General features: G+C 44.9%; 3 protein-coding genes and 2 pseudogenes across 7 annotated transcripts; 4 read left to right on the top strand and 1 right to left on the bottom strand.

The window, feature by feature from the left end:
- Positions 1-20,937: 20,937 nt before the first annotated feature.
- Positions 20,938-23,241, top strand: LOC310795871 (hepatocyte growth factor-regulated tyrosine kinase substrate pseudogene; annotated as a pseudogene). Its single transcript has one exon. The product of its transcript is annotated as a hepatocyte growth factor-regulated tyrosine kinase substrate pseudogene (transcript).
- A 3,200-nt stretch (positions 23,242-26,441) lies between these two features.
- On the top strand, positions 26,442-28,115 carry LOC310796155 (CCR4-NOT transcription complex subunit 6 pseudogene; annotated as a pseudogene). The gene has a single exon. The product of its transcript is annotated as a CCR4-NOT transcription complex subunit 6 pseudogene (transcript).
- Positions 28,116-32,376: 4,261 nt separating this feature from the next.
- golga4 (golgin A4) lies at positions 32,377-61,730 on the top strand. 3 transcript variants are annotated; one of them, XM_083658411.1, is made up of 24 exons: positions 32,377-32,540; positions 34,720-34,797; positions 39,539-39,613; positions 39,760-40,086; positions 40,283-40,330; positions 40,496-40,552; positions 41,310-41,408; positions 42,183-42,330; positions 43,692-43,882; positions 45,337-45,420; positions 45,800-45,947; positions 46,040-46,200; positions 46,748-46,846; positions 46,974-47,129; positions 47,323-51,107; positions 51,761-51,882; positions 52,432-52,562; positions 54,530-54,619; positions 55,899-55,919; positions 56,217-56,285; positions 56,675-56,750; positions 58,505-58,602; positions 59,418-59,504; positions 61,329-61,730. In XM_083658411.1, exons 1-24 carry the CDS (start codon positions 32,463-32,465, stop codon positions 61,341-61,343), a joined length of 6,243 nt encoding a protein of 2,080 aa, XP_083514537.1. In that variant the 5' UTR covers positions 32,377-32,462; the 3' UTR covers positions 61,344-61,730. The 3 variants fall into 3 exon arrangements, with proteins under 3 accessions (XP_083514537.1, XP_083514536.1, XP_083514535.1); XM_083658410.1 differs by having other exon boundaries at positions 46,040-46,218; positions 46,751-46,846; XM_083658409.1 differs by having other exon boundaries at positions 46,040-46,218.
- A 1,473-nt stretch (positions 61,731-63,203) lies between these two features.
- On the top strand, positions 63,204-134,863 carry itga9 (integrin, alpha 9; the record flags this gene model as incomplete). The annotated part of the gene is made up of 28 exons (XM_083657974.1): positions 63,204-63,391; positions 63,872-63,999; positions 66,077-66,183; positions 70,583-70,706; positions 73,797-73,864; positions 78,772-78,901; positions 78,992-79,077; positions 79,179-79,241; positions 80,784-80,921; positions 81,416-81,521; positions 84,847-84,941; positions 86,790-86,880; positions 87,678-87,723; positions 87,854-88,008; positions 90,486-90,646; positions 114,942-115,094; positions 116,540-116,616; positions 118,090-118,237; positions 122,906-122,992; positions 123,276-123,355; positions 124,979-125,062; positions 125,583-125,691; positions 126,175-126,282; positions 128,113-128,238; positions 128,361-128,480; positions 128,593-128,688; positions 132,640-132,759; positions 134,658-134,863. 28 exons carry the CDS (start codon positions 63,204-63,206, stop codon positions 134,766-134,768), a joined length of 3,105 nt encoding a protein of 1,034 aa, XP_083514100.1. The 3' UTR covers positions 134,769-134,863.
- Positions 101,352-109,920, bottom strand: LOC310796054 (ankyrin repeat and LEM domain-containing protein 2-like; the record flags this gene model as incomplete). Its single annotated transcript, XM_083658209.1, is given in 5 exon segments — positions 101,352-101,388; positions 101,390-101,437; positions 101,439-101,771; positions 101,773-103,247; positions 109,822-109,920. Coding segments are annotated over 5 exon segments (1,992 nt in total).
- Positions 134,864-144,179: the final 9,316 nt, after the last annotated feature.

Genomic DNA, 144,179 nt, shown 5'->3' with positions numbered 1-144,179 from the left:
AATGAAACACTTCAGGTTATTGAAGTTCATGTGTCCTATGGGTATTTATACAGTGTACATAGTAGTCTATCGAAGGATGCCAATTCATTACTGACTGGTTAACTGATGGTTTCTGTTCATACATATACAATTAACTTGCATTTATCCATTCTAATGGAGTTGGATCATTTTCATGTAGCTGAATTGTTCCAACGCTCCTTGTCTGAAAAATCACTGATGCTCATCATGTCTGATTAAGAAAGCTAAGGTAATGATAGAAAATGAAGGATAGTGAGTGTATATTCATGGAATATGGCTTTAGACTGAGCATTTGGTGGAGATTTAAACTGGGATCGTGTGAGTGATGGAGGTTCAATGGCTTTTGAATTACACATCACAGCGGTGTGTGTGCAACAACCTTGGTGGAGTTGAAGAAGCAGAGAAATTATACATAGGATTTGAAAACTCAATAGCACCACCAGCATTTTGTGTTTAGCCCTTGATGGGTCATTTTTTGCTCAATTTTATCTGTCTGGACAGACAGCCTCATTTGCAAAGCTTCAGTCACTAAATTCATGTTATTATGGAATAATATGCCATAATAAATGACATTGTTAAATACAGTGCACTGCAGAGAGGACAACATACATTCAAACCTCTCTCTCTCTCCCTCTGTCTCTCTCTGATATCTCTCTCTCAGACATTGCCATCCATGTACAGAATCTGCTGAGTGCACTTAAGAGCCCACTATCAGTGAATGCCTCCTCCTCAGTTCCCCCGGCAGCGGCTGAATTAATATGTGACTGAACCCTTGTGCGTCTATCTTATTTCAATAAGGCTCAGTGGCAGAAGAGAGTGGGGAGGGACTGCGAAATCATCGAGCGGATAGCTGTGAGGAGGCAAATTGGCGCGCGGCCTAGTCGTTTGCGTATGGAGCTTAATTGGTCTCCATTTTCCTGCTATGAGGAAGTGAAAGTGGGGGAGAAAAAAACTCATTCAATATTTTTTTAATGTTGGGCTAAACTTGAAAGAACAACAAAGATGGAACCGTATATGTTTATCTGCTCATGCTATACAGTGAGAGGGGGTGAGGAAGGAGAGGACGCACGACAGGAAGGGAGGCTGCGGCGTGACTTCCTGTTGTCTTCCTCCACAGCAGTAACACTTCTCCGGGATGCGCTCACTGACTCTGTGTGAGAGTGTTGGGAGACTGATATCCCCATTATGCTGAGAGGAGGCCAGTATAGCTTGCATACTAACAGCACCGCGACGGCTGGGGAGGGAGACACTCGGGGAGGAATGGCAAGATAAGCAGGGAAGGCAATGGTGGCTCAGGCTATCGAAGGGATTAAGGGAAATAAGAATGAGACAGTTGTGTCATAAAAAGTCTCTGTTTTCCCGTCGGCTTTATTGCATTTGTGCTATCCCCCAATGAGCCTGTAAACACATTTGTTTCATTTGAGGTAATGAAAGGAGATATCAGACAGGTGTTGATAGAGCGTCCCGAGACATACAAATTCCCTGGGCTCAGTCAGTTTGGAAAAACTGTCGAATCATTCTTTCTCAAACCAAAAGCCAGAATACATCAGTGAGCTGTGCCGCACTTCCTACTTCATATACTTCAAAATCAAAGTTCCATGTTTAGGGGAGCTCAGTGTTTGAGATAAGGTGCTTCTAGGAACGATCTTGGATTTCCAGTGGTCGCTGTTAACACCTTATTTTCAGCCCAGTCTCACAGAAAAGTGTGAAATAGTAACGTTGGTCCCCAGCGAAAAACGTTACAGTTGAACAATAACGGCTCTAAAATTGTATGGTAACACGTTTTATTTATTTATTTTATTTTATTGGGTGGGGGGGGGGGTTAGGTTAGGGTTGAAAATAAATAATTATGGTTATGGAGGTGGGAGACGGGTGGGATCTCAGAGACCCCCCGCCCCTTCCCCGTCCCTCTCCCACCCCCCACGCCTAACCCTAAGCCCTTACCCTAACCCTAAACTTAACCTCTCCCACCCCCCACGCTTAAACCTAACCTCTCCCACCCCTCTAAAAACTCCCACCTCTCTCAAAACTACCATTGCAACAACAACAAAAACATTACCATTGAATAATTTTAGAGCAGTTATTGTTCAACATAAGGTTTTTCGCTGCAGACCTACGTTACTGTTTCACAGTTTTCTGTGAGACTGTGTTGGTTATTTTATGCATGCTTCTGTATCAGCCGAATACCACTCAGTTAACCTGCATCTCCTGTCTTTTTTTGCAACATCCTGACACATGACCTTTCAAATTTATGCAAAATGCTGGGGTGGCTTCCAAATTCGAACGAAAAGCTGTCTCTGCAACTGATAATTGCCTAAAGATAAAATAGAGGTGAGATGACAGAAATATGCAAATGTGAAAAGTATGTGTTTTTAAGCGGCACATAGACAACTCCCCACTTTGGCAGTTAACGAGTGGTAGCAGGAGATAATTGAACTTCTGAAAGTTTGAAGGGCCTCATTACGCAGGAATCAAGTAACGCGATGTCAGTGAAAACTGTGAACTCTTGACTTCAAATTTGGTCTTCTTAGCGGCTGGCAGGAGGTGACATTTATGGGAGTCTTTTCCCATAATATTGTAATCTTATCGCAGGCAGCAGTTTGGCTGGAGCAAAGATGTAACTTTTTATATGCGAGATGGATTTGACTGCCTGCCCACTTTATTTCACGGCTCAAACAACCACACTCTTGTGAAATGTCTGTCATTCAGATGGGCTGTGTTGAGAGGATTCCATGCGGCCGGAATATAAATAGTTTATGATGAGGAGTGTTGTAGTCTGGTGTGGGCTCTCTGCTGCGGTCAGGGCACTGCACTAAAATACACACCAAAATGAATAAAAAATGCAGTGTTAAACATTGTGTTGTGAAACTCGACACCATGGTATCTACTGTTGTACGGCTACTACACCATTGCATCAGCTGTATTTGGATGTCCTGCTTTTAACATTTCAGTAGTTGCCTGAAGCCATACGTTGTTTTGGAAAGATAAACAATGAATATCATGGAGTGGAAAGGCTTGAATGATCCATGTTCCTCAAACGCAGTTGACTGCATGAATTCTGCTAAAAGCCTGTTGTTGTAGGTATTACAGTATGAGGCCATTTACACCTGCCGTTAACATGCGTTTTCTGCCATCACATTGCAATCTGATGGCAGAAATGGGTGTCCTCTCAATCCGCATAAAGTTGCTGTATCCAGATTGAGAGGACATTTACACTTGTGTTCAATGTGTACACAATGAGGTAATTTACACCTGGCATTAACATGCATTTTCTGTGACCAGATTGCAATCAGATTGTGCTTGACCACTTGAAAGTACAGGTGTACAATACAATACAAGACACATTGAAGACGGATTGCAATCTGATCGGCCAAACCAGGTCAGGGATGCATTGGGTACACATTGAACACAAGTGTAATGCAATGTGTCCTCTCAATCTGGATACAGCAACTGTGTGGATTGAGAGGACACCCATTTTGGGTGATCAAATTGCCATCACATTGCAATCTGATCACCCAAAACGCATGTTAACGCCAGGTGTAAATGAAATCAGGCTAATGTGGTCAAGCACAATCTGATTGCAATCTGATGGCAGAACATGCATGTTAATGCTAGGTGTAAATGGCCTCAATGCATGCATCCCTGACCACCTCCGGAGGTGGTTTGGCCGATCAGATTGCAATCCGTCTTCAATGTGTCTTGGGGGCGTTTTACACCTGTACTTTCAAGTGGTCAAGCACAATCTGATTGCGATCTGATGACAGAAAACACATGTTAATGCCAGGTGTAAATGGCCTCACCCAGTCTGCGTCCTTTTCCACAACGCAGCTCATGTTTACTCATTGACGAGTGACGGCAAATCTAGTCTCATTGAATTAAAACAGCTCCCATATATACCGCTGTGTAAGGTTTCATAAAGCAGTCTTAATTACCGGTAGATGCTTTATATCACCCACACACCATATGCACAAAAAAGTCCTATGTGGGCGGAGGTTTGGTTGTGTTGAATTCAAGGACACTCTGGTTCATTGCTTATGCATATGGTGTGCTTTGCACTGTTCTGACAGCAAAGTACTGTATGTGGTCAGGCATTTAAAAACGAATTGCACATTACAATAGGGAATAGTATCAGCAGTGAGACTGTATTATTATTCCAAGTGATGTTTTCCGCTGAAAAGAAATATGCACCCATTAAAAGAGTCCCTGTTGTGTTTTATTTGTTGCATTCATTTTGTTTGTTTGCTATTGTACCTATCACGCTGTGTAACACCGAGGTAAGGAACAATTGTCACACACACACAAAAACTTGACTTTCTGATAAAGCCTCTTTCATCCTCCTGGAGGAGACTGATAGAAACATCTCAGGGGGGTTCTTCTGAAAGGCTTTGATAGCCACTTTGCTGTGTTAACTCAAGCAAATCCTCTGGGGGCTACAAACAGATTTGTCTTCCCTACGGAGCAATAACTCCTCCCTAAACCAATAAGCCTGGACTACGCGGCACATTGTGTCATATTTTGTGAGCGAGAATTTCTTATATCTAACCAACAAATACATATAATCATTATATTCAGTTCTGATATCATCTAGCCTGCCCTGCCCAGGCCCATATATATATCGCAGTTGTCAGCACTCTTCATAATGAAGGATTCATCGGGGCTGGTTACCACCAGGCTAGATATCATCAGCATGATGGTGTGTATATCTCAGCCAGATGTGCACTTCAGATGAAGGGATGCTGAATACAAATATAAAATCTTGCTCACATGGGCAAGGGATGAATTACTGATATGCGGCAGTTTGTTCCTATTCGTCTACAATTTAATTCAACCAACCTTCTGACCAATCACTGAGCACCCTGCACATATACACTCACTAAGCACTTTATTAGGAACACAGTGTTCCTGAGAATAAAGTGCTCAGTGATAACACTGGGTAGCTATCAGCTAAGTGAGAGCCGCCTCCAGGTTGGACGTTTATGCATTCTGAGAGCATGAGCTTCTTGCTCCGTCGTAAAGAGGTTATCTGAGTTACTGTCGTCTTTCTGTCAGCAGAACTGTCGCTCTCTGGATGTTTTTGTTTTTGCACACCACCCTGTGTAAACTCAGAGACTGCTGTGTGCGACAATCCCAGGAGATCAGCATCAGCAGTTTCAGAAAAAAAAAGTCAAACCAGCCCACTCTGCCACCAACAGCCATGCCAAATTCACTCAGATCACATTGTTCCCCCTATTCTGAAGCTGCTGATCTGGATCTACATGACTATGCATTGCACTGCTGTCACATAATTCACTAACTGCATAATTTCATGAGTAAGTATGTATGTGTGTATATATATATATATATATATATATATATATATATATATATATATATATATATATATATATATATATATATATATACACACACATAATGTATGTATGTATGTATGTATGTATATATGTAGCCTACTGTATGTATATACGTATATATATATATATATATATATATATATACATACAGTACATATATACTGTACATACATACATACATACATTATGTGTGTGTATATATATATATATATATATATATATATATATATATATATATATATATATATATATATATATATATATATATATATATATATATATATATATATATACATACAGTACATATATACATACATACATACATACATACATACATACATAAATTATGTGTGTTTATGTCCGGGTGGAAACATTAGGCTTACAAATGCTGTAGAGTTAGTAGGCTTAGTGCCAGAGAAATGTCTGTCATAAATCTGGAGAAATAACGGAGAATTTATTGTGACCCTGGGAGAAAACCGGGAGAGTCTAAGGGAGTCTCCCGGGAAAGGGGGGGGAGGGGGGGGAGGGTTGACAAGTATACAGGTGTTCGTAATAAAGTGCTTGGTAAGTGTATTCTGTTGTGTTGCAATTGGACAAATACAGGCTGTTGCTTTGCATGCAAGGCCTAGGTTGTGAGCAGCACCTGTTGTGAGATCTCAAGAGAATTGAGAAATGGAAGCTAATAGCATGTTCAGGCCTGATGGATGAGGGTAAAGACGTGTAGAGACCTCGGTGCCACCCCGAAGCCTCCTGTGTGACAGCTTTTATTTGAACACTTAATCAATTGGCAAAATCCAATTTGGATTGGTTAAGTAGAGGGAAAGGATGAATAACAGCAAGCAGTCCTTAATCACTCATTATCTCTCTATTGGACCTTTCGCTATTAGCCTCCTACATCAGGGTGGTACCTCATCGTCCCCAAGATCCCATCCCAAAAGCCCTGGGCATCCATTCAAAGACGACACATTGCCTATCGGGAGGGTTCAAACAGAATGTGGTGATTAGCCAACAAAATACTATCTCAATAGTTGTGCTTGCCGCAGTGTTGCTGCAGAGAGAGAGAAAACAACAGAATACTTCTTCACCCCACTAAACAGAACATATATACAGTATATACAGTCACTTTTACACTCTGTGCTTCTCTCCTCATCTTAGCGCACTGTACAGTCACATTCTCCTGCAGTGGCAGAGATGAATTGATAGGGGAAATGAGGGGAGACAAGTGGCCACCTCTCCAAAACTTATTTCCATTTTTCCTGCAAGATCAGCAACAATATGATTCATTGCCACTGTCTTTCTCTCACAGACTATTGCCCTTATATGCTTGTCAGTTTTTGTTCCGAGCATGGCCAGAGAAATGTATTTATGTTGTGTAAGGGGCATTTCTAAGGAGTGACCAGGGGTGGCACCGGCGGCTACTAAATTTTGGCGAGGGAAAACCTTTCTACATGCTTCCTAAATGAATGCCGCACTCGCACTTGTTTACATGTGTGTGAATGTGTTTGTTTACATGTGTTTGTTTACATGTGTGTGTGTGTGTGTGTGTGTGTTTGTTTACATGTGTGTGTGTGTGTGTGTGTGTGTGTGTGTGTGTGTGTGTGTGTGTGTGTGCGTGTAGTATTGCATGCCAGCATTTCTTGTGGGGAACTGGAGATTGATCCAGCTTGCCAAGTGAGGGCAGCAGGTGTTCCGGGCACACAAAGCATGGCAGCAGCGGCCCTTTTACCCTGCAGGTCTCCAATATGGAGATGCAGCGAGGCAGAAGTTACTGAGAGGCTGCATCTCTGCTTGACGCCTCGAGGAGATGCAGGCTACTTACTGTGTGTGCGTACAGGCCAGGGTGCATCTGAAGCCATTTTTCATTATTCCTGAAGATTTGTTTCCAGTTTGCCTTGTGTCGTAACGTAATTAAGAGTTGATTAGCTTTAAGAAAATTAACGAGCGCGGTGGCAACTGTGCCTGACAATTTGATGCTAATTAGGGCAGCCTAGAACTTCAAATGTAATGTTATTTCCTGGTTGCTCATGTTTCTTTAATGGACTTTCTGGCCCACAGCAACATCGATACCCCCCCCCCCCCACACACACACACACACACAAGGGTTAAAAACATGTGGTAAAATGTGAGTTGAGATCTATAATATTGCATTACTGTAAAGACCGATTTATTCATTCATTATTCATTTATTTGTTATCCATTATGAGTATGGGTTCTTATGGTCCTTATGGAGAACATGACCCCCTATTGGAGAGCAGCAGCAGCACAACTCAGCCAATCAGCGCCCCCCCCCCACCCTGCCCCGCCCCCCCCCCATGTTGTACATTAGGAGAAGCTCCCGTCTCGGCAAGCGGCAGCCATGGCAAAGACAACCTGTCAGTCCTGCGGAGACATGAGTAGACTGCGAGACTAACAAGCTGCGAGAGACTGCGGAAGAAACTAATGGGAAAGACCTAGGAGGAGAGAGAGCTATTAATAGGGAGCAGAGCAGACATGGTGCTGTTAGGGGGGTGCAGTGGGAGACGGAGACAGGTGAGACAGAAGGTGAGATTAGGTGTGAAGGGGCAACGCGGGGAACAGGTGACATGAATATGAGATAGGAGTTGAGTCGGCGCGGGTCAGCGCTGGCAGAGAATGTTCAAACAGAGAGGGATCGCGACCACAGCAGTGAATCATTTGACACGTTCGAAGGAAGTACACTTCACCTTTGCATTCTCATATGTAAACATCATTATCACTGTGACAGTACAGTGTGTTAGGAAACAATGTAGCTATGGAGTCATTATCACTGTGACAGTACAGTGTGTTAGGAAACAATGTAGCTATGGAGTCATTATCACTGTGACAGTACAGTGTGTTAGGAAACAATGTAGCTATGGAGTGCTGCCTGTAACATTTATTGATTTGTTGCCCTTTTCTGTTAGTGATTTATGTGCGTCTTTGATTTATGTGTGAAATTTAGTGGTAAGAAAAATCACACCCAGGTTATGAAGTAAGCAGTGCAGCTTTCCTACAGTAGATGTCATCTGTTGAGGCTAAGCGAGGAGACAGATTTTATTTCAGGTCTGCCGTGTGTGTGTGTGTGTGTGTGTGTGTGTGTGTGTGTGTGTGTGTGTGTGTGTGTGTGTGTGTGTGTGTGTGTGTGTGGGGGTGTGTGTGTATGCGCACGTGCGCGTATGCGTTTCATCCTACAGTCTGCAGTGATTCCCAACCAGGGGTGCGTGTATACCCCTAGGGGTACTTGAGCAGCTTGCAGGGGGTACTTGGAAAGATTGGCGATTACAATTCATTTACAATATGATTTAAAAAAATCCAGGTTATTTCATAAGCCCATTGCTAAAATGGTACATGCATGCAACTAGTTCCCCTCAGCTGGTGTCAACTGTTACACTATACTGATAAATGGCTCAAATGTACTAAATGTCCAGTTGCTCTGCAAGTCTGGATTCAGGTTTAGGGGAGCCCGGTGACCAAAAGAAAAAAGAGGCCAAGCCCCCCAAACACTGGCAGTTCAGTGAAGAATATAATATTGTGCATGGATTTACTTATACGTCTGCACATTAAACTAAGTTATAGAACAAGTTTAGGAGAATAATCAACACATGCACGAGTGAGGTGGTACTATTGGCATGGCAAAACACCTCAAGGGGTACATAAGACTAAAAAGGTTGGGGACCACTGGTTTCACTGGCTTTGAGCCGGCACGCTCTAGCCTAGAGCGGAGGGGGAGGGGCCTAGGCTGCATCTCGTGTGCACCTCTCAGCTCAAATGGACAGACGGACGGACGGACGGACGGACGGACGGACGGACGGACGGACAAATGTCACTTTAAATTAAAAGTGGTTGCCTGCTAAAAACGACAGAAATCAATTCTAATTGCAGAAAAACATAAATTCGCCCAGGCAGGCATGAAGTACAAAATGTACGAAAATGGTTGTAAAGACAAGACATAAATTGGCCGTTTCCCAATAAAACCGTGTGGTCTTACCATTTTCAGCGTGGCTTTACAGTAAACAAAACGATGGTGCAAGAGACGGGAGACAAATGAAGAGAATAAATCAGACTGAAATAAACAACGTGCGGTCTCAAGAGGAACAAGCCAGACTCTCAACGCAGCAGCATCCATCCTGCCAGCCATGACTCATAACTCTGACCCTGTGGAAAGTGTAACTGTAGAGCAGCAGACAATGTCAAGAGGAGATCAACACAGGATTTGATGCAGACAGAGTGACTAAACTACAACATGCGGTGACAAAATGCATTAACTGGGACATGGAACTGCATTAAGTTGGTGTCCTTTGCATGTCCTTTGTCCAGGATATGTCTGCGCATAATAGGGGAGAGAGACATAGAGATAGAGAGGGAGGGAGGGAGAGAGAGAGAGAGAGAGATGTTTGTATGGATGTCCTGCACTATTTAATTCTGTTGTATCAATAATTAAATTTAGGGACCACATAGAGCTCAACAGTCACATGACCGTTCCCTGACATCTCCTGGTCCCGGAAGAGAATTCCCCATTGATTTTCTCCATAGACATTTCGAACAATCCTTATATAACAAGGTTTAAGCCTGGTAGGTACCAAGCCAACCAGCAGCATACTGTATCGTGAGTGACCATAAATCATTTCACTTGGAGCAAAAGAAAAAAAAGATTAGGTCGAAAACCCAATCTTTTCCCTTCGTCCGCCTTCCTGGCCCTTCGTCGCTGAGCTGGAGTCATTGGACCTTTCGTGTTCTGGTTCTGCACTACATTGTCCTGAAGGTGAACGTGAAGTCCCTAGACTGAGGGTCCCTTGTGATGAAGGCGTAGGTTGGGTGCCAGGTAAACCCTCAGTCTGAGGAGTCCCACCCTTCAGAGAATGACCGTGGTGGGCAATGTCTGGTGGCTCAGGAGTGGGAGGGTTGGTTTGAAAATCGAACTCAACTACTATGACTTGATGTCACAATGTCTATGACCACATCAGTGGGTGTGACATCATCAGTCAGTGTCGGTATGGCATCCACCACTGATGATGGTGACAGGCCCGATGTCACGTTTGTGACACAAAACATGACGTAAATCGTGAGTGACTAACAGACAGACACCGCCCGCCTAGGCAGTTTTATTATAAGGATAAGGAACAAGCAGCCTACATACATACAGTAGTGCAAAGGGACAGACTAAAAGACAGACTAATGATGAGCAGCAGAGCATATGACTCACTTCATACTGTATTCATCATTCAATATTCATGAGCTGTTTGAGCAGTGCAGCACCTGGAGGGAAGGCTGGCGAGTAACCAGTGCATGAGAATGGTGTACAAGAAGGAAATGATAATCGATATGCAATAAATTGTGACGGGGAGTCAAGTTCAAGTTTCAAGTTAAGAATTCTTGATCATGAGCCTCACACATCATTCAGGCAAAAAACACATGAGAGACAGGAGGGTAAAAAACACATGAGAGACAGGAGGGTAAAAAACACATGAGAGACAGGAGGGTAAAAAACACATGAGAGACAGGAGGGTAAAAAAACACATGAGAGACAGGAGGGTAAAAAACACATGAGAGACAGGAGGGTAAAAAACACATGAGAGACAGGAGGGTAAAAAACACATGAGAGACAGGAGGGTAAAAAAACACATGAGAGACAGGAGGGTAAAAAAACACATGAGAGACAGGAGGGTAAAAAACACATGAGAGACAGGAGGGTAAAAAACACATGAGAGACAGGAGGGTAAAAAAACACATGAGAGACAGGAGGGTAAAAAACACATGAGAGACAGGAGGGTAAAAAACACATGAGAGACAGGAGGGTAAAAAACACATGAGAGACAGGAGGGTAAAAAAACACATGAGAGACAGGAGGGTAAAAAAACACATGAGAGACAGGAGGGTAAAAAACACATGAGAGACAGGAGGGTAAAAAACACATGAGAGACAGGAGGGTAAAAAAACACATGAGAGACAGGAGGGTAAAAAACACATGAGAGACAGGAGGGTAAAAAACACATGAGAGACAGGAGGGTAAAAAACACATGAGAGACAGGAGGGTAAAAAAACACATGAGAGACAGGAGGGTAAAAAACACATGAGAGACAGGAGGGTAAAAAACACATGAGAGACAGGAGGGTAAAAAAACACATGAGAGACAGGAGGGTAAAAAACACATGAGAGACAGGAGGGTAAAAAACACATGAGAGACAGGAGGGTAAAAAACAACATGGACACAAATAAGAAGCATGATGGGGAAAAACGTGCAGTAAACGGACAAAGAGAGTCTGGTGTAATAAACAGCATGGTCACAATTAATAGCAGTTGTCTCTTGTTTTTTTTTGTTTTTTTTACTAGGGTTTGCAGGGCTGGTTCAGTTGGTGTCAGCTTACTGTCAGGTGTTCTTAGTCTTAACAGACCCACTGTGTCCCTGAGGTGAAGCCTTCGTACAGTAACACACTGCTTCTCGGGTGGCAGAGTCAGTGGCTCTTTTCATTGCATACTTCCATGGTTATAGCAGATGGTTAATAGGGCTACAGCGATTACATTTTCATCATAACAGTGTGCTCAGAGAGGGTGTCATCATCAAAATAGGCTGTGCCACCTACATCAAGCCCCTATCGCCCCGGGGTGATCAACAAGCACATCCATTCAAATTCTCCCGGAAAAAACAGGGAACCCAATTGAAGTTACTTGAGCGAGCGTGCAGAAAAGAGATAGTCCAACCAAATAAAGTGGAATTGGAATGAGTGTTTACCAGTGGGCAAGCCCCACCACTGATGATGCGGAAGTGAATTGAAAAGCTGTAGTTCCTCGAATGGCCACTAGGCTTCGGGGGCAGTAGGCAAGGTAGGTTAGGGGCAAAACACGGTTTTGGTCTACATAGCTAATTTCACCTTTTTATAACAACTTTTTTTATATAACTCTCCCGTTTGGAGTAAAATAGATGATAGAAAAGGGGGTGATTGACAGATCGCCTGTCCAGTGATCGCGCAGCTTGCCGATCACGGACCAATAGCAGGCAGAGCTGCGGCTCTGGGAAACTCCCATCTCACGTCAAGTGCGGAAGGACTCATCCCATTCCCTCCCACTCTGCTGACGAAAAATCAAGATCTCCGCCAGGGAGATTAAATTTAATGGGATAGCTACGTCCATATTATTTATGTCTATGGTGTTTACATGACAAAATTGGATGTGTGTTAAGTCCTGTGACTGGGTGGGCCCAAGCCCACCTAGGCCCACCCAGACTGCCACGTGTATGGTGTCATGGTCTAGAACACGGCCTCTGGAACTAAATGCACCTTGACTCTGGATAGACTCTTCTGACTCGTCCTCCACTTTCTCAACCTGCATTCTGTCTCAATAGACCACACATGGGCAAAATACGGCCCGCGATGGAATTGCAAAAAAAAAAAAAAAAAAAAAATTACACACACAGTGCACCTGAACGCAACATGCAAGATACCCGCTGAATAAGTGTCCAAATGTGCATGTCATATTCTGGCCAATACTCCACTTCTGTTATAGCATTTCACTCCGGAATATGGAATCTTTCAATAATCTTTATGACTAAAAGGCTACATTGAAGTAGTAATTTAAATAACTCAAATAACTCATTGGTTTTGGATTTATTTAGCTTCAAGACTGCATTTTTGTTCGTGTGACCCTCAACACAGGCTTTGATCATTCCGGGACACTTACTGATACTTATGCTTAAATTAACCCACTCCTATTCTGATTTATTTCAAGAAAAACATTTCAGCTAGTGGAAATTCTAATTGGCTGGTCACTTTAAAATCTAGCAGCCATATTGGCAGGTGGTCAAAAAAGTTAATGTCAAGCCCTGAGAGCAGGTGGTGACATAGGAGTGAGAAAAGGATCAAATATTGGTGGTTAAGACTGAATAATGACATCACAACTGTTAATTTAAAATGAGTTATTCCCCTAAACCTGGCTTCAAATGCACCAAATTGTTCGCGCTGGCGCCGTTCGGCCCTCAGCAAAACCTGGTAGCGAGGACATTTTTTGTGGCCCTCTCTATCATCAAAGTTACCCATCCATGGGTTACGGCATGACAATATTTGTTCGGCCCCCGGCAACAATCTGGGTTTCTCATGTGGCCCCCCATGAAAAATAGTTGCCCACCCGTGCAATAGACCCTTCTCATGGGGGCTAGTGTTTTCCTTGCACCTGTGTTTATTCTGCCTTTTCGACACAAAATGGCCCCCGTGAAAAGGGTCTGTCTATACAGAAGGAACACAAGGGGGAATGGACTCCCCTCTCTCTTAGTCATCATGAATCACTGAACTGTGTACAAATAAAAATGGATTCCTATGGGCTGTGCAACCTTTCATACTCTCTCCTGCCAGATGAAAGTTATTAAGTCAAGACTGAATCAATTTCTTTCCATCGAATGAACAAAAAGGTAGAGTCACCTCCCTCGGGCTGATTATACTGGACTTGTCTCAGCATGACGTTGGATGAGTCTCAGAAGTGAAGAGCGCAGACTGGAGAGGACTGCAGCCCGGCATCATGACAGGATCCTGGCCACCACAACTGATGTGTAATATATTAGATCTGACACGCTACCAACATTTCCCATCTCCAGAGCGGTACAACTGCCAATGTTATTCTAGCATCCTAAAGGAAACAGTTCACGCAGAAATCGAGCATAACGTTAGTTCAGACAGGCCACGACGTCAAGCTCAGCCCACAAAACCAAGCCCACGTCAGCTGTTGGCTCAGCTGATTTCCTTCTATGCATTCAATATATCAGAACGGCAACACGGCCCCGCCCCCTTTCCTAGGGAAACCACAACACACTCGCCGTTAACTTCAATGTCAAATAGCAGTACAAACAACATCGAAAGAAACAACCAGAATTAATTTAGTTTATTACAACTCGGCCGGCCATAGAATGCGCAAAGATACATCGAAAATATTAATTTGATCCATGATCGTGTCACGTGACTCATGTCACTCATGTTAGCCTACAACTATATATATATATATATATATATATATATATATATATATATATATATATATATATATATATATATATATATATATATATATATATATATATATACCTGATGTGAAACAATAAACCCTGAACAGTTAGCCTACAAGCAGTGCTGCATTGCAGTTGTATCCAGGGAGGGCCTTGATGAGTTGATGACCTCGGTACAGCAGCTATGCTTCTTCATGCTGGCTGAATCCAGGTCCCTGAAGGTGCCCAACATGTATCATGTCAGCTTGGCTTCTCCCAAGGAGCCACTCCCAGTCCATCCAGCGCAAAGAAGCCAACCAAGAGCAGGCCTGTGATTGCACCCTGAGGGGGACAGTGTGCATTCAGGCATCTAGTCAAGATCGCTTGTTCCGAGTCCGGGCGGCTGAGCCCGATCGATCGTATCAATTTCATGATAAATCCTCAGCTGTTGTTGAGCTGAGGGAGAAGGCCGCTAACACACTGGCAACACAATCGGGTACTGAACGCTGCAGAGGCTTCAGGGCATCATAGGCACGCACAAGATGAAGGCAGTCAAAACCACCACCGAAGATGCAGAGAGGGCGAGTAAAGATGGGTGTGGGAGCAATTGGACTGGACTACGTGTGTGCTACTGTGAAATAAGACCGATCAACTGATCGCAAGGTGAACTGATATTGAAAGAACACCCAGATTATGTCCCTAATGATACTGTATGTCCATGTGTACCAAATTATGCGTCTATAAAACTTCAGAGAGCACATCAGAGAAAATCAAACATTAATTTTAATTTATATTCAGTTTCCTTTCTAAGATGAGATGAGATGAGATTGCACTATTGATCCCCTGGGGAAATCCAGGTGCCACAATAGCAGTTGGTGGAACAATGCCAAGGAAGTCAAGTGTACAAGCTAAGGTAATAAAAAACAAGTAATAAAAGAATATGCGAAAGGTACTTCCTATAATCCTATAATGAAATTGCCTAGGTGGGCAGGCGGGCGGTGTCTGTCTGTTAGTCATGATTTTGGTCACGATTTTGGTCATGTTTTGAGTCGCGATTTTGGTCACGTTTATGACATCATTAGTGTCTGTGACAATCACTGATGTCACGATTTTGGTCACGTTCATGACATCAGTGTCTGTGACATCACTGTGAGGCCATTTACACCTGGCGTTAACATGCGTTTTCTGCCATCAGATTGCAATCAGATTGTATTTTATCACTTCAGCCTGATTCCATTTACACCTGGCGTTAACATGCGTTTTCTGCAATCTGATTGCAATCTGATTGCAGAAATGGGTGCCCTCTCAATCCGCATAAAGTTGCTGTATCCAGATTGAGAGGACACATTGCATTTACACTTGTGTTCAATGTGTACACAATGCATCCCTGACCACCTCCGGAGGTGGTTTGGCCGATCAGATTGTAATCCTTCTTCAATGCGTTTTGGGGGTGTTTACACCTGGCATTTTCAAGTGATAAAACACAATCTGATTGCAATCTGATCACAGAAAACGCATGTTAACGCCAGGTGTAAATGGCCTCTCTGTGTGCTGTCATCATGAGTCAGAGGATACAAAGCAAGTTAACTTTTTAAGAGATGTAGGATTTTCCTTTACTTAACACTCGCCAATATCCACACTATTCATAGTATTGCAGTTTCAACTGTGCAGGATCATATTTAGATCCATTGTCCCACAGCCATGAAATTGTATTAAACTGTGTTTGCCATAAGCTTGTTTAGGATTTTCTTCAAATTACCAAGCTAAGCTCTGGTTTACCAGCAGCTCGAAAATAAAACCGCTGTAGCAAACATGAGACAGTGACTCCTGTCCTGGCCCATCCTCTCTCTCCAGGGTGAGGCAAACTGCCGCAGGGTAAAGCGGAGCTCCATCACTCTGCTGCTAACCACCCATCGCTCACATCCACCCCCGTTTCCAGGCACCCATCACAGGCAAAAAGGCCCGCTGAGTCGTGAGCATTAGACCCTGAATGGTGAAAAAATGCAAATCAGAGTCTTTATTCCACTTCTTATTTAGCCTTGAAAGACCTGGGAATTTCCATATACAGCAAATGGGCTTCAGGGCCCAAAGTGACACCTTGATCTTTTGCCGCCACACAGAAAAGTCTGACCCAGAAATGTATTTTAGGATATTTGCACATTTTGCACAGTTTCCAGTGGAAGGGAAATGATATTCACGCCCACTTGTGTCATCTTTCTTCCATCAAGATCTCTACTATCTCTGGAAGTTTTCATCCCATTGCTCGAGGACAATATCATTCAGAGATGGAGAAGTTGATTTTCAATCCACTAAAGGATTGCGTGGCAAATAAGACAAAAATAAACTGATTCACAAAGCACTCGCAAAGGGTGAAACGCACCACTAAACTTCACAAATAGTCTCGTGCTCCTGTGCTATTTGCATGTGAGGTAATATGCATACATTTGGTGCGAAATTGTCCCTTCCCCATATGCAAATGAACCTCATTGCAAAGACTTGTCCAATTCACAAGATCGCACTAATTGCCACACACAGTTACAGTGACATTATTCGTGTCGTAGTAGTAGGCTAGTAGAGTAGGCTAGTACCGCATGCTTGCAAATTTACTTCTATCAAGCACAAATCAACTGTATGGGAATCGAAATGGCAACTAAAAGTTGTTTCATAACACAAACACTACATAAAGTGAAACATTTGTGGAAAAAGTAACCGCTTACTTCACCGTGTGTGTCTCTTTGTGCGCCGCCATGTTGATTGTGACGTCAGAGCGTTTATCTCGGCAAACTCGGGCTTGGTGGATCTTGCTCGAGTTTCCGACTCGGAAATTCCGACCCTTAGGTGTGGTATAATGAGCATATATCTCGCACGGCCTATCGTGATCTATTGCTTAAATATATCATGCTAATGAGCTAGGAGATAAAAAATGATCCAACCAGGGTTTTAAGGATGGGCTCCAGGATCAAATACAGCACCATGCTAGCATCCTGTCTGTTAGCTGAAAGGACGAGCTACTGCACCAACAGAAGTCGCCTGTAGTTCCTGTCACGGTACAAAACGGCCTGCGCCCTGCCCCCTCAATCAACACAAACAGCACCACACTGTTAAAACAGCTACTAATTGAGCGTGCGTGATGTGTGGGAGTGTAAAGGCATAGATTACCACACAGTCAATTTGGCCATTTCTGGGAGGCTGGCCAAAGCTATCGCAGCAGCCTGTGGTGAAGAGACATTTGATAGACTTGATTTTGGGGAGGTGCAGAATTAAGAGCAAACTAATTATGCTTTAGTGAGGAAAAATAGTTTCCCTTAACATCTGGGTACCATACCAGCATTCTTCCTACTAGCAAATCCTATCCTATCCTTATTAGGATAGGATCCTTATCCGGGTATGTTTTCAGGCCCGTTTTTGCCTCCGCCAAGGAGGGTATGTTTTCGGTCCCGTTTGGCCGTCTGTTTGTTAGCAGGATTATTGGGCCCATTTTCATGAAACTTCTTGGTGTGTACTAGCATGGGCCAAGGAAGAACCCATTACATTTTGGCTCTTGAAGATGTCATGGGGGGCACTACCAGTGAGTTAGGGAGGAGAAGGGTGAGGTAAAGAGAGTAGAGGGACAGAATGTAAGGAAACAGTGGATGGATAAATCCAGAAGGAGGCGGTAATGCAACATAAAGGATGCCAACTGCCATAAAACACCGCAGAAGAAGTAGTTTTGGAAATATCGCCGCACATATTGGTTCGCTTACATATTTGCATATTATAAGACTGCTGTTACTGGCCTTGGTGGAGGCCTGCAAGTGCCATTCTAGTTGTAATCCTGTAAAACATGTTAGGGGGATACGATAAAAGTATCCCCGCAAAATTATAAGTTTGTGTAGGAATCTTACATGCATAACCTAATGATACCATAAGAGCTCGAGAAAGAAATCAGTAATGGTGCGGACATCATCAGCCTATCAGTGTCTGTCATAAATCAATCACTGATGACATCACAATTGCTTAAGTGACATCACTGATGACATACTATATGACATCACTGATGATGTCACAATGTCTATGACATCACTGATAATGTCACAATGCCTATGACATCATCAGTGGGACATCATCAGTCACCACTGGCCACCACTCGATGATTGTGGGACATGACATCATCAGTCACATCACTCAATGATTGTGGGGCATGACATCATCAGTGGGTATGACATCATCATTTGGGATGTTTGTATCCTCAGTTGATGGATTGGGTTTGTTCACTGACATCATCAGAATGGTGAAACCACTTCTATAACTGACTGTTGCATGTCCGTCGGTCCGTCCTTTCACTCGATGATTGTGGGGCACAACATCACCAGTTGGTATGACATCATCAGTCAGGGTCATTTGCATGCTCAGTTGATGGATTGTGTTTGTTTACTAATATGACATCATCAGAAGGGTGAAGCCGCTTCTATAACTGACTGTGTCTTCTTCTTCTTCTGTCGTGTTTTATAGGAGTTGGTCTCCTTTATATTGCATTCCCGCCTCCTTCTGGATTTATCCATCCACTGTCCCCCTCCCCCCTGCCCTACCGTCCTTCTTTCCACTTGATGATTGTGGGGCATGACATCATCAGTGGGTATGACATCAGTCGAGGGCGTTGATGGATCACATGACATCATGAACATTTGTTACCATCAGTAACCACTTACTCTAGGTCCGTTTTCTTCTGGGGTGAAGAGTCGTGCTTTTGATGAGATTACGCCATCGGTCCCTGTCAGTGACCACTGGCCACCTTATAGAAGTGGCTTCTACAGGTGGCAAACATTCCATGCCATAACGGACATTCCGTACCATAACAGACGGAAGGACACACAAAGTCAACAAGTTCACTAAACTCACTACTGGGTGCCACAGACACTTTATAAGCCCATTCAGTGGGGATATTTATACATTAGGGATTTTCTATGAATGTTTATCATGCTATCATAGGACGGCCCATGGCAGAGCCTCGCCCACTGAAGAAGAGAGTAGTGCATTGAAACATGATGCACATATGAAACATGGAAGGCTTGTTAGTTTTGCTTTGAACTATACAGCAAAATGACACTAAACAGTAGCCACACTGTCCTCTTCTGTTCAAGAAATGTTATTGTACTATATGCATGTGCAGTCACTTGATAGCAGGCTGTTGAAAATATCTGCTGTATGTACATGTTTCCAAATCAATTAGAGAGGCAAACCCAACGGTTCAGATATATTTAGAAACAGGAGAGATCGCATAACATTTCACTCTGACCAAAACGTAAAAGAATTTGCGGATTTAAAGAAAATATTTTTTCGATGTAGATTTTTTAAGTTTTGGTCTGAGTGAAATGTTCTAGGGTCTCTCGCGATTCTAAATATAGCTGAACCGTTTGGGTTGACGATGTAAAACTTATTTATACGCATTTTACGAAATGTCTATGGGAAAATAAATGGCAGATGAAAATCTCTGGTACAGTGCTGAAGCAGGAAGTAGGCGGTCACTTTGCCTCTCTATTTGTCATATCTTTTAATAGATGTCTGATTAGTGGTGTGTGTCCAAAATTGTGGAAGGATGGTAAGATTATTCCACTCCCTAAAGATACAAAATCAACTTTCTGCCGTCCCAACAGTAGGCCTACTATCAGCATTCTGCCAGTGCTTAGCAGATTATTGAAAAAGATTATGTTTGAGCAAATACAAGTTTATTTTTCTGAAAATGATTTAACAACTACAGTATGTACCAACATTAATAAGGCCGGTCACTCCACCTGCACTGCAATGACACAAATGTCAGATTGCTGGTTTACATCGATTGACAACTCAATGCTTGTGAGTTCAGTATTGCTTGACTTCATTGTGGCTTTTGATGTGATCGATCATGACATTTTAATTTCCAAACTTATTAGTTATGGTTTTAAACCCTATTCGGTGGTTCAGGAGCTATCTGTCCTGTAGGTCACAGAGAGTATATTTTAATGGTGATTTAGGGATGGGCGATAATTCAATATTATCGTTTATCGTCTTTCAGTTGAGTGATGATATGAAGATATTTTAATATCGTGACACACATTTCTGCTGTCTAAATGGATGACAAGCAAAATCCTATAATAAAATTGCCTAGGCGGGTGCTGTCAGTCACGATTTACGTCGTTTTGTGTCACGAACTTGAAATCGGGGCTGTCATCGCCGAGTGGTGGCCAGTGGTGACTGATGATGTCATACCGACACTGATGGATGATGTCATACCCACTAATGATGTCATAAACATTGTGACATCATCATCAGTGATGTCATAGAAGACATCACTGATGTCACTCAGTGATGTCACTCGACAATTGTGATGTAATCAGTGATGTCACTTCTTATTTGGTGTTTTATGGCAGTTGGCATCCTTTATGTTGCATTACCGCCTCCTTCCATCCACTGTTTCCCTATATTCTGTCCCTCCAAGTCCAACTCCCTCCAGTTTCTCAGTGATGTCACTCGAGCAATGACTGTTGACAATCATGTCAAAAGTGACATCATCATTGATGTCATAAATCACAGGCTTGGTTGGCCAAATAACACGCCATGTCAAAACACCAGTGGGACACTTTGAATCTAATTATGGGTAAACGTGGAGGTACATTTGTTAAGCTTCTAGATAAAGCAACCAGTCAGCTGCTGCTGGAAACAGACTGGGAAACCATCCTGGAGATCTGTGATCTCATTCGACAAGGAGACACGCAAGTTAAATATGCAATCGGTGCTATTATGAGGAAGTTGAATGACAAAAACCCACATGTGGTCCTTTATGCGCTGGAGGTGTTGGAGTCAGTAGTGAAGAACTGTGGCCAGACAGTCCATGATGAGGTGGCCAGTAAACAAACCATGGACGAACTGATGGATCTACTTGTGAAGCAGACAGAACCAAATGTCAGAAATAAGATCTTGTCCCTGATCCAAGCCTGGGCCCACGCCTTCCGCAAGGAGCCCAAATCCAAAGTGGTCCAAGACACTTATGAGATCATGAAACGCCTGAATCATGATGCGTTTGCAGAGTTTAAGGAGTGCGATGCGATGTTTGAGGCTGAGAGAGCTCTAGAATGGGTCGATGCTAAGAAGTGCCACCGGTGCCGAGATCCATTTGGTGTTCGGAAAAGAAAGCACCATTGCCGAAACTGTGGCCAGATTTTCTGTGACGACTGCTCGTCTAAGTCCTCCAACATCCTGAAGTATGGCATTGAGAATGCACGCGTCTGCGAGCCCTGCTTTGAACGCCTAAACAACCAGCCCTCACTCTCTCCCCGATTTTGGAAAGCAGAAGGGAAAGCCCTGACCGAAGAATGCCCTGCCAAGCTTTCTCCAGAGTACCTGACCAGCCTGTCCCAGCAGTCTCAGATCCCCCTAAAAAGAGATGAGGAGCTGCTACAGCTGGCCATTGCCCTGTCCCAAAGCGAGGCTGAGGAGAAGGACAGGATGAGGCATAAGAACTCATACTCTGTGTATCCCAAAGCTGAGCCAACCCCAGTGACTTCCTCAGCACCACCAGTGAACTCTTCTGCTCCATCAGCTGAAGATGTGGACCCAGAGCTGGCCCGTTACCTGAACAGAACATACTGGGAGAAGAAACATCAAGAGGCTTGCAAGAGTCCCACCCCTTCTGCCCCTGCACCTGTGCCATTGGATGAGCCCCTGCCGCCTATAAGTCAGCCAGTGGAAACTGTTGTCCCTGTCCAACCAGTCAACATAGATGAGCAGCAGTACCAGAACGGGGAGTCAGAGGAGAACCACGAGCAGTTCCTGAAGGCTCTGCGGAACGATGTCACTACTTTCCTCAACCGCATGAAGAGCAACCACATCCGTGGACGCAGCATCACCAATGACAGTGCCGTGCTCTCCCTCTTCCAGTCCATCAACAACATGCATCCACAGCTGCTGGAGATCCTCAACCAGCTGGATGAGAAGAGATTGTACTATGAGGGGCTGCAGGATAAGCTGGTTCAGGTGCGCGATGCACGGGCGGCCCTCGACGCCCTTCGGGATGAGCACAGAGAGAGTCTGTGCCATGCAGCAGTAGAAGCTGAGAGACAGAGGCAGATGCAGCTGGCACAAAAGTTGGAGAGCATGAAGCAGAAGAAACAGGAGTACCTGGAGATGCAAAGACAGCTGTCCGTTCAGCGCCTCCAGGAGCAGGAGAAGGAGAGGCAGATGCGCCTGGAACAGCAGAAACACACAATCCAGATGAGAGCCCAAATGCCTTATTTCCCTATGTCCTATGCCCAGATGCAGTCCTCCTTGCCTACCAATGTACCAGGAGGGATGGTCTACCAGCCTGGTGCTCCAACCACCTGCCAAGGCACCTTCAGCCCTGCTGGCTCTGTGGAGGACTCGGCTATGCACAACATCTATATGAACACGCCGGGGCAGACTGCACCTGGGCAGTACCAGGCTATGCCTGCCACAGAGCCCAATATGGTAAATGCATATATGTACCATGGTGCAGGCACCGATGGGCAGCCTCCCCATCCTGACCAGGGCCCTCCCACCACTAGTCCATCCTACTTCAACTACCAGCCCACACACACACAGGACTACAAGAACGTGATCTCCCAGGCCCCCCAGAGTATGCCCCCCATGTTCCAGGGGGCCCCATACGTGATCTCCCAGGCCCCCCAGAGTATACCCCCCATGTTCCAGGGGGCCCCCACCAATGCTATGGGCTACATGAGCTACCAGCCATACTGCATGCAGAACATGATGTCAGCATTGCCAGGACAGGACCCCAATATGCCCCCTCAACAGCCAAGGCAGCAGCCCATGTACCAGCAGATGGCTCCCCCTGGTGGCCCGCAGCAGCAGGCTCAGCAGCAGCCCCCACAGGCCGTCCCGGCCTGTGCAGAGGCACAGCTCATCTCCTTCGACTGAATGCTCACACGCTGCAGGGTTTAACACACTACACTCTCCCTGTCTCCTCTGAACGCTCACACGCAGGTTTTAACCAGTGGGCAACCCCACCCCCTTTAACCCTGATGACGCGGAAGTCTTTGTTTAAGCTATACTTCCTCGAATCGCCACTTGAGAGGCAGGACTCAGAAGTCCTGTCGTTCCTGTTAAAATGCCCCACTTTGTAACAGTAATTAAACATCTTTATAGCCTGGACCGAAACATGGTTTTGGTCTATATAGCTAATTTCACCTTTTCATAACAACTATGGGGGGGTCATATTTTTTATAACTCGCCCGTTTGGAGTAAAATAGATGATAGAAAAGGGGGTGATTGACAGATCGCCTGTCCAGTGATCACGCAGCTTGCCGATCACGGACCAATACTAGCAGGCGGAGCTGCGGCTCTGGGAAACTCCCATCTCACGTGAGGTGCGGAGGACCCAACCCATTCCCTTCCACTCTCTTCCACTGCTGACGAAAAATCAAGATGGTGACGGCCAACGTTTGAACTCCGCCAGGGAGAATACATTTAATAGCATAGATACGTCCATATTATTTATGTCTATGGTTTTAACATGCTACACTCCCTGTCTCCTCTGTACGCTCACACGATGCAGGTTTTAACACTACACTCTACCTGTCTCTGAACGCTCACATGCTGCAGGTTTTAACACTACACTACCTGTCTCCTCTCTGCAGGGGTCTCTCCCCCTCTCTCCGTCCCTGGACTCGAGGATCCCCTCTGTAAACACACGCTGTTAGAATGCTGTTCATGGACTACAGCTCAGTCTCCAACCCCATAGTGGCCCTCGAGGCTGGTCAGTAAGTTAGGGATCTATGTCTGAACACAGCACTGTGTGACTGGATCCTGGACTTCCTGACGCACCGCCAACAGGTGATCAGAGTGGATGACTGCACCTCCTCCCCACTGACCAATCAGCATAGGAGCGCCGCAGGGCTGCGTCTCCAGCCCCTTTCGGTACGAGCTCTACACCCACGACTGCGTGCCGACGCAGGCTTCCAACATGGCAGTCGTGGGGCTGATCTCCAACGCCAATGAGATGGCCTACAGCAGGGGTCACTAATAGGCGGACCGCGGTCTGAATCCGGACCGAGACGCCGTCCTATGTGGACCCAGACCTATAAGCTGTTATTATATTGAGATTTTTCTTCAATGTTGCAGTGTTTTGTATTTTTAAATGGCGCAGCTTTTCTGGCTATTCTAGCATTTACGGTACTGGTCCCACGTGACGCTACTCGGCCAATGAAATTTTCTATCTACACGGCTCTGATTCCAGCCATTCCAAAATTCCAGTGCGGGTCCGCTCTGCTTGTCACAGCTGGTGTCAGTGAGAAGCGATACACACACACGGGGGAGAAAAAAACCGAGACACATAGGTGAGAAGTATGGCGTCAGCGTGCTCTAAAAAGAGAAAAGTGGACACAGAGAACAGAGTTTTTAATGAAGATTGGACAGATTTGTACATGTTTATCCTGTCTGTCTGATCTGCTGCGAGACCGTTGCACTTATTAAAAGCGGCACTGTGAAACGCCACTATCAAACGAAGCACTGTGAATCATTTGAGAAAACATATCCGCTCCATCCGTGTGTGTGTCTGTGTCTGTGTGTGTGTGTGTCTGTCTGTCTGTCTGTCTCTGTGGCTGTGTCTGTGGCTGGCTGGTCTCCCTCCCTCCCAGTACAACTACTGTCCCCAGGCTGCAAAAGTATGACTTCTTAGTCAGCTAGTCATTTACTCTCAGAACAGAAGAGGAGTAAGCTGTTCAATTGTTCAAATATTTTGAGATAAGACTGCAAAAACCAGAAAAAGGGAAACTCAAGCTGCTACTTTCATTTCATTTTTCTTAAGCACTTTATTTTAAGATGCAAATTTTCAAAAGCTTTCTGCTATGTGTTTTTTTTAATGTAGCCCTTATTTTACTTGAAAATAAGAATTATTTAGCCTATTATTTGAGTATTTTAAAATCCCTACAGTTAAACGTGAAAACTGAAAATAAACATTGTTGAAATTAATTAGTTGCTGACTACACATTGATACAACTATTAGGCTACTTTATGACACTGAATAATAACGCAGTTAGACATGATGTTGCGGACCTTTGCTTGAGGAGATTTTCTCGAACTGGACCTCTCTGAATTCTAATTGAATACCCCTGGCCTACAGGAAAGAGGTGGATGCCCTAGTGTAGTGGTTCCAGGACAACCACCTCTCCCTGAAAGTCTAAGAACAAGGTGGTCAATGCAGAATTACAGAAAGGGGCGGGGACAGGGGGGCACGCACACTATTGCTCTTGGTGTGGTTTTGATCTTATGTTTCATATCGTGTTGCTTTTGCTCATATTCAAGTCCTGCGGAGCCACCTGGCCTACGAGTGTACACGTGCAACTGGAGTGACAATAAACATCTTGAATCTTGCAAGTATCGTGACACTACTGATCATGTCATCGATCCAATCTTCAGTGACATCATCAGTGATGTTTTAGGTGTCACATTTTAATAACTGATGTAGCAATGTATGCATTTGCATTATGTGACATTATGTGTCATCAGTGATTTATGACATCACCAATGTTGTCACAATGGCTCTGTGCATAAGTGATTTGTGACAGACATTGATTATTGTCATGGAGTAGACATTGTGACATCATCATCAGTGATGCTCCATTGACATTGATTTTGCGGACCAACATTTTTGTGGACCCACCAACCAACCAACCAACCAACAGAGTGACTTAAAGAGCTGCTGACCGTGCTGGCCGCAGCTAAAAAGAAAAAGACGATCTAGCTAACCCCCTGTCTCACAATCGTCGAGTCGGCCAGCGGTGACTGATGATGTCATAACCACTCACTCACTCAGAAAAAAATCCAAATGGAAAGTTCTGCTCCGAGTTGTCTTGAATGCAGTATAATGATATCATAGGCATTGTGACATCATCAGTGATGTCACATAAAGCACTGATGATGTGACTGATGATGTGACATCATCAGTGATGTCATAAAGCACCAATGAGCTAATGAGGTCATAAGCATTGTGATGACATCACTGATGACATCACAATTGCTTGAAGGACATCACTGTTATAACATCAGGCAAAGTACATTAAAGTGGCAGTGGAAACTGGTGAAGTAGCTAGAAAAATAGGAAGGAAAAATATATAGGAATGTCCAAGGAAAGATATGACCCACCGGACCCTAGGCGGATGTACACAATTATGTCGAGCGAGGAGGCAGCAAACGGCAAGAAGTCATACTGGGCTGAGCTGCAGATCAGCGGTGGAGTAAGGAGTCTCAGCACAGCCCTGTGGTTTCTCACCCACCTCACTGCCCTGCACCTCGGTGACAACTCACTGTCACACATCCCACCAGACATTGCCAAACTACACAACCTGGTGTACCTGGATCTCTCATCCAATAAGATCAGGAGGCTGCCGGCAGAGCTCGGCGACATGGCGTCTCTCAGGGAACTGCTTTTGAATAACAACCAGTTGCAGGTCCTGCCGTTTGAATTGGGCAAACTGGTTCAGTTACAAACACTGGGATTGACAGGAAACCCACTTGCGCAAGAAATTATGAGCCTCTACCAGGAAGCGGATGGCACGCGGCGACTGCTCAACTACCTGTTAGACAATCTGGCGGAAGCTGTCAAGCGCATACCCACAGAGCAGCCCCCGGCCCGCTCCTGGATCTCTGTCCAGGAACCAGACCGAGCACGGCCCTCTGCGTTATTCTCCGTGATGTGCTACAATGTGCTGTGTGCCAAGTATGCCACACGACAACTATACTGCCCCTCATGGGCTCTAAACTGGGACTACAGGAAGAAATCCATCATACAGGAGATCTTGGGCTGCAATGCAGACGTCATCAGCTTGCAGGAAGTTGAGACGGAGCAGTACTACAACTTCTTCCTGCCCGAGCTGAAGGAGCAGTGTTACGAGGGATTCTTCAGTCCAAAGTCGCGGGCTAGGACGATGTCCGAGTCTGACCGCAAACATGTGGATGGATGTGCAATTTTCTACAAGACTGAGAAGTTCAGTGTGGTGCAGAAGCACACGGTGGAGTTCAACCAGCTGGCCATCGCCAACTCCGAGGGCTCAGAGGCTATGCTGAACAGGGTGATGACCAAGGACAACATCGGGGTGGCCGTGCTGCTCGAGGTGCGCAAGGAGATGATGGAGCTCTCCTCGGGCAAGTCACTTCATGGTATGGAGAAGCAGCTGCTACTCATGGCCAATGCCCACATGCACTGGGACCCAGAGTACTCTGACGTCAAGCTCGTCCAGACCATGATGTTCCTGTCGGAGGTGAAGAACATTGTGGACAAGGCCACCCATACCCTCAAGCTGTCCTCTGTCTCTGGTGAGACCAATGCCATTCCCCTGGTGCTGTGCGCTGACCTCAACTCCTTGCCCGACTCTGGTGTGGTGGAGTACCTGAGTACGGGCGGAGTGGACTGCACTCACAAGGACTTCAAGGAGCTGCATTACAGCGACAGCCTGAACAATTTCAACTGCAACGGCAAGAACAGCACGTCCAATGGCAGGATCAGCCATGGCTTCCAGCTGAAGAGCGCCTACGAGAATGGCTTGATGCCTTACACCAACTACACGTCTGACTTTAAGGGTGTCATCGACTACATTTTTTACTCTAAGCCTCACCTGAACGTGTTGGGTATCCTGGGCCCTCTGGACCACCACTGGCTCCTAGAGAACAATGTCAGCGGCTGCCCGCACCCACACATCCCCTCTGACCACTTCTCGCTTTTCGCCCAGTTGGAGTTGCTTTTGCCCAACCTACACCCCCCCAACCCCGCGCTCCACCTGCTTGTGCCTGCCTAGTGAGCCCCTCGCCCTCCCAGGGGAAGCTACCAACAAAGCCTCTCCCTCCCCCCCCCCCCCCCGCACTGGAGGAGGAAGACAAAAACACAACCTGTAAAACAACCGTACAGTGATGTCTGGCTGACAGGGATTTTGTATGTTATAAATATTGTATATTTTCTTCTGTTTCTTCTTCTGTGGTGCTGTGAAGCCTTTCGTGCAGTCACGAAAGTCTCCTGTGCTGCTACAGTTTAGTCTCCACCTCTGACTCCGGCCATGGTGCAATAGCAGCCAAACCCACAGATACCTCGAGAACCAGACGTCTGAGAACTAGCTACATTCATACATTCACATGAGAATGAGCTACGTATTCACCTGACTTCACATGGGCTGTATGTAGTGTTAGTTTGCAGGGGATTGATGTATGCGAGAATGAAAAAACTTCAGGTGGCAAACAACGATGCATTCCGTATATTGCTCAAACTCCCCAGGTGGAATAGCGCAAGTGAAATGTTTGTGTCTAGCCTAGGAATGTACCCACTTTTTATGCTGTTCTGAGAAATTTTATGTTTAAATTTATGGGCAGACTGACAGTGTCTAGCAATCAGATTACAATGGCTCTTGTTGACATAACTAAGAGTGATACAAGGTACAGTATACATCATGCTTCTGGAAACACTGGCGCCAAAGTTTGCATATCTTTTAGTTTATATTTCTTAATCCTTTTTACGCTTCTAAATGTTTCCTGTATTGTTTACTGTACTGTATGTCTCTATGGACCCAATTGTGTCTGAAATAAAAGTTGATTGAGTGATTGATTGAGTGATTGATTGATGTGAGAAACAGAACAGCTACCATCCTATTTGCAGACTGTTTACCCCCAGCTTGTAGTTAGACCAGTCATACTTTTGAGCTCATATGGCCCATGTACCACCTTTTGACTAAGGAAGGGGCAAGGGATGTAGGCTCATGGGCGATGGGGGGCATTTATATATATATATATATTGTAGCGTTCCAGGTAATCCAGGTATTACCTGTAATGTGATGTGCAATAGGAGTGTCTAGATTGTAGCTAGGAACTAATGTGTGTGGGTGTGTTCCTAGGGGAAAGGGGGTATATATGACCAGCGGCCGCAGGCCGGATGTCAGTCAAGCTATGGAGTGAGCGAGACCGGTTGTTGTGTGTAGAGCTAGCTGTGTGAAGCTAGCTGCTAGGAGCTAAAGAAGCCTGTGAATAAAGAACCTGTACCAACTACAACTCTCCGTTCCTTGGCGTATCACCGATACGTTACATTGGTGCAGAAGTGAAGCGGTAACGCCTGATTTCGGTCGAGAGGGGAGAGAGTGAGGAGGAACGGCGGAGGAAAAGTTGGAGATCAAAGGCTCGAGCGACTAGCGGTAGCAAGCTAGCTGTGTGAGCTAGCTGCTACGAGCGCCACGTGTGATGGTGCGCTTAGAAGAATGCCTGTCGGCGAACGGGAGAAAAGAAGAGCTGACGATGGGGATCAGCTCGGTGCTGGCGGGCATGGAAGCCCGCTTGATGCAGGAGATCAGACGGCTGTTGGAGGCGACACCAGCCTGGGCAGAGGGGCTTATGGAGCTGCTACGAGAGGTCGCGCAGCACGGAGAGAAGCGGACGGAGGAGCCGCAAAGACTGTGTTGGAGCTGTGGAGAACCGGGCCACGTGGCGAGGTGGTGCCGAGGCGGCCCCGGGAGACGGACCGGGTATGCGGAGCAAAGGTACTGGGGACAGCAGGGAGCCTGCTGGGCATGCGGCGCGATCGGACATTTAGCCAGAGAGTGTCAAGAAGCTGTCGGGGACTGGAAGACAGCGGGAGAGGAGAGACGGGCAGGCGGCGGACAGGTGAGGCTTTGTTGGACTTGCCAGTCGCCTGAACATTTAGCTAGAGACTGCACTAAGAGTGTGAACGCTGGAAGAGACACACAGCCGGGGGAGCAGCCGGAGCAACAGGCAGAGGAGCAGCGGAGTAGCGGAGCAGTGGAGCAGCCTGAGCAACAAGCGGCGGAGCAGCGGAGCAGTACAGAGCCGATTGTTCTGGGCAGGAGAGTGACTGTTGAGCCGGCCCAGGCTAGCTGCTCTGCATACCAGCCGGTAGAGGGGGACATCATCATCAGCGACGAGACCATCAGGAGAGCGGGGATCGTTTTGAACAGCCAGAGGGAAGTGAGCGACATCATCTGCAGAGCTGTTACAGTCGGGGGAGCGGCACTCGTGTCCCCGGGGGAGCGAGAGGGGTCAACGCTGGAGGAGCCGGCCCAACCAAGCCGCTACACAGCCCCGACGGCTGCACTGCAGAAAGCCGAGGTGGAGATCGACGCCGATGGTGTTCGCCCTGCTGTCCTCAACACGCCGCACCCTGGGGGAGCGGGACGGGAGGACAAGCGAGTGCAAGAGGTGGAGCCGACAGACGAGGACAGGCACATCACGCATGTCACCGGGGGTGAGTGGAGACGCAGACAGATGGAGGATGCGGATATCGGTCCGGTGTATGCGTGGGTGGCGGCCGGACGCCGGCCCCTTGTGGAGGAGATTCACATGTTTTCCGGTGCCATGAAAGGACTGTGGAACATGTTTACCGACCTGCGTCTGGATGTAGATGGGGTTTTGGAGAGAAAGGGGCATGGGAAAGGCGGGACCCAGTGGGTTGTGCCTGGTTGCCTGCGAGAAGCGTTACTGAAGATGATGCACGAGGGCCCATGCGGTGATCGTGGGCCCGAAGAGACACTCAGCCTCCTCCGTGGACATTTCTACTGGGGCAAGCAAAAGGAGGACGTGCGGAGATACTGCAGTGCGTGTGAGGACTGTAGAGCACAGAAAAGGGACCGAAAAGAGTCACCTTGCGAAGGACTAACCCCACTGGGGGTGGAGAAAGACTAGTGTGCTTCAGGTGGGACAGAAGCTGTAAAAGGGGGGATGGAAATAGTGGTTGAAGTGAAGTGGGATAATGTGAGTAAGAAAAAAGGTTTAAATGAAGGTAATGGAAAAAGAATGATGTAAATGTTGGGGTTATTGTCAAACCGAAATGATATGTGGGTTGAATTTAAATGAATGGGGAAAGAGGGAAGAAATGATGTCAATGTGATGGGTTTGAGTTAAATTGAAAATGAGTGTAAAGGAAAGAGGGAAAACGTAAATGGGTTATTGAGTTGAATGTAAATGTGTGTAAAAAAAGAAAAGGGCTATTGGAATGGGAAAAGAGGAAGGAATGAAAAGAAATGCAAATGGTGGTGGTGGAATGAAAAAAAAGTAGTGAAATAATAAGAGACAAATTGGGGGAATACAAAATGTTGTGGGGTGGTGTGTTTTGGTACAGGGGGGATATGTGTGGGTTGTGGGTGTCGACGTGGGCGTCGACTAATGTTGGGTGAGGAGTATGTAGCGTTCCAGGTAATCCAGGTATTACCTGTAATGTGATGTGCAATAGGAGTGTCTAGATTGTAGCTAGGAACTAATGTGTGTGGGTGTGTTCCTAGGGGAAAGGGGGTATATATGACCAGCGGCCGCAGGCCGGATGTCAGTCAAGCTATGGAGTGAGCGAGACCGGTTGTTGTGTGTAGAGCTAGCTGTGTGAAGCTAGCTGCTAGGAGCTAAAGAAGCCTGTGAATAAAGAACCTGTACCAACTACAACTCTCCGTTCCTTGGCGTATCACCGATACGTTACAATATATATATATATATATATATATATATATATATATATATTCAAACTATATTCAAACTACTTCCTACATGGTGCTAGTCTATCAAAGTATCTTAGCTGTCATTGATTGTGTTGCATAGTGGTTTTCTGTACTGTTGACAAATTGTGATATTGTAAGTCGCTTTGGACAAAAGCGTCTGCTAAATGACGTAATGTAAATGTAATGTAATATATATATATTATATATATTATACATATACACACACACACACACACACACACACACACACACACACACACACACACACACACACACACACTACTACCATGTACAATGAATGTGCTTTGGCGATACTGTAATTAACTATGGTCATGTCTTTGAATTGAATATATATGAGTTTTCTTTTTAACTTTTAATTCATATGCCCCCCCCCCTTCCCCGTAAGTGTCCTGGTTAGATAATCCGGCACCCTACCTGTACAGGATCTAATACAGGATAGGCATGGTTGTTCAGTTGGCCCTTTAACTCTGACGTTACAGTTTTTCCTCCACGTTGGCCGCACAGGCGCAGTGATCCCAGTCACCTGCTGGAAATTAGAGGCGAAGGAGGAAGTCTGGCTGGATGCCTGGATAACATAAAACAAGACACATTCCGCCGTGTAGTTGTTATCTACTAGTTAGTTAATAGCTACGTTGGCGTGAAAACATGTTTAAAAAACTTAAGCAAAAGATAAACGAGGAGCAGTTACCACAGAGGAATGCGCAGTCACCACAACAGGCCCAGGTTGGTTGTTGTGCTGTTGGAAGCTAACAGCTAACATCTGTTTAGACTGGCTCTAGTGCTAGCCAAGGAAGGTATCGTTGTAAACAAGTCATTCATTCTTCACTGTTGAGAACTGAAGTAACGCTACAACTTGACATGACTTGGCAAGCTCGTAACGTTAACTTGGTGAACTAATCTAACTAGCAACAAGCTAACTTAGCTAGCTAACTATCAGGCTAGCTGTCATCAGCTTTAAGATGCGTTGAGGACACTGGGGTCTCGGCCTCCAAGTTGTAAAAATGCCACAACAGGACGAACAGCCAACCGGGACCTCCTAACGTTAGTGCAGTCGACAACTGGAAATACCGCAATCGTCATGTAACGTTGGCTAAACATGTGTGATTTATGTTGCATTATTATAGGTGGGCTATATTATAATCCGATGTCAGCTGGTAGCTTGACGATGCTAGTAGACCCGGTTGCGCTGAAGGCTCTTGCCGTCAGATGTTTGTTCATGGTGTGTCGGTGTCCGTCGCTTTTTACATGGATTACGTGGAAAAATAGATGCGATTTATTATTTATTTATTAACATTAAAATATATATTTCAAGTAATTACATTAGCACATTGCTAAAATGGTACGTGCAAATATAGTTACCCCCTGGCAGATGTCAACTCTGTAGTGGTCCCTGGAGAAGTGGTTCTACTCTTAATTTATGCCCCCCCCCCCCCCCACATAGTATTGATTGATTGGTTGATTAATTTATATTTGAGTTGACACTGTCTTATCACAAAACCTGCCTGTCCAGCTGAAAAGGTCAAAGAAGAAGACTGATAAATAGTGGCATTGACAAGAATGGTGTAGTAGACAGCCTTTCAGATCTAGGCTACATGATACATTATAGTGTTGTATTAACCTCGCTGGCGTCACCAGGCTCTTCCCGAGGAGAGTTCGTTTTCGTTCCCCCATAGAAATGCAGCAGTATGCAGCCTAACCTTGCCAGTCGCTAGGAGTTAGAGAAAAAATAAGAAGCATGGCCATACCAAACAAAATGTTCAAAGAAGTACTTGAAGAAACTGGCTGGATCCATAACATTACAGTACAGCACTTTGGTTCCTACGTTCCGGCCATAGCCGGAAGTCACGGAGCGAGGTTTTACCATCCAGACTAGTGTTGTAAAGGCCCTTTTCACAGCAATCTTGTTGAATCAACAATTATCTCAACACTGTTATGGTGGTAAAGCAGGTGTAACCAATAACATTAACGAGGGCCCTGGCACTGGAACACCTAAATGGAATGGAGCCACCATTAATGGTATTTGTTACATCTGCTTTACTTTCTGCTTTACCGCCTCAAAACGGTTGCTGTGAGATGGGTCTATTAAAAATTATTTTAGGCTACTAAGAGATTAAAAAACCTGAAAGCACTTTATAATTAGAACTTTGTGTGAATGAATGAATGAAAACTTTATTGCCCCTCAGGGAATTTGCTCTGCACAGAGAGAGCCCAAAAACATGAACATGACAGACAGGCAGGCAGGCACACACACATATAATACAAAACATGAGCATAATATACATGCATCATAAAAAAGCATCACACTTCATGACCAATCAAAAAGCACTAGGTGCATGATCAATAAGGGCTAAAAGATCAAACCAAAAAAAAAGAAAGAAATTAAGACTTGTTAAGCAGCTGAATGCTGCGTGGAACGAAGGACGTAATACCTCGTTTCGTTCTCATCTTAGGCATACAATACCTTCGCCCTGAAGGTAAGAGTGCATACTCAGACCATAGAGGGTGCTGTGAATCAGCTAGAATCTTTTGTGCCAATTTCCTGGTGTACTGGTCTGACATGTTGGTAATATTGCACATTGATACCCCGGTTATCTTACCTCCCAATTTGGCAACCCTGTGTACATGTTTAAGTGTTCATGTGTTATTATGGTTGTGTGTTATTTGTGGAGGGAGGGTGGTAAGGAAAGGGCAGGAGGCAGATGATCATGTTTGGATACAGGTTTATTATAATCTCTGGCTGCTATGTATGTTTTGTTTTTAAGGCGGTATATAATCTCAGGCTGCTAGGTGTGTTTTGTTTTTAAGGCGGTATATAATCTCAGGCTGCTAGGTGTGTTTTGTTTTTAAGGCGGGATACAGGTTTATTATAATCTCTGGCTGCTATGTATGTTTTCTTTTGAAGGCGGGGTCTGGAGACAGGCGCGGCAGCCACACCCCAACCTTTCCCCAAGATGGCTCGCCCTCTCCGAGTGACCGAGAGGTAAGCATGGCATGAGCCTATGATAGAGGTGTCATTAATATGCTTGTGCTTATAGTGCGGGCTGCCTGCAGGAGTGGAGCACTCTCTCTCCCCACCCTACTTTATAATCGTCATCTTCAGTTATTATCAAATACACCTCAGTCATATGGGCAAGTTCACAAAATCTGTCGTGCACTTTATTACTCTTAGGATCCTCTTAATAAAGCGTTTTTGATCACTCCCTCTTTGACTGCGCGCTGTGCTAGCAAGTAACAGTTAAATCGATGACAAGTCCATGTGGGGTCTTACGTTTCCGAAGAGGGCAGGCTGTGATGACCTGTTGAATGCCAATGCCCATTCTCAATCCTAAATGTAAACTGTTTAAAGAGTCTTATCCCTCTGCCCCCCATTCTGATTACACTTGGATTGCGTAATGATAATAGAAGCGGATTATTCACATTGACAGTCATTGTAGATGTTGCATTACTTATCTATCAGTGTTTTGCTTTAAGACAACACATGGGAATCACCACGGGGCTCCCTTAATCGATTTATCAGAATCACATTGTGACAATGTTTTTGCAATATTCTGAGTATTGTGATTAGATACTGGGATGTATTGTGATTTATCACCTTTTTCCTTCAGTTGATTCAGTTGTTGCGGCCTTTTGTTAAAAACTTTGCACTATAAATGAAAGGTCAACACCTGGCGTCACAATATCACAATGAGATATTCCAACAGCCTGCAGCTGTTTAGAGCAGAAGTTGAATGATCTTCGTCCATTATTATGCTAAAACAGCACCAACAAAACCACATTCTCCACCCTAGGCAAAAGCAGTGAGAAGGCCATTTTGTTTGTGGAGAACAGGCCATATTTCAGCATGCAAATTAATTATTGATCAGATGTATCCTCCTTTCAGAGTTTTCTCCTCTAATGAGTTGGTGCAGTTCAGTTCCCCCTCCCAGCCATCTCTGTTCATTGGTTAGTACATGCCATTTTTAGTGTTGCTTAGATATGGGTGTTGTAGGGTCTTTGCTGTTTGATCTTTAGATCAAAAATGGGCCTGGCGTATTCATCATAATTCATTCATGAAGAACCTGCTCCATTTTGACACGGCAGACTGTGAGGCCCAACTGGAATAGTGGAAGTGTAGCAGGCTACCTTTTTGGTCAGGTTTCAATAGTCTTCGTTCTCTCGTGTCCTTTGGGAAGCAGAGGCTCTCTCATAGCTTGGGCCCATGTGCCTTCAACTTCGAAGCTTTCTCATCATCACCACACCGCACCTTTGATTTTTCTCTCAGTCTTTAACCCTTTGACATCACTGAGAGTTTGGTCATTTTCGAGAATACAAGACTACAGAAACAAATGTTTTGTTAAGTTCTATGACTTGAGACTACCTCCAGAGATGTCAAATGGTTATTCATAACATTGATGTTGATTGGGTGTTTCACTTTTACCCCCCTTTCTCCTTTTTCTTCCTCTTTCATGTACCCTCTCTGACTCTCTCTCTCCCGCTCTTTCTCTCCCTCAGTCTCTCTCTCTCTCTCTCTCTCTGACTGACTCTCTCCATCCATCTCAGTCTCTCTGGCCAGTCTGTCTAGAGAAGAGTCTGGATAGTCTGGCAAGACGGTTCCCCCTCAACGCAATTTCACACTCATGGTGTTGTTTTCTCATTGCTTTCTGTCTCCCTCTCCTCTCCACCCTGCCTGTCGTCCCCGTCACTGCACTGACGGGGGTCAGATGCTGGCCGGGATGATAGCCGAGCCCGCTTTTCTCTCTGAGTATACTATCTTTGCTCTGGACCATTCAAAACGACCCCAAACGGCCCAGGTAGCCAGTGTGGTGAGTGTGTCCTCACTCCATGCCTCCTCCCTCTCCTCTGCCTCCTCCTGCCCTGTTCCTTCCTCGCATCTCAGTACCTTTTTGGGGGGACTACAGTAGGTAGAGGATTGTGACCCAAAAGCAGGGACAGCTTGTTCCCTGCTCTCTTTTGTCTCTTCCCCGTTCCCTTTGGACGTAGTAACCAGAAGGCATCTCACGTCTAGGCTAACCTTGCATCTAATGGGAGTGATGGTTTAGATATTGTGGGATAGAAGCTTGTACGTGCTTTCTGCTGGTTTATTACCCTTCAGTTATTCTAATCTGTCAGAGAACTGAATGTCACCCCCCTTGTCTTTAGGTATCCTTTAGCTTTTAGCTGCTTGCCTTTTAGACCCTCAACCTCCTCTCTATTATTATGTTGAGTTGTTGACTGATGGCCGCCTTTTCCCCCACATGTCTGTTTATTTGGAGAGTAGAAGTTTTCATTGTATAGCCGCGGGCTCTTTACGCCGTGGAAATGGTCAATTTCTTCTAACTCTAACTTTTCCAAGTAAACAAACAGACCGGAGCACCTTGGTATGTGCCCTTGTGGAGTGCATACCATAGAGCAGAATGGGTGTTGTTCATGATGTGTGAGGCAGAAAGCAGGCTGGAGGATGATAATGAACAATGCATTGGGAACACTTGAAAATCTGTCATTTGGTACGACCCATTTTCAATATAACGTCGTTAAAATAAATTATTGCATAATAATAGTTGCAAACAAGAAAGAAATTGAACATGGTCTTTTTTGGACAGAAATGACATTTGGAAAATCAGTATTCCATTCATTATTGTATGCAAATTTTATATAAATGTATGCATCTGCTTTGATAACATGATTTATTTTACTATTTGACATAAGATGTAATAGAATAAAGACTTGCATTCTTTCGGTGTTTAATTTAAAATCGTATTTTGGTCACTCGGTAACAGTTGCTTCTGAAGAGAATATGGGTGCTTCTTCACCATGAAAATCTAATTTAAAATGCTGAATTTGGTTGTTTACTCTCGCCCTCTATATTTAGCGCTGGTACAGTTTAAAATGTTATGCTGATACTGATTTAATATATCAGCCAAAGGAGTTGAAGTAGATCAGACATATTTGTAGGTAAGATAAATATGAATAATTCTCACTTGTTCTGCCTAAGGCTAGTGGCCACAGTGAATAATGTCATTGATGTTTACTAGCTCCAATAAGGACATACTGGTAATGTGGGCAAATTAATGGTATGTCTTTCTGGACTCTGGTGTCACTATTATTATCTGTGAGGATTCATGTTCTCTGTTGCCTCTTAACTTCTGATTGCATTTAAAAGGCAACAAAAGGCTTTCCAAATTAGCCTCAATTTAAGACTTTCTTCTGTTGAAGTCTCCAGATTATAACCATCAGTGTCACTGTCAGTCAATTATCGCATGATATCTGGAGCATGTATAGCATACAACGAGTGTCATTGTCATGACTTTTAATTAGCTGCACACTTCTAAAATTAGACACCGAATCTTCATGATTTCTCATCTACATCTTTACAAATCATCACCATATTTTAGAAAGGCCGAAGCCTTTCTCCAAGTGTCTTTGTCCTCAGTATGAGAAATGTCAGTCATGTCATACATTTTCAGACACAAGAGACACTTGTAAACTGTTTGTCTGTGAATTGATGTGTCAACCACAAGTGTACTATGGCACAATAAAAGCATTTTGCCATTTAATCTTGGATGGGCAAATTTGCTGTGTAATTGATCTGGTTTGCATTTTGCGGTGTAGCCTCTGTACTTTTATTCCCCAAGTCTTCTGTGAACGGTCAGGGGGAAAAAGTGGAACGTTTTACACTGGCCAAGTCAGTCTCCAGACTTAAACCCTATTGAGCAGCATGCATTTCACCTGCTAAAGAGGAGACTGAAGGGAGAAACCCCCCCGAAACAAACAACAACTGAAAGAAGCTGCGGTGGAAGCCTGGAAAAGCATCACAAAAGAAGAAGCCAAAGGTTTGGTGATGTCAATGGGTCGCAGGCTTGATGCAGTTATTGCAAGCAAAGGATTTGCAGCTAAATATGAAGTATTATTCACTTTAATCTATTTTAGGTCTATCTGTTCCTATAATTTTGCTCACCTAAAAATTGCGTGTTCCTTTACAAAAGCTGCTATCTTCTAAGTTGTTTATGTCAAACCCAAATGTTTTCAGTGTACAGCAAAAATAAAGGAATTGGCCTAGCTGTTCCAATAGTTTAGAGGGGACTCTATATAGCAGATAGCATACATATAGCCATACATTATGACCAAAGTATCGAGATAAGAGCCATTCTTAAACTATACATGTACTGAGACTGATCCTGGAATTGACCCAGGAGTGACTCTAAAATCTTGATTGTTTTGTAGAACATCCCAGAGGATGAGGAAGGAGTAGCTCTTGGAGCTGCTGGACAAGGGAGGAGAAAATCTGCTTACTCTGACCCCGCTTCTTCTAACAAGCCGACTAAAACCAACCAAGCTGCTTCATGTTCACACACTCCTGTTTGGACTCTGTGCTCTTGTACTACAGCCGCATACAGCACCACCAACTAAAACCTCTTTTCAATTCTAAACACTGGCTCCTCTAATTGAGTTTGACGGTTTGTTTGTTCTGACCTCGTTGGCTGTTCGGTAGAGTATCATTTTAACCCCTTTTCGTTTTAACGCGCAGTAGAGATGCCTTCGTTTTGTGTATTTTTAACCCCTCTGTTTTTTCCAAGTTGCATGAGGGTACCCGTTGCCCCTGCATTGCTCCCAGCAATACTAATATTGCTTCGTCCAGAGTAATCAGGGAGTGTGGCACGCTGGGTGTGGATGACTAAAGGGGCCCAGGACAAGGCCCAGGCACACTCCTCTTTACTCACTTATATACTATTATTTCTCTGCAGAGTGCCTCTAAAGGAGGCGGAGCTACAAGGTCTCCCAGAGGCAGCTTTAATGGAGATGGCAGCTCTTCTCCTCGGGTAAGTGTAGTGCATCACGCAGTCTCCCAATCTCCTCCGTGAACTTCAAGTTCATGCTCTCAAAATGCTTTTTGTGGTTAATGTAGCGTCGTCGTCATCTCTCATAATGTAATTTTCTCCTCGAATGAATGACATTTGCAAAACAGCGAGAGGAGCCCCAGTCGTTTGCCCAGAAACTGCAGCTGAGGGTTCCCTCGGTGGAGTCTCTAATTCGTGGCGGGGCCAGTCGGGCGGAAACTCTCTTCCGCTCGCCCTCGAAAGAGAGCCTGGTGCGCAGCCCGTCGCGCGACTCCCTGACCGCCGTGGGCGAGAGTGAGTCGGGGGCGGTGCCGACCTACGACCCCCCTTCAGACATCGAGAGCGAGGCCGAGGACTCGCCGGGGAACACAGAGTCTCTGTCCAAAGATCAGCTGTTGCATCGCCTGCACAGGGTGGAGAGGAGCCTGGGAAACTACAGAGGGAAATACTCTGAGGTGAGACTCCACCATGACACTCCTCCCCCCCCAGGAGTAAGAGGTGGCATTTGTAAACTTGTTCAGCGTCATGATAATAATATCATGAGAGAAATATGATGTCCTCTCTCTCTGTCTGTCTCTTTCTCACTGATTCTCTCTAAACATCAGTATACTCACCATTTTTTATTCTTCTTCTTATTTCTCTTTCATGCAGCTGGTTACTGCATACCGAACGGTACAACGAGATAAAGACAAAACCCAGGTAAGCTGCAGTGTCAGCTAATACTCTGTGTTTTGTGATGTTGATAGTTCACACTCGGGTTGTTCTTTACCCAGGAGCTTTCTCATCCTTTTCAGCTTTCATTTTCAGAAGTACCTCCTGTCATAAACTGATCAGGTGTATGTTGCTTCTGTCTTCCCCCCCCAGGTCATCCTTAGTCAGAGTCAAGATAAAGCTCTCCGCAGGATAGGGGAGCTGAGAGAGGTATACTATGTCTGTGGCCAGAGTGTGTGTGACCCTTGTTGTCTCCCGAAGTCGATATCTCTACATTGTGTATCTCTTTCATTTGGGCTATCAGAAGAGAGACAGGTGTAAACGCAAGTGCCAGTAATCACAGAGGACTTTGCACTCCTGAACTTTTCTTTTAAGATTTCATCACATCCCAGGTAGCACCGACATAATAAAGCAAATTGAAGAAAGGAGAATCTGGAGCAGCTCGGACTATTAAGTACCTTTTTATTTAGGTGCAAAAGTTACAGACAATGTTTCAACGCCAAGTGGGTCTTCATCAGGTCAGATTCTTCTTTCTTCAATGATGCTGCGTCCCTCCTCTGTGATGCACCGGACCTGCCTTTACAGCTGAAGCGCGGCGGGACTCTTTCTCTACATAATGTATAAAGCAAAATCTTCCTCTAAAAACATTGTTTTCATTATAGCTTCTGATTTAGATTATTGTCTTACAAAAGAATAAAACTGTTGGGGGCTCCGTTTCAAGGTTTTATTGCACCAACTCTAGTGTCAGAGTGCCTAGACTCGAGACTAGTCGGTGCAATAAAACCTTGAAACGGAGCCCTGCAGTGTGCGAGCAGTTTTATTCTTGCGCCTGCCGCTTTTTGGTTTGGATGTGTGTTCACTCTTGCTTTTTACTAGTCTTTGTGTGTCAGTCTTTGAACTGCGAATTCCCTGAAAGAAAATCGAAATAGTTTAATGCATGAACTTTAACTTATTTGGCGATCTGTAGGAGCTGCAGATGGACCAGCAGGCCAAGAAACACCTACAGGACGAGTTTGATGCCACCCTGGAGGAGAAAGACCAGATGATCACCGTCCTCCAGACCCAGGTGCGTGCGTGGGAGTGTGGATAATGTGTGTTGGAGACATCGGGGTCAAAGCCACACACACACACACACACACACACACACACACACACACACACACACACACAGACACAAATGACTAACTCATCTGCTTGAGCATGGCAGTAACAGTGCCAGGGTTTTTAACCCCACTCAGAGCAATTTAGAGAGAGAGTGGCGTCAGCCGAGGACCAAAATGCGTGACTCATTAGCCAATGAACAGCCAGGAAGGGGTCACGCGCTACTTTTGAATGCTAAAATAAAGCTGATGATGTACAATTTGATTCTAACAAAAAAAAACTTTCAAAGTACAACACAAACTGTCCATTTTGCTGCAACTTGACAGTGCTGCTTAATCCAGAACCTTACTTCCTGGAACTCTTGAGAGTAAAAAAACTGGTCCATTGGAGTGAATGGAGATGTCGCGACTCTTCTATATACACGGCTCTGACCCCACTGATGCCACCCATGCTAAACATTTTACTTACTTAAAATAACACATCTTGGGTCTTGCATACAAAGACTTGTGTGTATAACAGCAACGACGACAACGTCTACTTATTGAAGAACACCTATTGCAACTGAGCTGCAAAGCGGTATGGTGCAGTATGAATAAAACATGAACAATCAATAAAGAAGAGAAGTTATAAGGCGATGCACAGGCCAATGCATAAATAATGTGCCAAAACAAACATCATTGATCCCAGAACTGTTGAGGCTTCTTCTTTACTAGCTGTGGTTTTGGCTGCTTCCTATCAGGTCGCTCTGTTGAAGAAGCGATGCAAGTCTGGTGGTGCCCTGCCCCCTGAGGGTGAGGTTCCCCAATCTGAAGATGCGGTGGACTCTGCCTCTGCCCCTCAGAGCCCTTCCAAGGAGCCAGGAGGACCAGAGCTTGGAATCACCCAGGGTAAAGCATGCATATTTATTATATAAGCATATGTAATAATTTAGTTATATATCTCTCTGTGAAGTCCAAATGACAACTTGAAGGCTCTTGGGTATTATATGAGATTCTTCTATTGAGTTACTATTCAGCATCTATCTAGTTCAGCCATTCCCAATCTTAAGAATTCCGCCGCACCCTTTGAAATCTGAAAATGTTCCGGGGGGGCCACCCAACCCTTTAATCACAACTCTCATCAACACACTAAGACTAAGATGAAGTATTTCTCTATATTTTGTATTTCATAAACAGAACATGTGAAGATGGGCATATGGCACTGCAGTGCAAATTAATAATCCATCCACATACCCCAAAAATTGCCAACATTTTCTACACCCATAAGTAGGCCTATTTGTGTGCATAAGGGCTGTGCACATTGGACCTGTGTATTTGGGAAGCCAGCGCATTTCTGCAATTCATTCTCTATGGTAAGGAGACGCTAGGAGGGCTCCTCTTTCAAGGACCGCACCTGGTGTTTAAGCGCTCTTGGCGGCTAGTGTTTTTTGGCGGAGCGCTCTGGACGTCTCAAGCTGAAAAATGTTGAACATTTGGCTGCTCGTCAATGTCACTCCTCCTACCTCGTCTCCTCGCAGGGGGATCTTCAAAACTCCGCTGCTGCCAGAATTGCCAATAATCTGGTTTTCATGTTTACAGTGCGAACAATCGACAACAACAAACAAAACTAGCTAGCTGGCTTCCGTATGTGTGATCGTTGCATCCTGAACTGTACTGCGTGCGACGGCAGGGGAAAACAAAACCAAACACACACAAAACGCTCTGTGCGCTGTTTGGTGCGCATTGGAAGCGCTCTCGACATGATTTCCAAAGCGTTGGAATGTGAAAACTACAGGTCTATTGTGCACAGCTGCTAACACAGATGAGATATTTATTGAGAGAAACTGTGATGAGCAACAGAAGAAGAAAAGATCGATCCACAAGCTATTAATGCTATATATACTGTAAATGTCTCAGTGGACATACATTTGGCATTACTGTTCAAATGAAGAATAACATGTAATTGTTTTATTGTTATTGTTATTGTTATATTGGTTCTGATTACTTTTTAATTGAAAATATTTAATCCTAAATGTTTCATGCTCATTTCAAACGTAGAAATAAAAAAACGTGTCATTTGTAATTTTACTAAATTGAAAATTAAAACTTGTTTAAATGTAAATGCATACCTGCTGAGGCTGTGAAAAATGCTACCTTATGCATCTCGCGGGCCCACCTGCAGTAACCTTGACGGCCCACACTTTGGGAATCACTGAATTCTAGTTGTTCTGTAGTCATTTTGTAACTGTTGCACTTTGCCTTCTGAGCAGAAGAGGGCAACAGTGATCCAGCCAAAGTGACGGAGGCACTGCAGAAGAGAGTGAAGAGGCAGGAAAACCTGCTGCAGAAGTGCAAAGACATGCTGCGTACACACAAGGAGCGCAGCGCCCAGCTGGGCAGCGAGAACGAAACCCTGCACGAACAGCTGCAGGAGAGACTGCAGGAGCTGGAGAAGATGAAGGTAGCTAGTCTGTTTATCAGTGACTAGAGGCTACTGACTCTGCTGGCCTTGTTCATACTGTGTTCATAATGTTTATTCCATAATATGGAAATCATGAAGGCATTTTTTTCTACCAAACTATCCTCTCAGTTGCTATATCATATACCCTTATACCCATTCCTACATTGCCCATAAGATATTTAAAAAAAACCGTTATCCAGATATTTCAAAGGAATTCTCTGGCTTCAGCCAGTTACTAGAAATTGATGTAGCGGTGAACTATAATTATGAAGAGGTTTGATGAAAGTGGGGCTGGCCTGATATGCTGCAAATCACTAAACAGTGTGTTTAGGCTAATGAATGTTCTGCTGTAAATCATCTTCCAGGGCCTTCATGGTCCACTGATAATGTATCTCCATTATCTGAGCGACACAGTGGAATGCTGTGGCTCTCATAGAGTCCTAACCTCCAAATGCTCTGGCTCGGCTCCGGGAGCAGGGTTCATGTTGTGTCAGCTTGACATAAGCATAATTTTATTTTTTTTAATATATTTCAAAACATTTTGCTTTAGTGGTGTCATGGTAGGTTAGTTTAGCGTGTTAGTTTAGTTTGTTTGGTCAAAAGACGACGTGACAGTTTGTCTGCGTCCGTAATGTTTGATTGGCATACTTGTGTGTGTTGGTATATTTCTGTGTATTGAGTCTGCATACTGTTTGGGAATAGGGCTTTTCCTGTGTCAGGAAGAGCAGAGGTTAACGGCCGCTTCGCCCTCCTAAGCAGCATGTCGGCATCCTGGAGCTGCTGGGCTGCGCTCTGCTCTGCTCTGCTCTGCTCATCCCCTGCCTCAGACAAACACCCAGTAAAACAAGACAGCTGTCTGCAGCTCCAGTCCTTCACCTCGGGGCTTTTAGACTTCATCATGTATGCCGGAACCATACTCATAATAGCATCAATGTTAGATCAGTGCTATAGATTTGTCTTCTTGGATATTGATAGGAACATTATAGGTGATAACAAATTATTTTCTAAATCTTTGAACATGATACTGTCAGTGCGGTGTAGATTAGTGGGTTTGGAGTTGACACTCAACCTCCATAGCAGCACACATCAAACAACCCAGCGTTTCCTCTTTAGTAACCACCAGTTAAACAGCAGTGGCACAGAGACATCGCTACTACAGGCCACTGCTGCTAACCTGGGCTATAATTTGGGTCTGCATTTTGGTTTAGCTGGGCTTTGGGTAGACGCTCTGCTTGCCTGGCTTGTGGGCGAGGCCTCCTGGGTGGTGTAGCAAGCATCTCTCATATTGAAATTGTTTAACTGGCTGTTAAAGTATACAGTATAGTCCACTAAAGACAACCGTTGGAAAATGCATAACAGGTTGTGTTAGTTGGATGAACATGCAGTATATATGCCTCATGACATTTTAGAATGGCCTAATGGTAATTCTTTTAAACGTTTTGGTGTGTTCATAGGAGTTACACACGACGGAAAAGACAAAGTTGATCACTCAGCTGCGCGATGCCAAGAACCTCATTGAACAGCTGGAGCAGGACAAGGTCAGTGAGGAGTTTTTTTTTTTAGGCTTTGGTCACATCTTGACTGAATGTCCTGCAGAACCTCTTGTATATGAACTACAGGCATGTTTTGACTTTGCCACTGAGTAAAGAGGTCAGAAACCTCGCAGTCCCAGGTTGTTGCTCTTAAACTTTGACCTCGGCTCTGCAGGATACATGGCAGCTCATAAGATCTCTTTGAGGAATGCTGGGAGCTGGAGCAATGTCCAAAACAATTACAGACCTAGAGCTTGATTCAGAGTGGGAGATACAGAGACGGTGCTGCTTGTCAAATCAAATTCAGTTTGAGTGTATACATTTGTATTTACACAGCCCCTGCAGCTAAAGGCTTCTTTTTCTGCTATGGGCTGTTGGCTTTTAGGGTATGGTCATTGCCGAGACAAAGCGTCAGATGCACGAAACTCTGGAGATGAAAGAGGAGGAGGTTGCTCAGCTACGCTCCAGGCTTCAGCTGGCTACTGCCCAGAGAGAAAAGATACAGGAGCAGAAAGAAAAGTCTGAGAAATCAGGTGAGAGAAATACACACACCTCTTCTCCGAATGTGCAGAGTAAACGTTTTCATAGATTTCTTGACGGTGCGTGTTGTGTTTTTCCTTCATAGCATTTGAAGAACTCGAGCGGGCCTTGGGGGTAGCCCAGAGGGCAGAGGAGGCCCGGAAGCAGCTGCAGGTTCAGCTGGAGGAGCAGGTGAACGAGGTGGAACGGGCTAATGACGAAGAGAGGAAGGGTTTGCAGCAGGAGCTCACCCGAGTCAAACAGGAGGTGGTTACCATCATGAAGGTCAGGAACTGACCGAAAACTCCCTCTCCTCTCCATTTATTTCCCTTTCAAACAGGACGTTTGTTCCATCGCTGTTTTTCTCCTCGCCCCATGAAGCTGTTTGCTTCTGCTTCTTTAATAACATCCGGAGGTGTAAACACATTTTAGCCTCGGTCCAGAGATCCTTTCCTCTCCAGCTGAAGTTACAATCATGATTACTTGTTTCTTCATTATTACACAGGTCTTATGAACAGGTTTTGACATCCGGATTTTGACTTGAAATGTGTGTACCGTTATTGTATACCGATGAATATCCCTCATTTGCTGCTAATCATTTCTGTTACTTCATAGTCCCACTCTATGAATTGTCTTAATAATATATACATTTTCACCCCCAGTGAGAAATAATTATGACTAATAAACAGTAACAATAAAAGTTGCCAGTTGAAACTATTCCAACACTGGCCATGGTGAGCCAAGCAATGCAAATATTGTTCATGCATTTTAATTATTGTAATTATTTTAATGTACTTTACCGATTTTATTATAGAAGTCATCTGAGGAAACTGTGGCCAATATGGAAAGACTCCACAATGAAGCACTGGCCGCTAAAGAAGAGGAACTAACTGCAAAAATCAACCAGGCTGTGGTGAGTGCTGATGATTTTTGTTAATTTAATTTGACCACATAATCACAAAATTGATGAATTACTCCCCCCCCCCCCCTCCCCTCCAATTTTAATTGACAAGCTGCTGTTTGTTTGTATTGCTTATTAGGAGCAATGCAAAGAGCAGTTTGCCCAAACAGCCAAGGATCGAGAACAACAATCTGCTCTGGCCCTGGAGGATGTAGAATTACAGAAGACCGCTCTGAGGGCAGAATCTGATAATAAGGTTCAAGATATACAACTAGAGCTGGAAGCTACGAGAACCGTAAGTTTTATCACCATCACGCAGATTTTGTGAGATTTATTTACATGGATAAGATGAACCTCTTGAGAAAAGTTGTTATTATGTACAGTACAGTTTGTTTTTGTTGTCTCAGTCGTGTATGAAAGGAATAACTAGTGACTATAGTATAATATAATATAGTATAGTGTAATAACCTAAGCAATTCTGATTGCAGAGAATACTAGAGCTGGAGAGCTTTCTGGAAAAGAGCTCCCAAGACGGCTCAATTCTGTCTCATGAGTTCTCCAGTCAGTTGGAGGAACTGAAGGCGAACCACAAAGAGCAAACATCTGCATTCGAGGAGAAGCACCAAGAACAGCTGCAAAAGCACAAGGACACCCTCACCCAGCAGCATAACATTGCTCTTGTAGAGATCAAGGAAAAACATAGAGTGCAAGTGGAGACCATCCTGAAAAATAAAGAGCAGCACTTGCAATCACACGTTGTAGACATGAACCAGAAGATGTTGGATAAATTGTCTGCAAAGCAGTCGGAGCTTGAGGCACTTTCCTCTGAGCTCTCTGAGGCATTGAAGAGTAAACAGCTTCTGGAGGAGAAGTTGAAGGCAGCCGAAGATGCTTATAGTGTCGCTCAGCAGACACTCGAGCAGAGGCTGCAAGATCAGGTGGCAAAGCACAACGCAGAGACTGAAAGTGTTATTCAGGAGCATGAACAGGCACTTGGAGTTATGGAGAAAACTCTAAAGCAGGAACTTAATGCAGTGAAGATTGTGTTGCAAGAGAAAGAAAAGGAGCGCTTGATTAGGGAAAAAACAGTGAAAGTTGAAAGAGATAAAGTTATGGATGCCATAAATATCAAGGCTACAGAATTGGAGGCGCTGAGCGAGAGTATATCGCAAGTCCAGTCTGAAAACGAGAGCCTGAAACAGGCGAATGCAGAGTTGAGTAAGATCACAGTGGATCTTGTTCAGTGTAAGAGTGATTTGAAAGACTTGAAGGATCAGTTGGAGGTAGCAACGGCTGATTGCAAACACAAAGAGGAGGCACTTCACCAAAGGATAAAGGAGCTTCAAGAACTCGAGCAGCAACTACAACAAACCAAGAAGGAACACGCTGAGCAGGTTGAATCGTATGGCAAAGAACTGAATGCTAAGCAGGAAGAAGTGAAATGCCTGAAGAAACAGCTGGAAGATGAGACAGCTGCACATGAGAAGAAGATTGAAAAGACTACAAAGGAGATGGAAGGGAAGCTGAAGGCACAGGAAGCAAAGATGGACAAGTTTAAACAGAAAGCCAAAGAAATGCAGGATAAATTCAAGAAAAAGGTTCAGGAGAATGAAGAAAATGCCAAGAAAGAACTTGCAAAGAAGGAGACAGAGCTCCAGCAAAAGGAGAAACAAGTTCAAGAGAAAATTCTAGAGATGGCCCAAAAAAGTTCACAGGGCCTCAGCAGTGCAATGTCAGAATTGCTGGCCAACCATAAGGATGAACTGGAGAAACTACATGTTACCCGTAAGCATGAGGTTGAGCAGCTGGAGCATCGTTGGCAAGAGAAGTTAGGACAACAGGAAGAAGATATAATGGAGAAACACTCACACATACTACAGGAGAAGGCACAGGAAGTGGAGGAGATTTCTCTGCAGCTCAGTAACAGCAGAGAGGAGAAGCAGCAAGTATCCCATGAGATAAAAGATTTGAAAGAAGACTTGGCAATTCGAGAGACCACTGTACAGAAACTGCAAGCAGAGCTTAGAGAAGCTGCAGTTAAGCTTGAAAGTTTATCTCAGGGTGAGGTATTGTTCAAAGAGCAAATGGAGTCAGTGGAGAGGAACCTTAACCAGGCTCTGAATGAGAGAAACTCACTCCAAGATCAGCTGAGCAAAACCAAGGAAGAGAACAGAGAGAAGTTAAAGGCTTTGTCAGATAAGTTTGAGGGAGCAGAGAAACACCTTAAAGCACTGGAAGCTTCCAGATGTAAGGAAGGTGAGAACCTGCAGAAGAAACTTGAGGAAAGTGCCATTCAGCTGCAAGACAAGGAAGCAGAGTTCCAGAAGCATTTAGTTACCCTCAGCAACCAAATGGAGCAGGTTCACGCTAAGGTGGAGTGTGGTACTAATGAACTCTGTGAAAGAGTTGAGTGTAGGATGAGAGAGCTCAAAGACAGAGTATTGTGTAATCAGAAAAAGGTAGGATATCTTAAAAACGTTATCCTTACTAAAGTAGACAGAATTTGCACTTTAGAGGAGAGTCTCCGGCAGCAGACAGAGGAGAATAAGAATCTATGCAGCTCACTAGAGCAGATGAATGCTCATACAGAGCATATCAAAGCCTTAACGAATGAGAGGGAGAGTCTACAAAGGGATGTTGACAATCACTCTCAGGCTATCTCTGACAAAGTTCTTGTAATCGAGGAGCTCGGTGAAAGAAACGAAACACTATCAGAAAGTGTGAAAACAAACGAGTTGCATATCAATAGCTTGGAGAGCATCATCAATGACTTGAAAACTCAGTTAGCAAGTAGCAAAATGGAGAAGGAGGAAGCCATAACGCTGTTGAACCAGCAGTATGAGGAGGAGAGGCAACAGGTTGTTGCTCAAATGGAGGAGACTGTTGAGAGATTGGAGCAGGAGAGAAAGTCTGCAATGGAGCAGGCCGACGCACTCAGGAACAGCCTCTCTGAGTTTGAAAATAAGGCAGAGTCTAAGTTCACTCAGAACCACAATACGGTCATGTCTCTGCAGACCAGGCTCGAAGACATGGAACGAGAAATCTCTGAAAAGAATGAAGCTTTGCAGAGGCTGACGGCCAGTATTGACAATCAGTCCATCAGCAAGTCTGAGATGGACCAGGCGTTGAGTGAGAAAGAGCAGAGGGTCAGTGCACTTACCTTGGAGCTTGAGAGCTGCAACTCTAGACTTGGTGAGCTTCAGGAGCAGTTGGCCTTAAAGACAAAGGAGTGTGAACAACTCATTGCTGACCTCAATCAGCAACACGGTATCAGGGAGGACGAAAGGAGAGAGTTCGCCGAACAGCTGCAGCAAAACCAGGCACAGTCCGCTCAGAACGGTAAAATGGACTGGGAGACAGTGGAAAAACTACACTCCCTGGAGAAAGAAAACCAAACGTTTAAACTAGAGCTTGAGAGTCAAACGGAAGCATTTGAAAAGATGAAAATTGAGGTTCTCAAGAGCAAGGAGGAGAGTCTGAAGGAAACGGAGGAGAGGTTATCTACAGAGAGTGCTAAGAAAGTATCAGAACTCAAGAGGAAAGCTGAGCAGAAAATTGGTCAGATTAAAAAACAACTAACCTCACAGCTTGAGGAAAGAGATCAGGCCATCAAGACTCTTGAGAACAGCTTGGAGGAACTCAAGAGGAATGAAGCATCCAGCAAAGTGCATATCGAAACCTTAGAAGAGAAAGGAAAGACACTCGAGGAAGCTATGGTCACGCTTAAAGAACAGCAGGAGAGGCAACTCGAACAGATTCAGAGCGATGAGAAAGAAAAGTCTTCAGAGGAACTGAAAAACATGTATGAAGAGAAGCTATCCACACCTCAAAGAGATACAGGACACCAGGAGGAGTCAAAAGCAGTCGAAACCGAATCACTCCTACAGGAAGTTAAGGCCATGCTTAAAGAAGCAGAAGAGCAGAATGGAAACCTCCTTGCTGAGATTAGTCATCTGAAAGAAGAGCTACTTAAAAAGGACGCACAGCTTGATCAACATCAGGCAACCATTTCTTGCCTAGACAAGCAGGGCCAGAATCCATTAGAACCAAAGGCCGGGGTCAAGATGGAGCGTAGCATTCTGACGCAAGAAGACGACGGTGATTCTCTGGAGTCCCTGAAGAGCAAATTGTCCGAGGTGAAGAATGAGAAGCAGAGGATCCAGAAAGACTTCACCAGGTTGCAGAAAGACATCCGATCATTGAGGAAGGAGCATGAGCAGGACCTAGACTATATGAAGAAAGAGTTGGCAGAGGAGAATGAGAAAAGGCTAAAGTAAGTTTAAGATTTTGATTAAATAAATGTAATTAAGCATTAAAAAATACTAGGCATGGGCACGGTGGCACAGTGGTAAGCGCTGTCGCCTCACAGCTAGAAGGTCCTGGGTTCGATTCCCTCCTGGGACGCTGTGAGCGCTGAAGGAGTGCATGCCCATCCGCATGTCCTCGAGTGCCCACCGCCCGTGTGGGGTCGTCAAAAGGGCCTTTCTGTGTGGAGTTTGCATGTTCTGCCCATGCCCCCTGGGGGTTTGCGTCATATAGGAACCCCACACCAAAACATGCAATATCCTGGTTGCTGATGGGGTGCCTCCTGTTCGGAGGGGAACTCGTTGGAATAGCGTGATCCTCCCACGTGCTATGTCCTACCGGTGAAGCTTCCCCTGTCAGGTGAAAAGAAGCGGCTGGCTACTGCCCATGTCTCGGAGGAAGCATGGAGCCAGTTTCGGCTCTCCCCAGATCGGCAGAGGGTGGAGCAGCAACCATGATAAATAAATTAAAATTAGCACTAATGGGGGATAAAAATGGGATAAAAAAAATCGGGGAGGGGGGGAATAAAAATAAATAAAAATAAACTAGGCATAAACATTTAAATGTGTGTTTGGGATAACCATGCTATCTTTATATCCCCTGTACCATCTATCCCCATAGGCTTGAGTTGGAAGATATGGAAATGAAGCACAATTCCGGACTGAAGCAGCTAATGAGGGAGTTCAACACACAAATGGCTTTGAAAGAGAGGGAGCTTGAAACAGCAGTGAAGGAGACTATTGGTGAGCTGGAACAAAATAATAAAATAGTGTTCACGGAATGAAACTGAGTAGATTCACGATTATGTTGTCTGTAGTCTCGCTGGCCAGCTCCCCCTCCCTTCCTCTCACGGAAGTGAGGGGAGGCTGGCAAGCGAGACTATGTTGTCTGTGAAGCGTGGAAAATGAGTCTGAAATATTTCCCTTCTGTGACAGTATGCTAAAACATCTTCTCACACAGTATTGAGGATCTTATGTGCGTTTTAGCCACACTGCCTTAAAAATGGAATATCACAGTAAATATGGTTGACTTCAATGTGCAGCAGCAGCAGGATGGAACAAATGGATGGACATTTATTGAAAAGAAATATGAAGGACTTTTTAATCTTCGACAATGGGTGGAACAGAATTAAGGGATCGTTGAATTTGGGAAAGTGTGTGTCTGAATTGCCATATGTTTTCTCAGTGGTTAAACCGTAATGCCTTCCAAATGGGATGTGAGTGAGTGGTTTGGAATATGGCTTTGGAGCTTTTATGTGATAACTCTGGCTCCTTTCCCTTTCCTCGGCACAGGCAAGGCCCAGAGCGTTGAAGCAGAGCTGATCAGTAGCCATCGTGAAGAAGCCAGTGATCTTCAGAGGGTGATTGCCCAGAAGGAGGACGACTTGCACAGAACGGTTCAGAAATATGAACAGGTTTTGCAGGTACTCTATAAAGATAAAGACGCTGCAGAAATGACAAAATGAGTTTCTCTTTCGTCTTTCTTAAAATATTAAATTAACTATGCCTTGGGCTATTTAACTGTTCCTTTATAACGTGTTAGTCGTTAATTGTATCAAATTACCAGCGGCACAAGATCTAGTTACTTGTAGCACTTCCTCAGATTCACCCCACTCCTCACAGTACCAAGTGAAGTCACAGTACCAGCTGGTAACCACCTTCCCGTAGTCTGCGGAGAACTTTACCGAAACATATACTGTATACATTAGTGTTGGGGGTAACTCATTACAAAAGTAACACATTACATGTAATATATTACTTTTAGCAGTAACTCAGTAATATAACTTATTACTTATAGGATTTCAGTAATATTATACCAGTTACTTTGTCAAGTAACTCAAGTTACAAATTGAGTTACATTTTATTAAATCAAAGCACATATTTAAAAAAGATACAATGATTTCCTAATCAAACTTTGTTTTTATGCAAATAACCACTATAGATGACAATAACAAAGGAAAAGAAGAACATTTAGAATTTTGGATTGTTTACACTGACTTCAAGGCGGTTGACATTATTTCTCGGGATGGTTCCGGGGCGGCAATGTCATTCTGCTGCTGCTGTTGTTTTGGTAAAAGTAATGCAAAAGTAGTGTAATAAGTAACGAGTCACTCTACACATACAGTAATATTGTAAAGTAACTTATTACTTTCAAATGAAAGTAACTAGTAATATGTAGTATATTACATGTTGAAAGTAACTTGCCCAACACTGCTTATGAATGAAACATACTGTATACCTTATGAATGCCTGCTGAATGATAGACATTTGGAACCTGGGCACAGCTTTTTTTAAAGTAAAGCTGTGTCGCTCTCCTCACTGACTCCCAACATCATTAACTCATTGAATGCCATGGACGTCCTTCGACGTCCAATTAAATAGTGACGTAGAATGCCACGGACGTCCTTCGACGTCCAATGCGTTTTTTGACGGTGGGACGTCGATCAAAGCCTTCCGCAGCTCCTGTACAACTATAGTAGCTATTGGAGGTGTATAACCTATTTTACGGACTCATTAGGTGGCGACAGTGCTTGCTCGGTGCAGTCCAGATTAGAGACAGGTCCGAGAAACAGCCTAAAAGCCGTGGATCAAAGACAACCCGATGCATGCTCCCAGAGCCATTTGCTCTGTCGCGGGAGCTGACATTGGCTCCGAACAGGAGTCAATCCGCGCTCACAACTGAGCCCCTCTGTCCCTGTCTGTCTGTCTGTCTGTCTGTATAGTTTCTCCACCCGATTAGCAGACAGGAAAGCAGCCCCTGACGCCAAACCATTCAGCAATCCGGGTTGGCTCTTCCCTGCTGTGGCGCTGAGAGCCGACAGCAGCACACAAACGCAGCACTCCGAAAATATAATGGTTGCGTGAGGCTGTGTGCAGTGTGGGGAGGAGTTTACGGGGGGAGGGGGGGAGGGGGGTGGTGCACGCAGGGCATCACACAACAACTACGTCACTACATCAGAAAATATTATCTTCAGACTCAGTGAATGTGCTTGAAATGCTGCATTTCACAAAAGGCGGATTATCTCAGCTAATAATTTGAAAAGCCTGAAAACGCTGAAAACAACCTATCTTCTCCGGCTCATAACTAAAGAACGGAAAATGGTATCAATAAACTTTTTTTTGCTGATGATACAATAGAGCCAGCTCGTTCTTGTGCGTGTTCGGTGTTTACATAGTAATATCACACAATATTCTGTGGGCCTCGAGAAATCACTGAAAACGCTCTGAAAACTCTGGCACTGGGAGCATCCGTTCTCCAAAAGTGGCTGGCACTGAATGAGTTAAAGTTGGGAGGTCTGAAATACGGCCGCCGGCAATTTGACCGGCATACTTGAGCTGTGATGCTGAGATGAAGCATCGGAAGTGACTCAGCCATTGTTCTCTTCTTCAGAGTCGAGAGGAGGAGATGGGAGACCGAGTGTGGCAAGTTCAGAAGGAGCTGGAAGACTTGCAAGCAAGGAGCAATTCTGGCGATCTCGAGGTGTGGTATTTCCGACGTACTTGTGTTCACTGGGTCATCAATGGCACAAGCAATTGCCATATCAGAGTAATGTTCTATTGACTCAAAGCAGATATTAGAAATATATATAGCTATTACAGTGGTAAAGGTTATATACAGCCCCAGAGGTTTATATTGCGATTCTGTTGAAGTCATAAGCCTTAACAATGGCCACCCGAAGATGAAATATTAGTTCTGTCAAATCTCCTCTGGGAAAGGCAGATTTTGACTCATGGAAGTCTGATGGAAGCATTACTGGTTCGGTAAGACATTCTTTTCCAGAAGCATTTTTTTCCCTCCATACCCCTAGGACCTTTAAGATACCTCATTATTGGAAGTTATAAAGACGTTTCTTTTAACAGACTTGACAGTTGTCAGTTATCTTCTCCTTTGTCCCGCTTCGTAATTGAAGGATCCTTTCTAAAAAAGCTCAGGCACAGTTAGCTTACATACTTTGCTCTGATCTTCAATGGTGTGGCTGCTCTCCAAAGCACGCCGGATGCTGTGAAGCTCATTTGAATCAGTCTGGAATGTTCTTCCTGGAAAACTCCGATTTGGGAGGCAGCAGTCCGCCTCAATCCCTGTTCCTAATTATCATTGTAAGAGGTGATCCTGGTGCCGTGGATTTATACTGTAGGAATTCTCTCAGGCAAACACTGACTGCATGCTGGAAAGGAGCCATACAGTGGAAAACTACTCGGGGGAGAAGTTTTACCCAGGTGTTGGGAGCGCCATGACACCCCCCGCATAGACTCTTCTATACCTTCACACAAGTCCAGATACACACAAACGCACAGAAACACACTGCTCCCCTCTGCGTCTCTTTGCTGCGTGTTTGCCTGGTGAGGTCATAACTTTATGGGGGGATTGTATTGGTTTATGCTCAGGAAGGCCTTTCCTCGCTCAGGGCCTCACAAACCATTCTTCATGTAGACAGTGGGTCACTGTGTCTCTGTTCAATATCCTCTGAGAGAGAGAGAGAGGGACCACAGGCCAATGCTCTCGACACAAGCTAGAGTCCACTTTAGTCTGCCTACACAACACATGGCAAATATTTGCTGTTCTGCCATTTACCAACTATAGTATTAGACTCTGTTTATTTACCCATTTAAAATTGGCGTATACTTGCATGTTATTGTGCTTTAAATACTGTATATATTATATAGTATGATATATTACCAATCCAATAAAACTTTACATAAATAATGCCAACAGCAGATTTAAAATATCTATTTTTTCCTTTTCTTTTTTCTTTTATTAGATGACCGCAGAAGAACTACAGGTAAGATTGTCGGTTCTGATCTCATAGTTTTCACTGTTGTGTCTATATTATCCAAAGATTTTTTTTTTTCTTCTAAAGAACCATGTAGCATTAATAGGCTTACTGTTTGTGTATAAATAAACTATTTGTTTGCAACGTACCTGCCTCAAATTGCCCCCTCGAGGGACTAATAAAAGTATTTTGAATTGAATTTACTTTTGCCTCCTACACAACAAATTTCAAGCCATTTTCCCCCCACCAAACTTTCCGATTCTCACGGTCTTTTATGTTCTGTCCTGCTCGTCCTCTCGACCGCAGGCTCAGCTCGCTGAGAAGACCACTTTGCTGAGCGAGGCACGGCTGAAGGAGCAGGGGTTTGTTGACCGAGTAAGTGTCGGGCCCTCCGCGTCCTCTGCTCGGGGACGAGGGGACACACACAGCACGTCCAGCAGATCCCCGTCCACTGTATTCCCAGGGTTCTGTTGCCCTCCAGCAACAAGAGCTACTGCTTTCCTGCTGCATCGAGTTAATTACACAGCACATCTGTTTACATTTGGCTTAACCTTATAAACAATTAGAGTACCCCCTCCCACTGGTTTTCTCACACACATCGTCATTCTCACAAATATCCCCCATAGATTAGCATTAAAAAAAATGCACTGCTCATAATCCCACGGAACAATTAGTATGGCTAATTCATAGAATAAAACCACTAGAGTGTAATAGTGTTTCTTTTTTTTTATTATCCTGTGAATTAATGTGTGTCTCCATGGTAGATCCATTCGCTCGAGGACAAGATTAGATGTTTCCACAAAAACTCTGTTGTAACTCACCTTGGGAGCACATTCAAAGGTAATGTAAAAAACCCCACAAATGACTCAGTCCTGCATTTTCGGGCAATTTAATTTCCGGTTTGTGTGCAACGAAGATGCTGTATGTAACGCATGATGAGCCTTTACCGCATGATGAGTGAATGGAACATGCACTCCTCATTCTCATCACAGGGAAGAAAAAGTACACTGACGCCATTGATTTCATAGACGATTAGATTCCGTGTTGTGATGTGACGTCTGGGAAGTGTAGTTTAACATGCACGTCCCTAAAGCCCAGCTGCTCTGCAGGTTCTGGGAGAGCGGTGTTTTAGCACACCGCCATCAATCAGCCTAGCTACACACATCCGTAAGACGGGACGGGAGAACTGTGCCGTGTGTGTTTATGTGTGTGGACGTGTGTGTGTGTTTATGTGTGTGGACGACGTGCGTGTGTGCTTTGGGGGCTTGACTGAATTCTACCCTCGTCTTAGACCTTCCCTGCTGGTGTAATAAAGAGAATCTCCTGTCAGAAGGGGTGGCTGTAAAAAAGTCATCCTCGGATTTAATGGGTTTTGCAGATTGCGGTCTTAACGTTTCCCACACAAAACCACGCGGCACACAGATTTTCCCCCTCTGCACCCGATCGTCCCCGTTCTATTCCAAACGCACAGATCTCAGAGCGAATACAAGCCTATAAAGTGTGCTGCTCTCATCACCAGTGTGTTTAGCCTCTTTAATCCTCCTCCAGCCTGCTTGGATTCTCTACCCACTTGCAGTCATTGTGGTTCCAGGTTAGAAGGGCCGATGGCAAAGCTGTTGATAACTGGTTTGGGGTCTGTTGGCTCCCTCCTGGGCGGCGTGGTGGGCTCAGCTGGGGCGACATGGGGGTCAACAGGACAAAGGCTAGGGGATTTATTGGCGGGCCATTTCTTCACGCCTGGTGATCAAAGCGATGTTTGCGTTCCCCTATCACCTCGACCTATCCGCTCATCTCGCTGTCTCTGTTGGCACACCCAGGGACATTTGCTGTCATCTCTAAATGGCTATTCCAGAGAGGCAGAGGGCAAGCGGGTGTTCAGTAGTCTGTGCTGGCTCTTCCACTGCAAGGGCCGGATGATTAGGGGAATCCGTAGTCTGAGTGTTATAACACGTTATAACATAGTTTCCCATTCATACTTGTTCCGTTTGTTTTTGAGTGGGCGGATAATGGTATAATATAGCTGTGTATTAAAATGTTGTTTCTTAGCCTCTTGCAATATCAGAGTGCTCATGCTGAGCCTAGCCATTCTTTCCTGAGATTGTAGCGGGCGCTTAATTTGAACCCACGCCTGTGCTTGGAAGTGTGTGTTTCGGTGTTTGGTTGCCAATACAAAGATGATGCTATTTAACAAAACAAGTCCCAGAATTCAGCTGGAATGTGAGAGCTTGATGATGATGATGATGATGATGATGTTTTAAATCTGGACAAATAAATGAAACAATTTACAGTTACAAAGCAAATTCTTATTTATTTATTTATTTATTTATCCATTTTTATAAGGACCTGCGTGCTGATTTAAATAATCCCTTTTTTATTTTGCCAAGGGAGTGGTTTAACAAGGCATTTTGTACGCACATTAGTGTGTGTAAAAATGGATATATATACGACATGCTGCAACAAATGATTGCATCATGCAGTAAATCATATGAAATGCCAATGGTTGTTTACAGTATTGACCAAGTGTGCATTAGATTATAGTGTGACCGACTGGTGCTCAAATTGTTGAAGCTTGACTTGTGGTTGTTTTTCCCCAGACCCTGGATTCAACAGCGCAGATGCTCTGTCAGAACCCACTGAGTTTGAGTACCTGAGGAAGGTGTTGTTTGAGTACATGATGGGGCACGAAACAAAGGTAAGGCTTCTTTCTTGCATTATTATACCCATTCAAAACACCATTGATCTGATCATATTTAAGTGATTTACCTCCCACCAGCCCTCAAACTAAGTTAATTTATGTTTTGTTTGTTTTTTAGCTTAGAGGCCATTGAACTGCATCTCCGCCCCGTACAAAAGTCATATTGTGTCCAGTTTAGTGGCGTCCAATTAACAGCGCTGTCCCTATTAAGAGTGCTGTTGACATGGTCCTAAAGTCAGCGGGGTTTTCCCCAGCCCCCTCAGTAAACAGTTAGGCTTTATGGCAACACGGCAGGCCCTCCCTGTGTGAGAGGATGTCCCCCAGGCTGCCTGCTAGCCCATACAGCTCGCATGACGCAGACTTTGCCATTTTAAGACTTACTGGCCTTGTTTAGTGTTAGTCGAGCGGTTAGGTTCCCTAAACAGCAGCCCTGTTTCTGATTAGGCCTGTCTTTATGGGGAAATGCATGCGCCCTGGCAGATGGGTCTGGAATTGATTATGCAGATAATAGGGTTTTTTGTCTCGTTGGGCTTTAATTGTCTCAGAACGAGCTTGATTTGATTGGGTGCTGGTGTCAGGGGTAGGTGCCGGGTGCATCTGGTGTTCATGTGAGCGGAGTATTGGACATCTGTAGTACAACAAGCAGCACTTGTGTAACGGGAATGAACAAAATAACACGGACCACATAGACCACAGTGATGAAACCCCACCTTTTTAAGATGGAAGTTCAAGGCCGTTTTTGACGCAATCCTTATTTTCCGTAATAGCAGCTCATCTCTTTTATTTGTCTTTGTTTCGCTCTTCGCCCACAGACGATGGCCAAAGTCATAACCTCCATGCTCAAGTTCCCTCCAGACCAAGCGCAGAAGGTTCTTGACAAAGAGGACTCAAAGGCAATTGTAAGCATCTGTTTCTTTCATGAGATGATTCAGCACCAACTCACCTCAGTTCTCCAACTACTTTTACTCTTACAGTACATTTATTATATGAGAACAAGTCTTCCATTGATCCATTGATATCTGAGTAGATAAAGCCAAGTAGAGGAAACTCCCAACTGTTCGTATATTAGCTCTATTGTGTGAACATTACCCATATCGACAAAACACTGGCAAAGAAAAGGTATGCCTTTATATTGTAGGTAACATGGAAAAATGACATTTGAATGCTTCAGGTATGTGAAAGAATATGAAACTCATGTACAGTGTCAGGCAGCCACTCCCAGCCGGGTCCCAGCTGGCTGCCAGCCGGCTGCCATAATGAAGAACTGAACTTTGTTACACCATAAGGGACACTTGTTAGAGGAACTAAGGACATTTATATGATTTATTAAGAGGTTGAATCGGTTTAACTTATGTTAAGTTTAAGTCTTTAAGTTAAAGGAGAACTTCACTGAAAAACAATGCAGATTTATTTTGCACATGAGCTCAACACACATCAGGGTGGGGAATTTCGTTGTTTTAGGGGCAAGGCCATTTGGCCTTTCGGCGTCGCATATTTGTTTTAGGGCACAAGGCCACATGCCAGGGCACAAAGGCCGTTGCTCTATTGACATCATGAAGAGCGATTCCTCTGAAATGTGTGTTAAAATGAGCCGATTACACATCCTTTGCATAGGGCAGGTTACATTAAACTGAGACCACTGATGCTTTTAAAACAACTGACAGTAGCAGGCTGGTAGCAGGGCACTGCCAAGGTGGTCTTAGGGATCTCAGGACATCACGGCCAGAGGGAGGGGCAACGGAGGCCATGGCCTCCATGTAATTCCCACCCTGTCCGACATTAAGTTAATTAAGTTATTAATTAAGTAATTAAGTTTGACAGTTATTGAGAATTGATTTGAGTTAACTTGTGGACCAGTGATGTAATTTGCACATGAATGATGATATCACTCGTCCAGAACTTAAAGGAACAGCTCACCCTAAAATCCAAAATGCATAATTCCTTCTCACCTGTAGTGCTATTTATCCATCTATATCGTTTTGTGTTAGTTACCTGAGTTTTGGAGATATCGGCTGCAGAGTTTCTGCCTTCTCTCCAATACAATGGAACTGGATGGCACTCGGCTTGTGGTGCTCAAAGTGCCAAAGAAATACATTTGAAAAACTCAACAGCAATGTCTCTTTCCAGAAATCATGACCCGGTTACTCAAGATAATCCACAGACCTTGTTATGAGCAGTTTCATATAGGAACTATTTTCTTTTGACCAAACTACAGCCGCTAGCTGCTAGCTAGTTCATACATGAGACTGTGAAAGAAAATAGTTCCTACATGAAACTGCTCACAACAAAGTCTGTGCATTATTTTGAGTAACCGGGTCATGATTTCTGGAAAGAGACAATGCTGTTGAGTTTTTCAAATGGATTTTTTGGTGCTTCGAGCACTACAAGACGAGTGCATCCAGTTCCATTGTATTCAAGAGAAGGCAGACATCTCTGCGGCCGATATCTCCAAAACTCAGGCAACTATCCCAAAACGATATAGATGGATAAATAGCACTACAAGTGAGAGGAAAAATATGTATTTTGGATTTTAGGGTGAGCTGTTCCTTTAAGTTCTGGAGGAGCGATATCATCATTCATGTGCAAATGACAACACTGGTCCACAAGTGAACTCAAATCTAGGTGGCTGCAGTCTGTAGCTTACCTGCAACTTAAAACATTGTTACATAGTAACAAGTGTTACTGTGTCAATCTGAATGAATTTCATGTGTGTCCTTCCACAGCCTTGGTTACGATGAGTGTTTGAATGCTGCTTTGGTGTGGAAATACGCTGCTGCTGAAGGGCAAGACTGCCATGGATTTGACCAGGCCCTTCTTCCTGTCTGCATTTCTTGTCATTTGTGTGAGTCAGTGTGCGTGCGTGTGTGTGTGTGTGTGTGTGTGTGTGTGGGGGCCCACAGTGGGGGGCATGAGTGTGTGTACGCTACAGTTTGTATGAGTATATCTTAAGGTATGAGGGAATTAGATAATTATGCCAGAAAAACCACAAATCGAGTTTTACTTTGAAATTATGGCTGTTAATTTATACATTATGTTTTAGATAAGGATAAATGGTTTTCCTTTTATTTAGGATGTGTTTATAAAGATTGGCTTGTGCAATAAATGATATCATGTGTTGATGGTCAGTTGATTTGTAGGTTTGTGTGTTGTGCTGTCTGCATCACTTCCTCTGTAAAACTGTAAACGACCCTTTAAACTGTGCACTCGCACCACATTAAGAAGCCTCTAGGAAATTGTTTGTTTACCACAGCTTTTCTATAGTTTATATTGTGTGGACACTGACAAATAAAACACTATGTAAATTGTACTATGATAATTAAAACTGTACAATAGGGCACAATAGGGCGCATGACTGTTGCTATACATTTTCAAACTAATTAAATCTTATTTACTGTATACTTGTCCCTCTCTTATCCTTGATTATTGTTTTGTGCTCTGAATCTAATAATCTCGTTATTTGGTTTTAAATTGTTTAGCCTGCTCAACAAAGGGTAAATATGATGACATTTTGAAATAGACACATGGAATACAGGCATCTCATAAAATCTCAGGATGTTGAAGATGCTGTTTAGTAGAAGCACATTTTCACATAGCTGATCAGGGGTGGCCTTGTCTTGCCACCGCAGGAGTCTAATCTGGAACAGGCTCTCGGCTCCACAGACGCATATTAGATCACAGACACCTTATTTGACGAGTTTTACCTCCAAGGAACCCTAAACTCTGAGAAGCTTTTTGTAGTTCTTATGCTTGAGTAAAGATTTGCATCTAATTTGTGTGGTGTGGTGGAAGGGGAGGGGGCAGTTAAACCTGTTATGATGAACAAAACACTCATACTCGTGAAATTACACTACTCCATTTTGCTGGGGATACCATCCATGAATTGTGGTGGCCTGGTTTCCACTTATAACCACCGAGTTGGAATAAAGGAAAACGAATCTGTCTAAATGGAGACAAATGTTTTTTTCTTTTTTGTTATTATTGTTGTGTAAATGAAGCTGTAACATTGCTGGTCGTCTGTGAGAAACGGAAGGTGGCAGCAGTGCGCCCTCAAATCTCAGTTTGGTGGGTTGAGCCTACGGTTGAGCCCCAAAAGCCCACGGGTGAAATGTGATGCTTGCGCCTCAAAACCATTCGCGTCTCACCATGACCGCATTACCAGTATCAATTAACCACAATAACAATTTCTATTCCGGTTACAACTTTCACAGTAAAATCATTTTCGCATAGATGCGTTTCAACTGCCTTTTTGACGCACACGATCGCTTTTATTTTGAAAAAACAACCTTCCTTCATCCGGCTTTATTGTCGCTACCTGTGGCTGGCTTGACGCATGATCTGACCGCATTTATCTCCTGCACAGGGGAGCCTGCGAGCAACAACTTTAGATTGACAGAGAATGGAGAGAAGCTGACGCACCGTTATTTACTGGACCGTTAAGTTTTATCCTCAAGCCTTTACCCATGTCATCACCGCCTACATGGTGTGTTAGTGCTTGACTTTAAAAAACTAGTTGGACCGCAGTTTTGGTAACTTTGCCCACTGACGCACTGACAAATCCTCCTTTCTTTTTTGGACACTTTCGCGGCGTTTTACGCGTGATGCGCAAAGGGATGGCTCCTCTTCTGAGACGAAAAACGGGAGTACAGAAAGTTTTTTACGTGTATCTTTCTATTTCAATGGCTTATTCTTACAACATTGACTTAGAACATCCTTTAGTGTTCCGTGGACCAGATTCTAGTTTCTTTGGCTATTCCGTGCTGGAGCATTATCATGACAATACACGCTGGTGAGTCCCATACTGTAATGATACTTTTATTCACTTGCATGCTGCTATGAAACTGTACTTTTAAGTGACTACTGTGCTTTTAAGTGACTGCCACTTTGCAAATGTTTCTGAAGTGTTGTGAACCTTGTTTGTGAGCACAGGCTACAGTATGCTATGCATGCATATGGCTATAGTATTCTGCAAGTCGTGCAAGAAAAGAATGCTTGCAAAAAAGCACTTAATTTCCATCTGTATTAAATTAAAGTAATGCTTTGTTCACTTTGCTGGGTGCATTTTTTACTGGTAAGCTATTTATTCCCACATGCTGTCACATAGGCCTACTTAAACCTTTATCACTGAATTGTGTTGTTATTTTGACCATTATAGTATAGTGTCAAATAACTTTTTTCATTTGACAGGCTGTGATACAAAAATCAGAGGTGCCTGGCAAGTGACAGTCATATGTGTGTCCTATTGTCTCCTTTCTCCTAATGTCTTCAGGGTGTTAGTAGGAGCTCCGAAGGCAAACTCTACCTACAGTAGCTCTGTGCGCAGTCCTGGAGCTGTGTACAAGTGTCGGGTTCACAGCAACCCAGAGCGCCGCTGCACAGAGATGGACCTGGGTCGAGGTCAGTCAGTCACCACAACAACCTGTTATAGCCTCAGTGCCAAGTGACGGTACAATGCACTCGCACACAAGACACACCTTCCAGAAATGAACTCATCTCACATGGGAGTTCATTCACTGGCTTATTAGTTCATTCTCTGGACCCTGGAAGAGTGTGCCTGGTAGTCTCTCCACTCATATAACAGCCAGAGTCATTCACTGCACACAGTGCTGCAGTCTCACTGACATGACATGTACTAGAAGAAAGAAGAAAAAAAACGTGCCATGAGTGTTCCTTCCGCCAGGCTTTTCTTGTACAGTCTCTGCACAACTCTCCAAGCATCTGTTTTGTTTTATCAGAATAATACAGCCTTATACTAGCCTTAACAGTGTGACAGTTGTTCTTTCGTTATTGGGCCATACGGCAGACATGTAAAACAGAAGAACATTCTCAAAAGTCCAGATATATTTTGATAAATATGATTAATGCTTCTGATAATATTTTCCAAGCGCTTGAGCCAAAAAAAGTGGGGTTGAGTTGTAGAGTTTCCGCCCCCCAGCTCAGTTCTTGTGGTCGAGAAAGCCGGGGTGTATATATGTAAACCCCCCCCCCCCCCCCCCCCCCCGCTGCTCAGTCAATGTGTCACCAGGAAAACATACATTATCAGAAGTGACGTGCAGACCCTCTGTCTAGGCTGCTGCCCTCGCTGGGCCCAGCAGAACCTATAGAACCCATGGTCATAGGACTAACAGCACCTCCAACCCATACCAGTATACTGAATCAATTGTCTTGAGGGAGAAAAGGAATCAAATGTTGATGTGCACAGCTTATTGAAGCCAAGTGCTTTTAATTTGATATCCGGTCTCTTCTAGAAGGGCCACAGTGCTAATCCCTGCTCATTCTCTTATGCCAACAGATCTTTGTCTGTTTTAATTCCATTCTTCTCCCAATTATGCACATTTCTATTCATTTACTTACTCACTCAGAAGGTTTTAAAAGGACTTTAATACAAGTAGGGCTAGGCGATATGGACAAACTCAAATATCAGAATATTTTTTACTAAATACCTCGATGTCGATATTGCGACAATATTGTAGGGATGACTATTGGTGCTTTCACAGAATATTTACACAATGAGATTTTTGATAAATAACCATCAGTAATATGGATATGACTTAAAGGCAAATAATACCAAAGAACAGTCTGCTAAGTTCAGAAAATTACATCACTTTATTCACCTTATGTAGCCCCGCCCACTTGACCCAGTTGTGTTATGACTTCCTGTACAAAACACCATCTGTTTTACCTGCTCACTAGTACTGTACTGTCACAGGAAGTGTAAACACAATAGGAAGTAACTGGCTGACCCCTGTGTTGGAACATAAGGTGAATTATAATGCAGCCTTTAAAACTAGGAAAGGTGGAAAAAATGGTGAACATATGATTGCCGATATATCGTGCATCCCTAAAATGTATGTCTTACGATATCCAAAATCGAAGACGATATCTAGTCTCATATCACAATATCGATATAATATCGTTATATTGCCCAGCCCTACTTACAAGGCAATATGAGATACACACCTATAAATGAGCAACAATTACTTGCAAACACTAAATTTTTAGTAAAAAGTCTCCCACTTTATATTAGTCTTTCTTTCCCAAGCCGTGCCTTTCCCTCATAGTTTGAATGCCATGAGATACAGACTATTTCTGATAGTCAACCGCTTTGTGAACAGCAGAGATATAAACATGCTTGCATGATTGAAATGACAGTAATTCAGGTTAGATACCTTATCTGAGAAAAGGTGGTTTACAGTATTGAACATAATTGAGCTGTATGGTTAACCAACACAAATCACACGCTTGTTGTGAAATGCAGCAGATGAGTCAAAACATTTGGGCAGACGTGCTATTTCATAGATTTGCCTGTGTCAAACCATCAATTGTGTCAACATCACTTGTCCATTCAGCGAAGACAAAGAATACAACCTAAAGACCCAAACGCTGAGAATCGCTGAAGTTATCTGCCAAGATATCCAACACATCCTCTGACCTGATGACTCAGTGTCTGACCGCTGCTCTCATTGTCTTTCAGGAAACAAGCCCAGAGAGTCTTGTGGGAAGACGTGCCAGGGAGACAGGGACGACGAGTGGATGGGGGTCAGTCTGGCCCGCCAGGACAAAGCCAACGGCAAAATATTGGTGAGTTCAGGGACAGAACGCTCTCCTCACTTAAAATCCATCAGCAAATTGTCTAATGCGAACCATGAACACCCGTAAAAACAGACTCGCTTATACCACCATCATTGTTACAAATGTCTTACCATGAACCGCATTGTAAAACCACAGCTGGTCCCCGACATCCAAAACTCCTCCCCTCGCAAAGCCTTCTCCCTCCGATCCTCCGTCTTCAAGGAGCTGGCCAATGTTACATGCGTAAGCTCTAGTCAATCTTGAATGTTTTGAATTACCCAGGCTAACGAGGCAGAGTTCAAAATGAGAATATGAATGCTTTTCTTGCATACACAGTCAGAGATGCAGTAACGACAGAAGTACGAAAGACTTGGAAATGGTTGTGCAGTTACATAATGTTGTGAAACATGTACCTAGTTTTTTGGTGCTGGAATAGCCAGTGGAAATTAAAGGGGGGTTTGTCAAAAGTCGATCTTTGTTTATAAAAAAAAATAGATAGATTTGGAGAAGTCAGCTAGACTGCCTGGTGGTGCTAATCTCAGAGGTTCTTGGCTGGGCTGTTTGCACAGAGATCACAGGGCAGCTGAGTTTGTTTAGGCATCAGCCCCTCTGCGGTGGTCCAGTCCAAGGGCGGCCTTTTCATTAAACGTTAACCCCCGTCCCGTCCCCCTGCGGCTGGGGTAGTGGAGGACTTCTCTCCTCTCTGGCTCCCAGAGGGAGACCCTGCGGCCTCACACACGACACCACAGTCTGGAGGCGACTGGTGGGCTGGGGCGACTCTTGAAGTCCTTCTCGGGCCACGCGGGTGTACTGTAAACACTCCCGCAGGTGCGAATGGGCTGTTGCTAATTGACTTGCTCCTTGGGGAGTTATGAAAAATGACAAGAATCCCTGTGTCTGAAGAGGTCCAGATCAGTGTACGGGCCAATCAAAGCTGTTTTATCTTCAATACGTTTCTCTTTTGGTTTTTCTTTTTTTTTATCTTTGTGGAATTTATTGGCGCGCTTTCCAAACTATTACTCTTTTGGCTTGATTCGTCAGTCAAAATTTGAAGACTTCTTGGAGGAGCTGTCGGTTTTGGATGATCCTTGAGTGTCGAGTTGTATAACAACAAGCATTGGGGGTTGCAGACATTTGGGCTGTGTGAGAAGGCAAAGGTATAGTGACTGTCTTTCTGCAGCCACGTGTCTGTATAAGCCTCTCCGGGGAGTGCGGATGCTTGTTTTATCTCATCTGAATCCACTCACGTTTCTGCTGCGAGAGGAGGGGAAGCGGCTGCTTGGCAGATGTGCAGCCGCGGTGATTTCATCTGCGCTCTCTCGCTGAAGGCCTCGTTTCGCGCGGAATCGGCTCTCTCTTGCCCAACAGGAACACGATAACAGCGCAGCTCCATACATGGTCTGCTTCTGTCAGAGAAACAAACCCAGAGCCGCCTCCACCACAGAACTTGTCTGCTTGTCTGAGAGTTGCATGCAAGCCTCAGAGGTTTCCTTGCTATTCGTGCCAGCTGTTTTATTTTTTTATTTTTCAAGGGGGAACTGCTTATTATCATAATTGATGCGAGTGAGAGTAATATATACTCAAAGCAGGGGGACTTTTTGCTAGTATTGCTGCTGGTGGTGCTGTCGGGCCAAGTTGTCCTTTGAAACACGAGTATTTCTCAACACAGCATCTTGCTCGCAGACATCGACACCCTGTGTGTGCCCACAATCTGCAGAGCTCTTTCTATTCATTTAGATTGGCTGCGCCTGTGAGCCGGGTGGGGACCGGGGAGTTTGGTGTGTGAGGGGAAATGAGCTGAACTTTGCCTGTAGAAAAGCGTCCAGAGCTGTCCCCAGAGCCAGGGGAGCCTGACCGCCCTCCCCGGGCTACTGACCGCCCTCCCCGGGCTACCAAATTATTACCACATTTACACATTTATGTGGCGCGATTTGTGTGCAAAGTCTGAAATCTGCTCGGTGTTTTCCCGTTCGCTCACCGATCTGTGGAATGTTTTGTTTTGGAAAAACACGGTGGCAAAATATTGTTTTGAACCTTACGCAACGGGTTTTCGAGCGTCCACGCAACAGATTTTTTCGACAAAGAAATGTGCTCCCTGTTTTCAGCGGCAACATAATAAAGTAGGAGTTTGTTTGTTCTCTGTCTTTTCATCCACTCACTTTATTTTACTATAGCCCCTAATGCCTCCCAAATGGCTGTTAAACCTTGTGTGCACTTTGCCTGTAAAGCCGAGGAGCCGGTTTGAAATGAGAACTGTTAGGACCCCGAAACGTTCATGTGAGGATGGATGCTATGAGGCCTCTCTTCTCACTGCATAGAAACTGCGAGTTTGGGAGACACAGCTGAGAGATATTCACACACCACAGACCATGGCTGTTATGGTCAGATCTGGATGGGCTTAATTCCCCCTCTCATTGATGCTCATTTGACAGCCACAGCAGCGACACAGTGACTCCAGCTCCCATGTCTGCTCCACTGCATGTGTGAGGTTAAACAGTCTGTCTGCTCCGCTGCATGTGTGAGGTTAAACAGTCTGTCTGCTCCGCTGCATGTGTGAGGTTAAACAGTCTGTCTGCTCCACTGCATGTGTGAGGTTAAACAGTCTGTCTGCTCCGCTGCATGTGTGAGGTTAAACAGTCTGTCTGCTCCGCTGCATGTGTGAGGTTAAACAGTCTGTCTGCTCCGCTGCATGTGTGAGGTTAAACAGTCTGTCTGCTCCACTGCATGTGTGAGGTTAAACAGTCTGTCTGCTCCACTGCATGTGTGAGGTTAAACAGTCTGTCTGCTCCTCTGCATGTGTGAGGTTAAACAGTCTGTCTGCTCCTCTGCATGTGTGAGGTTAAACAGTCTGTCTGCTCCGCTGCATGTGTGAGGTTAAACAGTCTGTCTGCTCCGCTGCATGTGTGAGGTTAAACAGTCTGTCTGCTCCACTGCATGTGTGAGGTTAAACAGTCTGTCTGCTCCACTGCATGTGTGAGGTTAAACAGTATATCTGCTCCACTGCATGTGTGAGGTTGAACAGTCTGTCTGCTCCACTGCATGTGTGAGGTTAAACAGTATATCTGCTCCACTGCATGTGTGAGGTTGAACAGTCTGTCTGCTCCGCTGCATGTGTGAGGTTAAACAGTCTGTCTGCTCCACTGCATGTGTGAGGTTAAACAGTCTGTCTGCTCTGCTGCATGTGTGAGGTTAAACAGTCTGTCTGCTCCGCTGCATGTGTGAGGTTAAACAGTCTGTCTGCTCCACTGCATGTATGAGGTTAAACAGTCTGTCTGCTCCTCTGCATGTGTGAGGTTAAACAGTCTGTCTGCTCCTCTGCATGTGTGAGGTTAAACAGTCTGTCTGCTCCACTGCATGTGTGAGGTTAAACAGTCTGTCTGCTCCTCTGCATGTGTGAGGTTAAACAGTCTGTCTGCTCCACTGCATGTGTGAAGTTAAACAGTCTGTCTGCTCCGCTGCATGTGAGGTTAAACAGTCTGTCTGCTCCACTGCATGTGTGAGGTTAAACAGTCTGTCTGCTCCACTGCATGTGTGAGGTTAAACAGTCTGTCTGCTCCGCTGCATGTGTGAGGTTAAACAGTCTGTCTGCTCCGCTGCATGTGTGATGTTAAACAGTCTGTCTGCTCCTCTGCATGTGTGAGGTTAAACATTCTGTCTGCTCCACTGCATGTGTGAGGTTAAACAGTCTGTCTGCTCCGCTGCATGTGTGAGGTTAAACAGTCTGTCTGCTCCACTGCATGTGTGAGGTTAAACAGCCTGTCTGCTCCGCTGCATGTGTGAGGTTAAACAGTCTGTCTGCTCCTCTGCATGTGTGAGGTTAAACAGTCTGCCTGCTCCGCTGCATGTGTGAGGTTAAACAGTCTGTCTGCTCCGCTGCATGTGTGAGGTTAAACAGCCTGTCTGCTCCACTGCATGTGTGAGGTTAAACAGTCTGTCTGCTCCGCTGCATGTGTGAGGTTAAACAGTCTGTCTGCTCCGCTGCATGTGTGAGGTTAAACAGCCTGTCTGCTCCGCTGCATGTGTGAGGTTAAACAGTCTGTCTGCTCCACTGCATGTGTGAGGTTAAACAGTCTGTCTGCTCCACTGCATGTGTGAGGTTAAACATTCTGTCTGCTCCGCTGCATGTGTGAGGTTAAACAGCCTGTCTGCTCCGCTGCATGTGTGAGGTTAAACAGTCTGTCTGCTCCGCTGCATGTGTGAGGTTAAACAGTCTGTCTGCTCCACTGCATGTGTGAGGTTAAACATTCTGTCTGCTCCGCTGCATGTGTGATGTTAAACAGCCTGTCTGCTCCTCTGCATGTGTGAGGTTAAACAGTCAGCATGTTCGAGGGTAGACTGCAGCGTGTTTGTGTACAGATACAGAGTGAGCATCTGTCTGATTGTAGTTCTTCTCATGCTTCTGCTGCAGGCCTGCGCTCACCGTTGGAAAAACATCTACTACAATTCCCAGCACATCCTCCCACATGGCTACTGCTCCATCATTCCTCCCACGCTGCAGGGGAGGACACAGCCACTCATCCCGTGTTATGAAGGTACAGTATGGACACCATGGTTCTTCAAGCATGCCTCAAAATCAAGCCTGAGACTGTCTTTAGTGGTGGGGGGGGGAAACCAGCAGCACCCCAGAGGAGACCCACGCCAACACGGGGGGGAGAACGTGCAAAACTCCACACAGAAAGGACCCCGGGACGAATCGGGGGGGGGGGGGTTCGAACCCGGGACCTTATTGCTGTGAGGCGCAACAGTGCTAACCACTGAGCCCACCGTGCCCGTCGAAATTTCGGGGGGAGAGGGGCTTGTACGCTCGTCTGTGGATGGGGAGCGGTTAGACTCTGTCATGGCACATGATCTCCACAGCCGTCACCATGAGTTATGGAGGCCTTCCCCTGCCTCTGGCCTCTGGCTGGTGCTTTGGCACTCAGGCCTCGGAGCAGGAGAGGCTTGAAGTGAGCTCGCTCTTCTTCCCAGGCCAACACAAGCACTTTGGACCAGGCACCAGCACCTGGGAGTTTTGAAGGCCACACAGTTGGTTAGGCTGAGGATTAAATAACCGACACATTTGAGCATTCAGCCAATGGAGACGTCGGATTTGTATTCCCTCTGCACCTCTTTGCGAAGGAAAACATTTACATGAAGCCAGGTGTAATTTTGATGCAGGCTTTTGTTAAAAAACAGACACTGGCAGGTTTAGCAAAACATTGCCGGTGGTGTTAAAGGGCCAGCTTACCCTAAAATCCAAAATACACGTTTTTCCTCTCACCTGTAATGCTATTTATCTACTGAGATCATTTTGTGTTAGTTGCCTGAGTTTTGGAGATATCAGCCCTAGAGTTTTCTGCCTACTCTCAAATACAATGGAACTGGATGGCACTCGGCTTGTGGTGATCGAAGTGACAAAAACATACATTTGAAAAACTCAACAGCATTGTCTCTTTCCAGAAATCATGACCCGGTTATTCAAGATAATCCACAAACCTTGTTGTGTACAGTTTCATGTAGGAACTACTTTCTTTAGACCGAACTACACCCACTATAGCTACTAGTTAGTTCCTACACGAAACTGCTCACAACTAGGTCTGTGTTATCTTGGGTAACCAGGTCATTATTTCTGGAAAGAGACATTGCTGTTGACATTGCTGTTTTTCAAAAGCATGTTTTTGCCGTTTTGAGCATCACAAGCCGAGTGCCATCCAGTTCCATTGTATTGGAGAAAAGGCAGAAATCTCTACGCCTGATATCTCCAAAACTCAGGCAACTAACACCAAAACGATGTACATGGATAAATAGCACTACATGTAAGAGGAAAAACATGGCATTTTGGATTTTAGGGTGAGCTGTCCCTTTAAAGACTGATTTTCATGAAATGCCTTCCCGCTGTACAATTTGGTCATTTATGATTATAGTAAATCAAGTCCATTTTTATGGCAGTTTTGTTTTGGTTCGTGCACAGGTTCCCTCTACCCTCGGTGGCCTGATTGGGGACCTTTGCACCCCTAAAAAAAAATCAAATTTCACTCAAAAAATAATATACTGTGTCAAATATTTCGTTGACTCCTGCGAGTATGTCCTTTAACTCATTGAGTGCCAGCCACTTTTGGAGAACGGACGCTCCCAGTGCCAGAGTTTCAGAGCTTTTTTCAGTGATTTCTCGAGGCCCACAGAATATTGTGTGATATTACTATGTAAACAATGAACACGCAAAAAGAACGATGAGACTCTTTTCTATCATCAGCAAAAACAGGTTTATTGATATCATTTTCCGTTCTTTAGTTATCAGCCGGAGAAGATAGCTTGATTTAACAAAAAAGAGCAGTTTTTTTCTAGAAGCTGAGATAATGGCCCTTTTGTGAAATTAAACATTTCAAACACATCACTGACTCTGAAGCTAATTTTCTGATGTAGTCACACCTCAAAAATAATTTCCTTCAATAAAACAGTGAAGGCCAGGGAATTTTGTTTGGCAGAATAATATTTTTAGCTGCAACCAGCAGCGCTGGCCCCTGCGTGCGCTGCTGGTTGCAGCTTCTTGCTGATCTTGATTTGCTGCTGGTGGGCATCGGATATTCTGGCTTGCGTTTGCCAACCCTGTCCTGCTGCCTGGGTCTGTCTGGGTCAGTGTTGTGTGCTGCTCTGCGTGCCCCCCCCGCCCCGCCTCGCCTCGCCTCAACTGCACACTCCTCCTGTATGGGAGGTGGCTCTCTGCTGAGTTTGCTCTGCACTGTGAAGGGTGCGCGACATCCAGCTTTTTCCGCGTGTGTTTGTCACCGGCTACTACTGTATGCTTCCAGTTGAGAATAATAACGGCTGATCATGCGAATGGGCTGTCGCAGCGGACATGGAGGAGCTCAATTGTGGGAGCAGATTGGCTGCTGCCTGCTGCAGGCACATCTAACGTTAAAACGCTTCATGCATATCGATGCATACGGATGCGATGCGATTTCCGTTTCCCCAACGACTTATTCTCTGTTTTTCTCTGCCTTTCTGTTAACCTGGAGAGCACTGTCGCCACCTAAGGGTTCTGTAAAATAGGTTATAGACCTCCAATAGCTACAATAGTTGTACAGGAGCTGCGGAAGGCTTTGATCGACGTCCCACCGTCAAAAAACGCATTGGACGTCGAAAGACGTCCGTGGCACTCTACGTCACTATTTAATTGGACGTCGAAAGACGTCCATGGCACTCAATGAGTTAATATGTTTGGATTTGCGAGTTAGAGCTGTTTATCAAAGGCCATTTTATACCTCATCATCGTGCTCTCAGGTCAGGATTTCACTTCCTTCCTGTTCCTCTTGTTGCCGATGGTGATTTCTGGAGAGGCCAGGCTCTTTGCATGGGGCCGTGTGTACAGTGCATTCTGACCCCATCCAAGCTCAATATTGTCGGTAACATGAGAGCATTGTCCCCCCCCTGTCCCCCCCCCCCCCACCCCACCCCCATAGTGAGAGTTCTCGTCGAATGCGGTGTTGCACCCCCTTTTTTCTCTCAGTCTGCTCTCTGCCCCCAGATTCCTCTTGGATGGGGACCGCTACTTTGACTAGCTCCATATGGAATGCAGGAAGACGTCCAGTAAATGCTGGCTCAGGCACACAGCAAAATAATTTGTGGTTTGTTTTTTCTTGCAGACTATAAGCAGAAGTATGGGGAAGAGCACGGCTCGTGCCAAGCAGGGATAGCGGGTGTTTTTACGGAGGTCAGTAACAGTGCACGTTCATCTTCTTAATCCATGTGATACCCTGTTTCTGTTAGTGTAGTCCTACTGTTAGTTGCTCTGCTCTTTGTCCACTCCACACTCTGTTTTGTTGTCTGGCAGCAAGCTCTCGCACAGCTCCTCAACATCAGCTTCCACAGAGATCAGTCAGTCTGCCGTTTGTGCTAGAAACAATATTTTCATCTGTATTTTTTTGTTATTAATTTGCTCAGTCTAAAGTATGATTACAATGAACACTCCCAGCAGCCCACTAAACCTTCCTGAGTCCCAAAAGTACCGGGAATAGTTTCCTTACTTTTCATTAACTCTGAATCTCCGGGGGGATCCTGAAGATAGTTACCTCTGAACTGAAGATCCAAGAATTGATCTTGGATTTAACGTAATCAATTGAACTTATAGGGGAAAATGGCATTTTCCCTCTTATTTGTAAGATTCACCAAGCCTCTTTAAGATGTCTACAGTTCTGTAAAGTCAAAATATATAAAAATATATATTTGTACCAACGCCGCAAACACTTCCAACTGCTAAGCCCTTGTTTCCATCGGCGGATAGGAAAGTGTTCAGTGGCCTCACTTGACCTCTGGTCTCTTTTCCACTAGATACTGTGTTTAAGGAAATCAAAGTTTCCTTCCCTCTGCAGCATAGATACGTCAGGCAGACCAGCTTTTCTTGCAAACACCTTTTTTTATATCAAGAATAGTGGCTAGAATAGTGAGCGGAGATGCTGAGAGGAAGGTCAAATATATTTAACATTTCATATACATGATAGGGGAAAAGAATTACATACGGGAAAACTTTGAATTGGAAGAATGTGTATTTGAGCAGACATTTTGTTTTTCTATACATCAGTAATATGATATTTTCCTTAGGGCCAACATGTTCAATAAGGGCCTTCTTATGTCTCAAATGACCGTTCTGCTCATTTAAAGACATACAGTGCAGTACAGTTTAGTGCACAGTAACTTAATGTGAAGTGTGCCCTCGGGGCACATGAGTGCTCTTAAGGTGGAAGGAGTCTGACTCGGCGAGGACCCTAGCCTTTAATAATAAAGAGTTGAAAAATGTGGAAAAGACTCGTTATCCACGCATTTCCTTTTTCTTTTCCTTCTGTTAAACATCGTTTTCAAACTTCCATGCAGGACTTTTTCAAAGATAAGAACTTTCAGTTTATCTTATCTCTGACATCCCTTAGAAGTTGGAGTACACACACACACTAGGGCATTCACAGACTAGTCGACTAGTCGACTAGTCGACTAGTAAAACCACTAGTCGACACTGTGCTTAGTAGTCGACTAGTCGTTTTAGCAAAAAAAAAAAAAAATTTTTTTTTTTTTTTTTTTTTTTTTTTTTTTTTTATCTTTAAGAAAGAACATACATGGACTATCATATCCCATATCCCCCACAAAGAACATCAAAACACAACAAAACAAAACAAGAAAACTGCATAAGATACACAATAATCCAAGAACAAACAAGACTATTGGACAAACAACCAAACAAAAACAATGCATTCAAAGTAAATACATAGATCTTGCCCTGTTGGCAGCTAGGAAATGCATAGCTTTAAATTGGAAACCATCCAATCCCCCAGCTGTAGTTCACTGGTGGAATGAACTCTCAAGCTACCATACGTTGGATAACATTTACTACAAGAGCAAAGGCAGATTCTTAGACATCCCCAAAATATGGCAACCACATACAGAGTTTGACTTTAAGAACTTTTTACCCCAGTGTCATTAGGCTTATCAGGATAGGAGCTGAATGCATTGTTTTTGTTTGTTTTGATGTTCTTTGTGGGGGATATGGGATATGATAGTCCATGTATTGTATGTCGTGTAAATACCTCATGTTCTTTCTTAAAGATTTAAAAAAAAAAAAAAAAAAAAAAAAAAAAATTTTTTTGTTTTTATTAAAAAAAAATTAAAAACGATTAGTCGACTAGTCGACTACCTTTAGGGACGACTAGTCGACTAGTAAAATTCACTAGTCGTGAATGCCCTAACACACACATGCACACACACACACGCATGCACGCGCGCGTATGCACACACACACACACACACACACACACACACACACACACACACACACACACACACACACACACACACACACACACACCACAAACACCACAAACTAAAGAGCACACTCACAGACATGCATACATGAAAAGAGGTTTTTCTTTTCCAGTCTATATAGTCAAATGTGGTCAGCTCACATGACCTGCATGCCAACTTGTTGAGCATTTTACTCCACATGCTGTGAATGATGTGTTAAAATACAGTCAGAGCCTTTTAAAGTCTTTTTACTCCACATGATGTGAATGATGTGTTAAAATACAGTCAGAGTCTTTTAAAGTCTTTTTACTCCACATGATGTGAATGATGTGTTAAAATACATCAGAGTCTTTTAAAGTCTTTTTACTCCACATGATGTGAATGATGTGTTAAAATACATCAGAGTCTTTTAAAGTCTTTTTACTCCACATGATGTGAATGATGTGTTAAAATACAGTCAGAGTCTTTTAAAGTCTTTTTACTCCACATGCTCTGAATGATGTGTTAAAATACAGTCAGAGTCTTTTAAAGTCTTTTTACTCCACATGATGTGAATGATGTGTTAAAATACATCAGAGTCTTTTAAAGTCTTTTTACTCCACATGATGTGAATGATGTGTTAAAATACAGTCAGAGTCTTTTAAAGTCTTTTTACTCCACATGATGTGAATGATGTGTTAAAATACATCAGAGTCTTTTAAAGTCTTTTTACTCCACATGATGTGAATGATGTGTTAAAATACATCAGAGCCTTTTAAAGTCTTTTTACTCCACATGATGTGAATGATGTGTTAAAATACATCAGAGCCTTTTAAAGTCTTTTTACTCCACATGATGTGAATGATGTGTTAAAATACAGTCAGAGCCTTTTAAAGTCTTTTTACTCCACATGATGTGAATGATGTGTTAAAATACAGTCAGAGTCTTTTAAAGTCTTTTTACTCCACATGATGTGAATGATGTGTTAAAATACAGTCAGAGCCTTTTAAAGTCTTTTTACTCCACATGATGTGAATGATGTGTTAAAATACATCAGAGTCTTTTAAAGTCTTTTTACTCCACATGATGTGAATGATGTGTTAAAATACATCAGAGCCTTTTAAAGTCTTTTTACTCCACATGATGTGAATGATGTGTTAAAATACATCAGAGCCTTTTAAAGTCTTTTTACTCCACATGATGTGAATGATGTGTTAAAATACATCAGAGCCTTTTAAAGTCTTTTTACTCCACATGATGTGAATGATGTGTTAAAATACAGTCAGAGTCTTTTAAAGTCTTTTTACTCCACATGCTGTGAATGATGTGTTAAAATACATCAGAGTCTTTTAAAGTCTTTTTACTCCACATGATGTGAATGATGTGTTAAAATACATCAGAGCCTTTTAAAGTCTTTTTACTCCACATGCTGTGAATGATATCTTAAAATACTCATGCTCTGTGTGTGTGTGTGTGTGTGTGTGTGTGTGTGTGTGTGTGTGTGTGTGTGTGTGTGTGTGTGTGTGTGTGTGTGTGTGTGTGTGTGCAGTGCACGTGTGTGCGTGCGTGCGTGTGTGTGTGTGTGTGTGTGTGTGTGTGAAAATGTGTTAAAAGAAAATAACTCCCGCACACTGTCTCCAAATGCAAGAAGTTTGATTTAACAGAAAGAATAACGTTCCGGTCCTAAGACCTTCTTCAGATTCTGAATGATGTGTTAAAGTACAGTCAGAGCCTTTTAAAGTCTTGCCCGCAACAGTTATGATCCCTCAGCATACTCTGAAGCCTTAGAGCAATGTTTGGATGAGCGCTTTGGATCTAACACCTAATCAGTAGCATCTATCTCCGTCTATCAGAACAGAGAGCCTATACCACACCGCTGCCTCTCGCTCCCCCCACACAGTGACTGTTTCTCTCTAACACATCAAACGTGATCAAATAACACTCAACTAAAATCACACTAAACATAAGCAGTGGAAGTCTTATCGCTCGTCATGTGGAGCGGAGCCTGCGATTAAAAAAACAAAAAAGGCTTTTGGCTCCGGCGGGAAAGACGAGGTTTTGATTTGATTGCATGCTACCTCAGGCCAGTCAAGTTGGATTCCATAAACGAATCAAAGAGAAGCGAATCAAACACACTTTTTTTCCACACACACACACACACACACACACACACACACACACACACACACACACACACACTGGAGACGTCAGTGTTGATCTGTTCAAGCCCTTTGGACAGATTCTCCTCAGAGAATGTCAGGAATTTCAAGAAAGGATGGCCAGCTGTTAAACCCCTATCCCTGTCTGAACCATGGTCAATAGGCCTTGTGGTCTGCAGATGTTTGACACAACAACAACAACAGGGGGTGCTCAATAAGGTCCTGATTGTGTAGTGTCGTTTGTGGAGCGACCAGCAGTTACTTACTCTTATCAGGTGGTGCACTCAGCTGCTGTGAGAGAGCTTGCCTAGTTTCTCTTTGGTTCAAATGAGGAGTCAGCATATTTCCTAATTGTTACGTTCTGGGCCTCTTAATTACTGTGAGCCGTGACAACACAAGGCTGTGAACAACATGTGTTTTTTTTTCGCTTGCGCTCTGAATTCCTCATCACATCAAAGGAGGAAGCTTCAGCTTGGCATGTCGTCTGGTGGTGTGGTTTAGACCAGATAGCACAAAGCGCGCAAAGTCTGTGGCCATTGGTTAACCAGAAGTTCAGCTCACCCAGCAGCAGCAGTGTGTTTTTTCTTCCATTTTTCTTCACCCGGGCTATGGAAGTGCACATAGTATTATTATGAGCCATACTCACAGGTCATTTATCTGAATTTGGGGTGGTGCTGGGGGTTTCGCTTTTCAGGAGCTGGTGGTGATGGGGGCACCAGGGTCGTACTACTGGACCGGGACGATCAAGGTGTACAACCTGACTTCTGGCATCTTCTATAACCCCAACAAAGAGGAAGTGGACTCCCACAGATACAGCTACCTGGGTGAGAGCCGGTTAACGACTGTGTTGCTGTTGCTTGAATAATTTCAAACGCACGAGGGGAACTCTAACCGTTTGTGTCGGTTTCTTCTAGGCTACGCTGTGACCGCTGGGCACTTCTCCTCCCCTAATCTAATAGACATTGCTGCAGGGGCACCTCAACACAGCGGTAGTGGAAAAGTAGGCACTTTGTGTTAGCTTAGCTCGACATATCAAATCAAAGGTCTCAACTACTTTTCTCGCTACATTGATTCATCTTTTTTCCCTTTTCTCTTGCTCAGGTTTACATTTTCAAAATTGACGGCGTGTCTTTGGTGAAGAGTTTTCAAGCCTCAGGGACAATGGTATGAGCTTGGAGGTGCTCTCATGTTATCCAGAAGCTCTCTCAGCCCTCTTTCTAATCTCTATACAGTACATCTTTTCAGTTGAGACTATAGAGAGCCAAAGTGGAACGTCACTTCCTGCTTCAGCACTGTACCAGAGATTTTCATCCGCCATTTATTTTCCCATAGACATTTCGTAAAATGCGTATAAAAATAGTTTTACTTGTTCAAACCAAACGGTTCAGCTATATTTAGAATCAGGAGAGACCGTAGAACATTTGACTCGGACCAAAACTTTAAAAAAACAACATGGAAAAAATATTTTCAGTTTTGGTCCAAGTGAAATGTTATGCGGTCTCTCCCGATTCTAAATATATCTGTACCGTTTGGTTTGACCAAGTAAAACTATTTATAAGCATTTTACGAAATGTCTATGGGAAAATAAATTGCGGAAGAAAATCTCTGGTACAGTGCAGGAAGTGACAGTTCACTTTGCCTGTATATTGTGTTTCTATCATCTATGTTAGAGGGAATACAACAACTTCTCTCTCTCTCTCTCTCTCTCTCTCTCTCTGTCTGTCTCTGTGTGTGTCTCTCTCTCTCTCTGTCTGTCTGTCTCTGTGTGTGTGTCTCTCTCTCTCTCTGACATCACGTAGTTAAGGCTTGTGATGCAGACACACTCGCGTAATGGCTTTGTGTAGGAACCACAGTCTGTTTACGTCTGCCATAAGTGTTTAGAGAGCAACAGCGGTTCGAAAATAGAAGCGCTCTTGCCAGAAACCAGAGCCAGGGAGGTAGCTAATGCTTTCCGTTCAGAGTAAATAAAAGAAAATAGGTGTAGATCTTAGTATGGCTAACGATTATTTCCATTATCGATTAATCGATTATTTTCTCGACTAATCAATTAGTCGTTTGGTCTATAAAATGTCACAAAATGGTGAAACATGTGAATCACTTTTTCTCTAAAGCTCAAGATGACATCCTCAAATCCTGTCTTCTTTGTCCTGACCAACAGTCCACAACCCAAAGATGATCAGTTTATTGTCAAAGAAATCAGAAAATATTCACATTTAAGAAGCCGGAACGAAATAATTGTAGTATTCTTTCTTAAGAAATTAGCCTTAACCATTAATCAATGGGCTACATGCACAACTCCACTACTTCCTGAAATTAGTACAGCTTCTTTATTTCCTGTCATCACTATTGGATGAACTGATTACTGTCAGGTGTGCTGCAGTCACAACAATGATCAGGCACACCTGATTCATCAGAGTTCATCCAATAGTGTAGGACAGGAAATAAAGAAGCTGTACTAATTTCAGGAAGTAAAGGAGTTGTGCATGTAGTCTATTATATTTAATCAACTCATTGTTGCAGCTCTAGATCTTAGGCCTAAGTTGTATTCCTTTAATACTGTATCGGTATAGATTTGAAAGAGAAAATAAATCCAGTCAGATTGTGACTGGGATGATTTAGGTAGAAGTGTGTGGAGGGGAAGGTGGAGAGTGGACCTCTTTGGCGATGTGATCTGACCCATTGCTCTGTGGCTCGGCTTGGTTCCAGATGGGCTCTTACTTTGGCTCCTCATTGTGTGCAGTTGATCTGAACCAGGACGGCCTGTCGGACCTGCTGGTGGGGGCACCCATGCACAGCCAGCTCCGGGACGAGGGCCAGGTGTCTGTGTACCTCAGCAAGGGCAACGTGAGTGGGATCTAGGATGGGGGCGCGCGGAGGGAATGTGATATCTTAACTTACAGGTTTATTGTCCCGTAGTACAGTATGTCCAATCACTCTGTGTGTGACCTATACAGAACGTGGTTTTCTGCACCCTTATTATTATTATCATATACAATGTTGATCTTTCAGCTGTGTTCATGCTTGATTCGTTTCAGAACCGTACATGTTATCATGTTATTAGACACAAAACACCGGAGCATATTTTGATTCAGCAGTCAGGTTATTTAACTTGTTAAGATTAAGGCTTCTGCTTGTGCCTTTTATATCGGCGAGTTATTGCAAGGGAGTTGTAACTGTTTGGTTGTTCAGTTATTTGGGCGAGAGCCAACCAAGGAATTTTATCGGAGAAACGCTGGAGTAATTTCACATGTTTTGTATTGGACATTTCATTTTTCTGTTGCCAAGTCAACGTCTTCTAAACGGTTACTGTTATCTTCTGGCCTGGTTCTGCTTTTCAGGGTGTGATGGAGGAGGCGGGGCTCTTGCATGGGGACAATGCCTACAACGCACACTTTGGAGAATCCATCGCCGCAATCGGAGACATCGATGACGACGGTTATCAAGGTCAGTGCAAAAATAATAATGTATTGTATTGGATGATGACACTGGTTGTGAAGAGAGTTGTGAACACTGAAGACACCGAAGGGAAAGCTGTGCTGGGAAAAGTGGAGGCACCCATGTGTCCGTAGGCAAGAAGAGACGTAACCAACGATCTCTGGGAACGTTAACATTTTGTCACTTGAAGGTCGTTACAAGCCACTGGCCAGAGGTCAGAAGGGCTTGTTTGTGTTTTATGTTATCAGCCATGTAATAGCCCTCCAGTGGTCTGTGAAGAACTCATAATCCTCCTGGCCAGGGGCGGACTTAAAGTCATTTTGGGGCCCAAGGCAAACACAGGCACGGGGCCCTCCTCATCCCTTGTCTGAGACACAATTTATTCATGAATTAGGCATTCTGATGCCATTTTAACATAATGGACTTTTAGAAAGACGTAATTACTTAACCAAAAAAAAAACTTAAAGGGACACTCCACCAAAAACCAACGCTGATTTATTTTGCACATGATCTCACACATATCCGAAAACTGTAAACAGTTTTGTAGTCATTCATTTACTTTTGACAGTTATTGAGAGTTCATTTGAGTCCAGTTGTGGACCAGTGATGCCGTTTGTGCATTCGTTTCTTTCTGTATGAATTGCATTTCTTTGCATTTCTCAGCGATTGGGTAGCGAGCACTTCTGAAACCCCCTACTTGTCAATATACCTACATACAGTACATCCCCTGAATGAACCTAGGTCTCTAGCTGGTGGTTGTAAAGTTTCATGAGGCTATGATTATCCTAGAAGTGACAATAGGTCATTTTATACAGTGAGGTCAAGTTTTGAAAAATGGTCACTCTACAATGAAATGGCTACTATGGGGACTAACATCATAACACATGAATAGAATTTGACTCATTGAATCCACAAGAGTCTCAGCTTTCCAGTAATCGCCAATTTATACTATTCCAAGACTGTTTAGGGACCCCAGTGTGCTGGCCGTGCCAGTTTCTCCCTCGCCAAAATTTGGCCGAATTCTTTTAAGTGTTATTTATCCCCCTTCCTGACAAGCCAGCATGGCATACATACAGTAATTGGTACCAATGGACGTCTAGTTTCATAATGTTCACAGTTTCTAAATTAATTAAAAATGAGCCCGCTACAGCCGCCTCTGAAGGAATATCAGCCTGTCCACGAGGAGTTTTTAATGGACCTATTTTAGACTCAATGTAGAGACATAGTATTTCAGCCGCTCCACACAAACTCTGCCTAGGCAAGAGACGTAACCACTCTACTATCTCTGGAGACGTTAACATTTTGTAACACTCGAAGGTCGTCAGAGGTCAGAGGGCTTTGTGTTTTATGTTATAAACCCTGTAATAGCCCTCCAGTGGACTGTGAACTGATAATCCTGGCACTGGCAACCGCTGTCATAGTATTCAGTGCATTAGGGTAAACATAGTTCCCTAGCCATCTAACCAAACTGTTTCCTCTGTCATCTGAAATGTAAATGATATATTTAAGGTCATGCAGTTTATGTCCTTCATTGTTTTTGAACATCAGCCCACGAGCAAACGCTGGCTGGTTGAGATGCTCGATAGCTGCAGCAAAACCAATCATCCTCACAGATTTTATTTTGATGATCCTGTGGCAAGAGGGGGTGGGGGGGGATCTTCATAAAATATGACCCTCTCTCGCACATGTTTGTGTGTGTGTGTGTGTGTGTGTGTGTGTGTGTCTGTGCATAATTATACAGATACAAACCAAGTTATCCACACAAGCAAACATACATTGACTCTGTTTCCCTGGCGCTGGCCGGCTTGGCTCTGAGGGCTGGTCTTGGCGTGCGCTCTCACACTGGAGGTTGGAAGCTGTTCCCCCCGCTTCATCTTTGCCTTAGATATGCTCCAAGGCCTTGAGCCTGGCACGACGTGCGTGTGGAGAATGATGGCAACTGGGAATAATAATTCATCAGGCCTTACGGAGTGCCGAATGCTTTAAGCTAGCTCCATAACTGACAAATCTATCATTACAACAGCTGCTATAATTTCATTTGAAAAGGACTACTGTAGGAATCAGAATACACATTTGGTTTGACTCGAAAACAAGTGGCGTCCGGGTAGTGCAGCAGCGGTAGATTCCCTGCCTACCAACACGAGGGACGCAGGTTCGAGCCCCTGCATCCATACAGGCACAATTAGCTGCGTCTGCGGGTGGGAAGCCGGATTAGGGGTAAGAGTATGTGTCCTGGTCGCTGCACTAGCGCCTCCTCTGGTCGGTCGCGCCACCTCTTCAGGGGGAGGGGAACTGTGGGAGGAATAGCGTGATTTTCCCACGGGCTACGTCCTATTGGTGAAACTCCTCGCTGTCAGGTGAAAAGAAGCGGCTGGCGACTGCATATGTATCAGACGAAGCATGTGCTAGTCTACGGCTTGAAAAAGAAATCACACCCAGTCGTTGAAGTAAGTGGTGCAGGTTTGCTGGTCCGACCCTTGTTGACCACCACCCTCTCCCCTCGCTCACACTGTGTGTGTGTGCGTGCGCGTTTCGAGCCGCTCTCTCCATAGCGTGCCAAAGTCTCGCCAATGAGGAAATGAATTCTCCATTCATTTTCAGACGTTTCTTAAACTGCGTGAATGTGAATGTGTGGGTGGGTGCGTGCGTATGTGCGTGCGTGTTTTACCGGCTTTGAAACGTCCTCAAAATGCTCTCTCTCTCTCTCTCCCTCCCCCCGTGCCTGTGTCTCTGTCTCTGTCTGTGCCGACCGATGAGCTGGGGGAGTGGCCTAGGCTAAATCTCCCCCACACATCTCGCCCCCACACACATCTCCCCCACACATCTCGCCCACAAACATCCTGTGCTTAAACACACATAGTCACATATACACACATATACATGTAGAAGCGGCTGAACCGCTTAAAAAAAGAATACACATTCAGTTTGAGTGATTAAGTGGATTGAAGCTGCACAATCTAACTGGTTGATTATTTATGTAATATTTAGTAAAAAGAAAAGTGCTATTGACTTCTTTTTGCTCGCTGCCATCTGCTTTGGTATGCCGAGCAACATGGCAGGAAGTGATGTGGTTTCAAAAAGGAAAGTGTATATATGGCCTTTCTCCTTTCTCTGTTTCTCCAGCTTTTATGGCCACTGACAACACTTAAGTGTCTATTAAGAGACTTACTGTTAACAACGTGTTTCTCAGGCACTGTAAACACAGGGTTAATACTGTACACGCAGGGTTAATGAAAGTCTGTACTGACACACAGTCATATCTGTGCTCATTCATTGCTGTGCAGACTTTTTACAGAAAACGTTAACAGTTTTGTCATCGTTTGTGTCTCTCCAGATGTAGCCATAGGAGCTCCTGAGGAGGACGAGTATGGAGGAGCAGTGTATATCTACCATGGCGACGCCGCGGGAATTATCAAGAAATACTCCATGGTAAAGACACTTCCTTTTTTCTCCCATTTTCTCCCCAATTGTACTTGGCCAATACCCCCTGCTGTGTCGTTGCTCCACCCCCTCTGCCGATCTGGGGAGAGCTGTTAGGTTAGCACATGCTTCCTCCGATATATGTGCAGTTGCCGGTCGCTTCTTTTCACCTGACAGCGAGGACACATACCCCTCATCCGGCTTCCCACCCGCAGACACGGCCAATTGTGCCCGTAGGGACGCCCCGACCAAGCCGGAGGTAACACGTGGGGCTCGAACCTGCGACCCTCGTGTTCGTAGGCAGGGAATCTACTGTCAAACAGAAGTCATGTAAACATAGACGAGGAGTAGTAAAGCCTCGTTAGCCTTTTTCACTTCCCACCCAATTCACCCATTTGTGTCTAAAAGGCAGGAAGTAACACAGGTGCAAGCAAAACATTAACAAGGGCCCCCGGCACTGGATCACCAATATGTATGGGAAGTGGAAAAAGTCGAATATAGCTGCTCTGTTGAGGAGTTTTGCTTTTTCCGTACAAAATGAAACAATATCACTGAAATATGACCCTCTTCTTTTCTCATTCATGTTATTAGTTACAGCATGGCTTCACCAACACATGCAGAGTTGTGTTCAACAGCAACATGGCCTTTTTGTTGCATGTGTGTTGATGCAGCACTTGTTGAAGTCACTGACTAATGTGCTGTAAAGACCCAGGTGGTAACGCAGCCTTGGGAAGACATTTTCCACCCACATCACTCCGTACGAGGCACAAGCAGGACCTTGTTTCCATTAGCGACTACAAAGCATTTCCACGCTGAAAATTAGCCCTTAAACCCCCGACATGCAGTAGTCTATCATCACTACTGAGATATACTCTACGCTAAAATGCAATAGTCTCCCTTTTTGAAGCAATAACCTCACTGTCTCTGAAGGATTATTAAGGCACAGGCTGTGGTGTTTCGGGAGCTGTAAGTTGCGCGTTCCCTGGTAGGGCAGCGATGGATTGTTTTTGATTAATAATAATACGCAATGTGGTATTAATGAAATCCAAAGACCACTTTTTCATTTTTCAGTTGTGTGGTCCTCTGTTTCTCAGTGGTACATCTGCCAGATCTAATGCTGATTCCCCACTGGGCCTCCCACGTTTAATGTATGCACTCCATGGCTCCTCCAGGCTCTTTTGGATAAAAGCGGTCACCAAGTGGCGTATGGGAACCAAACCACGAACCAAAGGCTTATATACAACCCATTTTTTTCCACCGGAAAAAGTTTGATCAAAAGTGATCTTTTTTGTATTCAATAATTAATAATTAAAACTTGTATCTTTCTTTTTTTACCGTTACTATATAATTTACTGTTTTAAAGCATGTCATGAGGCATTGTGACATCATCAGTGATGTCATAAATCATCTCATAACACCATCAGTGATGCCATAAGATTTAGCAAGTGGGCAATGTTCTCTGTTTAAATCTTTGTCCCACTGGTGACATCACTGATGATGTCATAGGCACTGATGTAATTAAGGGCCACACACATGCACGCACATGCACACGCGCATGTAAACTTAAAGGGCAATAACATTTTGTGAGAAACACACACACACACACATACACCCACCCACCCGTGCACGTACGTGCCAATAGAGCAGGTGAGGCCATGCAGCAGCTGAGCTGTGGGCGAGGCCGTGCTGCGGCCGTGCTGCGTATGCAAGCTGCAGGGCCAGCTCGGCGAGCTGCCAGGCCTGGCAGCGGCCGAGCTAAGCCCAGGAATCGAGCTCTTGTACCGCGCGAGATGCCTAGTGTACACTGTATATTCTCCACAATGTGCCTGTTTTTCCAAGTGATATGATCTGTTACAGAGGCTGTCTGGACGGAGTATAAGCCCTGGTCTGCAGATGTTTGGCCAGTCGATCTCCGGCAATGTGGACATGGATGGCAACGGGTACGCAGGTATGGTCTCACCACACAGAACGAAGGCTTGGATGAATTTCCTTACCAAGGCACAGGCTGCAAAATAGAATGAAGACATCAAATAAGAACAGGAGACAATTACAACATTGGTCTCTCCAGTGTTTTTCTCTCTTTCTCCTGCAACGGCAGAGAGACAGACTTGTGATAGCAGAGGCATCTTGTTGACTGAATTCCACAGTGGAGACTCAGACTCGGTCAGCGTTAACAAGAAACAAGTGGGCTCTAATGTGAAAGACCTCTGTGTGTTGTTGTTGAAGCATCATCACAGGTGTTGAAGAGCTGTCGTGTCAGACACAGTTTTACAAGGTTCCTCACGGCTCCTTGAAATCCTTGCACGTTTGTGAAATTGAGAGAGAGAGAGAGAAAAATCAAGGCCTTAAACCTTTTTTGAAAATAGACATAAATAGAAATTTTGAAAGTGCTTGAATTTATATATTGTGTGCAAGATTACAAATTGAGAAGTGGTCACACTTTCAAGCATCTCTCTCTCTTTGTTTAATTGTTTTCTGTGAGCTTCTCTAAAGCCTGCTAGTTCTCATTAGGTCACTGTTGTATCAGTTAGTTACTGTTACAACATTCTCAGTGTTGTAACAGTAACTAACCTTCATCTGTTTCTCCTTGAATTTGATGGAATTGGGGCTAGAAAGTCCTAGAAAGGTCCTCGAATTTGTTGTTGAATTTGTTTAAGAGGGGTGTGAACCCTGGTTTTTAGTTATTGATCCTACTCTAATATCTTATTATCTATATCTTTTTTTATGCTTATGTTTTCATTGCAGATGTCACTATCGGAGCGTTTATGGCCGACAGTGTAGTGCTTTTGAGGTGAGTAACTTGAGTCTGACTCATTCTGTGTGAGACTGCAGTATTGGTTGAAAGGCAGATGAGAGACGTTCTAATGTCCAGTCTGGCCCCCACACTGTGTTGTTGATGTGTCTGGTTGATGTGGCTACAGGTCCCGGCCTGTCATTACCGTGGACGTCTCCATCTTCCTGCCCGTCTCCATCAACATCTCCGTGCCTCAGTGCCACGAGGGCCCGCAGAACCTCAACTGCTTCAACGTCACTGTCTGCATGCGCTTCCGTGGAAGACAGCTGCCCGGACAGATCGGTAAGGACCGCTCCTACTAAGGGAAAACATCAAAAAAGTGACCTCTATGGCCAGATGGAACTGAACATTGATAGGTTGCTGGCACAGGCCAGCAGCACCTCTCACCCCTCCCATCTCCTTGAATTATGGAGGCTTCTAATTGACACATTTTCACAATAGAGAGACAGGTAAGCCAGCTAATGGGCCTTTTTCACAGCAGCGGCCATTTTGTGTCTAAAAGGCAGGGGGAAACAAACACAGGTGCAACCAAAACATTAATAAGGGCCCCAGCACTGGAACACCTAAATGGATTGGAAGTTGGAAACCCTCGTTAATGTTTTGGTTGCACCTGTGTTTACCCTGCCTTTTAGACACAAAATGGCTGCTGTTGACTAGAGTAGAGCACAAACATGTATACAGAAGAGGTATACTAATAATGTATACAGATGCAGCAATCTTCAATGGGGGCCTGGGTCATTCAGCTGCCTGCCGCCTGGAAACTTAACTTAACTAGAAACTTAACGTAGTATACTTAAACTTAGCATAACATAACTTAAACCAATTCCACCTCCTAAACAGATCGCATTTGTTTCTCTAAAGCAATGTCTCTTATGGTGTAACAAAGTTCAGGCCTTTCAGCTGGCAGCCGGCAGCCAGCTAAAAGGCCTTGAGCACCAACTGAACTGTGGACTGATGTGAATACTGCAATAATACTGTTTTTGTTTTGTTGAGACAAAATGTCTTGTGACGCTCGTTGCACTGTCTTCCATCAAGCAGCGGAAATGCAAGTCGTTTGGCGGAGGAGACGGAGTGTATTTAAATGGCCAGCGGCAGGAAACGTTTGTTCCAAAAACTTTAACATAACAAAATTATGAGCCGGAAAGTGACTTTTTGACAGCCAGAAATCTCAGCGCCTGGCTGCTTTGTATTGATCAAGCAGGATTAAATTGTGGTCATTTTTACGTTCTGGAGCAGTAAAAAAATCTCACCCACTGCACTGCCCCACACTCACTCAGTTAATGAACCATTTCAACTGGGGAATTCGTAAATAGGGTTCTACACTGAGCAGACTGCTCTGCACGGTCAGTATGGTTAGCGTTTGGCCAGCGGAGTAACAGTCATTGTATTTGGCCGATGGTTACCCATGCTTACCGACTGGCCTTTGGGTGCGGTGTGTGTGTGTATGTGTGTGTGTGTGTGTAGCGTGTGTGTGTGTGTGTGTGTGTGTGTGTGTGTGGAGCGTGTGGGTGTGGTCTTTGCTCCAGTGTTTGGGTGTGGTCATGCTCATACACACCCCCCGGGGGAGCAGGAGGACCAGACTGGCCTTTTTTACATAATGAGTAAGACCTGGCCAGGCAGCGGGAATAGAGCCTCTCTGTTTGGCTCTCTGGCGCGCAGCGTGGAAAAGTGCAGCAGCACCTCCTGCTTTGTGACTCCAGAGTGAAGGTCTCCTGTACCTCCCTCGGAGTGAGGTCATGGTATTCCCTCTGTCGGTCGCAAGCAAAACAGTAGGCTTTGGTTAGCCCCCCCCCCCCCCCCCCCCCCCCCACTGCTTTAGCAGTATGACACCCTCTTGAAGCAATTACTACAGACTGAGGCCGATTCATACGGCGGAATGGGCTTTAAAATGGCCACAGGGCCCTTATATGGGTTCCTCGGAAACATGCGTAATGTTTGACTTCATGCTTATGATTAGTCAATTCAAAATAGATTTGAAGTAGTTTGTTTCTCGCCACCGCCGCCACCCAGGCCCCCGGGTGGAACCCGAAGGGAGTGTTGTTATTATTGCAAAGTTTCCTTTCACGGTTAGTAATATTAGAAGTTTTTCTGCCAGTTGGGAAAATTCATTTCCTTTGTTTGTAAATCCTGCTCCGCTTACCTTAATCTGCTGTAATGTCTGTACAGAAAAGACTGTGTGTTGTAAACGTATAGAAGTACAGTGTTTTTTTATGCGGTTATTACATTGTAACTTCACGACGAAAGAGAGTTCACCTCATAAAAAGTTTGAATGTATACCTCATCTTTTTCTTTTCTTCTTCGTTGGCTGGGCGCTGTGTGCAGTGCTGTTGTTTTTTATGAGTGATTCAAACGATTCTTTGGCCTGAACTTGGTGTTGCAGTTGGAATGCGTGCTTGGGTTTGGTTTTCTTCTAATATCAATACAATCATGAGGGAAATGCGTCCATTGCTCATGCTGTGTCAGCATGTACTGTAGGAACAGCAGATCAACTTCAATTAACAACTCAACTTTGTTCTTCCGCCTATAAGCATAAATTAAAGGATTGTTGTTTAGTCATTTGGGTCACGGCTTCCCCTCTAACTCACATTTATTGGACAGCGATAGTAGATAATTAATTTTTTCTTGATGTTTTTGTGGCTTATTACCATGAAAACCAAAGCCTGCATTCTCCAACTGGTTCTCAAGATTATCTCCGGGCCAGATAGTCGTCTCACTGTCAGTGGATCTTCTGTGGAACGAGTGTTTCTGTCTCTCCTCAGAGCTGCTGTACAACCTGACAGCTGACGTGGATAAGAGGCAGAAGAGCCAGCCTTCCCGGGTCTACTTTGCTCAGAACGGCGCTCAGATCAACCTCCTGAGCAATCAGCTCAGCCTGGACATCAACAAGGACGAGTGCCAGCGCTACACGGCCTACGTCAAGGTAAGTTCAAATAGTCGGTTGTGTGTGTGCGTGTGTGTGTGTGTGGGTGTGTGTGTGTGTGGGTGCGTGCGTGTGCTTGTGTGCGTGTGTGTGTTGTGTGTTGTCCATGTGCCCGCTGTGTGTACTCATGTCCTCAGCTGAGCTCTCGGTTGCGTTCTCATGACCCAGAGTGCACTCACCCTGCCATGTTGTTCTGCAACGTGACTTATTTGGTTATGTGTTTTTGTGTGGTGTGTTTTTGTTGGAGAGCCAAAGTGCAGCTTCCAAATTGTTTGCCGCTAATGAGTTTGGACAGCAAAAAAAAAAAGAGCAGAAGAAGAAGACGGCCGGTGGTTCTCAACGTGGGGCCCCGGGGACCACCAGTGGTCCTTGAGGTGGTTCCTGGTGGTCCTCAGCAAATTGAGCTGTTCAATTTCAGAATTACTTCGTTTATTTCAGAAGTTAACACAACTAGAGAAGGTATAAGAACGTATTTTGATCATAGTTTCAGCATTATCTCTCTCTACCTACAATACAGATAGTCATGGCATTCTGGACAAAATCATATCTAACAATAGAAATACTCTCAAATAGGCGTCCATGGCGCTAATATGGACCTAATTAGAGTTCGTTGATAAGAAAAAGGTTGAGAAGAATCATTGCTATAGTCCTGTAAGAGCATTGAGTGGCGTAACTGAACACTGTCGGTCTGCCTCGCAGCAGATCGACAGGCATCTGCTGGAGAGCTATTTGCGTCGCCCCGCTGGGTTAGGGCAAAGGTAACAGTCTGGTTGCTTGATGGTTGGTGAAAGCACGTTACATTGGGAGGGTGTTACCAGCCTCCAGTGTGTCCCTGCAGAAATAGACAGGAACAGGAAACAGGGTCTCCTTTGTGGCCCGCATAGTCGCTCTATTGTGTTGGGCAGCCATTTAACCGAGGAGCCACGCAGAGAGGGTCGGCGTCCTGAGGGCACCATCCGTGCTTCACCTCCTCTAAAAGGCGGAGGCCCGCCCGGCCCGCGTTGGGCTTGTAAATTTCACTGGCATTCGTAACGGTGCACTCCAGGCGCTTTCTCCGTGGGAGGTGAGGCGAGGCAGAGCTGTGGAGTGAGTGAGGGGGGGTTGTCGTTAGCGCGCCTGCCTCTCCTCGTTGGACCGCGCGGGCCTGCCGATACGTGTATATCACACAGAGCAGGTTGTAGCAATAAACTCCTCCATTCGTCATAATACACACGTCGCAGTTATCGAGGCGTACGCCGCGAAGCCCGCCATGTGTTTATCCAGTCTCTTCCATAAACCCGGATCATTTAGCCGAGCTTAGCTCGTTTGTGAGCCTAACATTTCACATTTAATTTTCTCCTCTCGCCTATATCTGACATTAACTGTAGGATATGCCGTGTAAGTGGTGTTTCTGCCTAAAAGTAAATCGGACGTTTCAACACTTTAACCAAACATCTTCAGGTTTGTGGGTGGCCAAGTGAATTACCACTTAGACATGGTGCCTGGCTGCCACATATATGTGGCATCTCTCTCGCTGTGAGATAAACACACTTCATTTTAAGTAATACTATGGCAGCCATCCATCAGACATGAACTACATAGTCCTGTAGAGACGAGCTGTATTTTGCAGTTCTGGTAGTGAGTTCAATAACAAACACTAATGTTACTGGGTGTAGTCACACTTTGCCAATGCTGTTATGTGATGATGAGTAACCAGTGTGTACTATACGAGGGATCAGCCGAGCAGCATTTTGGTAAACAAACCGCGTCACTGGGTGGAAACGGCAATGGAACCCTATGGAGCCTGAGCTTTGGGAGGCTTGAGTGTCTGACTCTAGCCGGCTGACCCCGTTTACATTTTAAAAACTGTGACAGTTCACACAACTTTAACACGACATGCATATATTATACATCAAACTCTTCAGCTACTTCTGCTCTCACTCAGAATGTCAAAATATAAACGATGTCATGTGTAGTTTTTGAGATATTAACGTTTGTTTGGCACAACTCATACTAGTTAACTGCCACGGGGTTACACATTTTTGGGTGATTGTGACGTCACGCTGATTCGTCCTATACAGCTGTAGAGCATCTTTTTTATTTATTTTAAAGCCTACTTCAAGAATGCACCGTTACATCTGTTGTCCGTAAATTTGAATTTGGATTGGCTGCTTCGATTGAGTGTGGCATGCCTGGCACTGTCGCTGTTTAGTCTAGCCAGTAGCCATCGTTATTCGGATTGACATGTTCTTCCCTGTTCGTTGTGTGGATTGTTATCCCATCAATCTATGTGGCCGCGAAGTCCACCTGCTCGACAGCAAAAAAAAAGCAGAGATGAGAGGCTCACGGTTACCAAAGACTAACACTGTGCAAGCCACACAGCAAGGTAAAGGCATGGAGCCCAAACTCCAGCTGCTGACCACACAGCCTCACCACCACAAGGGTTCATGAGCTGAAGGACCTTAGATATTTACGATCGAGGGAAAGCAGAGGGAACAGAGATTACGACCCGGGGCTTGATAAGGGACTCTTTGGGTTCCTCATCGTGTGTTTGTCCCTGGTCTCAGGGGGGGAGAAGAGCCTGGAGAATCACCATAATCAGACGTGATCTGGCTCCGCTCTGGGTGAGGGTCTCGTCTGTTCTGGCCCATCTCATCGTTTATCTTGCTCATGTGTCTGCCCGCATGAGCCGGTCCTCCCCATTCCCTCCAAGAGAAGGTATGCTAATAGGAACCAGCTGGTTGCCCCACTGCCTCCTCGGGGGGGGGGGGGGGGGGGGGGGGGGGGGCACAAACCCGCCCACCCGCCCCCTTCTAAAACATACAGTGAAAACACAGGCTGGAGGCGAGCGTCACAGCAGGGTGCCGCCGGGCCGGGCCGGGCCGGGCTGCTGCTGCTGCTGCTGTTGTGTCGACATGGAGCTCCACGCTGGCGCGGGCGATGGAAATGTCGTGCGGGCGTCAGGGCTGATCGCTCAGGGCCCCCCGACGCATGAGCGCCCGTGGACGCCGTCCAGGAGCTATTCTCAGCCCCCCGCTCTCACGTTGGTAACTGCTCATTCACTGACCATTTGTCGACCTCCACTTTGACGACCGTATAATTTAAACGCGTTTAAAAGACCTTTGACTCGCCATTAATGTTAGTGGCGCAGCTTAATCGCAATGCGGTCGAGAGTTCGGAATTGTTGCTGCATTTAATGTACATTTAGCAACGGCGCTGGAAAGGACAGGCTCAATTTCCAACCAGCTTTAAATGGAGTAAAAAAAAAAAAAAAGCCCGGAATGGCCACACAGTAAATCACATAGTTTAGAAAGAACACTAAGGGCACATCGCAGCACAGAGAGCACAAGTTAATAGTTCAATCATAAAAAATGTTTCTCTCGAAAGTAATTCCTCTCGAAATTATGCAAGTCTTTCATGTTGATCATTTTAAACATGTTTTCATTGGCAGGGACTGGCATACCAGACCTCCAGATGGTCTTTGTTTGGTTATTTTTAGCTAAATAAACGACACGCCGCCTTTTTACTTTCAGTTGTACCTCACATTTTAGGGAGAGAAAACAGTTCCCAGTTCACGATGATGACTGCTGCATGCATGATTAGCGGGGCTCCGATGACCAGGGGGGGCTGATGTGCGTGAGATGGAAGGAGTAATTTAACGAAACGCCCAACACCTTATTAGCACTTATTCGTGAATTCTTCAGTTGGACGTATTATGTTAAGTAATCCCGTGCAATTGGCACTTTGTCCTTTTATTTGTTGTTTCTCGGCTCAGTGTGCCAGACACACCGCTTCCAGTGGAATAGCTTGCAGGTTTGGAGCCACTGGATGGCCTCACCGGTTTTGATTTTGGTAAAAAACCCTCAAGGACAGAACTGAAACTGGGCAAACACCCCTCTGACCCTGGCAACAGCTTTTAATAAACACCCATATTTCATTCCTATAGTGTGTTGAACATGTGCCACGCTGTATGTCGAATGGAGCGTGAGGGGAAACACGCCGTTTACAGGAACGCTAAGTTAAAGAAGGGTCACCGAGGCTGCCATGAAAGCATTTCAGTTCTCCTCACAGATACATATTCACATCAGATTCTCTATTCACTAGGTTAGCTGTGTGTGTGTGTGTGCGGCTATATGCTCATTGGATTATCTCATCGCTTTATGATGCAGTCAGTATAATGATACGATTACCATGCAATATATGATTTGCTGCAAGATACAGCGCTTTCTTTATCCAGTGCATGAAGTACCATTTGCCTATTCATAGTATTCCCATGATGTCACTCCTACCAATATGGCGCTACAATACACACAGCTCATTGGCTGTAAGTGTCACTTGATTGTAATCACCTGTTAATTGATCACAATCACCTGTTATTTTCCTACCAAGATGGCCGTGTGGTGATGTAACAGAATGCTATCAATAGACTGTCTTTTTAGTGTTCCCTTCGTTTTGACGTATTGCACGTCTCTGTAAACGTGACATTGTTTATGTTGAGCACGACTTTGTTCTTTTACGGTCTCTGTGCTTCCAAATTATTCCTGCGATCACCTCACATGGCGTGTTTACAGCCTCGGCAGTTTATTCGGGGTCGTGTGTTTATATTTCAGCAGCAGTCCCGTCGTAAGTGGTGCGTGCACGTGAGCACTTGAAACAGTGCCATGTGTGGTGGTGAGTGGTATTGTGTGGCTCTGTAGATGCTCTCCAAGGAAGAGCTAAAATAGGCAGCCCAAAGCCCTGCCTGTAACAGTTGTCTGTTTAATTTAGCTGGGTAAAGTATACTCCTCTCTCTGGCTGCCCCTGTTCTCTCTCTGGCCTATATTCCACTCGGTGTGTGTGCCCTATATCTCATGTCCCCATAACATTTCCCTGGCACCACGGGGGTATTTAAAGGTCCATCAAAGCCTGTTCTGATGGCTGCTGCTGCTGCTGCTAGTGGGGCATCTCCAGAGTGGAGTGGACATCAATCTGTCGGAGCTAAATGCAGTGAAGCCATCTCCAGTCTCATATGACTGGTTAGAGAGAACTACTGTAAATGAGGCCTGGCTGCCATGTTGGGCTTATATGACACAAGAGATGTACTTTTTCATGAGAGAAGCTGTTCATACTGAGCTGATTATGGTCTATTAAGTTACAGAAAGAACCGTCTCTCACTACTTCTGCCAACAAAGTTGTGTGTCTGTCTTTTTATAGCAAGACATCTCTAAAACAGATTTGGCTGAGATTTGGTGGACAGAAAGCCTTTGGTCAAAGGGTCAATTGATTAGATTTGGGTGCTGATCCCGATCTAGAATTTCTGCGATTAGACACTTTCCCCCCCCCCCCTTTTTTTTTAATGCTGCATTCAGGTGCTGGTGGGAAAATCCAACATCTGGGACTAGCAAGTTATTTGCTAAACAGCATAGCATACACATACTGTACTATTTTGTTGGAAAATCAAACCCGGAAGACAAACGATAAGTAAACATAAACCTTATGTTACTTTGGTAGTTGTACCTCCCTGTTATAACTGTGTATGTAAATATATATATATATATATATTTTAGCCTACCTTTCAAAACCCGGGGCTACAATGGATTGCACAAAACAATGGCATGACAGATACATTTTTATATTTATGAAGTTATTCTGATTCTGATGTACAGTTTCGGTCAATCGAACCAGATCAGCATCCCCTGACCCCTGGACAGTTATCACTGACACTACATGAACAATATTGACACTGAGACCGGCCATTGAATTTCTAATCTCCACAAGACTGGATGGAATCTGGAATACGTTTTCTAGTTTATTTCATTTTACCTTGGTGCCAGATAGAGTATGCCACATAGGACACAGTAACCAGTGCCAGAAAGTCTAGAGAATCACATGAAAGTATTTGAAATTCATTGTAGAACACATTTCTATGACTGACAAGACTATGGCAGTAACTTAAGTCAGTATTTGAATTGCATGATGCGGTGAAACCCACTACTCCAAGTGGGTCAAAACAAATGTCAATAATGATTACAGTAGTACAATTACTGTATTGACCGAGGCCTGCTCTCCATGTAGAGACACAGGGAAACTTGGAGAGTAAACCAGGAGTTAGATGCATCCCAGAGAGTCCCAGCACGTGGAAACTTGGAGTGTAAACCAGGAGTTAGATGCATCCCAGAGAGTCCCAGCACGTGGAAACTTGGAGAGTAAACCAGGAGTTAGATGCATCCCAGAGAGTCCCAGCACGTGGAAACTTGGAGAGTAAACCAGGAGTTAGATGCATCCCAGAGAGTCACAGCAGCCCGTGGAAACTTGGAGAGTAAACCAGGAGTTAGCTGCATCCCAGAGACTCACAGCAGCACGTGGAAACTTGGAGAGTAAACCAGGAGTTAGATGCATCCCAGAGAGTCACAGCACGTGGAAACTTGGAGAGTAAACCAGGAGTTAGATGCATCCCAGAGAGTCACAGCAGCACGTGGAAACTTGGAGAGTAAACCAGGAGTTAGATGCATCCCAGATAGTCCCAGCACGTGGAAACTTGGAGTGTAAACCAGGAGTTAGATGCATCCCAGAGAGTCCCAGCACGTGGAAACTTGGAGAGTAAACCAGGAGTTAGATGCATCCCAGAGAGTCCCAGCACGTGGAAACTTGGAGAGTAAACCAGGAGTTAGATGCATCCCAGAGAGTCACAGCAGCCCGTGGAAACTTGGAGAGTAAACCAGGAGTTAGCTGCATCCCAGAGACTCACAGCAGCACGTGGAAACTTGGAGAGTAAACCAGGAGTTAGATGCATCCCAGAGAGTCCCAGCACGTGGAAACTTGGAGAGTAAACCAGGAGTTAGATGCATCCCAGAGAGTCACAGCACGTGGAAACTTGGAGAGTAAACCAGGAGTTAGATGCATCCCAGAGACTCACAGCAGCACGTGGAAACTTGGAGAGTAAACCAGGATTTAGATGCATCCCAGAGAGTCCCAGCACGTGGAAACTTGGAGAGTAAACCAGGAGTTAGATGCATCCCAGAGAGTCACAGCACGTGGAAACTTGGAGAGTAAACCAGGAGTCCCAGCACGTGGAAACTTGGAGAGTAAACCAGGAGTTAGATGCATCCCAGAGAGTCACAGCAGCACGTGGAAACATGGAGAGTAAACCAGGAGTTAGCTGCATCCCAGAGACTCACAGCAGCACGTGGAAACTTGGAGAGTAAACCAGGAGTTAGATGCATCCCAGAGAGTCCCAGCACGTGGAAACTTGGAGAGTAAACCAGGATTTAGATGCATCCCAGAGAGTCCCACCACGTGGAAACTTGGAGAGTAAACCAGGAGTTAGATGCATCCCAGAGAGTCACAGCAGCACGTGGAAACTTGGAGAGTAAACCAGGAGTTAGATGCATCCCAGAGAGTCCCAGTAGCACGTGGAAACTTGGAGAGTAACCCAGGAGTTAGATGCATCCCAGAGAGTCGCAGCAGCACGTGGAAACTTGCCACACTGCCTGCTTTGTTTGACTCTTTACAGTTCAACAGAAATGTGCAATTCCCTTGATGCCATTCTCCTGGTTTCATTTACCCCCGGCCAAGAAAGCTGATACAATGAAAGTATATAGCAGGAAGGTAATCATATCCAGCTGTCTTCTATTACACACGGCAACAAGTCAAGCACCTATTTATAAAGAATAGGACGGAAAAAAAATTAAAATATACTAGAGAAGGTACCAGAATAAATGGAGTGGAAAAATGGCGTAGACGCTGTCATATAAATAATGTCCGCTAAATGCTTTGTCTTAGTCAAGGATCCAGAAAAAAAAAATAGATTATTCATACTAATTTTAGCACAGGGTTGTATCCTGGTCAGGATTTCCCTACATGGTTGTGCCCCAGTGAACATTACTCAGATCTTTTCCAGGCTTGTTTTGGGAGAAAGTACAGCTAACACACTTGTTTTACTGTTCAAAATGGTGCATATTTCACATGAAGTCACTCTCACGCCTGTACATTATGGGATGTAATTGCCACAACATTTTTTAGTTTGGCTTCTCATCGGAGTGACTCATTTGAGTAGTAAATCCATTGTTGTTACTCATATCGAGACCGAACAAATGTTGAGCTGTTTTTGATGATTTGTTGATTTTGGCAGCAAGGCACGCCGGGGCAAAATGTTTCCTCAGTCAGTTGGCCACGTCGCTGCCACACGATGGAACCGCTAAGCACCGCAATGGGTGGCCAACTCTGACCAAAATGAAAGAGTTCCCCAAGCCATCTTTCCCACTTCCGCTGCAGCGGAAATGCATATGTGTCTGTGTGTTGAAGAAGAAGAAGGAGAGATGTTGAACAAGAAGAGAAGGTTCTCTAGGTCCTCGATGACTCCTTCTTCCTCATGACACTTCCTTTTGAGAACCTATCGATGACCCCGCTTATCTCCTCCCACTGCTCCGCCCCATTTCTGAATGAAAGCATGTATTTCTGCTATTGTGGCGTCGTTATTCAGCTTCCTGTATATATACAGTACGGACAGAGTCTGCCACAGTGGAAGTGTAGCAGATATACACATCGGAGACGTTTGTTTACGTGCAGCCGAGCCAGGAACATGGCTTCAGAAGGTGAATTTGACGGATTTGAGTTTTATCTGGGCGTCGTCTAAAAAACAATGGCTTCCAGAATAACAATGAGGGCCAAAAAGTGACCCAGATTTTGTGCATAGTGACCGAATCAGCTACAGGAAGCATCTGGAGGTCCTCCTCTATCACCAGGATGAAAGGAACTCAACACACACACAGATACTAACTGCACTGGACTGCATGATAACACTGCACAGTTTACAGCAGATCATCCCCACTGCTGTGCTATCTAATCTAATCAGAGTGTTGTTTTCTCTTGAGATCACACTAGGCTTTTCAACAAAAGCATGTGAATACAGGACCATCTGTACTGTCCTGATATGACACAGAATCTACCATTGTAAATGTAATAATTCCATTTTTATGTCATTATGTTTTGTTTTTGTTTTTTAGGTGTGTGTTTTTTTAACGTTGCATTTCTCTGCAAATAGAAACGCTTCCTGTTTACGAATCCAAAAAGATTATCAAGATGCTGAGGAAGCTCATCTGTCAAAGAGAGGAAGTCCTCAGATGCTTGTTGTTGTTGTTGGGTTGTCAAAACAGCAACAGTGTCTGTAATATGTTGTAAGTTAGATAAGTTTGTAAGTATGCAACCAAACCACACCCAGTGCAACATGACCTCAGTGCACACTAGCTGCATCAACGGTGTTATTGTTCTGGACAGTTTCACAATATCCTATTCAGTATTAGTATTATGATTATTTTTCTCTGCCAGAGGTTAAGCCGGCAGGAGATTATCACTGTGGCATCATAACCCTCAAGAGTGACATCATGAGTGATGACATTATCATCAATTATGACATCATCACTGTCGACATCATCAGTGTGGCATCATCACTGTTGACATCCTTGTTGCTGATGCGTCCGTCTCAATGGCGGAGCAAGTGGATGGGCCACATTGACCTAATTGACATTATCAGAATCAGAATCAGCTTTAATTGCCAAGTATGTAGACATACAGGGAATATGACTCCGGTATATGTTGCTCTATATGTTGCTCTTAATGTATTTTCAAAGGAAAAGAAAACATATGCATACAAGCTAAAACAAACATCAAGGACTGCGATCAAAGGTATATAAAGCAAGTTAACAGCTATTTACATTATATACAATAAGTGTGATGTAGAATGTCCACTATGAATAAGCAGGAGTAAAATAAATAAATAATTGTATACCTATGTACAAATCATTGTCTTTACAGCTCACTGCAAAGACTGTAAAAGTATAGGGTTTGTTTGCTCTCTAAAGGGTTTGTAACTGCATGTATGCCATTTTGACACCTACATTACCAAAACTCCACCTTTGACACTGACCAAGCCTTGTGGGTAGACTGGAGGATCCTAACAGCACTTATGTCAGCTCAAAATGCATACTGACATAAGTAATGCTAGCATTGCAGCAGGATAACATAATTTCTACTATCCTATAATTTAATTCATATTCTAGGTCAATATTAGATTAATCTAAATATGTTAATGTTCCCATTAAATACTTAGGCCTAGATTCAAATGCTATTTTAGAATGTTAGGAGTGTGAACTTGTCAAGATGAGCTCTGCTAGTAAGAGTTTTACAGGGGTTTTACAGTTCTTTGAATGTGTCCCAGCCAGGACACATCAATATGTCATGTGTCCCAAGACACATGGTCCAGCTGCTCTTTAGGTAACATGGCAGGTCATTCCATTTGGGAAATCATTGTATAGCGTAGTGTAGTGTTTTGTTTGCTGTCAAAAGGGTGTAATTGCACTTATGCCCTTTTGACACCTAGCAAAACCCCACTTTTGACACTGACCCAGCCTTTTGGGTAGATGATTCTAACAGCACTTAGCTCAGCTTAAAATGCATGCTGACATAATGCTACAGTAGCATGAGCAGATAATTTATCCTATATACCCAATTTATGCAATTCCAAAACTGTTAGGGACCCCAGTATGCAAAAATATTCGAATCAAATATAATAGATGCAAATAACACATTTATACTGCATGCAAAAGAAATCATGGTTTTTGCAAAACTGCATAGGATTAGTATAAAGTGGGCATGACTGTAAAGGGGAGACTTGTGGGTACCCCACAACCCATTCTCATTCAGATATATTGAGGTGAGAGGTCAAGGGAGTGAGGTAAAGGGGAAGGGTTTACTTAAAGCGCTGGATGTAGCTACCGTGGGCGGGGGTAGGGCCCGGGGCTGAAGTCGGGCGAGGCGTCGTACCAGGGACCGGGCCTGAAGTTGGGTGAGGCGGCGTGGGGAGGAGCCAGGGCTGGGCCAGCTTTGCATATCCAATGAAGAGTACGTCTTCATTGTGCTCTTCCACTTATGGATGCTTGGATACATCTGGGGGTCGATGTCTCTGGCTCCTATCGCTAACACCACCTCTCTATCCAACTTGGTTGGTGAATCCCCCTCGACAAAAAGTCCTCTTCTAACGCGCGGCTGGCTCCTGGGTAGGAACTCATGGGAGTTATCCAATGACTTATAGGAGTCAGAGGAGCTTGAGCTGCTCGAGTCTCTCCCCCCGTCATCCCAGGAGGACTTGGACCTGGCACAGAGTGTGCCCCCTCGACACCGATCCCCCAGTCCTGCCCAGCGCCTCCAGGCTCTCCTCGGCCGAGAAGAACTCCTCCGAGCTGCCGCTGCTGCGCCTCTCCTCGGTCCCCGGGCCGGAGGAGAACAGAGATGTACTCCAGCACGACCCCTCCGGCTCCAAGGCGGACGAGGGCGAGCCGCGATGCGAGTCCCGGGCCGACCTCTGCCGGCTCCCCCCGCTGCTCCTCCTCTCCCGGCTGCTCCTGCTCCTGCTGTCCGGCAGCTCCTGCAGGGACATGGACGGCAAGGCGCGGGGGGACACCTTGTCCTTGGACCTGGCGGTGAGCGCCGCCGCGTTCTGCCGGTTCTTCATCTCCTTCAGGCCGATGTCGTCACCCTCCCCCAGGAAGGCGCCCACCGAGATGGAGTTGCGGAACTTCTTGGGCTTGCCTGGAGAGGGGGTTCTGAACCTGTCGCTGGTCTCGTTCTCCTCGGCCTCCTCGTGAGCCCGCTGGCTGAAATCCTTCTTGTTGAGGTACTCTTCCAACTTGCGGAGGCCGTCTGTTGATGACAGATCCACAAAACAGTCCAGGAAGTCCCAGTACTCAGCCCACGGGTGGCCCATCTCATGAGCCAGGTCTCTACCCACCCGCTCTGCCCCGCGGTCAGGATCGGACTTCATGATGTGGTGGAAATGCTTTGCTCTGTCTCTGGGCGGCGTCTTCCACGCCCGATGGAACTCATCCGCGTTAGAGGGGCTGAGCGGGCCGGCGAACGCTTTGACGACCATCACTGGATCCACGCGGCGTCTTGCAGGCAACAAGCGCAACGAGTTACAGAGGTTTTCTGAGGGCTCAGGTGACCAGGGAGCACCGACGACGGGCTGAGAAGTGTTGTCTGTCGCTCTCAGTAAGGGGACATAGCAGCGGTCCTCCAAATAATCACAAATCTTCTTCTTCACTCCTTGAGTTTTATTTTTCCTGTCACAAATAACATCACAAGGCTTTTGGTCATTCTTGTTCTTGCAGTTCTTGTCGATGTCAGGGTGCAAACACAGCACGTTGACCACTCTGGGACAGCCAAACTTACAGGCGAAGTGCAGCGGCGTCTCACAGGCAGCCTTATCAGGAGTGTTGAGGTAAAGGTCTACAATGTAGCGGATGCGTTTCTGCAGCATGACCTTCTGGTCGCTGGGATACATGAGGCGCATGAAGTCGGGGTTCTCCAGGGTGTCCAGCAGCAGCTGGGCGATGCCCGCCTGGTTCTCCTTAGCTGCCACATGCATTACGTTGTACCGGCAGCCAGCCTGTACGATGGTGGGGTTGTCCCCTGAGCCGATAAGGTAGCGCGGGTTGCTCCAGACCAGCTTGCTGAAGGCCACCTCATCTCCTTTCTCCACGGCTGTCCTCAGCTTGGTCATCAGGTCCTGGGTGCGCAGGATCTTAAAGCTGTTGGCTCGCTTCTTCCGGCTGGTGGTGTTGACCTCCATATTGTCCTTAGTCTTCTTCTAATGGCTTTCCGCCAGACTGGATGCCTTGTGGCATGCCTCTCACAGTTCCTGAGTGACATTACAGTTTATCACAGTTGCTCGAGTGACATCACTGATGACATCACTGATGACATCACAATTGCTCAAGTGACATGACATCACTGATGACGATGCTGCTCTTGTCCTCTTCTTCCTACTTCTTTTTGGTGTTTTATGGCAGTTGGCATCCTCACTGTTACATTACCGCCCTCTTCTGGATCCATTCTCCCTACTTATATACTCCCAACACTTATAAAGCCTCAGCCAGGAAGGATTTATTACATCACTGATGACATCACATTGATCGAGTGACATCACGGATGACATCACAATTGTGACAGACACCGCCACAGACACCGCCACCCACTAGCAGACTGGACTATCTGCCTTGGCGGAGGTCTGCGCTATTAGGTCTGCACTTCTAGTTATTATTAGTGTTAATACTATTGTATTACTAGTATTCGTATTGAGAGACTTGTATTTGTGTGCTACATTGTTGTCGTTATGATTATGATTATTATTTTCACCATCACCACAGGTGAAAACATAATACAGACTAAGGTAGTGACTGAAGCGACAGTGTTTTAACCTCTATACCGGTATGCTCCTCCTGTTCTAAAGAGCCAAAGCTGCTTCCTTAAAAGGATCTGATGTGGATCCTGCAGGGTCTGTCTTTTTCACCGCTAGGTTTGTTTGGCTTTGTGGGAGGGGCCTTGTGTCCTGCTGGTGACTCCACACTCAACCAGGATCATTTACGGCAGAGAGCAGCCACTCCACACTCCTCAGCCAGGATCCTTCACAGCACAGAGCAGCGAGGTGTCGGAGGGCCTAGTGTCCCGCTGGTGACTCCACGCTCAGCCAGGATAATTTACAGTAGAGAATCAGCCAGGGAGTAGAAGGTAGACAGACATGATGGTGGGCGTCCTGCAGGTCTGGAATTCGGGGAATGAAGTCACAGTCAGAGAGGACTTGGCTCACTTCTCCCCCCTGAGGTTCTGCTGTGGTGCTGTGGTGTATCCAGAGGTCAGAGGCCCTATCGCTGTGCGCACACACGCTAAGGCCCGTTTCAAGACACTCAAACCTTGTAGGAAGTAGTAACGCTCTGCAGATTTGATGACATCACGATTCCGAAAATAGCTCCAAAGCCTGAGATGTGTCGAGGATTTCGAAATGCGAGGGGCCTATGTGAGAAACTGGGATGTGAGGGAATACAGCTGTGTATTCGGTGGACAGTTGGATTTCAGTTACAGTTAATGTCAGCACTGAAAAAGTGAAATCAAGGAGTTGTTGATAGACTGTCTTATTAATAACAGGTTGATGATTTTGGAATGATTTTTGGAGTCGAAATCCTCTCCCATCTGCCAGTTTCCAGTGGGGAAGCAAGCGAGGTGCCTTTATAAATCCCAGCTGTGGTTTTAACTGTTCAGGGGTCAAATGTTGAATGCCTTCTTCATGACGCGTGCGAGACCATAAAGGTTTCCTGTCATTTGTGTTTACGTGAACATTGTTTCAGAAAGCAATGAATTCATTCTGCTCGCCTTCTCATCTCCTTATCTGGACTCCTGGGCTCTGCAAGCTTATTGTATGTCTAATGTAAAGAGGTGTGTGTGTGTGTGTGTGTGTGTGTGTGTGTGTGTGTGTGTGTGTGTGTGTGTGTGTGTGTGCGTGCGCGTGCACGTGTGCGTGTCTGTGTGTGTGTGTGTGTGTGTGTGTGCGTGCGCAAGACCGACTTCAGGAAGTTGAGATTTGTTGAGTGTGATATGTGTTTTTGAAACAGTGTATTTACTGGTGTTTATTCACGAAATAGCCGCATGCATGACAGTACAGATGGTTTAAGTTTCCTGTCAGTTAAGTGATAGTCCGCTATAAAGTGCACTTTCCCCCTAAAGGACAGTGCTTCTCTTTTCGCCAGGGGGAAATATGCAGCGCGTGTTTGCTCATGGGAGACATTACAACACTCTGCCACATGCTAAAGGGTTTGTTTGAGTTATCTGTTTAAAGGGAACATCAGAACACGTCGTACGGGATTTACATATGGTTCACAATGCTCTGTCGCTGAGTAAAGTAGGGGAGACCGGGGTTGGTTGAATACAGGGGTTGGTCGGCACCCAGCTATTTTCTGGTCCTTTGAAGGTCACAGAATCAAAAATGTCAACAAAAGGTTTGCTTTCTTGACTTGCTATGTTAAAACATCTGAAAGTCACTACTAACCTTTTTGGTGAGGGCAACATTTCAGTTATATATTATCGAAAGTTAATAGTGGCCTGTGGACTAAACGTATTATAAAACTGTGTTTGATAGAAATATTGGAAATCTGTTACTTCACTAATCATAGGAATCAGCTACATTTTGATATAAGATTTGAAAGTCTGTAATGAGTGATGGTAGCTGGCTGACATTTCATCACAAGGTTGGCCAGTAGCCAGCCATATCATGAATCTCCTAATTTTAGAAAACAGTTGTGGGCATTAAACGATAATTCTATTTGTAGCTGAGACCTTAACCGTTCATTTGCTACTGGTTAGAATATTATAACATAAATTGTGCAAGAGAAATATGGCAGAGAACAAGAAGTTTGCGGACCAACCCCAGGCTCCCCCACAGCAGTACATGTGTTGTGTGTTTCTACTGGGCTTTTTGGGTTCAGTTCAGGGGAATTCTTAATGAATGGCTCATTCTGATCAGGCATGAGTCACATCCTTTACAGGGTTAGATCACCGTTGTTTCAGGCCGTTTTCTAAACTGAAACATCATAGCCATTTTTTTCATTGCAAAAACAAAATCCGTCTTCATTTAGTCTCAGATTCAGCCTTCAAATCTTATGGAACAATTCTGACAATGAGCTTATATATCATTTCAGAATAAAAGTCAGAATAAGGCTCTACTCTACTACTGTCAAGAAAATGACACTTGATTGTACAAAATCTCAAACAAATTGATTTGCATTGAGAACAAGTGAAATGATCTAACCCCATTCGCCGATTTGTTCACTTATTTTAAGAAAATTAGAATTGTAGGACTCAATAATAGACTAATGACTCGTTAAAGTGATAATCGCGAAGATTTCAGTATTGTTCTCTTTGGCGACACCTATAGCGATGAGCGGTAATTGCAGGTGAGATCCAAACAGTCTTGCATCATCTGTGTCGTCGCCACAGTCACCCAGTTCATAAATGCTGCAATACTGAAAATGCAAAGGCTTCCATCAATAGGCTCAATCACCATTGTCTTAACTCAGTTGGCGATCGATAGTGACTTAAGAGACATTTATTCACATGAAAATCTTTGAGATTATCACTTTAAAGTTTAATGTAGATTTGTTTTGCAGTGTTGGAGCCTATTAATATTTTACAGGATGTGATGTTGACTTAAGTGCTTTTTGGCAAGTCAGAATTGGGAGTATGGCACATGCACAGTGCAGTGAATTTACAGTCTGTCACAGGTGAGATGTGACAGACTCACTTGCACTTTGCATTGTACCTGCAATTCTGATGGGCTGTGACCATTATTGTAACCTTGCAAGCCACCTGTATTTCGCACGAGATCATGAGATATCATGAGATCTCACGAGATATCATGCGTTTTGTGAAAACAAAACCATCCATCTGGCAGCGTCAGGTTAACCGTATTGTCCTCTCCTCGTTCTTTCTCCTTGTCCTACTACAGCAAGGGCTGCCAGTTAGTCTGCCAATTACTCCCAGTTACAAACAGTTCAGAACCCTGTAAACTCTCACTGGACTTTATTACTGACCGCTAACTAAATTAGCTTGACTACAAACAAATATTCTCGGAACTGTGAATATTTTACCTTTTGCACCTTTTGTCACCCAATGTACAGTAAAACATTCGTCCGTTTGATTTGTTTCTGGAAACAATGTGTTTTGATGCACAACAGCTTCTGGAGTGGAAGAATGTGATTTATTAAGCATTTGGGGTTGGTGCCTGAACCTGGACAGACATCTGAGACTCTCTCTACCTCGATTGCTAACATCTGATCAGGAACACTCAGCTCTCCTCCAGTCTCCACTGCCTGGAGTAAACATGGCTCATGCTGAATGGGAAAGGGCTTTCAAAGGCATGCTTCATACATTTGGTATGATTGCTAGTCTGGCATCTTCACATGACTAAGAAAGATGTGGTTTTCCAACAGGCGGAACGTATCAAAGCCCCACGTCTTTGTTTTCTTGACTTTTTGTTACTTTTCTTTTTTTTTGAACCCAGACAAGCCAACTTAAGCACATGTTTCATTTAGAGTGGTGGTCTGAATAAAGCCGACAGGCTTTTCGCAGACAGACAAGAATTTGTTAAACAAATAATAGAGACAACAACAGATAACTGCAACAAAGAATCAAAAAAATGATGAAACAATAGACTTGACAAAAGGCAGACGCGCTCCTCATTTGGCACGACAAGCCATTAACATAAAAGGACACATCGTAGATAAAAACTATTATTTACACACGTGCATAATATAGGTAAAGAACAATCAAGACTGAGTTAAAACAAAGATCTTCTATTACTATCTAGATGGGTCACCGCAGGCTTCGCCAATTCTAACAAGTGGTCGCAGCAAGTCTCCTAAATGGTCACGTGGTCACCTCTCCCCTGAAGTGTTGTGAGAGGACTGTGCCTGGTGACCTAGCAAGCTAACTTGAACCAGAGATTGTGAGTTCCCAAACTCCGCACAAACCATACATATAAACACAAAGCTGCCCGTCGTTAGCTCAATACAGTTGAAATTAAGATATTCTATTAAAAAATATATTTTTCTAGCGACAGATTTAGCGACTACATTAACGAACTTCAGCTTTAGCTTTAGCTAATCGCTTCCTGCTAACATGAGTTCCTGTTGCCTCATCTCACGAGAGTGTGTTGCTGAGATGAACAAGTGTAATTTTCTCCTGATCTGTCTGTCTGAAAAATGCCATTTTAGTGTCCGAATATTCTGAAGATATGTGGCCTCGGAGAATGGGCCGAATATTTACTTTAATGAATATGGGATCTGAATAAGATCCCATATTATAAGGGATAATAATAATCCCTTATTAATGAATAAGGGATCTGTCATAATCTGAGATCACGTTGACTTTTCCCATCGACTCCAATAGACCCAGACCTGCCCGAAAACCTCCTAAGTGGGCGCGTCCGTGGAAAGCCATGGGCAAAACGGCGCGTGCCAAAATGACAGGAAGTGAGTTGAAGTTGGGCCGTCTTGCTTGAACTCCCATCGTCTTTTGGTTAAAGTGACAGAACAAGATGGATGGAGGCACACAAATGAGGGATATTTGCTGCGGGCCCGGAAGCAACGGCACTGACTCACTCTCACTCAGCGGTCCTTGACGAAGACCTTGACAGATGTTATCTAGATGAAATACTGTCACTGGCAAACAGCAAGCTGATAGGAAGAGGTCCTTTCAGGGTTTTTAACAGGATGCGATAGACGTATGTTATGGACGAGCCTAATATCAGTTAAGTAAATGGGAGTCAAACCAAGAGGAACCCTGTGAATGAGTAGGAGCCAGTGGATGTGTCTGTCAGCAGGCGTGTAATCTTTTCTCGTTAAAGAGTAGATCTTGCAACGGTGTTGTACGAAGCTGCGTTGACAGGTTGTCTTTTGGTGCGCAGCGTCTTACGCTCTTATCTCTCTTTGATCTGCCTCTCATGTCACTGTGGTGACTGAGTATCGATATGGGAGAATCGGTTTCACAGATGGAATGACGAAGGTGCTGTTTATACTATGATTGTAAAAAAAAAAAAAAAAAAAAAAAAAAAGTTCTCCGGCTAAAATGGTTGGAAGATACGATCGGGCTACTATCTCTCTCACTCCCACTACTACACAGTCTGTCACTCAGGCTCAGTCTATTATGCTTCTCCACATCTGGTGTTTCTCCTCCCCTCCTCTGAGGGGCCGTGACTGGTTCCATCTGAGGGAAAGCAGCAGCTATAGTTTGCCCTGGCTGGTATAGTCGTCTATCTATCTGGCAAAAAGTTCAGCGCTAAAAAACTTCAGAAATGGGTCTCTCTCTCTCTCTCTCTCTCTGTTAGGATCTCAAGGAGAAGGTGAGATAAGCCGGTTAAGTGCACGGCTCCCATATGCTGGAGACATTAGAGTAAATACTTCAAGTCGTCTCTGTGTATGTCACACTGTACACACACATAAGGCCCGAACCCGAACCGTGGGGGCACTGCACAGGTTAAATCCATCCATCACTCAACTAAAAAGCCTTTTTCCATTTCGCCTGGCGTTTAGCCACCGAGCGAAGCGGCCTCAACCTGCAAGTCATCCAAACGGCCATTGTCCTAAAAAGGAGGGGAGTGTGTGTGTGCGTTGCGTTTCCCCCCTCACTCTAGTTAATAAAGATTTCCCATGACCGGTCCTATACGCCATATTGCATGTGCGTTATACATTTGAGGGAGTGGTTTGGCTGGGAAGACGGGAGAGAGAGGAGCTCTCTTGGTGAGCTGCTCTTGTGCATCTCAGCCAAGCATGAGGCGTTTCAAGTCAGGAGGATCAGAGCTCTGTGTGGAGCTGACATCATCCTCCTCCCCGCACCCACTGTGACGGAGGAGCACGGAGGAGCACGGAGGGGCAGCTTCTCCACAGCATGTGAGAGCAGAGCTTTGCTCTGTAGCCGAGCTCTTTCTTAGGCATAGTTCAGGGTGGTGCTGCCTGGGCGATATCATGGAGCAAAAATCACATCTCTTGTGTTGTTAGGCTAAATGGCGATACACAATATACATCTCTGTATTTTTATATTATTTTCTACGAGCTAAAGGTTCGCCGGGCTAAAGGTTCAGTTTGGAAGTTAAAGCCACATGTGTGTGAGATGACACAAGCTAAGACAGAGTTTCATTCCCTGACTATTGGTGCTTTCACAAAATATTTACACAATGAGATGTTTGATAAATGATCATCAGTGATGTGGATATAATGATTAAGTGGCTAAAAAGGCAAATAATAGAACAGTCTGGTAAGTTCAGAAAATGACATCACTTTACTGTAATGCAGCCTTTACAACCAGGAAAAGACAACACTAATGCCATATCACGATCGATGTGCAAAATCCAAGACGATATCTAGTCTCATATCACAATATATCGATATAATATCGATATATTGCCCAGCCCTAGTTCAGGGTGCAATCTATAAAATAAAGTTAAAACTCAATTACAGTATGCAAGCACACCTTGTCAAGTCTTAATTCCCTCATAAGAGTACTTAAAAATGAAATGAAAAATGAAAAAAAGATAAGCACATGACAGAACTTGTGAGTTTATGTCTGCATAGCTACATTTGAGTTTGCACATGCATGGTGTTGGGTGGATGTGTGTGGGGAAACGGTAAGATAGTCCACCAGCTTAGCCAGTAGATGACTGCAGAGAAAGGGGAAAGAATGGCTGGTATAAGGTGGGAGTAGTTGCGGTCAATCGTAAGCCGCACTAAATAGTAAATGGGTTCTCGAATGTGGACACAAACACTGAGATAATATGTTGGCAGCAGCCTTGTTCCAGTGGGAGGAGGTGTTGGAGGTGAAGGCTCGGTTCACCAGCTGTTTTCTCTCCAAATATGCAGCATGACAAGCTGTCCTGCCTGCGTGCCGTGAAAAGTCGACCGTTTCAATATGTTTATAGGGAGGAAGTGCTTATATCGAGTGTGCCTTTTAAAGTTCGCAACTGCTGTTAAGTGCAGATATTTGACAATTGACAATTATGGGAGCTGCTAGAAGACGGCTGCTCTCCACAGGCTCTTTGGGCTTTACAGTAGGACTCCAACCATGAATGGTTAAATCTGAGAGTGTTTGGAGCACTTTGGGAGGTACCAGGCGTCCTCCCTCAACTTCATATGTTTCGTTTGCTAAGGGAAATGGACCTTTCTTTATTGGCAGTATTCTCCTCTCTATGGATAAGAAACTATGAAGAAGAAACAAAGTTTTTTCAGATTTCTTTCTCCCATTTTTTCCGCAATTGTACTTGGCCAATTCCCCCTGCTGTCCCAGTCGTTGCTCCACCCCCTCTGCCAATCTGGGGGGTGAGTTGTAGACTAGTACATGCTTCCTCTGATACATGTGGAGCCACCAGCTGCTTCTTTTCACCTGACAGCGAGGAGTTTCATCAGCAGGACGTAGTGCGTGAGAGGATCACGCTATTCCTCCCAGTCAACCTCCCCCCCAAAACACGTGTCCCCCGACCAAGCAGAGGAGGCGCTGGTGCAGCCAGCGACCAGTCCAGGACACATACCCCACCGGCTTCCCACCCGCAGACACGGCCAGACATTGTGTCTGTAGTAGGAACGTCTGACCAAGCCGGAAGTACCGCTACCCGGGAACTGAATCGGGGTCCCCGCAGTGGTAGGCGAAGTGCTTTTGCCTCTACACTACTACCCAGACGCCCAAGTTGTTCTGTTTTAAAACTATTTGCATGACATAAACTTGCCATGTGTCGCGTCCGCAGGTTTCATTAGAATGAAATGTTTTAAATAACATGAATTCCATTCCCAGATATGTCCTGTGTGATCTGAGGGCACCGACCCGCCCTGAGGCCTTTGTGATCCAATGAGGATTAGCACAATGACAGCCTTTGAGTGGAGAGAGTGACCTGTCACAAACTCTCTCTTGTGAGTTTGACCGGCATGTAAGGAACAGTTGTCGGGGGGGGGGGTTGTAACAGGCAATTAACACTAGGGGGTGTCCCACTCAGCTGGAGCTCAGGAACTCTTCTGTTCCATAAATACAGGAATTAATAACAGGCCCGGGGGGAGGGAGTAGGTGACTGGGGCAGGGACTGGGGCGGGGCGATTGGGCGCATTAATAACGGGGCTAATAAAAGCTTAAAGCCAAGTGTTAGCAATGACCTCTGGCGGTTCTGAGCTGACTGTGTGAGTCTTGGGACTCCTCCAGTTAGTTAGCCTGTCTGTAGTCTGTAGTGCTGTGTTTCAAACGGGAAGTGATCCTATGTCTGTCTGCACAATAATTTAGGCACTGTTTAAAAAGGATTTGGAAATAGTTTAATGGAAATCCGTGTGACTATGCCTATTCACCTTTACTTAAAAGGTTGCTTTTAAGCACGGAATTCTGCAAAAACAACATTTCATTTTCAGAACAGGTCGTTGTGTCCCCAAATTCTCATGTGGCCCATGTGGAAAATGTGAGCTAAACCGAGGCAGACAGTGTGGGGCGGAGGAGGCTGGCTGTGCAGACAGACCCCAGCAGTGAGGGGTCCCAGGGCAGACATGGTGGGGCGGGGAAGCTGGCTGTGCAGACCCCAGCAGTGAGGGGTCCCAGGGGGTCCGGTTCACTCAGAGGGCGCTGGACAGGGGCCATTTGAAGCATTCTGCTTTAACGGCAACTGAGACTGAGGATTTCTGCCAGCCCCTTACATGGTATAGCACCACTTGTCAAGCACTGAGAACAACATTGTTCCTGTTCGCTCCCAGCTGAACAGACACATTACTGGAACAACACGGTCTCTCTATACGACCCAATGAGGCATGGACTGCAGTCCAATGATGGATGGGAAGTTGACCTCTGCTGCGTCCGTGCCACTGAGCCTTATCATTGGCCAATTGTAGTGTGGGAAACTTGCACTTTAGCTATGTCATTTTCAATTGTGCTAGCTCCATTGGACAGGAGATTCTTAAAATAATGGCGGAAAATCACTTACAACAATCTACTGATCAGGCCAGTAAATCATTTGTTTATGGGAGTGTGGCACTATTTCCCAAAGGAGTCTCAAAGCGTTTTTTGTCTATTCATGTCCTGCGCAGCACATAACTTAACTGTTGCCCTTTCCTGCTATAACTCACTCTCTGCTGCTAGGCAGAGAGAGACTGGATGTCTTCGCCCAGCCACAGTATATTCTACCTGTTCTGCTCTCCCTCCTCTCTCCCCTTCCCCTGCTCCTTCTCCACCTCCTCCCCTTCCCTGCTCTCTCCTCCCCCACATTACCCCCACTCTCCCTCCCTTGCGACCTCCCCACCTCCTCCCTCTTCCTGCTCTCTCCTCCCCCACATTCCCCCCACTCTCCCTCCCCTGCTCCCTCCCCACCTCATTCCTTTTCCTGCTCTCTCCTCCCCCCCATGACCCCCGCTCTCCCTCCCTTGCTTCCTCCCCACCTTCTCCCTTCCCCTGCTTTCTCCTCCCCCACATTCCATCCCCCTTTTCTCCCTTTCCCTCTGTCTCTATCATATGATTGTTCAATCTTGAGATTTAGCTAGACACATACTCCATGAAGCCCTCTGAGACATGCTTGTGAATTAGGGCTATACAAATAAACTTAACTTGACTTGACTTCAAACCCCAGACCGGCTCTATGCGGTGGCTGGTGGGGAAGGGGATGGATGGGCGTGGTGGACGTCGGAAAACTTTGTGATAACGGGCAAAGAGAGAAAGAGTGGCCTGAGTGACCACCGGAAATCACAGACAAGCCCCTGTGTTGACATTACGGGTCTGGCTCCTCCATGTTGGCAGGAATCAGTTGGGCAGAGAGACACTATAGTTGCCTCTGGGACTTGTGTGTGTTTTTGCTGCGGCTTTGGAGCCACTGAGATCAGAGCCAGACCCACCAAGCTGCCTTCAAAGAGCTGCATGTACTTGAATGGACAGGAGAGATGAAAAAGCAACATTAATAATATCTGCTTTTCCCCCGTGTTCGCCTTCCAGCGTTATCCTCTAATGAAGACGTGGGATTTGATCACATTTAGCGCTCTGTTTTCATTCAGTCTTCATTGTTTCCGGATCTGCTGCCAAATGAAAACGTTCTTTTGTGGCTTTAGATTCTATAGCCAGAAACAGAAAGATACAGTATCTCTTAGAGGCAATGCCAGCAGGTTATTACAAAACGCATTACCAAGTCTTTTGGAGGTCCAGTTTACTGAAGACTTCCAGTGACGACCTACGCTTTTGATTCTTTCAACAAACAAAATAAAAATATTTTTACAGTATATTTGTTTATGATGACAGATGAGTTGAATTTCAACTGTCCAGCAAAGCCAAGCTGCCACAACAGACAATAGCCTACTTACATCTATCTGTATGCAGCTTTCGGTTTCAACATTAGGATATTTGCCAGCAGGTTACAGTGAAAATATCAAGGCTGTGGGCGTATGGGTAGTGTAGAGGTAAAAGCACGCACCTACCACCGCAGAGACCCGGGCTCAATTCCCGGCAGCGGCACCTCCGGCAGCACTCCCACAGACACAATTGGCCGTGTCTGCGGGTGGGAAGCTGGTGGTGGTATGAGTCCCCGTTGCTGCGCTAGCACCTCTGGTCGATCGTGGCACCTGTTCAGGGGTGGGGAATAGCGTGATCCTCTCACGCGCTAAGTCCTGCCGATGAAACCTCTCACGGTCAGGTGAAAAGAAGCGGTTGGCGACTGCACATGTATCAGAGGAAGCATGCTTGTCTACGGCTCTCCCCAGATCAGCAGAGGGGGTGGCGCAATGACTAGGGACAGCAGGGGGAATTAGCCAAGTACAATTGGGGAGATATTATGATGTTTCACCGATCAAACCGGCAATGTAAACCATGTTTGGATCAGTCTATGGGAGAAAGATGTTAAATTACTATAACATAAAGATGAGCTTATTAGGATATTTTTACCCTGACTTTTAATAGATGTGTCTATGGTATAACAATGGCTGTGTTGTGTGTGTGTGTGTGTGTGTGCTCTCTGCAGAAGGATGTGAAGGAGGTCTTCACGCCCATCACCTTCGAGGTGGCCTACAGCCTGGGGAAGCACGTGCTGAGTGGACACCAGGAGCGGGACCTCCCCGCCCTCTCCCCGGTGCTGCGATGGAGGAAAGGGAACAAGGTTGCGGCGAGGAATGAAGTAAGACGCCGCTGCCAGAACCTGATGCAATGGAAAAAGTCTGTGATGATGAAAGGATTAATAATAATAAGACTGATGGATGATGTGAACTCCTCAAAGGCTTTGAAAGATGTCCAGCGCTTCACACTGGCTGATTTTGTGCGGTGAATGAATAGGGTGCTGAGAGATTCTTTCAAAATGTACCATCATAGGCCCATTGCCAATGCCCATATTCATATCATATCTCCTCTAGTATTTGGTGAAATGTAATTAGATCATAATTACTTGGAGAATCATTTCACAGCAGTCGCGTTTGGCAGCCAAGTAAACCGAAGCCCACGAATAACCTTTCACCATTTCTAGTATTTATTGTTGAAGTCTTATCTTATCTGATGATGATTACATTTTCACTTAGAAATGTACTTTCCACTGGTTGGACCTTTTCTACAAAATAGATGATTCAACGACTCTTGTTTTGAGCAAAGAAATGGACAGAGATTTCAGGTTTGTTGGTCGTTGTAAAAACAGAGTGATTGACATTCTCCTATATATCAACTTGCTCAAATCGACTCCCATGCCGCCGTGAGGTCATTTAAGTTCATTATTCATTGAAAAATAATCCCATCCTGTCTGAATTATTCACATTATTGCACTGCACTTGTGTTAGGAAGTAGGCTACTCCAGTGTTGGCAAGCATCAACGTTATTTCTTTTACATTAATATCACACTATCCTCCCGGGACCCGCTAATGGATCGTGTGCCATACTCTGAAGAGGACTACTCTAACATAACAATTGGCCATTTTCAACAAATGCACGTCTTCATAAAGCTCATTTCCTGAATTTGATTGGGGGGTGAAAATGAAATTCACCACAGACCTGATTATGTATAAGTAAAGTCATGTCTTCCCTTGTACCAGGCAAGGAATGTAGGAAATAGCCCAAATTTGAGGTTATAATGATTAGGTGTTGGTTACCAGCTCGGTATTGGCTGTGTTAGCTTTTCTTCAGTTGGAATCCAAAAGACTGATTCATTTGTTTTCTTTGCACCCACCTCTAACCTGCGCCACATGTGTTTCCCCGATGCCTGCGCTTCTCGAGAAGTGGGGGGGATTAGCATCTTTCAGCACTTCCACAATCCATTTATCTGGGTTTCAACAACGTTACATACGACTTGACCACTGGGCTTAGAGCTCCCTTTCATGATCTAGCCTCAAACCAAAGAGCATCCGTGGTTCTGATTAAAAGAGAGATCAGAAAGAGATCAGATCTAGTAAACACCCCGGCCTGAGATCAGAAAGAGATCAGATCTAGTGAACACCCCGGCCTTCCTGGGATAAATGTCGACGAGATCCACTCCATCATTCCAGCGACACAACGCTGCCCCCTAGGCTGAATTGTGTTCATGTCCGTGGACACGTTGAGGTCATATTATGAACCGTGTGCTGTGCTGTTTCCCCTCCCCAGACGTGGTTTGAGAAGAACTGCCTCTCAGACGACTGCGCCGCAGACCTGCGCCTTCACGGGAAGCTGTTGCTTTCCGGGTAAATCTCTCTCCTTCACAGTTTGGCTAGTAGTTCATCCGTTTATTTTACCATCTCTGTCCTGGCCTTTGCTCCCCACACTGAGGAAGTACGCTGACGTCACAGGCATGAGGCTAGGTGGGTGTGGACAGGGGGAACCATGACGCATGTTTGGCTCCAACGACCTGGAGGATGGCCATAGATTTTCCATATTTAGGGAGTTCCTTCTCTTTTTGTTGTTTCACTTTGTGGCTGTCTACATTTGCTAACAAAAGCCTACAGTTTATGTCTGTCACGATAAGCAGAAGACATCGATCACATATTTTCCAAGTTTTCCGATGAAAAGAAACAAATAATTTGAGTGGCTACTCCTGTATAGGTCCCAAATGTTAACTTTAAATTTCAAAATAAAACATACTCCATTGTGTCTTAACTGAAAATCAGGGGTTCTCAAAGTACAGCCTGTTGTGTTAGACTCGTGACACGTCTGGTCACGTGGGGCCAATCGGGGCCCTTGGGAACGTTTCTGATGTCCCGTGAGGAGTTAGCTGATCTATTTGGTCTGATTCTAGGTTCTACTGTAGGTTTACTGTCTTTCAGAGGCTGTAGTGGGCTTTACTGTAAAGCCAGAGGGCAGTTTCTGCTACCATATGAAACTAGATGACCTCAGGCGTGTGTGTGTGTGTGTGTGTGTGTGTGTGTGTGTGTGTGTGTGTGTGTGTGTGTGTGTGTGTGTGTGTGTGTGTGTGTGTGTGTGTGTGTGTGTGTGTGTGTGTCTGTGTGTCTGTGTGTCTGTGTGTGTGTTAAAACAACATCAAAACACAACATAGATTTCTCACATGATTGACAATTGGCATGACGTTTATTCTAGAATATTAACACAGTATCATAATCTATTGAGCAAAATATTAGTTTTGGAATTATTTTGTGTTCTGTTTTTTCTCGGGTGGCCGTCAATCTAATGTTGGGTGCCACAATTGGCCCTCAGTCATCCAAACTTTGAGAACCCCCGCTGTAGATCCTTGCTGACTGCTTCTCCTGTGGCAGCCTACAGATGTTCTAAGCCAGGCATGTCCAAAGTCCGGCCCGGGGTCCAATTGCGGCCCGCAGACTGATTTGAAGTGGCCCTCGGCTTGTCTCTCAAACTACTATATGTGGCCCTCCACATAGTATTGGTTAATCAAGCAAGTTCAATTTGCATTTCTTTGCGTTCACCTAATGATGACAGCACTATTGTCTGTAGTGTAGACAAGCACCAAGTAGGAACAGCACAGGCAGAACTGTTTTCCGAAGGTAAACAAAATCCTTATAGTACAATTGTATTGTATGTGATTTATTTTTATTTTTATAACCCATATGCTGCGAGAAGCAGCTGCCCGCCCCGGTATTTTCACATGATCTAATCTGGCCCCCATTCAAAAAAGTGTGGACACCCGTGTTCTAAACAGTGCGTTCATTCACTGAAATGCACGGTGTGCTGCCTGTTCCCATCAGATTGTACAGCAAGCCCCACCTGGCCCTCGGAGGGGTGAAGAACGTCTCTCTGAACCTGACCATCTCCAACGCCGGAGACGACGCCTACGACACCAACATCTACTTCAACTTCTCCAGGGAAGTCTTCTACATCAACTTCTGGCAGAAGGTCTGTTCAAGTGTCTGTTTATTTACCTCTGTTTACACCTCGTGTTTATTTCTAAAGTCAGTTCGTTTGTTGCCGTTGTTTTGATGAGGTACTAAAGATGTGGATCGCGTACAAGTGACTCGTTGAAAAGACAGACTTGTGAAATAGCTTTGTAACAAGGTGTCAGGAGAGCAGTCTAAACAAGGAAGCATTGGAAAAGGCGGACCTGCTCACACAGACAGACTTCACTTTCCCTGCGCTGTGTGGGCAGCTCGACAACAGATGAAAGGTTAAAGGTCGAGGAAGAGGAGGAGAGCCCCAGCAGCGGCGGCAACAGCTGTCCCGTCTCCGAGGAGCGCCTCCTCTGGCTGACCTGTCACATGGTGTTCTGACTCATTCCAGACAGAGCCATCATGTCATGTCAGCGTCAGGGTCGGAACCAAGTGTGAGAGAATGAGAATACGTCAAATCACACATATCTCATGTTCCCACACCCCTTGACCTATATACCGTTCAAATCTTATTATATGCTGGTTATTAAAAAAAAAAAAAAAAAAACAGGGCGGGGCCACGCCTGGGTAGTGCAGCGGTAGATTCCCGGCCTACCGACACGAGAGTCGCAGGTTCGCGCCCCGTGTTACCTCCGGCTTGGTCGGTGTCCATACAGGCACAATTGGCCGTGTCTGCCCATGGGAGGCCGGATTATTACTATTTATTTATTTTTACCTTTATTTAAGCAGGAATTCACATTGAGATCAATATTTAATTGTGTGTTTGTTGTTGACATGTTAGTTGAAACAATTGCAACCAACAGTAACCACTTCCTGTATTAGTGGGCGGGCCAGCTCTGCTGCCGGACACTATACTTGTATTTGTCGATTATTATTCTTCTTCTTCCGAGGAAGTCCAACTTCCCATGCATGGAAATAAACAAAGGTCCAGTCCCGTGCCAAACTGATATTCATAGGGATGGCGTTCCGTACAGCTGCGGCAAACCCGGACGTGCACGAAGGTGCGAGGGCCCGGCTACAACTCACCTCTGCGGAGCAGCTATAATTAATGAGATAATGGTCTGGAGTTTGAGTTTGGCTTGCAGATCATTTCAGGACAAAGGACCATAATAGAACAGACTTGCTTTGCCAGCCTCTGTTCTGATAGGAGACATTTTAAACGGAAGCCATCTGTGCTTTGCAGGGGTGTAAACTTCCTGCTTAAAATAGCAGTCAATATGGTAGTCAATACGGAAATTAAAATTTAAGGCTTTTATCCAACCAAATACCCAATTTTTTTTTTTTTTTTAGTGTCAACAGATTGAATAGCGACACCGTCAAAGGTATTGATGGATCAGGGTTGGAGCCGTTGTTCGCACAGAGGAAAGAAATCATAGTTTGTGTGTGTGTGTGTGGGTATGTGTCCTCCTGGTTGCTGCACTAGCGCCTCCTCTGGTCCGTCGGGGGGGCACCTGTTCGGGGGGGAGGGGAACTGGGGCTAATAGCGTCATCCTCCCATGCGCTACATCCTGCTGGTGAAAACCTCATTGTGCCGTCAGGTGACTTTGGACTTGGAGTAACGGAGGAAGCATGGCGCTAGTCTACAGCTTTCCCCAGATCGGTAGTGAGGGGGTGGAGCAACAACCGGGACAGCTTTGCAGGGGAAATTGGCCAAGTACCATCGGGGGGAGAAAAGGGCGAGAATAGAGTTTAGTGAAGTGAGGATATGAACTGAGCTTGGCCGAGGCACGGGTTTGCACCTACTCCTCACCTAATCATCACAGTCTAACAGAAAATCACTTCCCCATCTCTTACTGTTCAGGAAATACATATCTTCCCCCTGTCGGCCCACGTTGAACATCAAGAGCTTTTCCTTCAGGCTGGACGTGGATGGATTTCACAGAGGACGGTCTGGTTGCTTTGACTGGGAGTGGAGCAGCCAGCTCTGCCTCTGCTCTGTGTCTGCTCGCTCACTTGTACGAGTGAAGAGACCAACAGACCCAGACAGTCATATCTGACAGACAGAGACAGAGAGAGAGAGAGAGAGATGCCACGTCAGACGCACGCATCAAGAAAGCGTTTTCCTCTCATAATTGACATTTATGTTTATCCTCTCACAGTGTGTCGTACCTCTGTGGTTGATAAGAGCATCTTCGTGAAGCACACGCCCTATGGCTCGATTGAATAGGGTGGTTAGGGTTAGGGTCCCAACATATGTGATATTTAGTTTTAATTGAATCTTGTGTTTTGGGGGAAATATTACAAAAATAGAGTTTCAGTTTCACGCCTAATCTAATGAGCTGGGTTGACGTTAAGTATCGGGTTAGCGGTAGCCACAGAGCCTCCTATTGTTTAGGAGCCAGATGAGTCGGGGTGGCCCCGCTGCTGCCCCAAAGTGAACCGGAAGCCGGCGATATTAAAAATGTGAAAAAAGGAGCCAGCGAAGCGGGCCTTGCTACTGGGCGGGCCTTGCTACTGGGTGCTGCGCGAGACCTTTCTAATTAGCCTGCACTCCTGGAGAGAAGCCCCGAGGTGTTGATACGAGCCGAACGTTAAGGTCAGGCTCCTGATCCTCCCCTGAGGCGCTCTCTCTCCGGCGAGGTGGAAGCTTGAACTTGTGCTCCCCGCGTGTTTAAGAGCCAGGTCTGTTATCTCTCTGTTGTTCTTGCAACACAAGCTGTCTGAAAAGCTGTGGAGGTGAATTGGTTTCAGGGAGCGCCGTCTGCTCCCCCATGGGAGTCAGAGAGCTTCTGTTTTTGTTTTTTTTACCTCTATGAAATGTTGGAGTCATGGTAGTAGTTTTCCTGACGGGCCAGAGCTATGGCAGGCATTATTTTTTTCCCCCCCATTGCCTTTGTGATGCTTCAGCAGTTGGAACAGCTGAGTGTTGTGGTGAAAAGTCCAAAAAATCCGCGATGTGAGAGAGGGAAAAGTGTGAACCTGTGAATTTCTGCGCTCCTTAAACCTAAGAATCTATGAATCACTGATTTTCATGGCCGTGAAGTGCGTCCTTCCTTTGCACACGCTGTGAAAAGCCAGAACCTACTGGAGATCTTCTTCGTACTTTTGGAGGCGGTAGAAAGTCGAGGCTGAAAAGACTAACGTCCAAGTCAGACGCACGAACCCTGGAGTAGATGGAGACGTCAAGACACACGCAGCACGTGTGGAGAACCTCCTGCGTATTGTCACCCCCCCCACCGAAGTGCTTCTCTCCACTGAAGGCTTCTGCTAACACTGAGGCAGGGTAAACAAACCCGCTGATATTTAATGGGCCTGCCATTTGTGCAAATCCCCAACATGAATTTGTTCCTGGCGGAGACAGACCAGAGAAAGCGAGCGAGAGTGAAGGGGTGCTGAACAAACAGACTAGGGTCACTCTCCTCCCCGCGGAGGCATGACGCGCCACATGTCAGAGCGCTCTGCTCTCTCTCTCAAGGCCTGCCAGGTGGGTGACGACTAAACAGGCTGACTTCCCCTCAGTCCTGCCCAGTCCCCAGGGGGGGGGGGGGGGGGGGGGGGGGGGGGGGCAGGCGTTGTTTGCACAGCAGTGCTGAGGCATACAGGAAATAGAGGAAGTTCCATCATTGCCAGTTTGTGCTGCACGGGGTCCCCACCCCACCCACCCCCCGCCCGTAGTATCCTATGCAAAAGGGCAGCGCTGCTTATTTAAGCTGACTTCACGGCTCCACCCTGACGCGGTGCTGACGCGGGGGGAAACTGCTGAATAAGGAGATCAGGCGTGTGGATGATAACCGTGGCTGGATGGGACCTCTTAAATATGTCCGCGCCGACTCCACCTTCACAGCTCTTCTTCTTTATGGCTTTTCGTGGAGGTATTTAAAACCCGGGAAGCGGTCCATGCGTGCAAAGATTTTTGTAAGCATTTACCTTAAGCCCCTCTAGCTGATGTTCCAGAAGCGCTAGACTGTCTCCTTTATCACCGAGAGTTGTCGAGGTCGGTGAAGTATCTCTGGCCCGGCTCTTTTCATACCTTCTCCGACGCGCGCGCTCGGCGCGACAGCCTCTGAGTGAACTCGCTCGGAGAAGAATTCTTTACTCCTCATAGGGTCAAGGCCCGACTGTTTACACAGCGCAGCCGGCGAAGCTCCGGGTTGTTTAGACAAGCTTCCAAACACACAGCCTGGAGCCGGCCCAATCACCCACCCGCTGAGATCTGTGTGTGTGTGCCGTCGATGCTTTTTCCATTCTTCCTTTACACTTAATTTACAGCTTCATTTAATAAATAAGAACCCGTTTAGAACCATTATGCTTTGATCATACTGTAAGTGTGTGTGTGTGTGTGTGTGTGTGTGTGTGTGTGTGTGTGTGTGTGTGTGTGTGTGTGCGCCCCCATGTGTGTTTGTTATTAAGCTGTAAGATAAATTGATTGTCATCCACCAGGGAGTATGCTGCATTTTTCTTGCTGTTTTCTCACCATATTAAAATAAACGCTTCCTTCCTTGCCATGTACATACTGTACAAAGATATGCCTCTCTTTTTGCAAGTCAACTTCTCAAACGAGAGCTCCATGTCACCAGCCCATGTCCGTCCCAGCTATGCGTCTCCTGTTTTGCCTATCTTCTGTGTATCTTTTGTGTGTATCTTCTGTCTCCATGAGTATCTCCCTCTCTTCTCTCTCCGGTTTGCCTGTCTGCATCGCCCCCCCCCTCTTTACTCTCTGTCTGTCTTTCCTCCCCAGGAAGAAAAGGGCATTTCCTGTGGACTTGTTGATTTGGACTTCCTCAAATGCAGCGTGGGATTTCCGTTCATGAGAGCACAGACCAAGGTAGCTCAGACCAAAGTGGAGAACTTTAAGAGCACAATGTAGGAGGCTCACTGTACATGGACCATACCATACCTCACACTGTGGAATGTCCATTCAGACCTCAGATTATTTATAGTTGTTGTAATCCTATGCAACCGCAGCACATTGGGGTGCAGAACCCTCCTGCCGACTGCATTTTTGCATGGTTTGAATTATAAAACAAATAATGTTGACAGCTATTTCATTTTCATAATATACCGTACTCTGAATGACACCCTGCTGCCATCTCGCTCTTTCTCTGCAGTATCACTTTGCAGTGATTTTCGACACGAGTCGTCTCTCTGGGGAGAACGACACGTTGCAGTTCTTAATTCAAGCAAAAAGGTAAGCGAAAATGTCCCGTCTTTCAGTGTGAGCCTAACAGCAGCCAGCGGCCATTTGTTTGCAGTGAAAGGATGCCCATAAAGGGACTTAAAGTATAATCGTAAAAGAGGTTTATCCCCCATAAATGTGCTCAACCTCATGGTATGCCTCCAATTACTCCACTGTGGTAATGTGGTAATTGTTACAGTGCTACAATAATGCCTAAGATCCTACATTTTACTGATGTAGTGTGCTGTTACACACCAAGTAGCCAATGGCAAACTGATGCAGTGTGCTGTTACACACCAAGTAGCCAATGGCAAACTGATGCAGTGTGCTGTTACACACCAAGTAGCCAATGGCAAACTGATGTAGTGTGCTGTTACACATTAAGTAGCCAATGGCAAACTGATGCAGTGTGCTGTTACACATTAAGTAGCCAATGGCAAACTGATGCAGTGTGCTGTTACACACCAAGTAGCCAATGGCAAACTGATGTAGTGTGCTGTTACACACCAAGTAGCCAATGGCAAACTGATGCAGTGTGCTGTTACACACCAAGTAGCCAATGGCAAACCGATGCAGTGTGCTGTTACACACCAAGTAGCCAATGGCAAAGAGCAGTTACTGATGTAGTGTGCTGTAACACACCAAGTAGCCAGTGGCAAAGAGCAGTTACTGATGTAGTGTGCTGTTACACACCAAGTAGCCAATGGCAAAGAGCAGTTACTGATGTAGTGTGCTGTAACACACCAAGTAGCCAGTGGCAAAGAGCAGTTACTGATGTAGTGTGCTGTTACACACCAAGTAGCCAGTGGCAAAGAGCAGTTACTGATGTAGTGTGCTGTTACACACCAAGTAGCCAGTGGCAAAGAGCAGTTACTGATGTAGTGTGCTGTAACACACCAAGTAGCCAGTGGCAAAGAGCAGTTACTGATGTAGTGTGCTGTAACACACCAAGTAGCCAGTGGCAAAGAACAGCATACAGGAACTCTTTCCCTGCATGTTTGGCACTTGTCATGACTGTGGTTACTGTATATTTCCCCTAGACTGTCTCAGTATGTATACTAATGACATCATTGTCTAGACATTATTAATGCCCCATAGATATAGCCTATACATATAACCATCTGGCAAAACATCTCCATGAGGATTTTTTCCAATTTTGAAAATAACATGACTTGTCGGTCTTATGATTTTCTGTCAAATGGAATCCTCTTTTCTTGATACTAGTGCAGTGCCCGTTCGCTCCACTGCTGCTCAGAGTGCTGTTCGCCCCGCCCGCTGCTGCACAGAGTGCTGTTCATTTGTTTATTCAAAAGTTGATTAATATTGAGCGTGTCCAAATTGCACCAAATTCGACACTGTGCACATCCTTGGCTCCCCAGCAATACTGTATACCCGCCAAGTGTGAAGTAGTTTGGACAAAACAGTTGTGCAGATAAACCACTTTTTGTGTTGCCAGTAAGTGGCCCTATGACTATATGCGTCACTGCACTCCGCCAGGTTCCCAGCAACACACTCCCCAAGATTGAAGTCGATCGCACGAACGGTTCTCGAGATATGCGAAGGAAACACAGACAGACAGACGGTCCTTGAATTATAGTTAGATTGAATGATGTTTTTTTTGTTCCTTGGTTATAGTGCCAATCCTGAACACAAACTCATGGACAACTTTCTGGATCTGTCCATCCCTCTGGTCCATGAGATTGACACGACCATCACTGGGTAAGGCAAAGAGCAAGACATACAATACAGTACACGACCACCTACAGGGCTATAGGTGTACTACACAAACACAATGCCACATTTGTGTGTTTACGTCTCATATAGAGAGGCTTGGCTTTGTTCGCCAGCTGTTTGCGTTTTGGAGGAGAGGGAGGGCTGTGTTTGGAACATCTCCGCTCGAAAAGTGTTATCTCCAACACTTTATGATAGCAGCAGTTCAGAGAGAAGGGAGAGTGATGTAAAACAGCCCAGTTCTGCCAGAACCCTGACATCTGATAAAGCTGCTATGTCTGGTGTCTTTAATCTGAAGGGAGGATTTAGAGGAAAGCTGGACAGATCCGGCCCATATCACAACTACGGAGGAAAACTCCTCCGACTAACTAACAACATGACTCGGGGCAGAGACTTTCATGTATAGCTTGTTTAATATGATTTCTGTGTGTATTTAGATTAAACAGTCTTTTGAAGTGTTTGGGTCTATCATCATTTGACCCATGTGCTGTGGCCTCTCTGTCCACAGTGTGGTGACACCTACCTCCTTTGTGTATGGAAACTCCGTTGACGCCTCCCGCTTCATCCAGCTGGAAGACATGGAATGCAACTTCCAACCTCTTAATCTCACTTTCCAGGTACTATTAGCACAGAGTGTATAGAGAGGCAAAGTGGAACGTCACTTCCTGCTTCAGCACTGGACCAGAGATTTTCATCCGCCATTTATTTTCCCATAGACATTTCGTAAAAATGCTTATAAAAATAGTTTTACTTGTTCAAACCAAACGGTTCGGATATATTTAGAAACAGGAGAGATCGCATAACATTTCGATTTTTTTTTTAAAAGTTTTGGTCCCAGTGAAATGTTATATGGTCTCTCCCGATTCTAAATATATCTGAACCGTTAGGTAAAACTATTTTTTTTAAGCATTTTATGAAATGTCCATGGGAAAATAAATGGCTGGATGAAAATCTCTGGTGCAGTGCAGAAGCAGGAAGTAGGCGGTCACTTTGCCTCTTTATAGAGGGTGTGTTCACTATTTATATAAGTTTCCCTGTGTATTCACATCTGTCTGTCTGTCTCTCCATCATTCTCTGCCTTGTGTGTGATGCGCTTCCAGGCCATAAACAACGGGCCCAGCCGGCTTCCTGGCTCCACGGTGGACATCAGGATACCCAACCGCCTGGCTGGCAACGGACCTGATATGTTCCACATCATCGACACACAGGTGGAGGATGCTGCCAACAGCAGTTCTTCTATCCACATCATTTATCTCCAGGCGGTCCACATTCTGTCTTCATCTGTCCAGCCCCACGCCTGCTGTGGCTCCTGTTTGTCTTCACGGCACAGCTGCCTGTATCCACCTATAGTCAGATACTTTTATTTAATGAAGCAACTAAAATGGTACTTAAGTTAATCTGTGGTACTGGCAAAGGCAATTAGCATAGTGTGAGGCACCATTAAACCGGGAAAAAAGTCTAAGCCAAAGTGATGATATAGCGACCGAAGCTTTGTTTCACAACATTTCGTATTTAGATAAAGAAACACAATACTCCCGCTGGGGGGGTCAAATGTTTTCTTAACCCTTGCGTTGCTCCGTTCATATAGAGGTAGCTCATGGGGGAGCTCAACCTGTTAATTGTATTTACTGTGAATGGTGGGACCCCGGCTGACTGTATCCCACCCTCCCAGAGCCCATCTGGAATCACTTTGAGGGGGATCAGACAGTTTGCACGAAACAGGAACGGGACACCTGCAGAGTTGGCTGCTGCCCCCGTACCAACGTACCATCCCCATCCCTGTCCCACAGCCACACATCAGACCTGCTGTTAACGCCGTCTGCAGCCTGGTGCCACAGTGGACATATATACCGTTGCAGCTATATATTTTATAGTGTGATATTCTTACATTATATACAGACCTCCATTTTGTTCACGCGTGATTTACAAGCGCCTCGCCGTAGCTCCATAATGTTCTAATTTTGCTGTTCGGTCAATCGCTCAATCTTCTTTATTTACTGTGAAAATCTGGGTTCTCGCGGCCCGGGGGGGATTTCGCCAGGTTGAAGTTAGTGTACCGCGCGGCGGCCAATGAATCTTCCTAGCAGCAACTGCAGCAAAAACAACAGGACGCGCGGAAGGTCCTGGTGCTAAAAGCTGTGCGCAGGCCAGACATGCTGGGTGGTGGGAGCGCGGACAATGAGGATATAGGCTCATAGAGGATATTCCCACCTCCAGAGCCCACCTCCCACCTCCAGAGCCGCGGGTCTGGCTGGAGGGAGAGAGGGGAAAAGGGGAAGTGCTCCCTGGGGGCATGGCAGTAAAGCAGCCACCCCTAAATCACTCCATATGGGAAATCTGTCGGGGAGGGGCACCAGCCTCTCGCTGGGGGGGAGACCTTCCTGTCAACCCCTGGAGACACAGAACAATGGTGGGGCTGGTCTACTGGTGACAGTAGGCCCGATTGTCTCCACATTTACACTGTCAAACCCAAGATCCGACTATATAAACAGGGCAAAGTCGCAGACTAAACTCCTATTTCCCTCATCACTCTATCACGCTATTTCTGTTATGACACCTTTTGTGTTTGGTAGATAGATAGATTTTTTTTTTTGTCAACGCAAGTCAACACACTCTCTGGTTGTCACGAGACTAGAATTTCTACATTCGATACGATACCCAGGGAAATATCGATACTCGATAAAATTGTTGGTACCATGGGGCGGAAAATGACAACACATCAAGAGGCCTAAAAATATACAAAGACAGATGGACAGGCGCACGCTTCTCCATAATCTAGGCCCAATAAAACCCATTCAAATCTTTGCAGAGTAGCCCTGCTCTAGTCCATCAGACCATATTTAGCTTGTTAAAGCAACAGATACCCACCAATGATAGGAAGGGAAACATTTTGTATGTCGTATGTTTGATTTTTCATGAAGAGAAAACACTGCTGGTATCGATACTGTTGCAAATGAGTATTGTGTCCGTTCAAAAATAAATAAATTGTATTGATACTTTTGACAACCTTAACACGCTCCAACTCTGTCCCGCTTCAGGTGGCCGAGGGCCGAGGGAACTGCACGCCCCACAAGAACCCGACACCGTGCACCATCCCCCAGGACAGGGAAAGCATCTTCCACACCATATTTGCCTTCTTCACCAAATCAGGACGCAGAGTCTTGGTAAATACACACTGTGGCATGCCAGGGGGGCGCTGGCAGTCCCTCCCCGTGCAGATTCTTTACATTTTTAGTCCGTGCAACATGTGTTAAATGCATGTCTCTCCCTCTCTGTGACCTCTCAGGACTGTGACCGGCCGGGCAGAGCATGCCTGACGATCACCTGCAGTCTGGGCCCACAGTTAAAAGAGGAAGCTTTGAGTATAGATATCAAACTTCTCCTCAACACTGAGATTCTCAAGAGGGTAAGAAAACGGCTCATAAAATGTGTTTGCTGAAGTTTCTTCCATGTTATTATTATGATTCCGGGAGTAATAACTCGCCCCGTCTCTCTCAAAAACGACTATCTGCCCACAGGACAGTTCCTCGGTGATCCAGTTTGTGACGAGGGGCAACATGCAAGTAGATGACAGGGCCATGGAGGTGCTAAATGGCCTGCCAGAGGACATCTCTGTGAGTACACCATCATGCACACAGTTTATGCAGATTGAGCGTCAATCTGCAGTCATTTTGGGTGATCAGATTACAATCAGATTGCAATCTGATCACCCAAAACGCATGTTAGTGCCAGGTGTAAATGGCCTCTGGCCGGCGCTCGTAAGGCTTCAGTGTCTTGCTCAGGGACACGGCAAGATGGCAAGGCAGATGCTCGCTGAGGCTCGAACCCAGGCTTTCCGGCAAAAAAGAGCGACCTACTCTTTACCAACACCCTGCTGCAAAAAAACAACAACATATAATAAAAATATATATATTTCTATCTTTAGATGTACAGTCAGTGCAGCAGGAATGAAAGTCATATCACCGTGATCTGTTTAGACATTCTTGGAGCCCATTGACGTGTTACAGTGTGGAGTGTGTAGTGGGAGGTAAGCCCGGGGAACAGCTGGGACATGTGGTTGTATGGCGGCGGTTTTCTATTGGCTGTTTTGGGGGTCCTCAGCTGTGCTCAAGCCAAGGACAGGCTCTCCTCTGAGACGGCAAGTCGTCCGTCCCCCCCGTCCCCCTCCCTTAGCGTTGACTGATTGAATGGACCCCCAGATGAGTGGCGATGATTACACTGAGCACCCAGCATCCCCTGCTCAGGGATCTCTCATCTGATGAGGTTTGCCGGCCAGGCCACAGCCTCCTGACCCCGGGGCTCCAGAAGAGCACGGAAAAATTCAGAGCCGCCGTGAATATGTCCGTCCCACGCCGCTCTCTCAGCACTTAGCGAGTGTGCCGATTCCAGCAGCTATACCCCCCTCGGTTTCAGTCAACACCGCTACCTCGTCCCCCAGGACCCCCGGCTGACTAGAGTACACATTGGGAAATATAATTTGTGGTCCCCGCCGGCTGTATTCCTCACAGCGAGGCCTACCGGCTGCGAGACGAACATCAAGCTCAGTTTATTACCCGTGTCATGTACACAAACCAACATAAATCTGTAGGACTGTGTCGTACAAGTATGCGAGTTACAAGTTCAGCAACGCAGGCCTAAAGTTGAATGGGAGCGTTTGATTCGATCACCCGTAATAATTAATGCAACATAAACTGACCTCATAGCGCAGGGCTTTCATCTTTACTGTAACTGTACACGTCAGCGCCTTGGCATGCGTAACAACAGTTAGATTCCAGGGTTTAGGGGGAGGGAGGAGGTGTGAATGTGGGAAAGTATTTCATGGAGATTAATGTTCAGTTGTCCCTGTGGCTTTGTCTTGGTTTTGCAGTTGGTGTCTCATGCCACCGCTTTGTATTGTATTCAAGGCCCATGAGCTGTTGTACAGTGAAGCAGTTACATTTTTCATTGAATTTGGCCTTTAGCAAAAGCTAAAGCACTCCTGTTTGCAAAAATGTATTTTATATATATATATATATATATATATATATATATATATACTGTATATAGTTTTTTTTTCATTGTGTCATGCACTTAAAGGAACAGCTCTCCCTGAAATCCAAAATACATATATTCCCTCTCAACTCAACTCAACATTTGAAAAACTCAACAGCAATGTCTCTTTCCAGAAATCATGACCCGGTTATTCAAGATAATCCACAGACCTTGTGATGAGCAGTTTCATGGAGGAACTATTTTCTTTTGACCGAACTAACACCCGCTAGCTCCTAGCTAGTTCCTACATGAGACTGCAAAAGTAAATAGCTCCTACGATGAAACTGCTCAAAACAAAGTCTCTGCATTATCTTGAGTAACCGGGTCATGATTTCTGGAAAGAGACATTGCTGTTGAGTTTTTCAAATGTATTTTTTGGGTGCTTTGAGCACCACAAGCCGAGTGCCATCCAGTTCCATTGTATTGGAGAGAAGGCAGACATCTCTGCGGCCGATATCTCCAAAACTCAGGCAACTAACACAAAACGATATACTGTAGATGGATAAATTGCACTACTACAGGTGAGAGGAAAAATATGTATTTTGAATTTTAGGGTGAGCTGTTCCTTTAACAGTGCCCAGCCCACATGGGCTTACAAGACACACAAGAAATACAGTATAACATAAGCTAGCACTATAAAAATACAACTAAATCACAATACTCTTAAACAACAAAACAGATGATTACTTTCTGAACAGAACATTCTGCCTTTGCTCCCAGGCCTGGGAAATAAAAATGTCCTACAAAGAAGGTCCCTTTCTTGAAACACAACTCAAGTTTTTCATAATCATCCATCTAAAAAAGAAAATCAGCATAAATATTATACAGGCTTATCTGAGGAATCATGTGTTGTTTGGGAGGATGCATTTGGCTTAGTGGCTCATCGGGATTTAAAAGTCAAACTTTAACTTATTCATCCTATAATTCTTATTTGATTGTGTACACAAACACGCCCATCTAGCTCTTACTCTTAATTAATGCATCCTTAGTCAAGGGTGGAGGGTAAAGTGTGTGTGTGTGTGTGTGGGGGGGGGGGGTGGTGCATGCCATGGAGAGGTTGTAAACACACACTAAAAAGACAGACACAAACTCTCCATGGTCCCGCTGTTACATATGAACAAATAGACTGCGACTGAACGTATTCATTCATAATGTAGTATTTGTTCTCCTGAACGCTGACGTTGAAGCCAGTTGAGCTGTGGTGCAGCTCGAGTAAAAACCACTGTTGATTCAATGAAGAGATGAAAGTACAGAGGCAGCCATCTTCAGTTGGCGCCAGGGCCGTGACAGGTCCCTGACAGGTCCTTGGCATATTAAACAAAGATAACACAGAAGCTTAACTTAATATACTTACATTTAACTTCACTTATCTTATCATCACTTAAACCAATTCAACCTCTTAATAAGCAATATAGATAGCATTAGTTTCTCTAAGCAATGTCGCTTATGGTGTAAGTTGTAACAAAGTTCCGTTCTTTGGCTATGGCACCCAAAGGGACTTCGCCACCAACTGAAGTTTCCTGCCACTGTAGACTTGGAAATGACTCATGTAGAAGAATCAAAGAACTTAGCTTAACTTAACTTAATTAATAACATTTTCTATGTGCCCCCTCTGATTGGTCATTATTAACACATGATCAACACAGCCAGGGTCATTTTTCTCATGTTACCAGTGTTTGTATCAAATGTGTAAGGTCAGAGCCACTGTTTCACTGTGAATGAATTCAAACTCAAAGTTAAATAAAAGTACTTGTGAACAGCAAAAAAAAAAAAAAAGTACTGATGCTGGAAAGTTTGCTGAAGTACAATAAATAGTATATTTGTAAAAGTATACCATTACCCACCTCTGTAGTTTTTCTTTGCAGTGTGTTTTGGGTTAAGTCCACTCTGTTTGCTGTCAGTGACAGATTATTGAGCAGGGCACTTGGTCACCCATGTCATGGGAGAGAGTCTATCACGGTTATTTATTGTTGTCAAGCCTTCCGGGCTGAGCGAGATTCTCTGTGAATCAGCCTCAGTGCCGGCCTGCAAGACATCAATTCCAAGAGATATGTCTCGAGACTCAAAAGGGGAGTGGATGATATATTATTTTGAACTGCACTTATCTATAATAAATGATAACTTGTTATTGTTATACACAAGAGCAGTGCATCAGAATCAGAAAACACTTTGTGTTCAAGCTACTGTATGCGTTATTGATAGGACTGATGGAAACATCACAAAACAGCTTTAGCAAATAAGTAGCTGTTGTTGTCAAACAGTCTAATGCAGTGATGGGGGAAATTAATGTTTGTAACTGAAAAACAAGAGTTCATTCATTCAATTACTTTTTGCCTAGCAGCCTAGTCATTTTGAAAATTAGCCTAAGAGTATTAAAGAGATACATTTTGCATTAATATTATTAGCTTAATAGTATGAGCCTGTCGGTGTGTCGGTAGCCTTGGCTGTGAGACATATATTTGTGTATATTTGTGTGTCTGTGTGTATCTTTGAGTGTGACTGTCTGACTGACACGGAGTGTTTGTGTGTTTCAGCTGATCTTCGAGGCTCTCCACAGTCAGGAGCCGAGGGGTTACGTGGTTGGCTGGATCATCGCCATCAGTCTACTTGTAGGAATCCTCATCTTTTTGCTGTTAGCTGTGCTACTCTGGAAGGTAAACCCCCACACATGTACACCTGTGTGTGTGCACGCATACTCAAGATTCAAGATTCAAGATTTTTATTGTCACTCCGTGGTACAAGTATCACGTGTGAAATTCTTGTGCTGTGGACTCTGTTTACAACATAGTACAAATATAACGGGACATATGAGTGCAAAAACAACAAGACAGACACATTTATACACTGTCATCTATTGTGAACCCCCGCGGTCAGTCTCTATGAAAGTTTTAGTTTTAGCACATACTTCCTCCAATACATGTGTAGTTGCCAGCCGCTTGTTTTCACCTTACAGCGAGGAGTTTCACCGGCAGGACGTAGTGCATGGGAAGAACACCCTATTCCCCCCAGTTGCCCTCCCCCCTGAACAGGCCCCCCGGCCGACCAGAGGAGGCACTATAGTGCAGCGACCAGGACTCATACCCTTTAATCCGGCTTCCCACCCTGCAGACACGGCCAATTGTGCCTGTATGGACGCCATGAGCGAGCCGGAGGTTAACACGGGGGCTCGAACCTGCGACCCTCGTGTTGGTAGGCAGGGAATCTACCGCTGCCGCACTACCCGGACTCCCTAGTCTCTAACGTTAGGAAACATCCCCTCCTCGGCTCACACGGCTTATTTCATGGCTCGTCACAATAGAGTTTTGTTAGAAAAATGTTGTTATTCTGAAGCAATAGCAGTAAACAAATGCCATTGGGCATGTCGTTGCCAGAATCGCCAAGATCAAACTCTGGTTAGACCTCAGCGCTTTGAAACACCCTTCAGCATGCAAAGGACAAATCAAAGAGTGGACAATAATTCACACCATACCGCTCACATGAAAGCAGAATCAAAAAAGGGGAAATGGCAATTATGCTAATGTCCAGAGGCCCTGTTCACACAGAACTCCTTTTCTTTTTCAACTCACTTGATTTTCCACTGGGAATAAATACCACAACTAAACCTTGGAATGTTGGTCCTGGGATACGTTTCCCCCGTTCCCCCAAGTCCTTGGATCTTGCCAAAATAAACCCCACTTACAAGAGCGGCACATGTCCTGTATTGCTCTTTGCAGGAAATGCCTGAGGAGAGCAGAGGTCTGTATCAATAAACTGTCGTAGTCAAATACCGATACATGAATGGAGTCACAGGGAGAAGAGGCATCGTCTCGGCGTTGCTGACACACGCTGCTTTCTCACACTGGTGCGCTCTCCGTTTAGATACACGCCGTGGATCTTCTGCCCTCTCCATCTCTCCGTTTAGATACACACCATGGATCTTCTGCCCTCTCCATCTCTCCGTTTAGATACACACCATGGGTCTTCTGCCCTCATCTCTCTTCTGTTCTATTGATTTCACCTCTGATCCTCGATAAATACATGTCATAGCTCAGGGAAATGTCCGTCTTTCACACAAGATTACCTGCTCTTTACTCCAAAAAGAAACAACGCATTTCTTTAAGTAAAAAAGGTTCATTCTAGGGCTGTAACTAACGATTGTTTTCATTATCGATTAATCTGTCGATTATTTTCTTGATTAATTGATTAGTTGTTTGGTCTATAAAATGTCAGAAAATGGTGAAAAAAATGTCAATCAGTGTTTCCCAAAGCCCAGGATGACATCCTCGAATGTCTTGTTTTGTCCACAACCCAAATATATTCAGTTTACTGTCATAGAGGAGTAAAGAAACCAGAAAATATTCACATTTAAGAAGCTTGAATCAGAGAATTTTAAACTTTTTTCTTAAAAAATGACTTACGATTAATCGATTATCAAAATAGTTGTCGATTATTTTTCTGTCGATCGACTAATCGATTAATTGTTGCAGCTCTAGTTCATTCCATCCCATACTGTTGACCCCAGGTATAGTTTACAAACCCCTACAAGCTATGTTCCTCTCTCTCTCCTCTACAGATGGGTTTCTTCCGTCGGCGCTACAGAGAGATCATCGAGGCCGAGAAGAACAGGAAGGACAGCGAGGAGAGCTGGGATTGGGATGCGTTGGCGTCGGAAAAGAACCACTGAGAGTTGCGGGCGGGGCCCCCAGCGGAGCCGGCGAGATTAGGGATTGGGTCGGGAAGGATCCAATGGCGCGGGGTCTCGCGGATCAGTCACCCCCAGCGCGAACCGGGCCCTTCGGTCTTCCATATGTGGAAGAGAGGAATTTTCTCCATATTTTTTGGAGACTTGATATTTTTTGGGCGGGTGGGGGGTCCAGGAAACAGGCTTCTGAGGTGACAGCATGGCTTGCCAGAGGGACACTTGCTGTGGAATTCAATCAATCTCAAACGGAGATAATGTTAACTCCCAGCCGTGCGGAGAGGAACGGTTGATGGAGACTTGACATCCGTAACGGGGACGTGGAAAACGGCATGGATACTACCGGACAACAAAACCCTCAGGGCTGTGTTAAATAGCAAATTTATTTTTATACATACAGTATAAGCCATATTGTATAAAACTGGGCTTCGAGACAAGTTGGGTTATTGAAGGCCATTATAAAAAAAATACTGTAACTACAGTATGTTTTCCTAAAAGCACTGATGTTTGATAAGAATGAATGCCTTGGCTCTGTTGCTTAACTTTTAGTCCAAAGATATGTCATGTACAGTATATGATTGGAGCCAGTTTGTATATTCAGTTCTTCCTGGGAGTGAAAGATTGTATCTTATCTGTCCTATTTCCGGCTCATGAATATCTCTTACGCATCTACTACCCCCCTCCCTCTCTCATAATAAGCCATAGCAAATTCTGACACCCGCACACACACACATGATATAAAAGCAGTGCCCTTATGTCATCCACGAGTCAAAGTGATCTCAGAAGAACCCGGCAAAAGTGCTCTGTGAGGACATGAGTAAGACAGGAAGTGGCTGTCGACGGTGCTGCAGAGTAAACTGTACACTGTATGTGCCGTTTCCTTTATGATCCACGCCTGGAACGTATGCAGAGAGCGGGTAGTCAGTTGGGTCTGTAAGCCACCGTTCACTCTTCTAAGCTTTGTGACTTTCCAACATAAGCATTCCCATTTGTGATGGTTTCGCTTTTATCCTAGTTGTTTTGTAAGGTGATGTAAGTGGATAGAACATCATCGGATTGGCCGAATTTGAATTTGAAATGCTTTGAATCGAGAAAATGCTTTTAAAGTGCAATGTGCAGGTGCATCAAATTATCAAAAGCTGCTTTCGCGAGGAGCTATTGCTCAGGTATACAGCTGACTTCAGTGACACACCTGTTTTTTTTTTAGATAGGCTCCAGAAACTTGCCAGGTTCCACAGCAGAAACTTCCACAGCAGTCTAGATGTTTTAGTGAACTTTGTGGTGTTAGTCCTCGTGCTATGGGACATGATTCTTTATCCGTAATCATTCTGATCATGATTTATTTCCTTTCCACAGCCTTCACCTAAATCAGCCATCTTTAATTTTATGATGTTATTAGGCAATACGTTTTAGAAGGAAATATGAGCTGTACTCTCCACGGTCAGATGAAAGTGTGCGTTGGGAGTCTACCTACAGCCATTCACAGGGGCCCATGGCATGAGTAATGCCCTAAAAATAGGTGGGAATGTGCTGCACTCAATCACGACACGTAAACTGGCTCTTTGGGGGCTCATGGGAAAAGCCCATTTTAAGTCAACATGGAATGTTTTACACCCTGAAAATCTGCCACCATTCAAGTACATGCAAGCTCCTCGACAAAGATCTCGCTCAGGTTTGACCCTAAAATTTAGGTTCAAAACTGAGGACATAAGAAACATTTAATGTTCTTATGTCTCTTTTCAAATGCTCGCTTTGATTTGACTTTTAAATGCAGTGAATGAAATTTCATATAGAATTCCCCTGAAGCTGTAATATGCATTTGAAGCATTTTAATTCTAAAATTAGATGCATCCAATGAGATGATTGCGAACATGGAAATAAAACTCAATAGAGATTATTGTTGAAATGATTTGCTAGCTAAAGACTGTGTGTCAATAGTTTTCGATGCGGTATAGTTTTTGAAGCATTTAGCGATGACCATCAGCTAACAGTTCAGTTAAAAAAAAAATCAAAAATGGATATCGAGAGTTTTGGGATGAAACCCTTCACTTCCTTTCTTTTGAAACTGACCGGCGTCAGATTTGAATGTGCAATGCCAAAGAACAGGAACCACAGTATATTTTAAGTGCTCTTAATGTGTTTCTCAGTTTCTCTTGGAACAACAGAATGATGTAAGTGCTAAGACACTTTATGGCTCACTATGATTGCTTGGCTCTCTATCGGAGTATGAATCTTTTATGGATCAGACACACTTTATCTCACCAATGAATTCCACTGGCATGGCATATACTGTACACATTCACATCTTCCCTCTGCACCTGTAAACGTTATGCTAACGGTGTATGGGGAGAAACCAACACTTGACATTTTTGGTAAGTTTGAACTGTGATGGTTATATTTTTTGTTTGTATGTATGTCATCACCGGTATCACACTTAGGTATTTGGCGATTTGTTCTGAATATACTACTGTCACTGAATATCATTTTGCATTAGAGTGTGCTATATGTTTGATGTTTAAACTCATGTTCAAGCTGTATATTTATCTGTTGATAAATTTTAGAATGAAATGTTCTGGTGTTGGATGCAGTTTTTTTTTTATCAAGAAACTTCCAGTGTGGCTCAGTCTTCCTCCTCTTTCTGAGGTGTGTGGCGCCCTCTGCTGGTTGGCTTGCTCTCGTCTTGCTGTCAGTACAGGCAAAAACACAAGGACCTGGAAAGCTCAAAACTACATAGGCTATTCAAAGATCCTGCAGCACTCTTTAGGGCATACAATGGGCAAAATGCGGCCCCGGGGCCGGACCTGGCCCCTGGACCATCTCAATCCGGCCCCCAAGGTCCTCAAAGAAAAACAAAACGACCCCCAAAAACTCAATGAAAGGCAGAATTATGTTAATAAATCTCATTGCTACAGCCATTGGATTTGTGTCACTATTATATCAGGAGATTAACAAGAAATTACCAATCACAATGGGAGAGAGGGTTAAAAATAGGGAGACTCCCGCGAAAATCAGGAGTGTTGGCAGGTATAATCTCCAATGTGTGGCCCTTCACTTACTTGATGTAAGTAAGTATGGCCCTCTGGAAAACAATGTTGCCCTCCCCTGCTTTAGGGTGTAACTGCATAAATCGATACTGAGGGTTAGTGTACCTGACTTCAATGCACAAACACTTTAATTTTAAGGCTTATATATTATATTATAATATCTTTGGATTCTCTACATAGACTATTCTCGCTGCAGGCCGGGACACTGCCACCGCCCTGTAGGCTTGCATGCACATGACTATGACTAGGAGGAGAAGGCCAGCTAATGACTCTGCACAACAATGTTGGATTATGTGTGTTGGTCAGTTGACACCGGTTGCCATGAAACACTGACGTCAAGCATATGGCTTCTCCCTAGAGTCCAATGAATTATTAACACAAACAGACCAACTACCACAGTGCATACAGCAAGAACACAATTACAGAGAGCTGTTCTGTTGACAGCAGAGAATCACTCTGCCAATATAATGTCTTCTCTGCTGGATCATCATGGGTTGATCAGGACTGCAGCGGTGGAGCAGGTGGTCGCACCCATTGCAGGTCATTTGTGCCACTTGGTGCTGCTGTGTGAGGATGTAGAAGAGCCTGAGATGTTTGCCCAGCTGGAGGGGGCAGCACAGGCTGTGGCTAAAGCAACCAGGAACATGGCAGCAGTGGCCTCCAGGTATGTGCTGCTAGCAGAATTATCATTTATCATCACACACTGGTCTGGTGCACTGCACAAAACTGTATATATAAAGGCTGCTATTAATGCTACCTCATGTTTCAATGTGCTGATTTAATTTATTTAACCGAATGACGACATGTGTGTGTGTGTGTGTGTAATACATCAGATGAACACCAGACTTATTTATTTCCAGGCAAGTAAGCGAGACAGAGGATGAAGTCATGGTCGTGGAGATCTCTTCCCTGTTGGAGTCAGTGACTGTGTCTGGACAGCACGTGTTGCTGGCAGCCCAGAAGCTAAGCATCCAGCCCAGACTGGCCGAGCACAGAGAGGAGCTCATCGCTGCTACACAAAACGTCTTGCTGGGAGTAGTCAAAGTACAGTATGATTTTCTCTCTCTCTCTCTCTCTCTCTCTCTCTCTCTCTCTCTCTCTCTCTCTCCTGGTCAAAGGTGTAGCTGCAAATGTGTTAAACAGTGTCATACAATGTGAATTATTATAGATGATAAAAAAGATAAACAAAGACAGGGAGAGTGCAGACAGACACGGTGTAGCTGTCCAGGCAGTAGGCTGATTTAAAGCACTGACAAGGCCCAATATAGTCATCATCCGCAGCGGTAACAACTGCTTTTTTTTTTTTTTTTTTTTTTTTAAGAAAGGAATGGTTTCCTTAAATGGCAATAGCGCTTAAAGGGACAGCTCACCCTAAAATCCAAAATGACATGTTTTTCCTCTTACATGTAGTGCTATTTATCCATCTACATCGTTTTGGTGTTGAGTTGCTGAGTTTTGGAGATATCAGGCGTAGAGATTTTTGCCTTTTCTCCAATACAATGGAACTGGACGGCACTCGGCTTGTGCTGCTCAAAACGGCAAAAACATACATTTGAAAAACTCAACAGCAATGTCTCTTTCCAGAAATAATGACCCGGTTACCCAAGATAACGCAGACCTAGTTGTGAGCAGTTTCATGTAGTTCAGTCTAAAGAAAATAGTTCCTACATGAAACTGCACACAACAAGGTTTGTGGATTATCTTGAATAACCGTGTCATGATTTCTGGAAAGAGACATTGCTGTTGAGTTTTACAAATGTATGTTTTTGTCACTTCGACCACCACAAGCCGAGTGCCATCCAGTTCCATTGTATTTGAGAGAAGGCAGAAATCTCTACGGCTGATATCTCCAAAACTCAGCAACTCACACCAAAACGATGTAGATGGATAAATAGCACTAACATGTAAGAGGAAAAATATGTATTTTGGATTTTAGGGTGAGCTTTCCCTTTAATGAGTTCACCTATAGTATGTTATCCCTGTGGTCTAGGATCCAATAATAATGTGTGAAGATAGACATTTCTCCCCAGCTACAGAACTCTAATCTGTAATGTCATGACTCATGACAAAAGATGAGACTCTGTGGACATGTAGAATATTTGTCTGAACTTTTACATGCAAAATATCTATAATTCATGATGGGGGATTACATCAGTTATCAGTTCTTAAGTAGAAATAAGAGCCAGAAAATTGCCTTATATAGGCTACTGTCACAGTCTTTTATTTTACAACTTTTACAAGGAGCTCTACATTGGTACATCACAGATGTGTGACAAACTCTTATGTCTTGCGTCTGGCTATGGAAAACATTCACTAAATCTGCCAAAACGGCCTTAGGGTGTAGAAGTATCATGTGTGAATAGTGTAATTCTCATTTAAAGTTCAACTCTTTCTGCAGGCAATACTAGCTATTCCATTCAGAGCAGACAAAGCTTTCTTTCCCATCGCTGTTCAAGCTTTGGGATGAAACAAATTCTGTGACCTCAGTTTAAACCCATAAGGATTATGATATTATATATTTTGTAGTATGTTATGTGCTTGTATTGTAATATAAATGATATAGTATCATGTAAATAAATATATAGCTACTGCATTCCGTTTGAATACATAACTTAATATGCATACAAACCTAGTTTAGATTTTTAAGTTCTGCATCTATTTATAAACTATTCAATATTTAATACACAGTAATAAAGCAAAATGGGGGGGGGAGTCTAGCAACAGTCGCTTTGTGATTTATCTGTCTCTCTGTCCCATAGGTCCTATTAGTGGATGACGATGCTACTGTTAGGAAGATATTATCTGCTGCTGACCGGGTTTTGGAGTGCCTCTCTGAGCTGGGTTCCTCCCTGGACATCGGGTCCCTGCTCAAGTCCTTCCGGGCATTTTCTGAGGCTCTGCTTCTCCTCAACGACCTGACAGTGGAGAGAGCAAATTCCTTACAAGAGCCCAGACAAACAAAACGTCTACTTGACTCTCTGGAGATCTTGAAGAAGTGCATTTCCATGCTGCACACCTCTATGTGCACGACCATCAAGCACCCTGCAAGCAAGCAGGCCCAAGAAGCCAAGAGGTACATTCTGGACAAGGTGGAGAGCACAGTGAATGACATCATTGATACCCTCAAGAGTGAATGCCACAGAGGATCCCTGGGTCCTTGTGGGTATTATACTGGGAAGCGGAATAGTCTATTACAGCTTCTTACTCCTTCTTCCATCTCCTCAATGAGAGGCAGTGGCTTTGACAGCATGGTGAGAGATCTTGTGTTCCACTGCATGGTGGTGGCCAACTCTTCCCGCAGAGAGTTTCAGCAGAGAGTGGTGGGTCATTGCCGACATATCCTGCAGTTCTGGTCAGAGATAACGAGGATTCTAAAGTCCTCGGAGGATCATGATAGTCCCAAGCAGGATCTAGAGAACATCTGTACTTCATTAGTGCAGCAAATACAAATGCTTGACAGAGCCTTGATGACCACCGTTCTCTATCAAGTCTTGGACACATTTCTTATAGCATCGTCCACATTTGAAGAAGTGGCGAGTGCGATGAGACAGATCCTAGACATGGAATCCTTTACAAAGTTCGATCTGGACTTTGTTCAGCCACTGCTCGAGGATTTCATATATTGTACTGACAGAATTATCCAAGTTGCAAACTTTATCTCAGCTGTGGCTGTTGATGCAAAGAGTCTGGAGAACGTGGAGAACTCACGAACGTGCCTCACAAGACTCCGGGCTGGGATTGCACCTCTGTCACTGGAGCTGGCCGATAATTCTCTGCAAACTGTTCAGAAGCTCCATGAGGCATGTCAGAGATGGGAGGAGGAGACCACTCAGCTACAGGATGCTTTGAGTGACGTCATGGATGTTCGGGAGTTCACCAGCATTGCTATTCACGAGATGGTCAACGACCGTCATGGATGCGACGCAGCATACAGAGAGCAGAGCAATCAACTGTTTAACGAACACGCAAATTACCTCATTTGTCACATGAGACTAGTGATTCACTCTGTGAAGAGACACCTGGACAAGAGTGATAACCCCATCTACAGGAATGGCCTCTTGGTCCTGATGAAACAGGTTCAATCATCTCAAACCGCAGTGGTGGGGTCAGTCAGAGACATGCTGCTTGGTTCCGGTCTAAACGTGGAGGTATATTCGACCTTTTCTGACAACGTTTCCATGGCGATCCAACACTTTAAAGTGCTTAGAGAGGGACTGGACGGCCAACAGCATCCACATCTCCTCAGCCCGCTGCGAGAGGATGCACGTCAGCCTGTGGACTCACATTCACCTTTACCAGTCAGTGACACTGACCCACTGGACCTGGACCATAGAGTTAGAGGCATGGATTCTCTTTGTCTGGAGGTTCCACAGAGATATTTCCAAACAGAACATGAGGAGGAGCACTCAGCCGGAGAAACTGTAGAAGCGGTGCTGGCTCATAAATATGACAGTGATGATTTAGAGATACCAGCTGTCTTCGAGCAGCCCAAACCGACCCACAAGCCTCTCGACTTTGACCTTTTGCCCCTCTTGTATGAAGTTGTTACTGTGACTAAAGGGAAAGACGTGACAGCCCTCAGCCAAGCTTGTACCGGCGTTCTCGAGCTGTCAAACTGTTACGCTCAAGCTGCGAAGGAAGCCTCGGCTATTGTCGACGCCGTCGATTGTCAGACACTGGACAACTTTAGGGCAGAACTGGTGTCACTGACTCCACTGCTTGTCCAGACAGCCCAAGAGACCGCGATGAGCTCAGGGATGAGCACGGAGAGCGTCTACAAGCACAGCGCACTGTTCTCTGACCTCATCAACAACACCCGCAAAGTCCTGCTCCCGGTGGCCGGAACCTGGTACCACGCTGTGTGCACGATGCTTCAAGGCAGTCCGCCAAACACAGCGGCCGCTGTCGCACAGCAACTCGGTGAAGTGATGACGTTGTGCGCCGACGTGGTACAGCTCTTGACGTTGTCTGATTTAACCACACAAAGTGACAATCAAGAAAGTGTTACTGTTTTACACAACAAGTTGAACAAAGCCCAGAATAATAGCAGGCATCTGGCAGAGATCTCCAACACGCTGGAGGGTAAAGCAGATCAACTCGATGGACCATGTGTTCTGTGGGCTCTGTCCATTCAGATTCTGTTAAATTCTCTGGATAAGATTTTGGGCACGTCCACTGCCGTGAGCCTGTTGAGCCCTCAAAAACGGCTGTCAGCGTTGTCTGAAAACTCACTGCGAATCCAAGAGGCCACGAGGCTAACCAGTCTAAATTGTAAAAGTGCTTACAAGGTCAAACAATTGACCGAATTCCGGGATGAACTGAAAACACTCACTGAGGCCTATCTTCATGTTGCAGAGGATCTTAGCATCACGGCGAGTGTTCTGCAGCTCGCAAAGTCGGAATTTTTACAAAGAAAACTTTTGATCAAAATAAGAGTGCTATCTGGGCATTTAAGCAAAGCGAATAAGGACTATGATACTGCGATTGAAAATATTGTCAACATTGCCTATTTGTCAGCTGAACATTTCCGGGAGGACACGACAGAAGACGCAGAGCAAACGTTTGAAAATGAAGCACAGTTACTTTTCGAAAATGTCAAAGCGACGACCAAAAGTGTTGAAGACTGCTTCAACTACATCCGCGACCCGCGTGCCCGTTCCAACCTGAGGTCTATTAACGACCACTTGTCCTTTCAGATCTCTGATATCGTGAGCAGAGCTAGGCTTATGGTGGAGACACGCTGCGTCTGCGACACCCTCAGTCTGGACGTTCACATCCAGTGCTGGTCAGCAAAAGCGCACTATTTGGCCGAAGAGATCAATAAACTCGATGGGATTCGCCAAGACGCTAAAGAGCGCATCACGTTTGGTTTACAGGGCAGAACACCTGAAGGTATCCAGGAAGTGCTGACTGCAAGCCCCACTAGTGTGAAAGAAGTGGAATTTCCTCCTGACACAACATTGATATCCTGGCAGAAGAGCCATACAGAACATGCAGATGCTGCAGTGCCAGTGACACAGGTGAACATGCCTGCAGTGGCCAAATATGAACCTGCCCTGGGAAAACGTGTAGGTACCTCACAGTTGATAATAGGGCTGTCACTTTTTCCCAAAATAAAGTTCGAACGAACTTTAATTGCCCGCAAAATGTTCGAATATATTCAAAGTTTTTTGGTTAATTAAAAAAAAAAAAATTGCAGGCCAGGCCACCGGGCATCGGTCCGACGTGCCCGATTATGCAGTCCGCGCCTGCCGGTTACATTGTATAAATATATATAATATAATATAAAATATTAAAAGAATATTAAAAAAAAATCCTCAGCTGTCATGGTCCAGTCAGTCAGCTCCTCTCC

The sequence above is a fragment of the Poromitra crassiceps genome (genome assembly GCF_964638095.1).
Source record: "Poromitra crassiceps genome assembly, chromosome: 22".
NCBI classification, from domain to species: Eukaryota; Metazoa; Chordata; class Actinopteri; order Beryciformes; family Melamphaidae; genus Poromitra; species Poromitra crassiceps.
This window is presented reverse-complemented; position numbering and strand designations above follow the sequence as displayed.

What these genes read in the sequence shown, in the direction of transcription:
- golga4 (XM_083658409.1), top strand. Translation starts at nt 32,463, where the DNA reads ATGTTTAAAAAACTTAAGCAAAAGATAAACGAGGAGCAGTTACCACAG. An exon ending in AACAGCTGGAGCAGGACAAG is followed by an intron (nt 45,421 to 45,799) that starts GTCAGTGAGGAG and finishes GTTGGCTTTTAG; the next exon opens with GGTATGGTCATTGCCGAGAC. An exon ending in GAGAATGAGAAAAGGCTAAA is followed by an intron (nt 51,108 to 51,760) that starts GTAAGTTTAAGA and finishes CTATCCCCATAG; the next exon opens with GCTTGAGTTGGAAGATATGG.